Source organism: Malus domestica, chromosome 12, assembly GCF_042453785.1.
Source record: "Malus domestica chromosome 12, GDT2T_hap1".
NCBI lineage: Eukaryota > Viridiplantae > Streptophyta > Magnoliopsida > Rosales > Rosaceae > Malus > Malus domestica.
In genome coordinates this window covers 28882953-29025404 of record NC_091672.1, presented here as the reverse complement: position 1 = coordinate 29025404, position 142452 = coordinate 28882953, and the positions used below count along the sequence as shown (strand labels likewise).

Below are 142452 nucleotides of genomic sequence, written 5' to 3'. Positions count from 1 at the left end.
TCACAACACGCTACACCCTCCCTTTTTCCCTCCCATCTCATTTTCCCACCTTGTGAAATCCCGTTCCTGGATTTCACTATTGTAATTTACGTATTTCGTATTCGCAGGATTATATATATATTTTTTCACTAATTTAATTTAATTTAATTAATTTTAAAATTTTAATTACTTAGTTGCAAAGTTTGAAATTTCAAAAACAATCATTTAAAATCCATAAGTTCGAGGTTAAAATTAATGTTTTCGAATAGAGCTCAATCCCATGAGCGCGTAAGCACAAGCCGTTTGCGAATCGAAGCGAATGGAAAAGTTACAGACGTTATACTTCTACTTAAATGGTAAAATATATGGTTTTTGGAGAGAGGGAGAGTTTCCCTTAAGGTGGCAGGGGGGACCAATGAGGAAGGAGGAGAGGGGGCAGATGCTCAAATAGAAAAATGAGAGGGAGAGCAGGGACCAACAAGCCAAGAGAGAGAGAGTAGCAGCCAATCATGGAAAGGGAGACTGATAGGATTTTTCTCACCTACGAAAAGAAGGTTAAAATCACACAAAATACTTGCAAGTGTATAAGGATGTTGTAGTATAGATGCTCATGTAAGGTTGTTCTCCACAAGGATTATTTGGATAATTTATGTAAAAACAATTCCTAATTAACTACTTAAACTAAAAATTGAGAAAAGAGATTTTAAGTAAAAACAAATAGTAAATTCGTCCAAAATTAATCCGATAAAAGAAAATAGTTTTAAAATACCAATTTATAAAAGCACTAGGGTTCTGTCATCACCTAGCAATCCTATGTATTTTTACCAATTACTTATGATATACACATGTCACTTTCAAGGTTAGGTTTTCCTAATATATATTCTACTTGGAACCTCCAACATAGAACGTATACCTAATATGCAATTCGTCTGGACATTCGGATCAAATATAGGCATGAGAGACTCATTATGTTTTGTAAAAACCCTTTGAAAAACCATGCAACCCTTAAGACGTGGTGCTCATCTTAAGTGAAATTACAATTATTAACCACAAGAAGCCAACATCAATTTCAGGGAACCTTCCGACCAAAATTGCATCAATTACTTTTCTAAAGATCCTATAATGCTGATCAAGCATTAAGATAATTAGATAGTTGCATGCAATCAATCATAAGCAATTAAAAAAAAAATTACATATTCATGCTAAGGTTCAAGGCTTTGCCCTAGCAAAACGAATTAGTTACACATATTCATAATTAAAATCCTAGAAAATATTATTATGAAGAAAAAGAATGAAAACACATTAAAGTAAAAGTCTGAAATTCTTCAAGAACCCTAGCCAATTTCCTATCTCCAAAGTCGCATAAAAGAGAAGATAGAAAAGCTAAGGCCGGCCAAGCCTTAAATAACCTACAGTTATCGCATAAACCCTAATTGAAAGTCTTTCGTTCCAACTAGGAAACCAAATGATAATAAAATATCTTGGAAAATAAAATCCTAATTAAGTTAGGATAATCTGTAAGGAAACTGTACAGCCACATTTTAGCCTCAAATATCCTTCAAATCCGGCCCATAATAGCTTGTTTTAAAGATAAGAATGTTCTGAACACATATCCAGAAGGCCACGAACCCATCAGAGGTCATCTTGAGTTCCAAAAACGCTATTCAAGCCCAGAAACGTCACTTTCCAACACCACGCATTGCTCCTTCATTCTATTGCCAAAAAATAATCGCTTGGTGGAAAACTCCGATATTTTGACATGATCAAGCTAAGCGCAGAGGATTTCGAAAGTCCTATATTGAAAATACAATTCAAAGTATCAAATTTCTTCCAAAATAATAGCCAAAATATACTAATAATATGGTTAAATATATAATATAAAATCTACTCATCAGAACCCAGCTAACCCGGTTTACCTATCGACCCATTTCCTTGCTTGAAACCCGACTTCGACCCAGTTCATGGTGAAATTTCTGATGCCATTTTCGTCAGTTTTCTGGTGAGATGAAACCACCCATCACCACCACATGACTCACCAACCTTATACCTTATATTCCCACCCAAGTTTGACGAGTTTTGGTTCTCGTTTTGCGACGAATGAACTTGTCAGTTTCGAGAGTCCCTATCGGCAACCCGTCGATCCTACAAGAGTTCCCTTCGACCACCACCATCCAAAGACTTCTTTTGAGCTCAGGAACATGTCCCAAACCAGTTTGGGGTCAGCGAAGCACTAGAGAAAACGAATCGAAGTTTACCCATTTTTGGGCTTTCGACGGTCTAGAATGATTTCAGGCCACTTCTCGGTCAAATTGGGTTTTGTCATAGGTATAAAATTTACTCCTCATCTCATGATCTTAATTTTGGTATAATTTGAGAAAATTTGGAGTTAGGAGAATTTTCTGGTGAATCAAGGTCGTTGGCTGTTGCGTGCGGCGACGCGTGGCCTAATGACCCACTTTGTCTTTCTAAATTTGATACCTCGGTTCCATACTTGACACCCAATTAGTGAAATTTTTTCGTTTAAACCTAACTTCATTAAGGTCTGCCACTTGATCATTTTAGTGAATGACAATCCGATCGTTGGATCGTCACTAAACTATAGTATGTTATTGTACGTAATATTTGAAAACCTTAGGAACTTATGGATTAGAAATCTGGTGGGTGGATCTTCTAGATTTGACTACTAAGATTGTGGACCCTACCGTTTACCTATGATCGACAGTTGACTTTTTAGTCAACTAGCCCCGAGTTATTCTAGCTTTTCGTTTATTTTAGAATGTTGTTGAGGTTTCATGGAGCTTAATTGGCTCATCACGATGGCATGTCTTTTCTAGTTGACGTGTATCTCGATTTATGTGCAAATGTCACCTTATTGTGATATACATGTATAGAACTTCTAAATGATACAAATGAAATGTATGATTATAGTTTAAAAATGCAAACATGGAATCTTGTTAGAAGTATTACGTAGAACTTATATGCTTGTATGACAAAATAGTTAGTGGTCATAAGAAGTTGATATTGGACACTAGTACAAAAAAGACTTTGCGTGACGTAGGTCCTTCGTCGCACAAAGTAAAAAAACGTCGCGCAAAAATTAACCCAACGAACCTTCATCACGCACCCACCATCGCGCCAAGGCAGTGAAAGCAGGGTTTGCGCGACGAAGAAGTGACTAGCATCGCGCAAAAGTACTTTGCGTGACGTAGGTCACTAGGTCACTTCTTTGTCGCTCAAACCCTTTTTTTTTTGCAAAGAATTTTTTATTTAATTTTTAATAGATATTGTAATTAAATTATAAACAATAATTAATAAACCAAGAAAAAGTATTTAATTATAAAATATATGAAAATGTACATACAAGATGTCTGAACAAAAAAGAAAAAACTACAAGTCTTCTAGGTTTAATACATCATGCTACTGGGTATCGGCTGGACGAAGTGGCTGGGAAGTCGAAGGTGGAGCAAGATCAGGTGCTGGCATCGGGATTTGGAGGCCGAACATCGCTAAGGCTTGTACAATCATACTCATTCTCTCGTCCTGAGCCCTAATGTGCTCGTCCTGGGCCGCAAGTTGACCTTTTAGGGTTGTCACTTCCTCCTTCATGGCATTGACCTCTCTTGTGGACGATCTGGAAGAGGAGGCACCCGTCTCACGAACCCCCGCCTTCCACATTCACCGAACAACCTTGCCATGACGACGACCCAACTTCTGATCAAAGTAGTGTGATGCATGTTAAATTTTAACCAAAATTCGTAAATAAATGCACACATAGATGCTTAAAAAAAAGATGGTTGAATTAACTGGTAAAGGAATGTAATATTCTAATTCAGTCCATGTTGAAAACAAATGAAAATGTAATTCTTAGTTTGGCCAATCCGCTCTGTAACACTGTAAAAAAAAGGGCAAATAAGGTCTAGTTTACGGAGCTATTTATCGCAAATATTATTAGTCTATTGCAATCAATGAACTCCCATTTGAATATGCTAGTTTGCTGGTCTGTTACTCTCCCTTTCACATTGTACCTAAATGACCCCATACTGTGTGCTCTATCTTTCTCTCTCGCACCTTGTTTCATACAGTTAGCAGGGACAGCAAAATCTAGATTCTCTGCAAAAGATTACAGTGATCATATGGCTCTTTTTCGTGCATATGAAGGATGGAAAGATGCTGAAAGAGAACAAACGGAAACCAACACGGCAAAGAAAACTGACCTTAATTGCATTTGAAACTAGAAGAAAAAAGCAAAGAAAACTGAACAAACATTAACCGAAGATTAAAAAGTGTAATGAATCCAAGGCAGCACTACGATTGATTAAAAAGAGTCAAACCTAAACCAAGAGACCTATCCTAATCTGTCAAACCCCCAACCCAACTTTCTATAATTTGATCCCCCAGGCTTAGTGTGCTTGATCACAACAATTACTAATCGAAGGCAGCACGATGGACTGTTTTTTTTACTGCGTATAATTTGATCTCCCAGGCTTAGTGTGTTTAATCACAACAATTACTAATCAAAACGACTAAAGAAAACAAATTACCAAATCCATAATCCTTTGCAAACAGACATGAGGAAATTAAAGTTACTTTTGCATATCCATGAGCCATTACAAAGAAATAATAGCAGCATTATGAAGTAATAACTTTTGCTAAATTTGATCATGCTATTTGCAAGCTAAATCCTTCATCTCACGCTCACAGAATTGATGATAGAATAAGCTTACGTACTCTTGGAAGAGATAGTGAAATGACAGACCTTTGTGTTTTTCTTTTTGCTAACATGAATTGCCAACAGACACGACATAAACCATGAACAAATTATTCAACGTACAACCTAATATTCTACAGCCGGCCAATCACTCTTACCATCCTATCCTTCCATCTGCAAGCATTTACATCTCCAATCACTCTTACCATATTTGAAAAAATGCCAAGAGGGAAAATGGGTCCGGAATTATAATCACATTAGCTAGGGTTTTGAAACGATAAAAGTGAATATATTCTTGCGCCATGAAGTAAAGACACAGGAAAACCAAATGTACAGAAACACATGTTGGACTTCATTACTCTTATCATCCCTACCAATATCAGATCACCATCCAATGCTCAATTCACATCCAAATATCCAATTTCATCAAACAAAAAAAATATACGATTTAAGCAAATAACCGGCAGACAAGATTCACTTTAATCAAAATCCACATCCGATTACTGGTTTTCTCATCAAAATTCAAGCATCAGCATATGACTTGCAAAAAAACAAACAGAAACCAACACGGCAAAGAAAACTGATCCTTTCTTGCATTTGAAACTAGAAGAAAAAAGAAAAGAAAACTGAACAAATAAACCAGGCCCTGTTTGCTTTGGAATTTTGGGAAAAACAAAAAGTACACACTGCCTGCAGTAACATGCAGCAGTGGACCTTTGGGGATGAAAGCAAAGTATTTTCCTTCTGGTCTATGGTGAGATTAAATTGTTAGCATCTAATCAAACTGCCGTGAAAAAATACAACAATTGTGATTGACATATAAGTAGGAATGAATCTTCCCGTTCCGCATTATAATTGGAGAGTGTTAAGTAGGAAAGGTAAACCCTTTCAATACAATACTTGAAAAAGAAATAACATATATATAAAAATAATAATAAAATAAAACTGACATGAGGAAATTAAAGTTACTTTTGCGTATCCATGAGCCATTACAAAGAAATAATTGCAGCATTATGAAGTAATAGCTTTTGTTAAATTTCATCATTTACCCTTTCAGGAAAAACAAGTTAAAGTTGCTATTTGCAAGCTAAATCCTTCATCTCACGCTCATGGAATTGATGATAGAATAAACTTATGTACTCTTGGAAGAGATAGTGAAATGACAGACCTCTGTGTTTTTCTTTTTCCTAACATGAATTGCCAATAGACAACGACATAAACCATGAACAAATTATTCAACATACAACCTAATATTCTACAGCCAGCCAATCACTCTTACCATATTTGAAAAAATGCCAAGAGGGTAAATGGGTCCGGAATTATAATCATATTAGCTAGGGTTTTGAAACGATAAAAGTGAATATATTCTTGCGCCATGAAGTAAAGACACAGGAAAACCAAATGTACAGAAACACATGTTGGACTTCATTACTCTTATCGTCCCTACCAATATCAGATCACTATCCAATGCTCAATTCACATCCAAATATTCAATTTCCTCAAACAAAAAAAATATACGATTTAAGCAAATAACATGCAGACAAGATTCACTTTAATCAATATCCAATTTCCTCAATCACCTAAACCTTCCTTCCTCACTAGTCCAGCAAGAACACCTCCATGTTCATACACAAAACACACATACAGATCAACAAAATTGCAAAAACTTCAGACAATCAACTTGAATCACATCACGAAAAAAAGCAATTTGACCCTAAACCAGAACCAACATCCAATTTTATTTGGAGATTTCGACAAAGTACTCAGAAATCAACCTTGATTTTAGCCTAAACCCTAAATAATAAAAACCCAACGAAAATCAGAAACCCTTACCTTGATTTTAGGACTTGATTCACGTCGGCTTCGAGATTCGTGTGGCGGCCCGCCGCTTAGAACGAGAGGGAGAGAGACAACCGATAGAGTAGTGGTGGTGGTTGGATTCGAGATCGTGAAGAGGAAAGAGAGGTATGGGTTCAAGATTTGGGTTTCACGGATAAGAGAGAGGTCTACGGGAAAGAAAGAGTTGGGTCCAAACTTGGAAAATTGCAAAAAAAATGCCTATTTTTCACTATTGCATAGCCAAAATTATCACAACTGGCGCGATGTAGGTATACAATTTAACGTCGTGCAAAGTAGTTTTGTACGACGATCACATTAAGGCGTCGTGCAAGGTTTTTTTTTTTTTAATTATTATAAAAATTACTGAAAATGTAACTTTCCTCCTTTCAAATTCAATTTTTTTTTTTACATAAACCCCACAATAATATATTTTTCTAACAAAAACCCACAATAATTTTTGTTACACATATATCATTCAATTTCTTAAGTGTTATAAGTATAAAATAAATAAATTAAAATCTACTTAGTAAATATATATACCATTGAACTTGATGGAAAACGCATTGTACGAAACTAGTTTCAAAGATCCAACCGTCAAACTTATTTGTATATGCTTCGAGATAGCATACGTCAAAACTCACAGAAAAAAAACATGTAGGAATCAAGTAACCAAACAAAACTTTTTGACGGTTATAAATGAAAAAAGCACGATTTAACGGTAGTTTTAACTCTGATTTTGATGATTTTTAACAGCTACACTCCTGGATCCTATATGAATACAATGAACTAATTCGATCCTCAATTTAAAATATTTACACAAGTGGATATCACAAAATCTTATGTTTTACTTAATGAAAGTATAAATAAACTATAAGTGTTAGTGAATCTATCATTTTGATGGGAACGCATTGTACGAAACTAGTTTCAACAATCCAACCGTCAAACTTATTTTTATATGCTTCGAGATCGCATACGCCAAAAATCGCAAAAAATAAACATTCAGATATCAAGTAACGGGACAAACCTTTTCGACGACTATAAACAAAAAATCACAATTTAACAGTTATTTTAACTCCGATTTTGATGATTTTTTTTACAGCTACACTCCTTGATCCTATATGAATACAATAAACTAATTCGATCGTCAATTTAAAATATTTACACAAGTGGATACCACAAAATCTTATGTTTTACTTAATGAAAGTATAAATAAACTCTAAGTGTTAGTGAATCTATCGTTTTGATGGGAAACACATTGTACGAAACTAGTTTTAACGATCCAACCATCAAACTTATTTGTATATGCTTTGAGATCGCATACGACAAAAATTGCAAAAAACAAACATTCAGATATCAAGTAATAGGACAAACCTTTTCGACGGCTATAAACGAAAAATCACAATTTAACAGTTATTTTAACTCCAATTTTAATGATTTTTTACAACTACACTCTTTAACCCTATATGAATACAATAAACTAATTAATTTGATCGTCAATTTAAAATATTTACACAAGTGGATACCACAAAAGAAAAAGGCAATGCAAGAACCCAAAAAAAAAAAAAAGCAAAAGGAAAAAAAAAAAACTTCGTGCGACGTAGGTACACCCGCGTCGCGCAAAACAACTTTGTGCGACACATGTGTACCTACGTCGTGCAAAGTTTTCTTTTCCCTTTTGCTTATGAGTACAAATAAATAAATTAAAATCTACTTAGTAAATATATATATATATATACCATTATACTTGATAGGAAACGCATTGTACGAAATTAGTTTCAACGATCCAACCGTCAAACTTATTTGTATATATTTCAAGATCGCATACGCCAAAAATCCCAAAAAACAAACATTCAGTGATCAAGTAACGGGACAAAGCTTTTCGACGGTTATAAACGAATAATCACGGTTTAACAGTTATTTTAACTCCGATTTTGATGATTTTTTACAGCTACATTCCTTGATCCTATATGAATACAATGAACTGATTCGATTGACAATTTAAGATATTTACACAAGTGGATACCACAAAATCTTATGTTATACTTGATGAAAGTATAAATAAACTCTAAGTGTTAGGGAATCTATCATTTTGATGGGATATGCATTGTACAAAGTTTTTCACAACTAAAATTCCAACTAAAATTCTCCAAAGTTTTTCACATTTTTTGAATCATGAATAACCTTCTAACTCACATTAAGAAATTGAAACACTTGACAAGCCCCAATTTTCATAGAATAAAGAATGAACACATCTATCACTACATTAATCATGGATTTAATTTCTGCATATTTTGATCCCAACAGGTAATTAGTCATTCACAAACAAACAAAAAAGATCAAAATTTTCAATATATTGGGTAATATTAACCAAAATTTCAATACAATCATATATAAAAAATGGAAGAATACCAAAGTTTCAAAACAGTTTGCGCGACGTAGGTGCACCCTGCGTCACGCAAAGTTGGGAAAAAAGTGGTAAAGCATTCTTGGTTTGGCACCAAAATCTTGCGCGATGCACAAAACGTCACACAAACATACTTTGCGTGACGAAATTTGTTGCGTTACACAAACATGTTTTTGTACTAGTGGCATGTGCTTACATTGTAAATCATAGGGGTTGAGGTAGGGGTAAGTTACGTGTTGATCTAACTGCACCATGTAGCGGTTGAGGTAGGGGTTGAGGTACTAGTTGTCATGCTTGGTATATCCACGATGGGATACGTGTTTTAGGGGTGATCATGCTTAGTATATCTGTGATGGGTGATCACTGCCTACATGATTAGACTATGCTTATGGTTCTTCCTGGTATATCTGCAATAGGGGACCATACGCATTCTAGGAGTGATCATGCTTGGTATATCTACGATAGGTGATCACCACCTAGAGCTATAAGATACGGTTTTGTTTGGTAGATCTGTGATAGGGGACTGTACGTATGTTAGGCATGATCATGCTTGGTATATACGCGATGGGTGATCACTGCCTACATTATTAGACTATGCTTATGGTTCTGCTTGGTTTGTCTACAATAGGGGACCATATGCATTCTAAAAGTTATCATAGTTGGTATATCAGCGATGGATGATCACTACCTAGAGTTAGGATATGTTCCTTCTTAGTATATCTGCGATAAAGGTACATATTTCAAGGGTGATCATGCTTGGTATGTCCATAATGAGTGATCACTGCCTACACGATTAGACTATGCATATAGTTCTGCTTGGTATATCTGAAATAAGGGATCATACGTATTCTAGGGGTAATCATACTTGACATATCTGTGATGGGTGATCACTGCCTACCTTGGGCTAGTTGTACTTGGTACATTTCGATAGGCAACCATATTTTAGTTGGATTCCATTGAGTGGTCCGGAATCCCTACTCTTGTTCATTTCCAAAAAGTTAGTTTGAAACCTTAGATCGAGTGAATGAGAATTGCTCACAGTAGGCATTGTGTTTATAAATTGATTTACCATGTTATTACTTGGAATCCAAGTAGAGAATCAGGTAGAGTTCCTTTATTAAATTTCATGAAATGATATGTGATCTTGTTGATTGATTAATGTAGTTAAATGTTAATACCATGCATCTATGATTGTGGAATGGTGTTGGATTGCATGTGACATTTGTGAACGATGAAATAACAAATCGTGGTTGGTATATGGTTGTTATGCAGTGTGGTAGCCTATGTTTTCTACTAGGAAGTGTATTAAGAAAAGTTCAGAGTTGAATGAAAGGTGAGCTACGAATGGCTTGATCCCTACTTAAGCTACGTAGGCATTCTAAGGTGAAAGTTAGATGCAGCCATAAAATAAAAGAAAGTTAATGCGTGGCAAAATCATTGATTGTGTTTTACTTTTGTCTCAAAGGCGAGACATGATAGATGAACAAAAATGTGGTGACGTCATGTTTCGGTTTTGGATGTCTGTCAAGATTGGGACCTCTTCGTTCCCTCTTTGCAGTTTTTGTTGAACTTGATCTGAATTTCTCTGAGCTTGCCTCAGATTTCGGCTTCATGCCGCTTATCTGGAGTTCTTCTCCTATTTTTATTGCTTTATGTCTTTTACTTTTCCGTCCTCTCTTCTCCTTAGTTGTGATATTCCATCCTCACACCATCTTGTGCTTGGATCTACAGTCTCCAATAAGAAATTGGATATCAGATCCACTTCCTGCCCTCACGTTATTTCCTTCAACTAGCATACCGAATTCCCATAAAGGCCAAGTGTTTTGTGGCATTTGCCACAGTAGGGATATTTTACATACCTCTTAACCTTACTTTCTATCCATAAGATATTTTGTTTGTATATATTTGCAGGGGTTAGTGAAGGGCACTTGGATTCGTGTCTATTTTCTCGGTTCGAAGTTTGGCTTCCTCCGAGGATGTGATGACAGCAGCGGTTTGGTTTATCCTGGTTCAGATGACGGTTTTTTTGTTGTTTGTTTTTGTTGCCTTCGGTTCTAAGCTTGTGAGGCCTCCAGTTGTATCTTGGGTTGCTGTTCATCTTTTGCTTGAGCCTTTTACTTTATCTGTTGTTGTTTTGCCAGCTTTTTTTGGGCCTTGTTCTAGTTTTTAATGTAAGTAATCTTGTTTGACAAAAAAGAAAAGAACTGAAAGCACCCTACCTGCATATTTTAGGAAATTGCAAAAAATGACCTATTTTCTTAATCTTAGGACTAAAATACGATTTTCTGAATATGCATAGAGCATGCAAATGTTATGCACAACAATAGGACAAAAATAGGATTTTCCTAAAATTTACAATTACCAAATTACCCTCCCATATAAATGGGTTACCCATAAATTCGAACCCTCATTTCTGATTTTGTAGAGAAAGAAACATAAGGGAGGAAGAGAAACATGATTGACAAAATTTGATCCCGATGGGTGCAAAATCTTAAGGGAAATGGGTTGTTGGTTTCTTGGTCCGACACCATGGCGTTAGCAATGCCACCTACATATAGTAATTGAATAAACAAAAAATCAAAAGCTCTTCAATTGTTGCCCAGCCTTCTCTCCTCTGCCACCTTCAATGGTGTTCCTCCCTCTCTTCTTTAGGGATAGAGGTATGGTGGGGTGGGGTAAACACCAAAAAAGTTGAAATTGAGTGATGTTCTGGTGTCTAAAATATTTTGGCATCTCCAAACAGGCTTTGTCTTATTGATGCAATGGGTCATTTTCCGGAATTTAAGTGTCGTCGCAAAGATCAGAGCTTTCATTTTTTTTTAATTTGGGATTTTTTTTTACTGTGAGAAATTAGGATTCTTGATGCAATATTTGGAACGTGTGTCGGTTTTGTGGTGGACATGTATCATGCAATTAACGGCGTTGGGGATATGTGGGGGCCTAGATTATGGAAATCCCTTAAAGATATGCTATTTATAAATCTTTAACCTGAACCTAGATTTTGAAAGTCCCATTAGAAATCATCTTTTTCTAGTTACATGCACGTGATATGCACATATCTAAGCCAACCCAAAAACTCAAAGCTCACAGCTATCTCTTCAAAATCAGAAAAATGATGTCATCACCAATGAGTTTTTACATTTTATATGTGGGTATTTTAGTCAATTAGCTTTTGTGCATGGTGTGCATGCCTTGTGCATAACTGGTTTGTCCTATTTTAATCATAAGATTAAAAAAATAGTTCATTTTTTACAGTTTCCCCATAAAATCTTCCCAACAGGCCCTAATAAATACTTTTCACGACTAGAGCAGCAATCGCTACCCTATTGCATATTTTACACAGCTAACAATTTGCATCGTTTCCTATTCGATCGAAATACCTTCCCATGAACTTTTCGACAAACTCTACCTCCCTTTAAACAGCCAAACCTCATTACTTGATGAGTCAATATTTTACCCTAATTGTGGTATTAATTTATTGGTTATTTTGTGAGATTTTGATACTTTGGATTATATTTTCAATGTAGGACATTCGACTTCCTCTTGATCATAAAGTAATCAAACGGATGAATTTTGGAGTGATTCCAATTGGAGGAGGTTTGTGAATCTTTCAAGATGATTGCATCAAAGTTTCAGATTTTTCTACTTAGCCGTTTGACCGTGGCAATGAAATAAAGGCCTAGTGCGCATCTTTCTCATATTGATGTTTTTGGAGGTTTTGGGTCTTTTGGAGGTCAAGATGACATATTTTGAGGAAGATTCCATCTAAGGATTTGTAGGGAACGTCTTCAGATTTCAAAGGAGACCTTTTGGGACCAAATTAGACTTAATTTGTTTGGTCAAAAGCCTAATTTTATGAGAAATCCAAATTTTAGTTCAAATAGGAAACCTTTATTTTCTGTTTTATTATTTTATTATGTTTCCTAGTTTTATTTTAAGACCTTTTAGGGTTTTATTTTGTAGTAGTATAAATAAGACTTTTTAGTCATTAGGGAAAAAAAAGAGAGGAGGAAGAACGTATAAAATTTAGGGAGAGAACGCACGCCCTGACACACCCCGACCGAGGTCAAGGCATGCTGGCCGTCACGTGAGAGTGACGTAGCCATGTGCACAGTGCGGAAACGATAAAGATAAGAAATATATGAATAATAAAAAACCAAATTACTAGAGTGCACTACTAACAGAGAGTGATAGGAGTTAGTTATAACAGTAAACACTCATAATCAGAGCATAAAGTCTAGGTGCAGTCCAGTAGGACAAGTACTAGTTATACAGTACCAGGAATGTCCTACTATTATTTAGATAAGTCAGAACTGCCGACGTCCTCAAGCCTTCCAACAAAAAGCTTACTTAAAACCTGGAGGGGCGCAAAACAGAAAACGTGAGTGGGCAAAAACAAATGTTTTACAAAATCATTTCATTTATCAATATAACTAACCCCTCGCCGTAAAATATGTATAATTTTCCTAGAATCAAGATATAAGCATATACATATATATATCTGAAATCATATCAAATCAGTTCAATTCATGCTTCACATAATCATATTCAAATGTATGCCATGCCAATATATAACAAAGTAAGCAATTCAAGCAAGAATGATTTCATAGAAATATGATATGTTAGTCGGAACCCCTGTGGTAGTCTGTACGGCTGAATTCATAGCTCAACTCAATCTAGCCGGAGTCACTACTATGAACTATACAGCAACATACTGCACATAAGTCGGAACCACTAAAAAGGATCTGTACGACAAGATTGGGTGTAATATAATTATGCTCAATTTTACTCTCTCAATGCTAGCTGTGCGATAATACGTTAGTCACCTACGAGTCGGAACCACCTATAGTGGTCTGTACGACAAGATTGTGCACCTAATTGGATCCAATATGAGCATATGGTGCGGGATGCGACATAATATACAGGCCTGTGCCAACTCTCTCTCTGGCTAAATCGCAATCACCATGGTGCAGGTTATGAGCTCAATGTTCATTAATGCATTTATAATCATTCCATTCACAACTAAGGCCTTTGTCTCAATTAATGTATGACTGCATCTAACATTTTGTTAGACTGCCTACGTACCCTGAATAGGGATCAAGTCATTTGTAGTTCACATAATCAAACATAACTTACCTGAACTTACCTATAACTCCACAGCACCACATTTATATATATATATATATATATATATATATATATGAAACTATAAAATGCATAACCAAAATATAAAGGCATTTGGCATGGAAATTCAAGGCATACTTTCATTTAAATGCATTTCTAGGAAATGTATCAAGTATATAAATATATATTGAAAACTAAAAGCCCACTCATTGATATGTTGAAGGGTCGTGCCCTCGAGTCGCCCGTGGATACGCTCGTCCTCGGGATAGGCCTCACTGGAGAATTCCAAGAAAATCGGCCAAACTTCGTCCACACGATCCCGACATCCAAAACCTTTAAATGAAGCACTTCGAGCTTCCTTGGGACCTTACTAAGCTCACTATAAGCTTAGATTGTCCTGAAATGGGTAACTTTGAACTCGTATGGTCTTCACGAACACAATGGTACTAATTTTGGCCACGATCCGTGAAGTTTCAAGGGTCTTGGGTGCTTATCCGTACCCTTTCGAAGGAGAGAGGGTGAAACCGAGATAGAGAGAAAGAAGAGAGCACGGGAGAGTGAGAGAGAGACAAGATGTATGGTTCAGATTTTTGGGTCACTGATCAAAACAACCCATTTTCCTTACTTCCAATTGGGTCCAAAATAATAGGAACTTAACACATTGGTCCTCAACCACACATAGTCCTACAATGCCCCAAACGCTCAAGGGCATTTTAGTCTTTTCACATCAACAATAACAAAATAATGTACATTTCCGGGACGGGTTGTGACAATCTCCCCACCTTATAAAATTTCATCCTCGAAATTATACATAACAAATACATCCACTAATAATCATAAAACAATCGTGGATACATCTCTCTCATCCGATCTTCTGTCTCTGGAGTAGCTTCTTCCACTGAATGATTTCTCCATAATACTTTCACCAAGTGTACGGTTTTATTCCTCAGTTCCTTATCTTTCCAATCCAACAGAGTCATTGGTTCCTCATCATAAATCAAATCCAGATTAATTTCCAAAGGTTGAGGAGGAATCACATGCGAAGGATCTGAAACATAATGTCGAAGCATCGAAACATGAAACACATCGTGCACCTTGGACAACTCTGGAGGCAACTCAAGCCTATAAGCAACCTCACCGATTCACTCGGTGATCATATATGGCCCAATGTACCTAGGACTTAACTTTCCTTTCCTTCCAAATCGTTCAACACCTTTCCAAGGTGATAGCTTCAGGAATACCCAATCGCCTACATTATACTTTCGATCAGTGGCATGTTTGTCTGCTAAGCTCTTTTGTCAATCTTGGGCTGCTTTCAGGTTAGACTTAATTACCTTAACATTTTGAGTAGTCACATCGACAATCTCAGGGCCCACTAAAACTCTTTCGCACATAGAGGCGTACGACAAGATTTTCCATAAAGTGCCTCAAATGGTGCTATACCAATGCTCGAATGATAACTGTTGTTGTAGGTGAACTCCATCATATCCAAACAGTCATGCCAACTATCTCCAAACTGCAGCACTGAAGATCTCAACATATCCTCTAATGTCTGAATGGTCTTCTCAGATTGTCCATCTGTCTGAGGATGATATGTCGTACTATAAAGTAATTTCGTACCAAGAGCTTCTTGGAATGCTATCCAGAACTTGGAAGTAAATCGAGGATCCCGATCCGAGATAATATTAACCGGCACACCATGATACTTCACAATCTGTGCTATAAACAACTTAGCTAATCGGCTTAACGAATACTTTTCCCTTACTGGAATCAAATGTGCTAACTTAGTAAGCCGATCAACTACCACCCAAATGCCATCATAACCATTCTGTGTGCGAGGAAGCTTGTACACAAAATCCATAGTAATATTTTCCCATTTCCACTGTGGAACGGGAAGTGGCTGCATCAACCCAAACGACTTCTTTCTTTCAGCTTTAACCTATTGGCAAATGGCACACCTACTCACATATTCAGCAATTTCCCTTTTCATACCCAGCCAATAATAAAATGGTCTAATGGTATGATACATTTTAGTACCTCAGAGATGCATCGCATATGCCGAAATATGTGTTTCATCCAAAATTTCCTTCTTTAACTCTGCATTGTTCGGCACATACATTCTGCTTTCCTGCATAAGTATGCCATCAATTTCTCGAATCTTGAAATCTTTCTTTTTACCTTGATTTCTTGCTTGCATTATTTCCTGAGTCTCCTCGTCATTCATCTGAGCCTCAAGCACACGATCAATTAAAATTGGTCTAACCTAACAATTAGCAAGCAAGGCTTCTTCTTGATCTTCCACTCCTATCTCCACTCCAGTGGACCTCAAATCTGCTAGGAGAGGAACGTGACAATCATAAATGACATTAAGTCTGGTTGGAGTCTTTCTACTAAGTGCATCCACCACTGCATTTGCACGACTAGGATGATACTCAATCGTGCAATCATGGTCACTAAGTAATTCAATCCACCTCCGCTGATGAAGATTAAGATCTCTCTGAGTCAACAGATAATGGAGACTCTTATGATCTGTGAAGATCTTACATTTCTCATAATGATAATGTCTCCAAATCTTCAAAGCAAAGATGATAGCTGCTAATTCCAAATGATGTGTAGGGTAGTTCTTCTCATGAGGTTTCAATTGTTTCGAAGCATAAGCAATCACCCTACCATGTAGCATTAATACACAACCCAAACCATTCAAAGAAGCATCACTATAAACCTCATAATTACCGCTATCATCTGGAAGTGCTAGAACATGAGCATGAGTGAGGTAGTACTTCAGCTGTTGGAAACTTTGCTCACATTTATTATCCCACTCAAACTTAACATCCTTTCGAGTTAACCTCGTCAATGGCAGAGCAATCACTGAAAAATCCTTAACGAACCGTCTATAATAACCTGCTAAGCCAAGAAAACTCCGTACCTCGGTGACGGTTCGAGGTTGCTCCCAATTCTCCACAGCTGCCACTTTTTGAGAATCCACTTGAACACCTTGAGCAGAAATAACATGTCCCAAAAATGCCACCTGATTCAACCAAAATTCACATTTGCTAAACTTAGCATATAGCTGGTGTTCCCTCAAACTGCTCAACACCAACTTCAGATGTCTAACATGCTCAGTCTTAGACTTAGAGTATACCAGAATATCGTCAATGAAGACAATAACAAACATGTCCAAATATGGCTGGAATACTCGATTCATCAAATCCATAAAAGCTGCTGGTGCATTAGTTAACCCGAATGACATCACAAGAAACTCATAATGACCATATCGAGTCCTAAATGCGGTTTTAGGGACATCTTCATTTTTAATCTTTAAATGGTAGTAACCTGACCTCAAATCAATCTTAGAAAATACACATGCACCTCTGAGTTGATCAAATAAATCATCTATACGAGGCAATGGATAACGGTTCTTAATAATTACTCGATTCAATTGCCTGTAATCAATGCACAGCCTCGAAGTTCCATATTTCTTTCTCACAAATAAAACTGGAGCTTCCCAAGGTGAAGTACTCGGCTGAATAAAACTTTTATCCACTAACTCTTGTAACTGCACTTTCAATTCCCTTAATTCAGCAGGAGCCATTCTATAAGGAGTTAAGGATATGGGATTCGTACCTGAAAGCAGATCAATAACAAACTCCACCTCTCTATCTGGCGGCAATCCAGGTAAATCCTCAGGGAATACATCCGGAAAATATCTGACCACACGAACATCATCCACACTACTAGGAGCATCATCATTCAACACCACATGAGCCAAATATCCCTAACAACCTTTCGACATCAGTCTCTTTGCTTTCATGGTTGAAATAATACCATGTCTCACCCCACTAGGTTCTCCCATAAATGTAACTTCAGGTAATCCAGGATAATGAAATGTAACTGTCTTCCCATAACAATCTATCTTGGCACGATTATAGTGCAACCAATCAGTGCCCAAAATCACATCAAAATCCATAATATCCAACGGCATAAGATTAGCCGGCATAATAATATCCTCTACTATCATTGGACATCCTGGATTTACCCGATCCACAAAACAGCTATCCCCTCTAGGCATAGAAAATTCTAAATTATATCCTAGAGGTGTGGGATAGGGTTGTGTCACTTGAGCAAATGTATGAAAAATAACAGAATGTGTAGCACCACAATCAATCAATACTCTAGCAAAATGACCAAGAATATTTAACGTACCCATGATTAAATCTGGATTATTCTAGGCATCTTGCAGTGACATGTTGTGGATACGTGCCTAGTTCTGCTGTCGTCCACTGCGACCTCTGTTGGCATGAACATCACGTCTTTGTCTCTGCTGACCCGACTGCCTCGAAAACCTTGCACTACTAGTAGCAATATCTCCCTACTGGGGCTGTCCCCCTTGGTACCACTGAGATTCTCCGGCTAAATGTGGCTGATAAGACATAGATTCTCCCTGATACTGAGGATACCCACTCTGATACTGAGGATCCTGAGAGTACTGCTGCTGTCCTGAGGTGTAGGGAGTAGCGTCACCCTGATAGTGGTAGGCACCTCTTCGTCCAGCCTGAGTATAACCACCTGATCCTGAAGTGTGCTGGGTAGGTGCAAGTGGTGGGAATGAATGCTGCTGGGGTCTCTATTGACCCTGAAGGCATTGAGCAACCCTATGACCCATCTGTCCACAAGTAAAACATCCATTGTTGCCTCTCCTACACTCCCCAAAATGCCGATTATTACACATGCGGCATAAGGGAACACCAGATCCACCTGGACCACCAAAATCTCTTTGCCTTTGAAACCTAGGGCCTTCAGTAAATCTACCACCTTTCATCTGCATATTAGTACTCAATCCTTCGTTAGAAGAGCTGGAACTGACACCACTCATCTTAAAGTTCTGGGTCTTGTGGGTTCCCTGAAATGCTTGCCATTTTCCTTTGTCATCTCGTCTCTGGCCCCCATTCTTTCCTTCCTCATCCTCACTTTCACTAGGCATGTTTTCTGTGGCCTCAATCCTTAGTAGAATCTCATAAAACTCCTGGTATGAGGCACAGTGAGTCGATGTCTTTATGGAATGCCATTTCTTCTTAGTACCCAAACTGAAACGGCGAAGCATCTCTACCGGATTAGCAGCAACTTCCAGATCATATTTCAACAGATCAATAAACATCCTGTAATACTCATTAGCAGACATCTTTCCTTGCCTCAGATGAGTAAACTCCTGTTTCTTACTATCGATATACGCATGAGGAATGAACCTTTTCCGAAACAGCTCCTTAAACACTCCCCAGTCCACAATCTCTGCTGGGATCAACTGGTAAGACTCATATCTCCACCAGGATGTAGGCTATTCTCCCAAAAACCTGGTAATCGGCTCGACCCACCTATCAGAAGAAAGATTCCCCTGACTCTGCATCACCTAAAAGGTATTCTCCACATGATTCAACCATTTTTCTGCCTCCTCATGACCTTCATTTCCATTGAAGTGAGTCAACTTCAGATTATGAACGGTCTCAAGAGGTGTCATCTGGGGAGTACGGAATGCTGTCTAAATGGCGGAAACTATAGCTTCCCCTAATTGAGCAATATCAGGGAAACTAGATTCAGCTGATTGATGGGGCTCTCTACGAGGCAGCATAGTTCTGAAATAAGACATCACAAGGATTAGAATATTCAAGAATTATACAGGACTGCTAAACCGAGGCTCTGATGCTAAACTGACACACCCCGACCGAGGTCAAGGCATGCTGGCCGTCACGTGAGAGTGACGTAGCCATGTGCACAATGCGGAAGCGATAAAGATAAGAAATATACGAATAATCAAAAACCAAATTACTAGAGTGCACTACTAACAGAGAGTGATATGAGTTAGTTATAACAGTAAACACTCATAATCAGAGCATAAAGTCTAGGTGCAGTCTAGTAGGACAAGTACTAGTTATACAGTACCAGGAATGTCCTACTATTATTTAGATAAGTCAGAACTGCCGATGTCCTCAAGCCTTCCAACAGCAAGCTTACTTAAAACCTGGAGGGGCGCAAAATAGAAAACGTGAGTGGGCAAAAACAAATGTTTTACAAAATCATTTCATTTATCAATATAACTAACCTCTCGCTGTAAAACATGTATAATTTTCCCAGAATCAAGATATAAGCATATACATATATATATATATATATATATCTGAAATCATATCAAATCAGTTCAATTCATGCTTCACATAATCATATTCAAATGTATGCCATGCCAATTTATAACAGAATAAGCAATTCAGGCAAGAATGATTTCATAGAAATATGATATGTTAGCCAGAACCCCTGTGGTAGTCTGTACGGTTGAATTCATAGCTCAACTCAATCTAGCCGGAGTCACTGTTATGACCTATACGGCAATATACTGCACATAAGTTGGAACCACTAAAAAGGATATGTACGACAAGATTGGGTGTAATATAATTATGCTCAATTTTACTCTCTCAATGCTAGCTGTGCGATAATACGTTAGTCACCTACGAGTCGGAACCACCTATAGTGGTCTGTACGACAAGACTGTGCTCCTAATTAGATCCAATGTGAGCATATGGTGGTGGAGGTGACATAATATATAGGCATATGCCAGCTCTCTCTCTGGCTAAATCACAATCACCCTGGTGCAGGTTATGAGCTTAATGTTCATTAATGCATTTATAATCATTCCATTCACAACTAAGGCTTTTGTCTCATTTAATGTATGACTGCATCTAATGTTTCGTTAGACTGCCTACGTACCCTGAATAGGGATTAAGTCATTCGTAGTTCACTTAATCAAACATAACTTACCTGAACTTACCTGTGCCTCCACAACACCACATTTATATATATATATATATATATATATATATATATATATATATATGCAACTATGGAATGCATAACCAAAATATAAAAGCATTTGGCATGGAAATTCAAGGCATACTTTCATTTAAATGCATTTCTAGGAAATATATCAAGTATATAAATATATATTGAAAACTAAAAGCTCACTCACTGATATGTCGAAGGGTCGTAACCCCTGAGTCGCCCGTGGATACGCTCGTCCTTAGGATAGGCCTCACCGGAGAATTCCAAGAAAATCGGCCAAACTTTGTCCACACGATCCCGACGTCCAAAACCTTCAAATGAAGCACTCCAAGCTTCCTTGGGACCTCACTAAGCTCGCTATGAGCTTGGATTGTCCTAAACTGGGTACCTTTGAACTCGTATGGTCTTCACGAACACAATGGTACTAATTTTGGCCACGATCCGTGAAGTTTCAAGGGTCTTGGGTGCTTATCCGTACCCTTTCGAAGGAGAGAGGGTGAAACCGAGAGAGAGAGAGAAGAGAGAGCACAGGAGAGCGAGAGAGAGACAAGATGTATGGTCCAGATTTTTGGGTCACCAATCAAAACAACCCATTTTCCTTACTTCCAATTGGGTCCAAAATAATAGGAACTTAACACATTGGTCCTCAACTACACATAGTCCCACAATGCCCCAAACGCTCAAGGGCATTTTAGTCTTTTCACATCAATGATAACAAAACAATGTACATTTCCGGGACGGGTTGTGACATGCCCTACTTTGGAAGATTCAAGTTTATTTCCAAGGTGTTTTTTTTTAATAATATTTTGTTTTATGATTGTCAGTAACTAGTTTCGTTTGCTAGGGCAAGACCACGAGCCTTAGTAAGAATATATAGTTTCTTTTCAAATTTTCAATTTGCTTATGATATTATGGATGCAAGTTTTGAATTATTAATCACCGGTTTAAACTATCTAATTGTCTTGATGATTGGTCACCATTATGATATTTAGAAAAATAATTTGATACAATTTTGGCTGAGGGTTGTCCTTGGAATTGGCGCTGACTTCTTGTGGTTAATATGTGTAACTTCTTAGATGTGTAAGTCATAAGTAATTGGAAGAACTACGTAAGATTGTTAAGGTAACGGCGGAATCCTAGTGCTCAAATTAATTTTCAAAAACTATTTTCTTTTAGTTTATTTTATTTTGTCACTTTATTTAATTATTTTCTATTAAATTAGTTTTTATTATTTTAAATCACAAAGTCAACATTTTATCAAATTTAGTTTAAATAATTAATTAAGATTTGATTTACCATAAATTATTCATTCAATCTATGTGGAGAACGATCTTACTAGAGCCGACTATACGGCAATTAAGTGGATATCATGAGGCCGTATGACCAATATAGTTCAAAGGGCCTACAAATAATTGAGAGGGAGCAAACAACCAACTACTCCAACACAGGAACTCTCTGGAATAATGTCATGATACTATAAATCCTTCTAAACGCTCCCCCACGTTTATTACTGTACATAAATCCAAACTAATTAAGTACATATATACGAAGTGGACGTAGCTCAATTAAGAGTGAACCACTTGAACCGGTGTTTATACGTATGAATGGGCGACTACCAAAGCTAGATCGCTCCAAGTCTTAGTTGAGAGATATTATCTTCGTCTTCCAATAATTTAAGATTTATTTATGGATCCTAGAGAAACCATGGAAGAAGGACTGCTAACAGTTTCAGAGAACTTGGTACATGAAGAAGGAGCTGGCAATGATTACAGCGATGCAACGCCGGATGTTGGGTCCTTACCGGTCACCGCTGTTGTTGTTCTCAGCACTCTGGTGGCCCTCTGGGGTTCCCTTTCTTTTGGGTGTGCTGTAAGTGACTTACCACCTTATTCAACAAATTATTTATCCTGTTCTTTTCACTTTGCTGCATCAAATTGTTTATGGTCTTGAATAATCATTAAATATTCCTTAAATACAATTAGGAATTAGAATCGTGTGACAGATTTTTTGTTGCAGTTAGGATATTCATCCGCTGCTGAATCTGGAATTATAGAAGAGTTGGACATTACTCTCGCAGAAGTAAGTTCTCTAAGACTACTCTCAAGGTATTCCATATTAAATTCCTATCTAGCAAGGAATCAATCCTACAATCAAGGTACAAAATAAGAAGCCAAACATATACAAATCAGTTGCATATTTGTTTCTTAATCTAAGCCATGATATCCGGGATAGCATTGACTTCTCAACACTCTCCTCAAGTTGGAGAGTGGATGTCTAGAACTCCCTTGTAAACACATCTTCTAGTTGGTAAGAAGAAGAAACATGTTTTGTGACGACCAAAACCATCTTGAATTTCGTTGAAATGACAATATGTCCCCCTACATGCTTTGTTCGTTCATGGTATACTGGATTAATTTGCAGCAATATGAAGAGATCATAACGTATAGTGCCAGCTTTGAATGCCATAATTGCAAATCCCTCAATATATATCGAAGTCATAACAACTCTCCAGAAGCTTCGGTCATGGTTCTTTATTCGTCTTGCGCTGGAGATAAGAAATTGTCTTTTGTCTTTTTTATCTCCAAGAAATCAAAGACCCTAAGAAAAAATAACATCTTGTAGTCGATTGTTCTGGAACAATTCACAAAGTAAAATCATGAGTAATAATGTAATTTCACACAAACTAAATTTTTTTTTTTTTTCCCTTCAAATCTCACACGAATGTCGTCCATAGCATCTCTAATAAAAAATAAAATAATAAAATAAATAAAATAAAATAAAAAACTAATGAAAATGGCTTGAAAACTTTGAGTTTTAATAATAAAGACAAAATATAAATGATCAAGTGAATAGTACCATGATTGACTTTTTAGTGTAAAATTGTGGTTTTTCGTTAAAGTGAACAGTACCAAGAGCTTTTCGTTAAAATTCCCAATTATAGTTTATTTTTATTTTTTTTATTTTGAGACTTTTAGATCTAGGTCCAAAAATATAGATGGTTTTAGGAGTGAGTCCAGTTATTTAATTACATGTTTTTATTTCTTTTATGCTCTTTTTATATTTTCTAAAAATATTAAAAATCAATCAAAATCTTCTAATATCTTATAACAGAAAAACTAATATACTAACATAAATTTATCTGCAAACATTCTACCCTAACTCAAGTAACAAAAATATGAATGTATACTATACCTATAAATAATATATGAAACCTAACTAAAAGGTAGAAAAAACATAATATACCTACAAACAAGACATATTAATCTGTGACAGGTTGATTATAAAAAAAGAATTTGTCATATAAGTAGATAAATATAATTAACCTGTGATATAGGTTGATTATTAAAAATTAATAAATGAGGTTTAAAGCAGTAGGTAGAACAAGAAATAACAAAACAATAAATATAAAATAATAATCAAAGAGATAATTAGGAAGAAATTTGATTTTTATAATAAATTTAAAGGAAAACTAACTAAAAGGGCTTCAAAATTTTGAGTTTTAACCAAAAACCATATACAACTTTATTTAATGATAAGGACAAGAAAAAAAAAATCCAACCCAACCGCGTGTAAGCACGCGCCAACCAATTCAATTATTAAATCAAGCCTTTGTTGTGACTGTGAGCAAATATAACTGATAAGAAGACTAACGTGCAGTGCAAAATAAGTAGTGGGAGTAGTACCATGAATGATGATATGGAATGGATGGATGAAATAAATTATTTTTAAAATGATGAGATGGAATGGATGGATGAAATAAATTATTTTTAAAACATTTCATTGGGAAGGAAAACGTGAGAGTGAAGCTTCAATGGCTTTTATTCTTTTAGAGAGGGAGAGAGAGAAATCTGTTTACGTACAGAAAGAAAGAAAAGAAAAGTAGTAATTTTCAACAGAAAATCAACAGTGCAAAAGCAGCACCCAAATTACTTTTTAAATATTTCATTGGAAAGGAAAAGGTTCAGAGAGAGAGAGGGAGTGTAAGGAAGAGATTGTGAGGATAGAGCCAACCAAATCCTTTCAAACTGACATCAACAAACTCCAAAAAAATTTAAAAAGAGAGAGAATTTTGAGATAAAAAAAATATATTGCTGACATCAATGCATGACAGTAATTTGTAAGGAAATAGTTTAAAAAATAGTGGTAGTGCTAGTGTTCGATTTTAAGAAAATAGTCAGTGTTTAATTTACAAAATAGTTAGTTGTTTGTTTAAGAAATAGTCAGTGCTTAGTTTACGAAATAGTTAGTTTTTTGTTTAAGAAATAGGCAGTGCTTAGTTTACGAAATAGTGACAGTACTAGCTTACGAAATAGTGATAATACTAATGTTTGGCTTAAAAAATAGTCAGTGCTTAGTTTACGAAAATAGTGATAGTACTAGCTTACGAAATAGTGATAATACTAATGTTCGGTTTAAGAAATAGTCAGTGTTTAGTTTACGAAATAGTAATAGTACTAGCGTTTATTTTAAGAAATAGTCATTGTTCAGTTTACGAAATAGTCAATGTTTAGTTCAAGAAGTAATGATAGTATTAGTGTTTCGTTTAAGATATAGTTAGTGTTTAGTTTAAGAAATATTGTTCAGTTTAAGAAGTAGTCAATGTTTAGTTTAAAAATAGTGTTCAGTTTAAGAGGTAATAAATGTTCAATTTAAGAAATAGTGTTCAGTTTAAGAAGTAGTCAATGTTCTGTTTAAGAAATAGTCACAGTATTAATGTTCATAAAACTTAATAATGAAATTTTTCTTTATTTATTATTTTGTAATATTATTACTTAGTTTGTTCTAAAACAATTGAAAGAATAGTCAAATAAACAAATAATAAAATAAAAATAAAATGTTTATGCAATGAGGTGAAAAAAAAAGAGAAAAAGTTGATGTGGATGGGTGAGGTAAAATGAGAGAAAAAAATGGATGGGAATATATGAAAAAGGAAGAGAGAGAAAGAGGTTGAATGGCTAAATGAGGAAGAGTGTGTGTGTGATGTGACGTGAGCGACTGCGCGTCAGTATATGTTTTTTTTATGTTTTTGTTTTTTTTTATTGTTATGTAAAACTTTTGTCATTTTCATTAAAATTTGAATCATTTTTATTAAACTTTAAGCCCTTTTTATTAAATAAAGTTAGTAGATGATTTTTGGTTAATTAAAAGTTTTGAGAAGCCCTTTTCATTAAAGTTCCCTAAATTTAATCATTGAAGAGATTATTATTAATAATAAAATATCTAAATTTAAGGAATTTGACTTATTTTAATAAACTGGACTATTCCTACTATTGGCTAAAAAAATTAGACTTGTATTAAGTTTATTTACACATGCGTAGTGTGTGTGCTTCATCTAACATATATAATGTAACATCCCACATCGCCCAGAGGAATGGATCATATAAGCCTTATATGTATATTCTCATATCTACCTAGCACGAGGCCTTTTGGGAGCTCACTGGCTTCGGGTTCCATCGGAACTCCGAAGTTAAGCGAGTTCGGGCGAAATCATTCTCAGGATGGATGACCCACTAGGAAATGGTGTGAGTTCCCAGAAAAAAAACCGTGAGGGCGTGGTCGGGGCCCAAAGCGAACAATATCATGCTACGGTGGAGTCGAGCCTGGGATATGGTTGGGGCCTAGGCCGGGATGTGACAATTTGGTATCAGAGCCAATCCCTAGCCGGAAGTGTGCCGACGAGGACGTCAGGCCCCTTAGGGGGTGGATTGTAACATCCCACATTGTCTAGGGGAATGGATCATGTAAGCCTTATATGTATATTTTCATCTCTACCTAGCACGAGGCTTTTTGGGAGCTCACTGGCTTTGGATTTTATCGGAACTCTGAAGTTAAGCGCGTTCGAGCGAGAGCATTCCTAAGATGGGTGACCCACTAGGAAGTTCTCGTGTGAGTTCCCAGAAACAAAACTGTGAGAGTGTCGTCGGGGCCCAAAACGGACAATATCGTGCTACGATAGAGTCGAGCCCGGGATGTGGTAGGGGCTCGGGCCGGGATGTGACATATAAAGTTAGAGTTCGCGGACACATGATTTTGACACACATTTTACATTTTTGTGCAACCCACTCCAAAATGTATTCAATTATCTAACCGTCGATCTTTTATGTCTTACCTCAATGATCATGTCTACTAAAAATTACGCAAATCTAAAACATATGACTGTTGAATTAAATTTAGTGTTTCTTTTTAACGTTGTATTAATCCATTTTCTTCACTACAAATGATTGTCTTAATAGTTTTGGATTTGTCTAATTTTTTGCAACTACGATCTAGAAATGATGTATTTAAATATAGACACATTACAAAATAGGTGTCCAAAGAGAGAATTAATGAAAAATAATAAAGGAGATAGGGAGAGGGAATATTAAATCAAAATCAAAGGTTTTTAGAATTTTGTTTTTAACGCATATTTACATAAGAAATAAAATAAATTGAACTAATAAGGTTACTTCTCAAGCATTAAAAGTGTATCGATCTAATGGTGACACAGATCCGTCCCATATACAACCATATTCCGCTCTAAGAAAGAGGAGGATTTCTACTAAGGGAAGGGGGTTTGGTTAGACCACACAATGGATAGCTACAAACTAGATATTGAACTCAACACAAATACTTCATTGCCATTCATGTGAATTGAACCTGAAATTAAAAAAATATCACTAGTACTAATTGGCTAGTTGTTAGTTGAAATTGAACTAAAAGGGTAAAACTACTTAGCTTTGAAAATATAGAGACATATTATTGGACTTCAAAAAGAACGTAACCCAAGCACCAATGCCACAACTCAATATTGTAACATCCCACATCGCCTAGGGGAGCGGATCCTGTAAGGCTTATATGTATATTCTCATCTCTACCTAGCACGAGGCCTTTTGGGAGCTCACTGGTTTCAGATTCCGTAGGAACTTCGAAGTTAAGCGAGTTCGCGCGAGAGCAATCCCATGATGGATGACCCATTGGGAAGTTCTCGTGTGAGTTCCCAGAAACAAAATCATGAGGGCATGGTCGGGGCCCAAAGCGGACAATATCGTGCTATGGTAGAGTCGCGCCTGGGATGTGGTGGGGGCTCGGGCCGAGATGTGACAATTTGGTATTAGAGCTAATCCTTAGCCGGAAGTGTGCCGAAGAGGACGTCGGGCCCCTAGGGGGATGGATTGTAACATCCCACATCGCCCAGGGGAGCGGATCCTGTAAGCCTTATATGTATATTCCCATCTCTACCTAGGATGAGGACTTTTGGGACATCCCACATCGCCCAGGAGAGCGGATCATGTAAGCCTTATATGTATATTCTCATCTCTACCTAGCACGAGGCCTTTTTGGGAGCTCACTGGCTTCAGGTTCCATCAGAACTCTGAAGTGAAGCGAGTTTGTGCGAGAGCAATCCCATGATGGGTGACCCACTGGGAAGTTCTTGTATGAGTTCCCAGAAACAAAACCATGAGGGCATGGTCGATACCCAAAGTGGACAATATTATACTACGGTGGAGTCGAGCCCGGGATGTTACAAATATTGTGCACCGAATGGTGGATGAAATATGGCGACTCCCGGGATGTTGCAAATATTGTGCACCGAATGGTGGATGAAATATGGATTGGAAGCATCTGTTTTCGTTTCAACCATCCTTCATCTGAAGATCCTTGTTCGTTAACCGTGGGGAAGGTCTACGGAATGGAAAAGGAAACACACTGCCTAAATTTGCGGTGGCGGTAAAAGGAAGCTGCAGAGCTACCATGTAAAATAAGGCAGAAAAATTATTAAACAGCAAAAGTGAATTCTCTGATTAATCAACGAGAGCTTTTGTACAACAGGTTTTCCTATCTAGCAAGGAATCTATCCTACAACCAAGTACAAAATAGGGAGCTAAATATACACAAATCAATTACATATTTACTTCTTATCTTAAGCCAATGTGAATGCAATTGGATGTTTGCCTCCCTTTGTTTATATATCAAGTAAGTTATAGTCTCTTTTTCAGTTCTATGCATTTAAATTTTCTTCTTATTCTGCAGTACTCAGTTTTTGGTGCAATGCTGACAATCGGAGGAGTGGTTGGCGGATTGGTAAATGGGAGGATAACAGATCTCATTGGTCGTATACGTGTAAGTTTTCGTGTTACCCATTGTGTATCGACCTAGGGCGGATGTTTAAATTATATTATTTAACACCTTTTCGTTCTTTTTATGTTGATATCTCGAAACAGACAATGTGGTTATCTGAAATTATCAGTATTGCAGGGTGGCTCAGTATAGCATTTGCCAAGGTTTCTTCTCTGAAATTTCAGTATACATATATATATATATATGATCAATGCAATTAAGAAGTCTAAAGTATAGTGCATTGGAAATAAGTGCGGTAACATTTTATAGCAATTTTTTCTGGAAATTTCAACATTCAATTTTGAGCTCAGTTCAATGCTTGATTGTAGAATATTTGGTTGCTGGATTTTGGACGACTGTTATTGGGAATTGGCAGTGCGTTAATTATCTACGTGGTAATTGCAAATTGAAAATTGCAAACAAACTCTGCTTCTCTCTTCTTCAAAATTCATATTAGTTTGTAACTTATCCATAGAACACTTGTATAATGATTAAATTCTTTCTCATAAACAGGGACCTATATACATAGCAGAAATAACACCAAAGGATTTTAGGGGGAGGTTTACTTCAGCAAATCAGGTATGACATATTTAGTTCATCGTGCATATGAGATCCATTGCCAACTTATAATTTATTGTGCTTCCTAGTTATTACTTCCCCCTTCTCTAACTGTTAGTCTAAATCTATTAAGTGCACAGTTGATGAGTAGCTGTGGCTTTGCACTTATGTATTTCGTTGGAAATGCCCTAAACTGGCGTACCATTGCTCTAATCGGTAAATTATCTTTTATTCCTGCCCTATATTAATTTGATTCTTGCATCATCTTTAATTTGAATCAATCACTTAATACTAATTGATTTTATTACTCTAGGTGCTATTCCATCTCTACTGCATATTATAGGTTTATTTTTCATTCCAGAGTCTCCAAGGTGGCTGGTGAGTGCAATTCAATAATTTCTATACAATGTTAAATGAAGATGAAGACTCTTTAAATTGCTTGACCTTATTCTTCCAACAGTACACACGAGTATATAAATCTTTTACTCCTAAATAAAATTCAGCAGCGAAACAATTTCCTTTAGAATGCTCAAATCATTGATGGTACACTTGTTTGCAGGCAAAAATTGGTAAACAAAAAGAGTTTGAAGCTGTGCTGCAGCGTCTTAGAGGAAAAAATGCTAATATATCTCAAGAAGCAGCTGAAATCATGGTAACCTTCCAAGTTCCGGCTTCAAGCCATCGTGAAATATTATCTGTGTGGTGTCCTCAACTGGAGGATTTGGAGTTAAAGAATATTCTCTTAGCACATAAAAACAATAAGACATTCTCATATTTGCCAGGATTATACCGAAATCTTTCAGCGGCACTCAGAAAGAATGCTAGACTTGTTCCAGTGGAGATACGCTCACTTAATCATTGTAAGCTGTCTTGCAAGAAATACGACTGAAAAAATCATTTGCTGTTTAACCTTTGTTTTTCATGATGTGTCTGACCTTTCTACGTTTATTTGAATTTGTTTAGGTTGGAGTGGGGCTGATGTTTCTGCAGCAACTTGGGGGGCCTAATGCGGTCTCTTCTTACGGAAGTTCTATCTTTGTAGATGCCGGTAAATTGAAAGATTTTTATTATGGAAGTTCTATATTTGAACAAATGCCATATAATGGGACTGTATCACTTTCTGGCAGATTTCTCAAGTACCATTGGGACTATATCGTTGGCTATTATTGGGGTAAAATGAATTTGAAAACTACTACTCTACATGTGAATTAATAGAGTTCCATTTGATGTTTCTTTCTTGTTTCACAGATACCTGGAACAATATTGAGTGTTCTCTTAGCAGATAAATATGGAAGACGACCACTTCTGTTGGTAAGACATTCAGAATGGAAAAAGAATAATACTTTTTTATAATGAATACCAGTAACTCACCGTGAAGCCACCAAACGTGTGTAGGTTTCTTCTGCAGGGATGTGCTTGGGTGCCTTTCTTGTGGGCTTGACTTTTTTATTTCAGGTTCCTACCGAAACAAATTTCGATACCTCTCACTAGCTTGTGTTGTTGCTTCATACGCATGCAAATTGTCATAGACTTTGAAGTAAATCTTTTCGATATGGCAGAACCTTGGCCGGTGGAAGGAGCTCACTCCCATTTTTATGTTTATTGGCATGTTGGTAAGTACAAATAATCCATAGGCAAGTATTCGTTTTCTTTTCCGGGGCTGCTGGTCGCATTTTCCCGTTTTTCATTGTTCTTTAACGAACAAAAATATTTTAGATTGTGTGATTTTTGTACTGTGATTCAATGGATCTAAGAAAGATTTCTGGAAGAAGGATTGAATAATTTCAAAGAGCTTCACAGTGATGGAAGCCTCACACACATTTCATTGAATTGCTCACTCTTTCTCTTACATTGCAAAATGAATATTACCGTTGCATTGAGGAGGGAATATCGCCCTTCTCTCTCCTATAACAGAATGAAAACAATCTCAGCCATTCATGTCATCTATCCTATGAGATAGCTACATGTGTCACTCAACACCACTTACTCTAACTTAATCTAGAGCATCCATTTGGAATGTAATCCAAGGTCTCTGATTAAAACAAGTAAAACATAAATTTATTTAAGCTAAAATCACTTAAATACTAACACTCCCTTCTAAGTGTTTAGCTGAAATCACTCCCAAAGCTTTCCTCAAGTACTCAAATCAATCCCTTGCCAATGCTTTTGTAAATATATCAGCAACTTGTTCCTCAGTTCTGCAATAGATCAAGTCAACTTCACCATTCTACACTGCATCTCTGATGAAATGGAACCTTCTGTTCATATGCCTTGTCTTGTGGTGTGCTACTTGATGTAAAGAGTTGCCTCACTTGGACTTCTATGAAAACCAAAATTACATAAATAAGAGTCAATCTCTTTGTACCAGGCCCTTGATGTCTGTTTTAAACCATACAAGGCCTTCTTGAGCTTGTAAACCTTGTCCTCATTGCCTTCAATTACAAAACCAAGTAGCTAGTCTACATATACTTCTTCATTAAGAACCTCATTCAAGAATGCAGATTTCACATCAAGTAGGAACAGCTTCCATCCTTTCTGTGCAGCAAGCCCAATTAGAGTCCTACTAGTGTCAAGCCTTGCCACAGGGGCAAATGTCTCATTGAAATCGACCCCATGTTTTTTAGAGTATCCCTTAACAACTAACCTTGCCTTATTCTTCTGTATAGACCCATATAGGTTCAATTTTGTTTTGCAGATCCACTTGACATCAACTACTGGTTTATCAAATTGTCTATCAACAAGTTCCCAAGTGCAGTTCTTCTCTATCATGCCAATTTTTGCCTCTATTGCCTTCTGCCATGACTCATCTTGTGCTGCCTCTTCAAAGTTCTCAGGCTTAACAATGCACAAGTTGCATTTTGCATATACTTTTGTCAAGCTTTTGAACTTCAAATGAGTGTGATCATAGTCTTAAAGACCTATGTTATTCTGCATTGGAACCAATCTTGAGCCATTTTCAATTTACTCACAAGTTTTAGATGCTGACTCATCATTTACATTACATTTGTCACTTGAACTCCCTTCTTCCCTTTGTTCACACATTCCCATTTCAGGCATGGGTACACTGATGGTCTTCTCAAATTGAGATTTCCAATCCCAGCAAGCATTTTCATCAACTATCACATTCCTTGACACAATTATCTTATTTGAGACAAGGTCATAAAGTCTATAACTTTTCTCACATGTGCCATATCCCAAGAAAATGCATTTAGTACTGGTTCCATCTAGTTTCTGTCTAAGTTGACTTGGAATGTGAGCATATCATATAGAACCAAAGATCTTTAAGTGTTTGATTCCTGGCTTCCTCCCATTGTATGCTTCAAAGGGGGTCTTCTTATCAAAAGACTTAGTGGGACATCTATTTAAGATGTACACTGTGTGTTGACAGCTTCTGCCCAGAAATTAAATGGAACACCCTTCTCAACCATCATACACTTTGCCATTTCCACTATGGTTCTATTCTTAGCCACACCATTCTTTCGTGGTGTGTAGGCCACCGTTAACTGTCTTTCCATGCCCATTTCTTCACAAAACTCTTTGAATTCAAGATGTATACTCCCATCCTCTATCGCTTCTCAAATTCTTCAATTTGTAACCACTTTGTAATTCAAATGTGGCCTTGAATTTCTTGAATACGTTAAACACCTCAAACTTGTTTATCAAGAAATATATCCAACACATTCGAGTGCAGTCATCTATAAAGGTAAGAAAATACCTATTTCCAACCTTAGTAGTGATTTGCATAGGCCCATAGATATCTGAGTGAATGAGCTTTAAAGGAAGAGAAGCCCTCCATAATACTTCATTTGGAAATGCATCTCTGCAATGCTTCCTAAAGGCACACCTTACATATATCTCATCTACTAACTTAAGCTAAGACATTCCCAGTACCATATCTTGGTCTTTGAGTTGCCTCAGACTGCCCATATTCAAATGTCCTAACCTCCTATGCCAAATTGCAGAAGATTGACATACAGTAGCTTTTAGAGCAATCTGCATTTCAGGTTTAATTTTCAAGGGAAAACTCATGTTTCCTTTCATTGGTATTTTGGCTACCAAGTTCAACATAGAGCTATCATCATATATTGCAGCAGTTGTACCACCAAACACCAAAAAGTAACCATGTTCCATCATCTACCCTACACTGAGCAAGTTTTCTTTTAAACCTGGAACTAACATCACTTCCTTGATATATATTCTCCTGGTTTCAACTACCAAATTTCCCTTGCCAATGACTTCAATAAGCTGACCAGTGCCCATTTCAACCTTAGCAGTCATTGTTCTATCAATGTCAACCAACAAATCCTCTATTCTAGTCATATAGTTGCTACATCCACTCTCTACATACCATGTGTCTTCACATTTCTTGACTGTGGCATTATTGTAGACATAAAACATTGTAGGAGTGTCATTGACTTGATTAACAAAGTTTACATGTTGGTTAGCCTTCTCATTCTTCCCATGGCAATCTTTTGCAATATGCCCCAACTTATGGCAATTATGGCACCTAGGCTTATCCTTGAACCAACATTCACCAAAATGCAGCTTATCATAGTGTATACAAGGATTCTTGGCTCTTTCAGAGGTACCTATAACTTTTCCAGTTTGATTTGCAGGTCTATTATCCCATTTCTTCCACTTTGACTTCCAATTCTTCTGTGGTTTAAACCCTTGATTCTCATTGTACTTATTTTGTTTTGGAGCAATATTAAGACTAACAAATGCCTTCTCAGTGTGAATCTCATCATGCCTATCAATTCTTTGTTCATACCCCTTTAGAATAGCAACAACATCTTGAACATCAACAGTGTCTAGATCCTTAGTATTTTCAATCACAGAAGCAATACTATCATACGATCTAGGTAAGCTTATCTGCAACTTTTGGACAACTCTCTGATTGCTAATATCTTCTGACACGCCCCGACCATGATTTTCTCCGTACACCAGGGTAGGCATGTGCTAGCCGATACCTGAAGGTGACGCAAGCCATTTAGAATGCATGAGAATTAAAAATACGAATAAGATAATAGAAATTTAATTATAAATATTATGCACATGAGGACCATGTTCAGAGCATACAACTAAATAGAACACTAAAGGAAATAATATAAAATTGAATGAATAAAAGAATGGGTCATACATCGAGAAGACTCGAAGATGCCGATGTGGAAGTGCCTTGACGCCGGGATTGTACGCCTAGATTCTAAGTTCTGAAAGGGGCGCAAAACAAATATGAGTGGACCAGAGTTTATATACATATAAAAGAAACAGTTATCAACATACTAACCCCAGATTTTATGAAAATTCAATAGCATAATATATAGTAGGTTTCCGAAAACCCTAACATGTCATAAAACATCTCATAATACAAATCTCGTATATATGTGCTAACTAGTGGTATCAGTATCAATAACAGCATTAGAACTCTTCATTTTCCAAACATACATATATATCATTTGCCAAACAGGCATATCAGTATCAATTGCCAAACAGGCATATCCGTATCAATTGCCAAACATGCATATAGTGACCACTAGGTACGCACAAAACGTACATATATCTCAAAATCATCTTCATAGTATAAAGTCATCCATCATTTATACTATAAAGAAGTGTGTGAAAACATGTTCTAAATAGTATATCGTCATCCATCAGATATCCTACAAAGAACATAGTTTTGATAAAAAATATGGTATTCCAAAATAAGCTCAGGATAGCATGATAATCAATTTCTCATAAAACGTTCACAAAATGTATTCAGTAAATCATGTTTTTCATATATGCATTTCTACTATTAAAATATGCATTTTAGAAAGGGTCCATTCACAGATACTTAGCCGCCGACGAGCCACGCAACTAGCGAACACGAAATCGTCACAAATGATTGCCCATGAGCACATAAAGGGTCCAATTAATAAAACTCTATTAAAATAATTGAATTTGGAAAAACGGACGTCGAAAACGAATTCATGACGTCGAATTACCCTAAGAAGGGTCTCGGTTAAATTTTTCGAAAAGTTAACAGTGAAATATTCCAAGAATATTCCAGGAATATTCTGTCTGATTGGTTTGAGGGTTTAGGCCTAAGGGCCCTAGGATTTTTGAGCTTGGGCCCATGCTTCACACGGCCCAAGGGACTTAGTTCACTTAGGATTTTGGGTTGGGTTTTAGAATTAGGAAATTGGGTTGGGTTTAGGTAAATGGGCTAAGGGGTTTAAGCTTAAAGGGTTTTGGGTTTCTAGGTTAATGGGTTAGGGAATTGGGTTGATAAAAGGGTCTGGGGTAATTAATTGGGCTTGGGCTTAAAAGGGTAACGGGTTGGGCTGGAGGCCCGTGGGTTTTGGGCTGGTTTCAAAGGACTTGGGTCAGGTTGACCCAATTTCAGGCCAAATAATTGGCTAGTTTCTGGGCACCACTTCAAAAGTTGTAGTACTCGACAAGATGAAGAGATTGATACCCTGCATGCTGGCCAACTCGCCATGGTTTGACTGAAAAACGCCTCGAAATGGGCGGTGCTTGTCTCGGAAAACTGGGTTTTTTGGCTGAAGGTTTGGGGAATTTTCAAAACTTCGTAACTTCTTCGTGACTTAACCAAATTGAGTGATTCAAAAGCTAAAATGTAGTTAGGAATGTGGAGCAGAGATTCATACCAAGTGGTGGCTGGAGTTGGCCGAAAAAGGGCCCGAAAGATGGCCAAATGACCACGGCCTAGAATTTCTAGATTTCTGGAAAATGCCCCTCGAGTTGTTTTTATTACTAAAACCTTCAGCAAATCCATTTTAATCACTAACCAAGTAATGTAGACTACAAGGAAGGAAGATCAAAGGAGTCTCGAAGCTTACTTACATCGAAAAATCCTCGAAAGTCACCAAAGTTCGTCGGGGGATTAAGCACCGTGACTACCACGGTGAAGCACTTCCTTGGCTTAGGCTTTTCGAGATCATAGTCCAGGTGTGGTGGTGATGGTTGCTGTGTGTGTGTGTGTGTGTGTGTGTGTGTTTTCAGGGAAGAGGGAAGGAGAAAGTTGTAGGGAGTCGAGAGGGAGAGATAAGGGATAGTAAGGGAGAAGAGAGAGAGTGAGAGACCGGGGGACACAAAAACAAGTTGGGCCTCATAGGCACACCTATTAAGGCCCTAAAAACAATTTTTTTAAATAAAAACCCAAAATTACCTTTAAAATTGAGGGTGGGGTGTAACATCTTCACCATAACTCCTCATTTGACTAAGCAAATCAAATAGCCTAACTAGACATGCAAAGAAAGCTTCATTTTCACCCATTCTAGTATATTCAAAATCACAGCGTAAGCCTTGGAGTTTTACAGCTCTTATCTGTTTATCTCCCATAAATTCTTGCTTCAGGACATTCCAAGCTGCGTGTGCAGTCTCTTGGATGGTGATTCTCAGAAATATCTGAACGGAAACCGCCCCTTGGATGATTCCAAGTGCCTTTGCATCTTTGACTATGTTTTCCCTCACCAACTTGCTCTCAACTTCAGTGAGTTCTTCATCTTTCTTCGCCGGAGTAGCGAAACCCTTCTCGACAACATCCCATAGTTCATAAGATCAGAATATGGTCTTCATCCGAATCTGCCAGAAATTGAAGTTGTCTCCATTGAATATCGGTGCTCGAAGATCAGCACCACTTGACCCAGCCATATGAGATATTCGATTCAAGATCACTGAGATTTCTTCTCTGAATTTTCCTTCAGCAACAAAGCTCGACGATTAGTTCGAGTTCTTCACTGTGCTCTTCACATATTCACGCCCAGTTGCAGATGATGCAACCTGGCTTTGAGGCCATGTTAGATTGTGTGATTTTTGTACTGTGATTCAATGGATCTAAGAAAGATTTCTGGAAGAAGGATTGAATAATTTCAGAGAGCTTCACAATGATGGAAGCCTCACACACATTTCATTGAATGGCTCACTCTCTCTCTCTTACATTGCAAAACGAATATTACCGTTGCACTAAGGAGGGAATATCGCCCTTCTCTCTCCTCTAACAGAATGAAAACAATCTCATCCATTCATATCATCTATCCTATGCGATAGTTACATGTGTCACTCAACATCACGTACTCTAACTTAATCTAGAGCATCCACTTGGAATGTAATCCAATGTCTCTGATTAAAACAAGTAAAACATAAATTTATTTCAGCTAAAATCACTTAAATACTAACAAAATCATGCTTGGATCTAAAATGCTTTCAATAACAATAGTTTGTGAATTAATTCTGTATATCATTTGAGATATTTAATATTGGTACGTACTGCATTCAGGGTTATTATGCATCATACACAGCAGGCATGGCAGGACTTCCGTTAGTTATTATGGCAGAGGTAGCTAACGTCGTGTGCTTGACCTTCATGTGCTTTCACTAATTTATTACTGCAAGTTCAGCGGTGCAATAAACTTCTGTTACAAAGAACGGATGATTTCAATTTCAGATATTTCCAATAAACGTCAAGGGCACTGCCGGAAGCCTGGTGACTCTGGCGAATACGGGCACTGGTTCGATTGTTACATACACCTTCAACTTTGTGATGGAATGGACCTCATCAGGTATCTCAGCAACCAACTCCCCTACTTTTCTTTGTATCTCTTTTTTTCATTTCTTCCCCTGCGTTCTCGTAATCGGTCATATGATTTCAGGAACATTTTTCATCTTTGCGGCCATTTGCGGTTTAACTGTTGTGTTCGTTGAGAAGCTAGTGCCGGAGACCAAGGGGCGAACGCTCGAAGAACTACAAGCATCAATTGCACATTTTATCTAATAAGATGAACTATGAAGCCATGCTAGTACAGCAGAGGCTGTATTTAGAGCCCAAAGCCTGGCTTTCTCGTGTCATATATAAGTTTGTAATTTGTGATTCCCGCTCTTCTCCACAACTGCCCAGTTCGAATTCCCATCGAACTCTGCAGCGGATAGAGCAGAAGCAAAGTCCTACTCCATCCACAACTCTCCCAGCCGCGGAATGCCATAATTAACTGACTAGAAATAAATCTATACTGTAACAAATTATAAGTCGTGGGTATATATATTTTAAATGATTTTGTCTTGTGTATATATATTTTAAATGATTTTGAAATGATTTTGTCTTGGGCATATATATTTTAAATGATTTTGTAATTATAGAAATAAATCTTTACTGTAACAAATTATAAGTGGTGGAAGCCTTGTTAGTGTGTAAGTTGTTGAGCAGATTAGAAAACATTACAAGGTTGTTATGTGTGTTATGTTTCAGCTCATAGGCTGAGTTATTGTGTAAAAATGTAATGTGTTGATTAAGTCTCATAGGGCTTATCATTTGACAAGTGTCTTGATCTTAAGATAGGTTGTTATGGTTGGTTGAGATTGAATTGAGGTTATGTCTCTCTCTCTCTCCAACGTCGGTTAAGTGTCTTTTCATGCTCATATGCTCAGTAAGAAATACAATGATAGAACTTCAATAGTTGTGCTCTGTGTGTGTGTGTTCTTCTTTCGAATTCATCTTCTAAATCTTTCGGAGTATCCATCTCAAATACTGTTAGATCTATTGTGTAGTTGGGTTGCTATATTCTAATATGGCCTCAGAGCCTAGTTCGATCTAAACTTCTAGGCGTCATTTCTACGAGGGGGTGAGCTCGGATTCACAGCAAAAGATTATTGCAGTGATTCGAGTGTCTAACATGGCTGGATCTAGAGGAGGAGAACTCCGAGCGCCAATCTTCAATGGCGAGAATTTTGATTTCTGGCAAATCAAAATGAAGACCATCTTTCGCTCGTATGAACTGTGGAATATGGTGGAGAGTGGGTACAGAGCTCCGGTGAAGGAGGAGGAACTCACAGAGGCGGAGAGGAAGCTGCTGCGTGAAAATGTGGTCAAGGATGCTAGAGCACTGGGTATTATTCAAGGTGTCGTTTCAGATCAAATTTTCCTGAGGATCGCAACTCAGGAAAGTGCGAAGGCTACGTGGGACATCCTGAAACAAGAGTTCGTTGGTGATAAGCAAGTAAGATATGTGAAACTTCAAGGTCTTAAGCGAGATTTTGAATAGACTCGCATGAATGATAGTGAATCTCTTTATGTGTATATTGCAAAATTGTTTGATCTGATTAATCAAATGAAGAGCTATGGTGAAAATCTGAGTAATCAAAGAATTGTTCAGAAATTGTTAATCAGTTTACCTAAGTCCTATGATAGTATTGCAGCTGTGATAGAGAATACTAAGGATTTAGACACCATAGATGCACATGATGTTGTAGCTATCTTGAAGGGGTATGAACAAAGGTTGGATAGACATGGAGAGAGTAGTATGGAGAAAGCATTTGCTAGTTTGAAATTTACCCCTAAGTCCAATAAGTTTAATGGCCAGCCAAACAGTAGCAAATATCACAAGAATTTTAAGCCAAAAGAGAAACAATGGAGTACCAAGGGTGATTGGAGTAATAAGGTTGGATTCACTGTGAGAATGAGGCAAAAAACACTGGGGATAAGTGTAAATTCTGTGATAGACATTATGGAGAGTGTTGGGTTAAAAACAAGGTCAAGTGTCACAAGTGCAACAAAATTGGGCATATTGCAAGGTATTGTAATGCGAACAAGACTGTGCAAAAGGTGAACTTTGCTAATCAGGTTGATGAAACTGGAAATCTGTTTTATGCAAATCATTCTGGAGAAGTGAAGAAGATAAGTGATGAATGGTACATAGATAGTGGATGTAGTAACCATATGACATCCAGAGAAGACTTACTTGTTGATATTGACAGAGGAGTGAAAGCCAAGGTCCAAGTTGGCACTGGAGTCTTGGTTGAAGTTGAAGGGAAGGGAACACTGATCATTGAAACAATAAAGGGTCGAAGATATATAAAGGAAGTTATGCTTGTACCTGGTCTTGCAGAAAATTTGCTAAGTGTGGGACAGATGACTGAGCATGGTTACTTTCTTTTATTTGGAGATTATAAAGTGGATGTGTTCGATGATAGATCCTTACAAAACTTGGTGGTCAGTGTGAAGCAGAAAGGAAATAGATGTTTTCATTTAATTCTCAACACAAATAAGGAGCTTGCATTGAGGACAAATGTGCAGGAGTGTGTTAGGATATGGCACAAGAGGTTTGGTCACCTCAATTTCAGCAGTCTCAAATTATTACAAAGTCAAGGGATGGTTTTGGGACTGCCTGAAATCCAAGCCAGTGAAATTGTATGTCAAAGTTGTGCACTGGGGAAGAATCACAGGGAACCATTTCCCAAAGAATCATTGTGGAGAGCAAGGGAACCACTTGAATTAATACACTCAGATATGTGTGGTCCCATGAAAACATCAAGTCTAAGTGGAAATCGATACTTTATTACCTTTATAGATGATTATTCAAGAATGTGCTGGGTATATTTCTTGAGAAACAAATCAGAGGCCTTCTATGTGTTTAAGAAATTTAAAGCCATGGTTGAGCTTCAAAGTGGATACCATGTAAAGAAACTGAGAGCGGATAGAGGAGGAGAGTTCAACTCAAATGATTTTGGAAAGTTTTGTGAAGATTTGGGGATAGAAAGACAGCTCACAACTGCATACTCTCCACAGCAAAATAGAGTAGCAGAAAGGAAAAACAGGACAATTGTGGAGATGGAAAAATGCATGATTCATGAGAAAGAACTTCCATATAATCTCTGGTGTGAAGCAGTAAACACATCTGTGTATCTGCTAAACAGAAGTCCTACAAAGGCAGTGAAGAACACTACACCTTTTGAGAAATTCAGTGGAAGAAAACCTGGGGTTAAACACTTAAAAGTGTTTGGTTTAGTATGTTATTCTCTTATTCCAGGGAATCTAAGGCACAAATTAGAAGAAACAAGTGTCATGGGTGTTTTCATTGGATATGGTACTTGTGAAAAGGGGTATAGGGTACTGAATCCTTTAACTCAAAAGGTCTTGTTATCCAGAGATGTAATTTTTGATGAAAATGGTAGATGGGACTGGGAGAAACACAAAGTCAAGGAAGTTTGTATTCCTTTATCTGCAGTTGAATTTTCAGATTTTGATAAAATTTATGAGATGTCTGGATCTTATGAACAAGAAGGATTTGATGGGTCTCAAATTCAAGCTGGAAATTCTCCAGTCACTGCTATTGGTGAATCAAGTAGCTCACTGGTCTCACCTCAGTATGATAATACTCCACTGAGGTATAGGAACCTGAGTGAGATCTATGAGAGATGCCATCTATGTATTGTTGAACCTGAGTCCTTTGATGAAGTTGCACAGGATGAAGCATGGAAAAAGGCAATGATGGATGAAATGAATATGATTGAGAAAAATTAGACATGGGAGTTGGTGAGAAGACCTTCAAATAAGCCTGTGATTGGAGTAAAATGGGTGTATAAAACAAAGTTGAATTTGGATGGGACAGTTGAAAAGAACAAAGCTAGACTTGTTGCAAAAGGCTATGCACAAAAGCCCGGAATTGATTTTAACGAGACCTTTGCACCTGTTGCAAGGTTAGACATAGTTAGAACTCTAATTGCACTGGCAGCAAAGAATAAATGGAAGTTATTTCAACTAGATGTGAAATCAGCTTTTCTGGATGGTGTATTAGAAGATGGGGTATATGTTGAACAGTCAGATGGGTTTGTTGTGCAAGGAGAGGAAGAAAAGGTTCACAAACTACATAAAGCTTTGTATGGTCTAAAACATGCGGGCCTGGTATGGTGAAATAGACTCATACCTTATGCTTTGTGGGTTTAAGAAAAGCATCAGTGAGGCAACTCTGTATACCAAGTGCAAGGGAGACACAGAATTGATCATAGTATCCATTTATGTTGATGATATTATATATACTGGAAATTGTCAAGAGTTAATGGATGTTTTCAAAACTGAGATGATGCATAAGTATGAGATGACATATCTTGGTCTTTTACACCATTTTCTTCGTATGGGAGTGATACAAACTGAGGAGTGTATTTTCATTCATCAAAGAAACTATGCTTTATCTCTATTGAAGAAATTTGGACTTCAGAATTGCAAATTTGTGAGTACTCCTTTGGTTCTAAGTGATAAACTGAGAAAAGAAGATGGAAGTGGAGCTGCAGATGAAGCTCAGTATAGACAGATTGTAGGTAGTTTGTTGTATCTCACAGCAACTAGACCTGATATAATGTATGCTGCTTGTCTATTATCTCGGTTTATGCATTGTCCCACTAACAAGCACTATGGAACAGCAAAGAGAGTATTGAGATATGTTCAAGGAACTCTTGATTTTGGTTTGGAATACAAGAAAGGTGAAGGAACACTCTTAATGGGATACTGTGACAGTGATTGGAGTGGCTCGGAGGATGATATGAAAAGCACATCCGGGTATGCTTTTACCTTTGGCAACGGGATTTTCTCTTGGTCTTCAGTCAAGCAACAATGTGTTGCATTATCCACAGCCGAAGCAAAGTATATCAATGCTTCTGAAGCAACAGCACAAGCTACTTGGTTGAGATTCGTTCTAGAGGATTTTGGTGAAATGCAAACAGTTGCAACACCAATGAATTGTGACAATAAATCAGCCATAGCCATCACTAAGAATCCTATCTTTCATCAGAAGACCAAGCATATAAACAGAAGATACCACTTCATAAAGGAAGCATTGCAGCAAGGAGTAATTGATTTGATTTACTGTCCTACTAAGGAGCAAATAGCAGATATTTTTACAAAAGCATTGACAAGGGAGCAGTTCACTTACTTGAGAGATCTTCTTGGAGTGAAATCAGTTCACAACTTAAAGGGGAGTGTTAGTGTGTAAGTTGTTGAGCTGATTAGAAAACATTACAAGGTTGTTATGTGTGTTATGTTTCAGCTCATAGGCTGAGTTATTGTGTAAAAATGTAATGTGTTGATTAAGTCTCATAGGGCTTATCATTTGACAAGTGTCTTGATCTTAAGATAGGTTGTTATGGTTGGTTGAGATTAAATTGAGGTTATGTCTCTCTCTCTCTCTCTCCAACGTCGGTTAAGTGTCTTTTCATGCTCATATGCTCAGTAAGAAATACAATGATAGAAGTTCAATAGCTATGCTCTGTGTATGTGTTATTCTTTCGAATTCATCTTCTAAATCTTTCTGAGTATCCATCTCAAATACTGTTAGATCTATTGTGTAGTTGGGTTGCTATATTCTAACAAGCCTCACTCATTATTCTCGAAGTGGTGGGACACAATTTATTTATTTATTTATTTTAAATTTTATATTTTAAAATGTCATAATTGACTGATACATAATCATCGACGTCACGCTTTAACAGAGTTATTAATAGTCAACCTAACGAAACTTAAGAAAGTATGAATCTAAAACAAACAAAAAATAGGTAACTTTAAATATGCGACTAAAATATATAAAAAAAAATCATAAAATTTTAAAAACTACTATATTTCAAAATAATAAAATGAGAATTACTTTGTCAAACTTTTTAAAATTTGGTTAATTAAACTTTTGGTTGGTGGGGTCGTGGCACACCGCGCACATGCCTCGTTTTCTGACTGTCTTACTTGTTCATATCTTCTGCTTCTTCAGCTCCTCCATTCACGGCTGAGTGCCGTCTTCTTCTTCCTCGTGCGACGGCCAGAAGCTTCACCGACTCAAAGGTCGAACCTTTCCGACCCCGCTAACAGAAAGAAATCTTGGATTGCAGTTCTTCGGTGATTGATTTTCCGTTGGTGCCCCTCCTCACTCCTCAGTCTGAGGACATTCTTGATCCTCACGTACAACACTACAAAAATACATCAAAGAAGATGCATTTTTTCTTTCATAATTTCTGCGTTTTTTCACTTTAATTCTCCACTAACAGTTTTAGATAAAGCTTTTGTAATATGAGAGATTAATAATAAACGGGTAATCGAACCAACGCTACACCAATATTGTATTCAATGTGAGAGCCAAGATTTCTTGTGAAGAGAACATCTCACAAAGTAAAAGAAAAAAGGGTAGTATTCATAAAATTACTAACCAAAATATCATAATATGCATCTAAAATAATCATATTTATCCTCGACGAGTTTTCATATTTTGAAACAACATTCCCTTTAAAGGAAGGGATCCCCACATTTTGAAAAAAAAAAAAAAGGATTAGTTGTGGGATCCACTTTACATCGAACTTCAACGATCCGAACCATCTATTTTGTAAGTCTTGATACAAAGATTGCAAAAATTCAATTCAATCCAAAACTATTTGCCTATTTAATTATCACGATGAAATTTCAATGTTTCTTAGGGAACAAAATATTCGTAAATTTCTTTGAGCTCAATTAAATGACTCAAATATTTTCGATTTGATTAATATTTAAAGATGATTTATGAGGTGCAACTTGAAAAATAAACGGTTTGGATTGTTAAACTACGATGCGGAGTGGGCCCAACAACTAATCAGATCCCTTCCCTAAAAGGCTTCCTTTAAAACAATACCATGATAACCTAGTCATCTATACTATTGAAAGAATTATTAGACTCAATAGGGAGAACTAATAAAAAATTTATAAACCCTAGCACTCAAATAAGAGGTAGAATAGAACATAAATGAATAAAAATGACACACAATAATAGAAATTTACAAATTTTATTGTTACTTACTCAATGGATTTGTAATTTTTTGTTCGATAAGTTGAATGGGTTTGAAATTTGGAATGACAAAAAAATATGAAGGTTCGAGAATGAGTAGGAAATAGCTCTCAAATCTCTGGATTGTACAGTGAAAGAGATCAAATTAGAGTGTGTTGCAAGATTTTTTAGTTTTAAAAATAAAAGTGAATAATGGGTTTAATTTGAAAGGTTTGAATTGTGATAGTTAATGACACGCCCCAACCCTGATATTCCTCGAATACCAGGATAGACACGTGCTGGCCGACACCCGAGGGTGACAAAAGCCATTAATTGATTACAAGAGTAATGATTAAAAGAAAATATTCATGATTAACATCAGAATTTAAAAGTAATTAACAAGGTTTAAGGAAGTGTCTAGAGTGTACAGAACGCAATCTAAAACAAGATTTACAAAAAGGAAAGATCATTACAAGATATCACACAAGTGAGTGATAGATTGCTACTGGTAGGGGAATGCCTCGTATGCCGTCTCGTAGTCCTCGTTTCTATGACCTAAATGGGGGCGCAAAACAAAGGTGAGTGGACCAAGTTCATATATACAATAATAATAAAACAGTTATCAAAGTACTAACCCCCACAGTTTATATATAATGAAAACTACTAGCATAATAAGTGATGGATTTAATAAAAATCCTAGCATGCCAAAAATATCTCCAAATTCATATCGTGGAAAAACATCGCGGAAATCAAAACAATAAACGCATCGTAGATCGTCTCGTAAACGCGGTGTGCTGCTAGAAAGATCACTGATTAAATATAACTCTCGGCCCAATACCTGCTCCGTAGTTTCTGCGCCCGTAGCTAGAGATTACCAACTCCCAGCCCAATGCCTGCTCCATGTCCCTCAGCCCGTAGCTAGGGATTATTTCTCCCGTCCTAAATGCCAACACCAGATCCTCGCCCCAGGCGGCATAGTGTCTACTAGGTACGCACAAATAGTTACGCCTCTCATAAATAACCACTTCATAGTATAAAGTCATCCATCATCTATACTATAAAGAGGGGTTTCTAAAACATGTTCTAGCATCCTATTGTCATCCATCAGATAGTCTACCAAATCATGGTTTTTATAGAAAATACGATATATTAAAATATAGCTCAAAATAGGCTAACATTTATTTCCTCACCAAAAACCCGATACGAATTCAATAAATTCAGTAAATAGGCTTAAAATAAATCGAATCATAAATTCGTAGGCATGCTAATCATTTATGCAATTAAATTATAAAATCATGAAATTTTAGAAGGGGTCCACTCACAAATATTCCTTGGCAGAAGAGTTGCGTGGATAAGGATTAAGAATTTTTCCACTAGCAACTTTACCTAAGCACAAAAATGTAATAAATAAATAAAAGGATTTTCTAAAAGATTTGAGTTTGAACTAAATAAAATAAGGGAATTAGGTTGGATGGGTTAGGCCCTAATAGATTTTAGAATTCTATGGTTTTGGGTTATAAGGGTATTAGGGTGAAAATTGGTGGTTTGGGCTTAAGCCCAAACACACACACACCCCACTGGCGCACACACATGCACGGCATGCATATACACACGCGCACACACACACACACTAAACACACACACACACACACACACACACGGGCTGCACAAGCAGGGCACAACCCTCACAACACACACACATACAAAAAGGCAGGCCCTAAGGCCTCATAAAATAAAAGGCTAGGCTTGAGCCTTTTAACAAAAACCGGCCCAAGGCCCTTTGGGTTTTTAAAACAAATAACTAAAAATAAAAATCATACGGGCTGGGGTTTTGGGCTAAGGTACAATGGGCTTAAGGCCCGTGGGGCTTTCTAAACGGCCTGAGAGGCCTGGTTTGTCGAGGAAGAAGAAGGCTGGAGCTGCTACAGCTCCGGTCACCTAAAAACAGAGGTTCTAGACTCCGATCTAAGTACGAACATGAAGAACAAGAGGAGAGGAAGAGATTGCTACCTTCAAATAACCCTAACACGGTCGGAGGTGACCGGAAATCACTTCGAAGCTCACGAGTTCACCGGAAAAATGGGTGTGCTTAACCCAACTCGATTCCAAGGCAAAACCTACTTAAAAAGGTAAGGGTTTAACTCAAAAAACACCACCACACATCACACTAATGGAGAAAGGGAGAGATCCGTGACTTACCTAACGGAAAAAGGGAAAGGTTCGTCGGAGCGTTTTGCTCTCATGCCGTCGAACTCACAGGGAGGAGTCCTGGGTTCGCTATGGGCCTCCCTTGGTGGTGATAGGGTCCTAGTGTCCCGAGGAAGAGAGTGAGGCGAGAGGTTGAGAGAGAGATACGGGAGAGAGAGAGAGAGAGAGTACAGAGATGAAGAAGAGAGGTCTCAGGGTTATGGGGGACAGAAAGAGAGAAGAGAGGGGAGTTAGATGGCTGCCACGTGGCAGTTTAGGGTAAAATAATATATATACACATATAATTGGGGGTGGTTGTAACAGTTAAAAGACCATAACAAGGGATGTTGAATTTATTTGAAGTGTTGAACAATATGAGGGATTTAGAGCAAGATATACACACATATATAGCTATACTTTTTTTAAGGTTAGGATAGGCCCAGGGCCACCATAGTCCCTTGTGGAGTAGGATTCTCGCATCTCTTTTTTTTTTCTCTCTCATCCTATTTGAACAGTCACTATTAACTCACTCAACATCTTATATTAATTTTGTTTTTAAAGAGAAAATGACAAAATAGAAAGTGTGAGAGAAAGAAAGGGAAGAGAATGAGAGAAAATAAGAAGGGAGAGAATCCTATTCTGTTACTTGGTGCCTCCGCCGGTGATTGTGTAAGCTTAACCACCTTCACACTATCTCACATGTGTCATTTAAATTTAGTGCCAGCACGTGAATACGATGTACATTGTGCCAACTTAACCAATCGTACAGCTACCTTGAACGAAAAGCAGTCCTCACCAAATTTGTGACCATGTCAATTGTGCCAACAATTCGACTGTACAACTGCACACTATTTCACCTCTTTGCTAACTCACCTGTGCTTTTTAGGGATCTAGTAGCGTAATTTGCTTTTCCAAATTTTGTCAACGACCTTTCTCTACCAATTTATCACATAATTGCTAACTTTGTTTGTTTAGTTGAAAGCCCAGCTGCTAGCTTTCCAACTGATATTCTATTCTCTGCGTATGAATACAAGTACAACCTTCTCACTTCATTTATTGTTTAGGTAGTGCTATTCACATGTCCATTTTTACTTCTAACATACCCTTCTCAATTTTTTGGCTATCAGATCAAATGAATTGAAAAAGATTAATATTAACTGTAGTCAGGATTTTTATGTATCATACACAACGGGCATGGCAGGATTACCGTCAAGTTTATGATGGAATGGATCGGAGCTCAGCAGGTATCTCCGCAACCAACTCCCCGACTTTTCTTTGCATCTCTTTTCTTCATTTCTTCTCATGCATGCTCACGATCGATCACACAATTTTCAGGAACGTTTTTCATCTTCTCGGCCATTTGCAGTTGAACTGCTGTGTCCATTGCAAAACTTGTGAGGGAGACTAAGGGGAGAACGCTTGAAGAACTACAAGCATCTATTGTACATTGTGAAATCAGATGAACTAAGAAGCCATGCTAGCACAGAGTAGAGGCTGTCTTTTGAACCCTATTGCACATTTCATTAATCTTTTGATTAGTTCAGTAAATGAGATTTGTTTATGATCATTTGAAGCCAATTGTCCTTTTTCAATCAGAAGAGAATATTCTTATAAAACGATCTTAAGGAGAAGGTCTAGTGTAAATTTTACACCGTTACGTAGTATTACCAATTTATTCATGTTATAGTATGTGAATCTATTTAATAATATTATATCTTACATCTATGAGGTATTAAATCTATCGTTTACCTATATTTTAAGAAGTGCTTTAATAACATCATGTGATACTATTACTATTATATTTTCTTTTTTTAATTCTTTAGAAAAGAAAAAAGAGAATGACCTTTTCACTTGTTTTCCTAGACATATGTACAAAGGAATAGTGGTCACCATCATCGATAATTTAACGGTAAGTGGTCTTTAAAAAAAAATTGGATAACTGATAGTAAGTGGACCTATAATTTTTCTTGTATTTTTTTCCTTATCATTGAATTGTATCAAACAGTAAATGACCAAAATTTCCTCGGACCTTGAGATCTAGGAGAACCGGACTCAAAATACATGTCATAAGCCATGACACCCAAACAATTCCCACGAATTATTACACAGAGAGGATGGATGGTCTCCAACTTGGTCAGTGTCTCGCTAACGATGTTTGATCAATAAGTGTTGATAAACTAGAAAACGACAACTTTGACACCGTTACATGGAAAGCAGCTTTAACAATACGACAAACACATCCACATGTCTCTCACTCTTTCCCTTGTTTGTTTTAGATATACTTCAACGCAATTGTTCTGAGTTTCATATGATTCCTTTGTCTTCGAAGGAGTACTAAAAAATGAGCAGAGAAAACATAGAAGAACTCTCAAATCCTTTGCTCGTCAAAAATACTACATCCAAGCTCCATAGTGGTGGCAGCGGCAGCGGTGGCAGCAATAACAACGGTGGTGCTAGTTATGAAGAAGGAGGTGAAAGTAGCTCATCAGCCACGATTATGGTTGTGGTCAGCACTCTGGTTGCTGTCTCTGGCTCCTATGTTTTTGGGTCTGCGGTAAGTATAGTATGAGTATTTTGACACATGATAGCACATGATTATTTTGGAATACTATCAATTAGGCATAGATGTTATAGCGACAATATCTCAAGTCAATTAGACACGTGAAAAAGTTAGAATGCATAATAGTTATTATTTTGGAATACTGTTACGTGGATAAATTTCATGTTCTTAAATGTTTAAACTTGATTAGAAACTTTTGGGTTTGAGGAAACTAAATATTTTCTGTTGTGTACGCATTTTGTTTTTCTAAATATTTTGGTAATCAATTGTTGTGTTGGAAGATAAATATTTTGGTGTCTCTATGGAATAGTACTAGCCGTTTGATTGGTTTTCGAATCGATTTCGAATGGCGTGTGATTGATTTGCAGGTGGGATATTCCTCACCAGCTCGGTCTGGGGTCATGAATGATCTGGGCCTCACTGTAGCTCAGGTTTGCATAATTTTTCCATTAATATGGATGGAGCATGTGTGTGTGTCTGTGAATGTATGTGTCTTATGGTCGCTGTCCATTTTGCAGTACTCGTTTTTTGGTTCAATATTGACAATCGGAGCAATGATAGGAGCAGTAGTGAGTGGAAGAATAGCAGATTATATAGGCAGAAGAGGTGTAAGTTTCTTCCTTCCATTCAACTTTTCTCATTTCAAGTAATCTTGTAACATTTTAACTCCGGACCAAGTTCGAATCTCTTCAATTTTGCTTGATTCGGGTTTATTTTGATGAAGCAGGCAATGACATTTTCCGAGATATTCTGCATTTTGGGATGGCTAGCAATAGCTTTCTCTAAGGTTTTGCATCCTTTCGGCCATCTCTCTTTACTTGTTCTTTATATTCAAAAGAGTGGAACTTTTTGTTTAGCTCATGTTTTTAAGTTATGTTCTTCTCGAAAGGTTGCTTGGTGGGCGGAACTTGGAAGACTGTTGGTTGGATGTGGAATGGGGCTTCTTTCTCATGTGGTAATTTTTGTGAGGATTGCAATTGCATACAGAACTCATGTAAGATTTTTGTCGAAGTTCTGCGTAAAATTGTTTATGATTTGATAACAAACAGGTGCCTATATACATAGCAGAAATAACACCGAAGAATCTGCGGGGAGGATTTACAACTGTTCATCAGGTAAAGTTAAAAAATTTGGAAACCAGCTGATTGTTTGTTCACCTGCTCACCAGTCACCACTGATTTTACAGTTGATGATATGCTGTGGCGTGTCGCTGACATATCTTATCGGGGCTTTTTTGAACTGGCGAGCTTTGGCTCTCCTCGGTAGCTTTCTCTTCCTCTATGTTGTAATATAGGATTCCCACAAACTGTACCTTGCAGTAGAATTGAAAATTGTTTGGGTTAAAACTGGAACTTTGGGCTCAAAAGGAAGTTAGCCCATAAGAAGGTATAAAAGGAAGGAAGCCCAAGGTTCAGCTGAAGCCCAGAAGGAGGAAGAAGCCCTTTTCCCGACTAAGTGCAGATCACTTGAGCCACTTGCTCACCTACCTAGAAGTCAAGTGGTGTAGACTAGCCAGCTAATCAGCCCAAAAGTACTTTACAATCGCAGTACAAGTAAAAAACTGATGAGTCACTACCCTTCAGCCGCATTCGGGCAAGATCGATGATGCAGGCAGCCAAGCCAAATCATCTATAAAAAGGGAAAGAGAAATCAAAGATAATGACACTCAATCAAACAAACAAATACACAAACTCTGCTCAAGCCAGATTTGCATACGAAGCTATAGTCAGCACCAAGCCTTCATCCTTTTCAGGATCAACCTTCACCAAAAACCTTTGTAAAAGCTCTGTTACCTTGTCTGAATTTTGTTGTAGTATCAATTCCCTCCTGTAAACTCATCTCCCAATCTCCCTTTCTAGCATTCAAACCCTTTGTAAATCACAAAGAGAGGAAGTTGCAAGACGATCAGCCTTGCCCGACAAGGTGAAACCTTGCCCGACCCTTTTTATTCTGTCTTTTCATTCATAAATCTAGTAATATAATGTATACTCCCATCTGTATCCAAGTTATTTCTAGTAAGTTTATGATTAAAAGGTTTCTTGGTTCTTGGATCTGGTCGGTTTAATGGTGCCCAACCATGCAAATGATAAAGTTGGAATCCGCGCTCATAGCTTGACCAGATCTAAGTTCTAACCTTTCGGGCATACAAGATTTATCAATCAAAAGTCATTGGTCTCAAGGCATAAAAAAGAACTTTATGTGGACGTAACCCATCCACGACAATCCTTGATAACAAGTAGTCTGAAGTTACTTGGGGCGCAAGTAATCAGCCTATTTCTTAGTTTTACTTCTGTTATATTATGATTGCTACAAAACGCTTGAGTATAGAATTAATTCTGATGGGAAGCCTCAAGGCCTATACTTAAGGCCCTACAAAGGCATCTATCTGGGTTCGTTCTGCTCTTCGGGCTCGGGTGATTAAAGTATAACAGTTGTAAAACTTCTGCAACAATGAAACAACCATTATATGTTCGAGTACTTGGTTAAGTTTTGATTGCAAGCCTCAAGGCCTACACCTAAGGCCTTACAAAGGCACATTTCATAGATAACTTGGTCTCTCAGGCATATACAATTAAACTAAACATCTGTTTTACATCTGTCATGCTAAAGATGGCAGTGGCACGCCTGAACATCTAAAATTAATTTTGATTGTGAACCTCAAGGCCTACACCTAAGGCCTCACAAAGACACCTTTCAGAATTAACTCTGTCTTTTTCTTACAGCCCGCCAATAAGCAGAAGCCCGACAGACAATATCAACCGACGCCTACCTCTTGGGGAGCTGTGTGCTTGTCGGCCAGGAAACGTCCACATCAGAAATTCCTCCAGACAAACAAAAATGACATCTGGGAGAAACATAACTGAAGTACTTGACAGAGGTTTCTTTCGTCTAAATTTCAGGCACTATTGCATGTGTTATACAGATTTTAGGTCTCTTCTTCATTCCAGAGTCTCCTAGATGGCTGGTGAGTCAATTAGTTAATTGTGTCATCAGAAATGTTATACACATTCATCATTTTCTTTGGAGACGATATGGAAAAGTTGAGGATCCTTTGACATGTTCTGCTTGTGAGACCATTTTCAGGCAAAGATCGGTAAATGGAAAGAGTGTGAAGTCGCTCTTCAGCGCCTTAGGAGGGAGAATTCCAGTACTTCTCAAGAAGTAGCTGAGATTAGAGTAAGTTTTGAATTACATCTCTTTTGTTTCGATTTAACTAGAAACAAAATATGTTTCGAGTATTGCTGTATATATTTACTGTCAAGATGGTAGCATGGAAAAAGGACTGATATATGTTTGTTTCTCTGATAGGATTATACAGAAACTCTGAAACGGCTTTCAGAAGCGAGAATTCTTGACTTATTTCAAAGGAGATACGCTTATTCCCTCGTTGTGAGCTTCTAAGCTAATCCCTGCTATGACACGCTTCCTTTCTTTTTGTTATCTTTCATAATTTGTAAATTCCCTAGGTAGGAGTTGGGCTTATGATACTACAACAATTCGGAGGGGTCAATGGCATTGCCTTCTATGCAAGTACTATATTCATTTCAGCTGGTATGTCAAAAAGCCTTCTTTGCGAGCTTCATTTGTGTATCTAATAATTTCCAAAAGAAAACAGATGATAAACGAAGTAAATCTATGGCTTATGACAGGATTTTCAGATAGCGTTGGGACTATAGCTATGGTTGCAGTTCAGGTGCTTCACTATCTTAGATCAATTCCAATTTTGGTTTCCTGGTTGTTTCTTCAGACTCATAAATCTAATTTGTCTTCCGCAGGTTCCAATGACAGCATTGGGTGTAATTTTGATGGACAAAGCTGGACGGCGTCCTCTTCTTCTGGTATGAACCGAAAAGATCGAGAATTCTGGTGTAATTTTGGGATCAAATGAAAATCCAATGCTGAAGTCTCATAATTCGTATTTCTTATAGGTATCTTCAGCAGGAACATGCTTAGGTTGCCTCCTTGTCGGGTTGTCATTCTCGTTGCAGGTTTACTCTTGAACAAAATCTAATCCTCTTTCAGTTTCGTATTGTCCTTTGTAAATTGCCTTGAAAGAATGAAGTGTACCCTGTGTAGAACCTTCAACAGTGGAAGCAGATTACTCCCATTTTGGCACTTGTCGGCGTTTTGGTAAATCCGACTTAACTTGAATCTCAGAACTTGTTTTTCTTTCTGATATATGCCAATAGGCAACAGACTCACAGTATGGGTCAACCTATTTGAAATCTACAATCAGGTATTTACTGGATCGTTCTCGTTGGGCATGGGAGGCATTCCTTGGGTTATAATGTCAGAGGTAGGCTATACTCAACAAGCATGACCTCAACAATATTGATAGAAATGTTCGAAATTCAGTTCAGTCTCATACATTTTGATATACCGCATTTCTAACTAATTTAGCCTAATTTCGATTTCAGATATTTCCCATAAACATTGATAAATTCTGGTGAGTTAGTCTGGTTCCTGGAGGCAGACAAGAAAATGAAGCAGAGAACACAGAATCGGGAGGAATGTGAAAAGTTTCTTATCTGTGAAGTAATCACAGATATTTCAATAAATATCAACTTATAGGATATTTCCTTACAAGCTAATCTAGAGCAATCTCAGCCCTTGATTCAAAACAAAGATCTAAAGCATACACTTGTCTTATGAGACTAGACATACAATTTTCTATTGATTTCTTTCTTCTTAAACACTTGAACAAAAACTGAATTCTATTTAATTCCAACACTCCCCTTTAAATGAATTCTGGTTTTGATCCCAAGCATTCCTCTGAGATAGACAAACCTTTCCCTCGGTAGAGCTTTGGTGAAGATGTCGGCCATTTGATCCTGTGATTTGCAGTAGATCAGTTCAATGGTATTCTCCTGCAAGGCTTCCCTTATAAAGTGAAACTTCCTTTTGATATGCTTGGTTTTCTGATGAAAAATAGGATTCTTGGTCATAGCTATTGCTGATGTGTTGTCACACATAAGTGGTGAAGCATCCACTTGCATTTCACCAAAATCTTTTAACACAAACCTCAACCATATAGCTTGGGAGGTAGCCATTGCAGCACTCACATACTCTGCTTCAGCCGTAGACAATGCAACACTTTGTTGCTTGACAGAAGCCCAAGAAAATATCCCAGAACCGAATGTAAATGCATATCCTAAGGTACTTCTCATGTCATCTTCACTGCCACCCCAATCGCTGTCACAGAAGCCTACCAGAATTGCTTTTTCTCCCTTTTCATATTTGATTCCATAGTCCAAGGTCCCTGAGATATACCTTAGTACTCTCTTAGCAGTTCCCATGTGAATTCTCGTGGGATTATGCATAAACCTTGATAAGAGACTGGCTGCATACATAATGTCAGGTCTTGTAGCAGTCAAATAAAGCAGACTTCCAACCATCCTTCGGTATAAGCATTCATCAGCAGATTCAGAACCATCCATTTTACAAAGTTTCTCATTCGTGATCAATGGTGTTGCCACAGATTTGCATCCTTTCAGATTGAATCTTTCAAGCAGTGATTGTGCATACTTCTGTTGATGTATGAAAATCCCAGTAGCTTCTTGTATTACTCCAATTCCTAAGAAGTGATGCAACAAGCCAAGATCCGACATCTCATATTGTCTCATCATTTCCCTTCTGAATTCTTCAATCATTTCTTCACAATTACCAGTAAAGACCACATCATCAACATATATAGACACAATAAGCATCTCAGAGTTCTCACCAGTTTTTGTATATAATGTAGCTTCACTAGGACTTTTGTTAAATCCACTCTTGCTGAAATAGGAGTCTATCTCACTGTACCAAGCCCTGGGGGCTTGTTTGAGTCCATACAGTGCTTTGTTTAACTTGTAGACCTTCTCCTCTTTATTCGGCACTTCAAATCCTTGTGGTTGATCCACATACACTTCTTCCTCCAAAATGCCATTTAGAAAAGCTGATTTGACATCTAACTGGTGAAGTTTCCATCCCTTTTGGGCAGCAAGAGCAATCAAGGTTCTAATGGTGTCTAACCTTGCCACTGGGGCAAAGGTTTCATTGAAATCTACCCCAGGTTGTTGTGAGTAGCCCTTGGCAACTAATCTTGCTTTGTTCTTCTGTATTGATCCATCCAAATTCAGTTTGATCTTGTAAATCCATTTCACACCTATCACAGGTTTATCACTCGGTCTATTTACCAATTTCCAAGTAGAGTTTTTCTCAATCATGGCAATTTCTTCACTCATTGCTTTCTGCCATGATTGATCCTTCTCAGCTTCTTCAAAACTCTCTGGTTCAACAACACAATAGTTACACACTGCATAGATCTCATTTAAACTCCTCATTCTCACTGGAGTTGTTTCAGGGGAGGAATCCTGTCATTCTTGTCCTTCTGCATTTGAAGTAGAGGACTGAGATCCTTGTGTTGGAGTTGAAAAGTCAGTTTGACTCTCATCTTGTATAACAGGTTCATTCACATTTTGCACTTCAGCTTGTGCTTCTTCCATTGCTAGTGGAAATGAGATAGTGTCTATGTTATTGGTTTCCCAATTCCATGCTTCATTCTCCTTGAACACCACATCCTTTGAGAGAATCACTTTACGTGACTCAATATTGTAGAGCCTATAGCCCTTTTCACAGCTTCCATAACCTACAAGGACACACTTGACACTATTGATCTCAAGCTTGTGTCGTAGTTGAGATGGTATATGTGCATAGCAGATTGATCCGAACACCTTCAAGTGCTTCACACTTGGTTTTCTGCCACTAAATGCCTCAAACGGTGTTTTCTTCTCAAGTGCTTTAGTTGGACACCTGTTTAGGAGATACACAGATGTATTGACAGCTTCACCCCAAAAAGAAAGTGGCATTTTCTTATCATGGAGCATTGACTTGGTCATTTCAACCACGGTCCTGTTCTTCCTCTCAGCCACACCATTCTGCTGTGGTGTGTAGGCCACTGTCAATTGCTTCTGTAATCCTGCTCCTTCACAGAATTCTTGGAACTCAAGTGAAGTGAATTCACCACCTCTGTCGCTTCTTAGCCTTTTGATCTTGAGACCACTCTGAAGTTCAACCATCATTTTGAATTTCTTGAAGATTGAAAAGACTTCATTCTTGTTTCTCATAAGATATACCCAAACCATCCTGGTGCAGTCATTAATGAATAGCAAAAAATATCTGTTCCCACTGAGTGTAGGTGTCTTCATTGGACCACACACATCTGTGTGTATGAGTTCTAGAGGTTGACTTGCTCTCCATGCACTTCCAGTTTCAAAAGAGTCCCTGTGATGCTTCCCCAATATGCAACCTTCACACGGTTCTTTAGTCTCTTGTAACTCAGGAAGACCAGTCACCATTTGTAGTTTCTCCAATCTCTTTAAACTGTGAAAGTTGAGATGTCCGAACCTCTTATGCCATAACCAAGAGTTTTCTGCAACACTTGCTTTTAGAGCAATTGAATCATTGTAATCTAGCATAAGTGGAAAGCTTTTGTTTTCTGTCATGCCAACTTGTGTTACCAAGTTTTGGAGGCTTCTGTCATCAAAGATCTCCACCATATTGTCTCCAAAAAGTAAGAAGTAACCATGAGCAATCATCTGTCCCACACTAAGGAGATTCTCATCAAGACCTGGTACAAGTATTACATCCTTGATGAATCTTCTTCCACCCTTTGTCTCTAGAACAAGAGTTCCTTTTCCAGTAGCTTCCACTAGTTGTCCATTCCCCATTTTAACTCTGCAATTGAAGCTTCTGTCAATATTGATCAGCAGGGATTCATATGCAGTCATGTGATTACTGCATCCACTGTCAATATACCAGATTCCTCTCTTGTTTTCAGTTTTTGCAACACTACAAGCATAAAAGACATTTACTTCCTCTTCTTCTGCTCTATGTGCATAGTTGACAACTTGGTTCCTTCTTGGATTACAATCTTTTGCTAGATGGCCAAATCTGTCACACTTGGTGCATTTGGGTTTTCCCTTGAACCAGCAAACACCATAGTGTAATTTGTCACAGATTTTACACTTGGTTTTGGTAGACTCACTGCTAGATTCTGATTTTGATTGTGAAGTATGGTTGTTGTCCCATTTCTTCCCTTTTCCTTTCCATAATTTCTTTTGATTTGAGTTGCTCCCCTGACCCCTGTAACTGCTATCTCTCTCAGTCACACTTAGGCTAGTAAAAGCCTTTTCAGCTAAGTTTTCAGAATGCATATTTAACCTCTGCTCATAGCCTTTCAATGTACCAATCACTTCTTGAACCTCAATGAAGTCAAGGTCTTTAGTTTCTTCTATAATAGATGCGATGGAATCATAAGATTTAGGCAAGCTAATAAGTATCTTTTGCACTAATCTTTGATTTGTCAGTTCTTCACCAAGAGTTTTCATTTGATTCACAATATCAGTCAATCTTGTTAAATAAACAGATAGAGCTTCACCATCATTCATCCTAGTATACTCAAAATCTCTTCTTAAACATTGTAGTTTGACAGACCTAACCTTTTTATCACCACGAAATTCTTGTTGAAGAACATCCCATGCAGTCTTGGAGGTTTCAAAGTTTGAGATTCGAGGAAAGATCTCATCAGACACTGCCCCTTGAATGATACCAAGAGCTTTTGCATCTCTGGTTTCATTAACTTTCATTGCTATCTTCCTCACAGACTGTTGATCTTCATCGCTAGAATCATCTTCAGTTTCTGCAGTTTCATAACCCTTGTCCACCAAATTCCAGAGATCATGTGATTTGAATATGGTCTTCATCTTGATGGACCAAAAATCGTAGTTGATCCCATTGAAAATAGGAGCCCTCAGATCTCCTCCACTGCTCGAAGTAACCATGTGAGGCTTTGTAAGAACAGATGAGATTTTCACGATCTGGGTATGTTTTTCCCCCTTTTTCTTTTCAGAGATTCGAAGCACACACACACAAAACTCCCAGTCCTGAATTTGATCAGAACCTAAGCTCTGAGGCCATGATAAATTCTGGTGAGTTAGTCTGGTTCCTGGAGGCAGACAAGAAAATGAAGCAGAGAACACAGAATCGGGAGGAATGTGAAAAGTTTCTTATCTGTGAAGTAATCACAGATATTTCAATAAATATCAACTTATAGGATATTTCCTTACAAGCTAATCTAGAGCAATCTCAGCCCTTGATTCAAAACAAAGATCTAAAGCATACACTTGTCTTATGAGACTAGACATACACTTTTCTATTGATTTCTTTCTTCTTAAACACTTGAACAAAAACTGAATTCTATTTAATTCCAACAAACATGAAGGGGTCAGCCGGTAGCCTAATAACATTGGTTAGCTGGTTAGGTTCTTGGATAGTCTCATACGCTTTAATTTCCTAATGGATTGGAGCTCCGCAGGTAATGCCACAAAATTTTTGCTTCCTATTTCTGTCTGGATTTGAGCAAGACTCCCTCTTACACATTTGATATTATTTTTCCGTTTCAGGAACTTTTTTCTTGTTTTCAAGCGTATCTGCTGTAACCGTTTTGTTTGTTGCAAAGCTGGTACCGGAGACAAAGGGGCGAACGCTGGAAGAAATACAAACATCATTGAATCGATTTTCAGAAAAATAGATAAACGGTGCGCCTGCATTATGACATTGTCAATCGATTTCCAGATGTGGTTTTACCCATGATTGATTGCGCAGTGCAGCATTGCAGAAGGAAGTATGCTCTGAATGTCAGCAAAGCTTTGCAATTCAAGGATCTACAGTGGCTCAGATCCATGAGACTAATTTCATTTTCTTTGTATTAAACCAGTTGGTGATTAGCACCTTCGAAAAATAGTGTATTTTTTCATTGGTCCAGGGTTATAGACTAAATGCTGCCTGTAACACACGAAGGAGAAGCATCTCCCAAATATTCAATGTTATACGTAGTTCTAATTCCTAAAGATTAGCAATATATAATACGTTAATAGCATATTTACTAATCCGTAATCAAAATTGGAGTAATTGACTTGAGAAAGAGTAGGATTGAGGGGGAGGCCAAATATGATTTCTGTTTGAAATTGTTTATTAATCTGTAGGGAACCGGAATGGAAAATTTTTTTGGTTACTTCAAGTTAGACAGAAATGACCTATAAAATCATCACTAATGAAGGTTGAAGGTGCACAACTCTTGAGATGAGTAACTAGCTAGTTTCAAGATTCTAGAGTCGGACTAGTGGCCACTACTAATCGCACTGATAACAACTCATCAAGTATTCAGTTATTAAAAATGAAACGATTCAATATAAGGTGTAATTTATTCTACCAAACTTCCGATGTAGAAAATGCCTTCTTTCAAACATCTAGCATATGAGTTAATTTTCTGGCACCAGTATCCTCGCCGGATCGATTCCCTAGGGATCCTAGAGATCCCGCAATCCTATTCGTTCATCGTATATCGTGCAGTCGGTTTTCGTTAGGTTCTATTTACATTTGAATTTTAAAATTTAAATTTTAAATCATTTATGACCGCACGATATACGATGAACGGACAAAATTGTGGGATCCCTAGGGAATGGATCCAGCGAGGATCCTGGTCCAATTTTCTGGTCATATTAGGTACCTAGCTAGCAAGGGGCCTACATATAATCGTGAGGGAGCAAACAACCAACTACTCCAAATTGTAACCACCAGCACCTAAAATTACGATTTTATAACTTGTAATATTATCTTATGATTTTATTACCGTCTATTTTGTAAGTCTCAATATAAAGATCATCTTTGCAGAATTTCAATTTTATCCAAAACTGTTTGTTTATTTAATTATCACGATGAAATTTCAATGTTTCTTTGATAACAAAATGTTCGTAAATTTCTTTGAGCTCAATTAAACGCCTCAAATATTTTCGATTTGACTAATATTTAAAGATAATATATGAGGTGCAACTTAAAAAATAAACGGTTTGAATTGTTAAAGTTCGATACGGTATGGGCTCAACAACTAATCGGATCCCTTCCCAAAAAGGCTTCTTTTGAAACAATACCATGATAACCTAGTCATCTATACTATTGAAAGAATTATTAGACTCAATAGGGAGAATTAAAAAAAAAAAATTATGCACTCAAATAAGAGGTAGAATAGAACATAAATGAATAAAAATGATACACAATAATAGAAATTTACAAATTTTATTGTTACTTACTAAATGGATTTGTCAAAATTAGGTTCACATCCTTCTTTTTGCTACTACATTGATTAAAATCCTATTCATTTTCAATTTTTTATTAAGGTTCTTGGATATTCATAACATCATTAATTATTTGAATAATAAAATATTCCTTTAGTGTTAAAAATGTTACAATTAGTATATTTATATTTATGGCTAATTTTTTAATCATATATTTTTATTTTTAGTTTGTACCTATTTTTAATTTGTACCAATTTTTTTTATTATTTTTAATTTGTACCCATATATTAGTTTCTTTTTGTGCCCATATTTTTAAAAGTTTTATATGTGTTTGTACCCATATGTATACCGTTATGTGATATTGAATATTTAATCAATGATAGAAAAATTACATATGGTATATTTATGTTTTATGCCTAAACTTTGTATCATATATTTATATTTTTAGTTTGTACCCACTTTAATTTTGCAACATTTTTTTTTAATTTGTAGTATTTTCTTTTTAGTTTTATTTTGTACCCAAGTATTAATTTCTTTTAGCGCCTATATTTTAAAAAAATTCATTTGTACTCATAATTTTTTAATCTTTTATCTGTACCCTAATTTATTTATAATGTACCCATTCTTCTTTATTAATGTACCACTTTGTTATATGTGAAATGTACCAATTTTTTTAACACTATGGATACATTCTTTTGCCATTTATTATTTCTTATTTTTACATAGTTTTTATCCATTTATTCAATCAAAATGTTTGAATTTTTTTATTGTAACCATTTCTAGTAGTATTATAATGAGGGATTTTAAATTTATAGGATTATAAATCTCATAAAATATCAAACAAGTAATGTCAAAACTATAAATATTAATTGTAATATAATGAGGTGTACAAAGTCAAATTACTTTGATCACTGTAACCATTCTGTTTGTTGCAAAGCTGGTACCGGAGACAAAGGGGCGAACGCTGGAAGAAATACAAACATCATTGAATCGATTTTCAGAAAAATAGATAAACGGTGCGCCTGCATTATGACATTGTCTATCCATTTCCAGATGTGGTTTTAACCATGATTGATTGCGCATTGCAGCATTGCAGAAGGAAGCATGTTCTGAATGTCAGCAAAGCTTTGCAATTCAAGGTTCTACTGTTAACTATGATCAATCTTACACAATAAGGAAGAATAAGAATGTAACAGACTTAGAGAGAGAGAGAGAGAGAGAGAAAGAGGAACTTAGAGAGAAGATGAATATTTCTGAACTGTTTTCTTAACCTCTAAGTAATACAGTGTTGAGGTATTTATAGTTTTACACTTACACAGCTAACTTCCTTAACTAACTTCTTCTCTAATCTAATTACAAGTGTCAACATCTTAAACACCAATATCTTTATCCTATCATCCCCCCGCAAACACATGATTCGATGCTCGAATCATGAGATTGGTACAATGAGTACGAAACAGAGGAGAACTCAACCCTTTAGTCAAAATATCAGCAAACTGCTCTTTAGATGACACAAACTGAACAGAAAGTTGTTTCTTGGCAACACGTTCTCGCACAAAATGAACATCAACCTCGATATGCTTAGTGCGTTGATGTTGAACCGGATTAAAAGCCAAAGCAATGGCGGACAAATTATCACAAAACAAAACCGGAGGTGAGGACAGAGGAACCTGCAGAAAGACCAACAGTTGCTGAATCCAGTCTAATTCAGCGGAAGTAAAGGACAAGGCTCGATATTCCGCCTCTGTGGATGAGCGAGAAACTGTTAATTGTTTCTTTGAGGACCAAGAGATAGGATTGTTGCCTAAAAACACAGCCATGCCAGTGGTAGAACGCCTATCATTCGGGTCACCTGCCCAATCAGCATCACTGAATGCTTTCAATTGCAGTGGGCCGTGGGAATAACAGAGACCATGATGAATGGTACCCTTGAGATACCGCAAAATGCGTTTGACAGCAGTGAAATGAGCAATCATAGGCTGTTGCATGAATTGACATACTTGATGGACAGAAAATGCTATATCCGGCCTTGTAAATGTAAGGTACTGCAGTGCACCTACTACACTCCTGTACAACGTTGGATTGTTATAAGGAGCACCATCATCTTTGAGAAGCCGGTTATAGGGCAAACAAGGAGTTTCACATGACTTGGACTCAAGCATCACTCACCTAATCCTGCATCAGGGCAGTCTCAATTCTTTTCTGGAGGATATAAGCAGTTTAATGGGAATAAGAATGTAACAGACTTAGAGAGAGAGAGAGAGAGAGAGAGAAAGAGGAACTTAGAGAGAAGATGAATATTTCTGAACTGTTTTCTTAACCTCTAAGTAATACAGTGTTGAGGTATTTATAGTTTTACACTTACACAGCTAACTTCCTTAACTAACTTCTTCTCTAATCTAATTACAAGTGTCAACATCTTAAACACCAATATCTCTATCCTATCATCTACTGTAGCTCCGATCCATGAGACTCATTTCATTTCTTTGTATTAAACCGGTTGGTGATTAGCACCTTCGAAAAATAGTGTATTTTTTCATTGGTCCAGGGTTATAGACTAAATTCTGCCTGTAACACACGAAGGAGAAGCATCTCCCAAATATTCAATGTTGCACGTAGTTCTAATTCCTAAAGATTAGCAATATATAATACGTTAATAGCATACTTACTATTCTGTAATCAAGATTGGAGTAATTGACTTGAGAAAGAGTAGGATTGAGGAGGAGCCCAAATATGATTTCTGTTTGAAGTTGTTCATTAATCTGTATGGAACCGGAATGGAAATTTTTTTTGGTTACTTCAAGTTAGACAGAAATGACCTATAAATCATCACTAATGAAGATTGAAGGTGCGCAACTCTTAAAAGATGAGTAACTAGCTAGTTTCAAGATTTTAGAGTCGAACTAGCAGCCACTGATAACAACTCGTCAAGTATTCAGTTATTAGAAGTGAAACAATTCAATATAAGATGTGATTTATTCTACCAAACTTCCGATGTAGAAAATGCCTTCTTTCAAACATCTAGCATATGAGTTAATTTTCTGGGATTTGGATCCTCTCCTGAGCTAATGGAGAGGATCCTCCTGACCAATTATCGTGGGACGTTGAATTTTTATCTAACGGTTATAATTATTATAATTTTAAAGAGACCTCCTGTTTGTAGCCGTTGGATAAAAATTCAACAGTCCACGATGATTGGTTAGGAAGATTCTCCCCATTAGCTCAAGAGAGGATCCAAATCCAATTTTCTGGTCATATTAGGTACCTAGCTAGCAAGGGGCCTACAAATAATCGTGAGGGAGCAAACAACCAACTACTCCCAATTGTAACCACCAGCTCCTAATTACGGTTTTATAACTTGTAATATTATCTTATGATTTTATTACTTAATATTTTTATTTAATATTATTTTATGTCAGACTTTTTTGGTCCATGGGGCCCACATCCCACTTCCTTCTTTTTCCCGTTTGTTTTCACTTAAACTCTCCCGCTCTCTCTTCTCTCATTTCTCTTCTCTCTCGAACCTTCCCTCTCCGGGACGTCAACACACAAACAACAACGACAACACTCCCACCACCGCCAAACCAAGAGCATCATGAGCTTCGTATCGTCCTCACGAGCTCAGAACACCCAACCTCACCTTGAATTTCCTTCCGGATCGTAGGGATCAAAATCCAAGTCGGGCTGCGACCTTTCAGCCATTTTCCGGCCACACCACGGCGATTTAGTTGTCGATAAAGGTACCATTTTCTTCGTCTCATCTAGAAATATGATTTTCGTTTTTTAATCACCATATTTCGTTGAGTATTGAAGAAGTTATATTCATTTGAATCTAACCCGGTTTTCCGGCGAACCCGCGACCTTTCAGGCCATTTTCCGGCCAAACAACTACGAATTAGGAGTTTTGAAAGGTGTCAATATGTTCGTCTCGTTCGAGGTATGATTTTCGTTTTTTATTCACTCAATTTCATTGAGTTTTGACGAAGTTATGGAGGTTTGAAAACTTCCCGGATTCCAGCCTTCTTATTAGCAAAAACCGGCGACCTCAGTGAATTTCAGGCCAGATTCAGGACATCTCCGGTAGTTATTGGACTTAAAAATAGGTATAATCTTATTTTACACTTTCCTAGCTTCGTTTTGATACATTATAGGTTGAATTTGGTTAAGAAACGAAGAGGTTACAAAGCTTTAAGAGTGAACCACTTTTATACGTATGACTGCGCGACTACCAAAGCTAGATCGCTCCAAGTCTTAGTTGAGAGATATAATCTTCGTCTTCCAAGAAGTTAAGATTTATTTATGGATCATAGAAAAACCATGGAAGAAGGACTGCTAACAGTTTCAGAGAACTTGGTACATGAAGAAGGAGCTGGCAATGATTACAGCGATGCAACGCCGAATGTTGGGTCCTTACCGGTCACCGCTGTTGTTGTTCTCAGCACTCTGGTGGCCCTCTGTGGTTCCCTTTCTTTTGGGTGTGCTGTAAGTGACTTACCACCTTATTCAACAAATTATTTATCCTGTTCTTTTCACTTTGCTGCATCAAATTGTTTATGGTCTTGAAGAATCATTAAATGTTCCTTAAATACAATTAGGAATTAGAATCGTTTTGTTGCAGTTAGAATATTCATCCGCTGCTGAATCTGGAATTATAGAAGAGTTGGACATTACTCTCGCAGAAGTAAGTTCTCTAAGACTTCTCTCAAGGTTCCATATTAAATTCCTATCTAGCAAGGAATCAATCCTACAATCAAGGTACAAAATAAGAAGCCAAACATATACAAATCAGTTGCATATTTGTTTCTTAATCTAAGCCATGATATCCGGGATATCATTGACTTCTCAACACTCTCCTCAAGTTGGAGAGTGGATGTCTAGAACTCCCTTGCGTATAAAGGTTGATCGAGAAAGTTTCCTTCCTCAAAGCCTTTGTGAACACATCTTCTAGTTGGTAATAAGAAGAAACATGTTTTGTGACGACCAAACCATCTTGAATTTCGTCTCGATTGAAATGACAATATGCCTCCCTTCATGCTTTGTTCGTTCCTGGTATACTGGATTAATTTGCAGCAATATGAAGAGATCATAACGTATAGTGCCTGCTTTGAATGCCATAATTGCAAATCCCTCAACATATATCGAAGTCGTGACAACTCACCAGAAGCTTCGGTCATGGTTCTTTATTCGTCTTGCGCTGGAGATAAAGAAATTGTCTTTGGTCTTTTTTATCTCCAAGAAATCAAAGACCCTACGAAAAAAAAACATCTTGTAGTAGATTGTTCTAGAACAATTCACAAAGTAAAATCATGAGTAATAATGTAATTTCATACAAACTAAATTTTTTTTTCCCTTCAAATCTCACACAAATGTCGTCCATAGCATCTTTAATTAAAAAAAAAACTAATGAAAAAGGCTTGAAACTTTGAGTTTTAATAATAAGAACAAAATAAATGATAAAGTGAATAGTATCATGATTGACTTTTTAGTGTAAAAATATGGTTTTTCGTTAAAATGAACAGTATCAGAAGTTTTTCGTTAAAGTTTCCAATCAAAAACCCACATTCTCTCTCTCTCTCTCTCTCTCTCTCTCTCTCTCTCCTTTCTCTCCATCTTCTCTCTTTTTCATATTATAGTTTTTTTCTTTATAAAATTTGAGGCTTTTAGATCTAGGTCCAAAAATATAAATGGTTTTAGGAGTGAGTCAAGTTATCTAATTACATGTTTTTTATTATTTTTTATGCTCTTTTTATATTTTCTAAAAATATTAAAAATCAATTAAAATCTTCTAATATCTTATAACAAAAAAACTAATATACTAACATAAATCTATCTGCAAACATTCTACCCTAACTCAAGTAACAAAAATATGAATGTATATTATACCTATAAATAATATATGCAACCTAACTAAAAGGTAGAAAAAAAACATAATATACCTACAAGTAACACATATTAATCTCTGACTGGTTGATTATAAAAAAAAAAAATTGTCATATAAGTAGATAAATATAAGGAAAAATTAGTATCTGGTCCCTAGTTTTTACTGTTCATTGACTAAGACCTTATTAGTTCTCAAATTTTGATTCAAGTCCCTAGCATTAATGTGATAATGAATTTACTTGTTTATTATATAATTTTTTAATATAAAAATTAGTAATTAATTTAGGGTTTAATACTCACACCTCTATTAAACTTCTAATTAATTTTCAATTCAAACATTTCCAAAATAATAAAAAATTAAATTAAATTAAGTTTGTACCTATTAGTTTTTTTTATATATATAAAAAGATTCTCAATTTTTTAATCTTAAATGTACCCATTCATATAATTTTTCAATTTTTTTAATCTTAAATGTACCCATTCTCAAATATATCAATTTGTTATATGTAAAATGTACCCTTTTTTTAATATAAAATCCATTCAAATTTTTTAATCCATGTTTAAACTTATATGGGTACATTCTTTTTCGTTGATTTGAGAATGTATCCATGTTTTGGTACAATAACTTTTTTTGTTAATTTTGGTTAATGTACCCATACATGTATGTATATATATATACACACACACACACACAATATAATAGAGAGTATAATTTATATTTTATTATTTTTAATCCCATAAATTATGGGTTTTATTTAAAATCTCATTAATATAAACAATTACAAATTTCAATTTTTAATTTTTAATTAAAAAAATATAGTAACTTACATTATTACATTAATGTCAGGGACCTCAATCAAAAACTAAAAACTAACAAGGTTTCAATCAAAGAATATTGATAGCTAGGGACCACATCCAAAGTGTCCCTAAATATAATTAACCTGTGATATATGTTGATTATTAAAAATTAATAAATGAGGCTTAAAGCAATAGGAAGAGCAAGAAATAATAAAACAATAAATAAAAAGAAATAATCAAAGAGATAAGTAGGAAGAAATCTGATTTTTATAATAAATCTAATCATTGAAGAGGTTATTATTAATAATAAAATATCTAAATTTAAGGAATTTGACTTATTTTAATAAACTGGACTATTCCTACTATTGGCTAAAAAAATTGGATTTGTATTAAGTTTATTTACACATGCGTAGTGTGTGTGCTTCATCTAACATATATAAAGTTAGAGTTTGCGGACACATGATTTTAACACACATTTTACGTTTTTGTGGGGCCCACTCTAAAATGTATTCAATTATCCAACCATCTATCTTTTATGTCTTACCTCAATAATCATGTCTACTAAAAACTACACCAATCTAAAACATATGACTGTTGGATTAAATTTAGTGTTTCTTTGTAGAGTTGTATTAATCCATTTTCTTCACTACAAATGATTGTCGTAATAGCATTATTCTAAAAATCTCCGCCTAGGCGCTAGGCGGTTGGCCACCGTCCCGATTAATGCTTAGTCCGCCCAGACTCTCCTAGACACCCGCCTAGGTTGTGACTCACTTAAACAGAAAATAGATAACTTTAATTTTGCATTTAATTTTTTCAATAAATTGTAAGAGATTTGTTGAATACTTAAAGGAACACACATTATATACTTGTTCTCCATGTTTTCATTATGTTCCAATAGCTTATAATATATATGTCATTCTATTTTGTAGTTTATAATGATATCATATATATTTTAAGTATAAACAGACACTTATCTACACAAAATATAATAGATTTAATAAATCCGCCTTGTCCGTCTAGGCGCCCGCCTAGACCCCACCTAACCGCCTAGGCGTTAGGCCTCAACCCGCCGCCCGACTAGCGCCTAACGTCTTTTAGAACCTTGCCTAATAGTTTTGGATTTGTCTAATTTTTTGCAAATTACGATCTAGGAATGATGTATTTAAATATAGACACATTACAAAATAGGTGTCCAAAGAGAGAATTAATGAAAAATAATAAAGGAGATATGGAGATGGAATATTAAATCTAAATCAAAGGTTTTTAGAATTTTGTTTTTAACGCACAATTATATCAAAAATAAAATACATTGAACTAATAAGGTTACATCTCAAGCATTAAAAGTGTATCGATCTAATGGTGATACCGATCCGTCCCATATACGACCATATTTTGCTCTAAGAAAAATGAGGATTTATACTAAAGGAAGGGGGTTTGGTTAGACCACACAATGGATAATGTTATATCCCACATCACCCAGGGGAGTGAATCCTGTAAGCCTTATATGTATATTCTCATCTCTACCTAACACGAGGCCTATTAGGAGCTCACTGGCTTCGGGTTCCATCGGAACTCCGAGGTTAAGCGAGTTTGCTCGAGAGCAATCCCATGATGGGTGACCCACTGGGAAGTTTTCATGTGAATTCCCAAAAACAAAACCGTGATGGTGTGGTTGGAGCCCAAAACGGACAATATCGTGCTATGGTAGAGTCGAGCCCGAGATGTGGTGGGGGCCCGGGCCGGGGTGTGACAATTTGGTATCAGAGCCAATCCTTGGCCGGATGTGTGCTGACGAGGACGTCAAGCCCCTATGGGGGATGGATTGTTACATCCCACATCGCACAAGGGAGTGAATCTTGTAAACCTTATATGTATATTTCCATCTCTACCTAACACGAGGCCTTTTAGGAGCTCACTGGTTTCGAGTTCCATCGGAACTCCGAAGTTAAGCGAGTTTGCGCGAGAGCAATCCCATGATGGGTGATCCACTGGGAAGTTTGAGTTCCCAGAAACAAAACCGTGAGGGCGTGATCGGAGCCCAAATTCCCAGAAACAAAACCGTGAGGTCGTGATCGGAGCCCAAAGCGGACAATATCATGCTACGGTGGAGTCAAGCTCGAGATGTGGTGGGGATCAGGCCGGGATGTGACAGATAGCTACAAAATAGATATTGAACTCAACACAAATACTTTATTGCCATTCATGTGAGTTTGAATCTGAAATTAAAAAAATATCACTAGTACTAATTGGCTAGTTGTTAGTTGAAATTGAACTAAAAGGGTAAAACTACTTTGCCTTGAAAATGGAGAGACATATTATTGGACTTCAAAAATAACGTAACCCAAGCGCCGATGCCACAACTCAATAGATCGTAGGACAGCGTACGTTGTGCGAGGGTTTGCAGAAATTGCTGATAATACTGTGCACCGAATGGTGGATGAAATATAGATGGATTGGAAGCATCTGTTTTCGTTTCCGTCTGAAGATCCTTGTTCGTTAACCATGGGGAAGGTCTACGGAAAGGAAAGGGAAACACACTGCCTAAATTTGCAGTGGCGGTAAAAGGAAGCTGCAGAGCTACCATGTAAAATAAGGCAGAAAAAAATATTAAACAGCAAAAGTGAATTCTCTGATTAATCAACCAGAGCTTTTGTACAACAGGTTTTCCTATCTAGCAAGGAATCTATCCTACAACCAAGTACAAAATAGGGAGCTAAGTATACACAAATCCATTACATATTTGTTTCTTATCTTAAGCCAATGTGAATGCAATTGGATATTTGCCTCCCTTTGTGTATATATCAAGTAGGTTATAGTCTCTTTTTCAGTTCTATGTATTTAAATTTTCTTCTTATTCTGCAGTACTCGGTTTTTGGTGCAATGCTGGGAATCGGAGGAGTGGTTGGCGGATTGGTAAATGGGAGGATAACGGATATCATTGGTCGTATACGTGTAAGTTTTCGCATTACCAATTGTGTATCGGCCTAGGGCGGATGTTTAAATTATATTATTTAACACTTTTTCGTTTTTTTTATGTTGATATCTCGAAACAGACAATGTGGTTATCTGAAATTATCAGTATTGCAGGGTGGCTCAGTATAGCATTTGCCAAGGTTTCTTCTCTGAAATTTCAGTATGCATATATATATATGATCAATGCAATTAAGAAGTCTAAAGTATAGTGCATTGGAAATAAGTGTGGTAACATTTTATAGCAAATTTTTCTGGAAATTTCAACATGCAATTTTGAGCTCAGTTCAATGCTTGATTGTAGAATGCTTGGTTGCTGGATTTTGGACGACTGTTATTGGGAATTAGCAGTGTGTTAATTCTCTACGTGGTAATTGCAAACAAACTCTGCTTCTTTCTTCTTCAAAATTCATATTAGTTTGTAACTTATCCATAGAACACTTGTATAATGATTAAATTCTTTCTCATAAACAGGGACCTATATACATAGCAGAAATAACACCAAAGGATTTTAGGGGGAGGTTTACTTCAACTAATCAGGTATGACATATTTAGTTCATCGTGCATATGAGATCCATTGCCAACCTATAATTTATTGTGCTTCCTAGTTATTACTTCCCCCTTCTCTAACCGGTAGTCTAAATCTATTAAGTGCACAGTTGATGAGTAGCTGTGGCTTTGCACTTATGTATTTCGTTGGAAATGCCCTAAACTGGCGTACCATTGCTCTAATCGGTAAATTATCTTTTATTCTTGCCCTATATTAATTTGATTCTTGCATCATCTTTAATTTGAATCAATCACTTAATACAAATTGATTTTATTACTCTAGGTGCTATTCCATCTCTACTGCATATTATAGGTTTATTTTTCATTCCAGAGTCTCCAAGGTGGCTGGTGAGTGCAATTCAATAATTTCTATACAATGTTAAATGAAGATGAAGACTCTTTAAATTGCTTGACCTTATTCTTCCAACAGTACACACAAGTATATAAATCTTTTACTCCTAAATAAAATTCAGCAGTGAGAAAATTTCCTTTAGAATGCTCAAATCATTGATGGTACACTTGTTTGCAGGCAAAAATTGGTAAACAAAAAGAGTTTGAAACTGTGCTGCAGCGTCTTAGAGGAAAAAATGCTAATATATCTCAAGAAGCAGCTGAAATCATGGTAACCTTCCAAGTTCCGGCTTCAAGCCATCGTGAAATATTATCTGTGTGGTATCCTCAACTGGAGGATTTGGGGTTAAAGAATCTTCTCTTAGCACATAAAAACAATGACATTCTCATGTCTTGCCAGGATTATACTGAAATCTTTCAGCGGCACTCAGAAAGAATGCTAGACTTGTTCCAGTGGAGATACGCTGACTTAATCATTGTAAGCTGTCTTGCAAGAAGTACGACTGAAAAAATCATTTGCTGTTTAACCTTTGTTTTTCATGATGTGTCAGACCTTTCTGCGTTTATTTGAATTTGTTTAGGTTGGAGTGGGGCTGATGTTTCTGCAGCAACTTGGGGGGGCCAGTGCGGTCTCTTCTTATGGAAGTTCTATCTTTGTAGATGCTGGTAAATCGAAAGATTTTTATTATGGAAGTTCTATATTTGAATAAATGCCATATAATGGGACTGTATCATTTTTTCTGGCAGATTTCTCAAGTACCATTGGGACTGTATCGTTGGCTATTATTGGGGTAAAATGAATTTGAAAACTACTACTCTACATGTGAATTAATAGAGTTCCATTTGATGTTTCTTACTTGTTTCACAGATACCTGGAACAATATTGAGTGTTCTCTTAGCAGATAAATGTGGAAGACGACCACTTCTGTTGGTAAGACATTGAGAAAGGAAAAAGAATAGTATTTTTTTATAATGAATACTGAAAATATAACTTTAACCCCTAAAATTTAATTTTCTCTACATAAAACCCGAGATAAGTTTTTGTCTTGAATAAAACCATTGACTAGATTCCACATCAGCAAATTCATTAATTATGTTTGACTTCACATATTAAAAAAAAATTCGGATGCCTAAAATACCCCTATTTGAATATTTTTATTTTTTTATAAACCCTATTTGAATGTTTGATGTACATAATTAATGCCATGCGGATGGATGGTAAGGGAGAATTAATGATTTTATACAAAAAATATAAATTCATTGCCTAATATATAATAGCATAAAACATGTGTAATATATTTATTATACATGCTTAATTAAGTCAATAAAATTATATTTTACATATTAATGTAGGTAAATTATTTCTCTCTCTCTCTCTCTCTCTCTCTCTCTCTCTCTCTCTCGCACACACACACTCACATATATATATATATATATAAATGTCTGATATATGTAAAATTCATGCAAAATAATTTACCTACAAAAAAAAAACATTTGATTCAAACAGTGCACCTACTATTAAAATTTTTAAATGTTAGATTGCTTAAAAAAAGAAAAATAATATACCCAGTATATGTAAAATACATGAAAAATAATTTACCTACGTATTACAAACCCATATATGCAAAATAAAGTACCTATTATTTATTTTTTACGAAAATTGTGAAACTATTATGTAATTTATAAAAAAAAAATTACATATTGTTTATTTTTTTTATGCAAATAATGTAACTATTGTTTAGTTTTTACAAGAAACAATGTATCTACTAGTTTATTTGTACCTTTTTTTTTTATTTTCACAAGTTAATGTATCTACTTTTTCAATAGAATGTATATTGAACTAATTAGATTTGGATTAGGCGATTTCACAGCAAAGAAGAAAAGAACTTCCATTTTTTTTTAAATTAAAAGCAAAAAAAAATTAAACTAATTGAATGTTGTTGACAAACAAAAGACAATAAATTAAAAGTCTACAAAAAAAATCATAATAGCCATATTAATGTTGGTGGCATGGTGTTGTAAATAAAATTAAATGTATGGACATCTTTTATCTCACATGGCATCAAAATTCAAAATTTGGGTTTATTTAGATGTTTTAATATAGGTGGGTTTATATCTAGAGTTCATCAGTTGTAAGGGACTAAATCTAAAGCACCCTAATGAATACCAGTAACTCACCGTGAAGCCACCACACGTGTGTAGGTTTCTTCTGCAGGGATGTGCTTGGGTGCCTTTCTTGTGGGCTTGACTTTTTTATTTCAGGTTCCTACCAAAACAAATTTCGATACTTCTCACTAGATTGTGTAGTTGCTTCATACGCATGCAAATTGTCATATACTTTGAAGTAAATCTTTTCGATATGGCAGAATCTTGGCCGGTGGAAGGAGGTCACTCCCATTTTTATGTTTATTGGCATGTTGGTAAGTACAAATAATCCATAGGCAAGTATTCCTTTTCTTTTCCTGGGCTGCTGGTCACATTTTCGTGTCCTTTCATTGTTCTTTAATGAACAAAAATCATGCTTGGATCTAAAATGCTTTCAATAACAATAGTTTGTGAATTAATTCTGTATATCATTTGAGATATTTAATATTGGTACGTAATGCATTCAGGGTTATTATGCATCATACACAGTAGGCATGGCAGGACTTCCGACAGTTATTATGGCAGAGGTAGCTAGCATTGTGCTTGACCTTCATGTGCTTTCACTAATTTATTACTGCAAATTCGGCGGAGCAATAAACTTCTGTTACAAAGAACGGATGATTTCAATTTCAGATATTCCCAATAAACGTCAAGGGCACTGCCGGAAGCCTGTTGACTCTGGTGACTGCGGGCGCTGGTTCGATTGTTATATACACCTTCAACTTTATGATGGAATGGAGCTCAGCAGGTATCTTAGCGACCAACTCCCCTACTTTTCTTTGTATCTCTTTTTTTTCATTTCTTCCCCTGCGTACTCGTAATCGGTCATATGATTTCAGGAACGTTTTTCATCTTCGCGGCCATTTGCGGTTCAACTGTTGTGTTCGTTGCGAAGCTAGTGACGGAGACCAAGGGGCGAACGCTCGAAGAACTACAAGCATCAATTGCGCATTTTGTCTAATAAGATGAACTATGAAGCCATGCTAGTGTTGGAAATTATATATTATAGTATAAAATATTGTAATATATAATTTTAATAATTGAATGAAAAATAGTGTTAATCATATTTCTTTGAAAGTTTATGTTATTTAGGTGCATTCCCTTGTCAAATGATGTATACTTATAGATGAAAAGTTACATCTCTTTAACAAGAAGTACTTGGATTCTATATAAACTCATGAAACCATGGCATTAAAAAAATAGAAAATTAGAATTAATTTTTATTCTTGAGAAATAGGGTTTTCCCACTCTATTTCTCTCACTCTTCGTTTTGTCAAATTCCAAGTCGTGTCTTGGGAGTACGGAATATACAAGCACAATAGTAGGGGCAAAATTCTGTCTTTAGGACACTACATTTATGCAAGCCTCAATCTCTCACTAGTTGTTTTTATTAATCTCATACATAATTGGTGTTGTGATTTTCTTTATGATTACTTTCATTGAAATTCTTTTATTATTTTCATATTTTATAATATTGCTCCAACATTCTAAAGACAGAATTACTTATGCGATAATTGGTAAGTATGAATGTGAAGAAGATGTTAAAAACATTGAAAGTAACCCTAAACCAAGAAACTATGGTTTTTTACAGAAAAAGGTATGTCCTGGTGAGCTTGATTTTTATTTGCTTATTGATATATAACATAGTAGTATCTTTGACGTTGGCATTCAAATTGTATTGTTAAATGTATGATACAATTCAAATATATTCATCTATATATATATATATATACACACATGAGCAGTGTTTGCTTGTTGATTCAATATGTGACTATAAACGTGTTGAGCAACATAGAGTGTTGTATTCGATGTGTAGCCTAGCCCCTTTATGCTAATAAGATTTGCATAAATTGATGCAATTAAGACTTCAATCTCTATGATTTTAGTCGTGATGACTGGAGTTAGATGGTGGTTTGGAATTATCCATGGGGAGCAGTATCCATGCAACCGCTTGTTACTTTGAAAAGATAACAATTCAAAATTAAAACTTTCTGGGCAAATGCAACACTTTGACGAAAAGGCGTTGGCAGTTTATGGGTGGTTTTGTATGGGTGATTTGGATCACTGGTATGTATATGCATGCTTACGTCTATATGTGTCTGCAAGTTATCTTGAAAGCATGAATTGCATGGCTCATATGATATGTCTTATGGATAAATTTCTTAATTTCAAAGATCAACAATAAATATTTATATCGTACATGCACTACTGGAGGTTACTTATCACAAGTCATAGGTGTAGAAATGAAATATAATGGTTGCCTGGAAATTCATTCCCATTCGTTATATATATATTGAGAGCTCCAGTTTGGTGAGGAATTCGATAAAACCAAAATACCCTTATTTCAAAAAATAAAAAACTACAAGACTATCCCAATATAATACGGTTAAATGGTAATACACAAATATAATAAGGTTAAAATTGTCATATAAAAAATAAAATATTGAGAGATGTTTAGATGCGGACAATATATCTGCACATATAATAAATGAGAATTTACAACCATCAAACGCAAGGCACCAACACTTTCAAATTAATTGAGACCCTTGGATTACCTATCACATAAATAATGAACTACATCCTTCTCCCAAAGCGCATTTCTCCATTGGAATTTCAAAAGGAAAAGCACAATATAATTTCCTCCACGTTTTCGGCATTAACAGCACATACTTTGTAGTTACATGGAGAAGCGATAATACCGTTCAGTTTTAAACTGCTATTTTCGATTTCCAATCTCTCACGTACTCACATGGATTTCATTCCAATTAGTATCAGAGTTCCAGTTTCAAGCCCTTTGGAAGCGAGACCGTGCTATGCTGTTTGGATTAATTTGGGGATTTTCTTAACACAAACGGCTTTTGCCAACCAGTCATATCCATCTTGGGTAAAATCTCATATCTCAAATTCTATTTTATAGTGAAAGCTTGCTTTTTTATTTTTAGTTTTTTGCATTTTCTCTTCTTCTTTTTGTTATAGGCTCCAGAGGATTCTATGCGTGTTAATTGCAACCATTGGACAAGAAGCAGAGTTCAAAGCTTTGACTGATCGTGGGTAAATCTCAACCTTACCTATTCAGTTTTTAGGATTTTTTTTTATTATTTGCTTTTTTTTTTTTTTTACTATTTGTATGTAGTATCTCTAAGTAAATTTTAGTTTGTATTTACTGACACGAATCAAAGAACAAAGACTATCATAATCAAGGGTTCATATTATTGTGTTAATTTACACTGCATATTATTTTGATAAAAATATCTGCATATTATATAGGGTTTTAACATCCAGATGGCAAAAAGTTTAATTTCTATCTAACCAAAAATCTGTTTACTCCCAGCCCTTCTCGATGGGATACGACGACTTCTTCTTTGACGCGGTTGTAGAATGAGGTCAAAGGTGACTAGGCTATGTAAATTATTGAGATTCCAAGACGGAGAGGGTTGGGATGAAGATCAAAGATGTATGTCGAGAACCTAGGCATTGTAAGTTTCTATATATACCAAGATGTAATTAGAATTTAAATAAATTGCCCTACGCAATTGGCAATTGTACTGAATAATGAAGGAATAAATATGTGTGTTCGATCCTATTTATCCATATATATAAGCAGTAGAAGTGTTTTAAAATTAAAATCTCAAATTTGGACCTACGATGACCTGTGGCATGTTTTTTCTAACAAGTGTGGGGGAAATGTACTTTTCCAGTCAAAACGTCACTAATGTAGTCTTCCAGAAAAGGTACTCAAGAAAGTTTTTCGAAAAGCAAATACTGAATTTTTAATTCTTTTTTCTTAAATTTAATTTGATGGCAATTTAAAGCGTTGTTTTGTTTGCTATCATTTAGACATAAAGTTCTACTTTATAGTGGCCTTTGTTATGTAAGAGATTGATAGGAACATCATGTTTAGCTTCATTCTGTTTATGTTCTTTTCTCTTTTCAAGTTAGGAGGCTTAAAATATCTCAGTTCAAACTTCAAAGACAAGTCATTTTGGCTTCTCCATTTATCCCATGAAAATACAAATTTGGAAGGATCAAGAAAAAGTTAAATTTTATTTGCCATAAAAAAGTGCACGCATTCAACATCCAAGCCAAGAAGGGGATTGAGTTCATATGATTAACAAACATGTTCATCCATAACATAGATTATTGACCTGTTGAATTGTACTTTTTGATGGTTTGGCATACAAATTTGGGAGACCAACGAAAGAATAGAGACAGGATAGTAGGTCATTTCATCTTATTTTTTTGTTAATTTTATACTCAAAACAACCTATGAACGGGTCCAAGTCTTTTCCATGATCATGGTGGAACTATGTACGTCCTGATAATAATAGTTTATTGTACTGAAATTTGGCTGTTTAGCTTGGTAGCTAATTGTGATCTCCATGCTAATTGTTTGTGTGGGTTGTTAGAAAACACTAGAGAGAGCGAGACAATTTTATTTGATATTGGATTGGTTAAAAGAGAAGACAATATGTTTTTCTCAATAAAAATGCAAGTTTCATTAAACTTGGAGTGACCAACCAAGTTTAGTGAGTTTGTATGTAACCTAAAACTACAGTGTCACTATTAATGTCTATACCAAATGGATAACAATGGTAAATAACTATTTGCAACACATCTTTAGAGGTGCGTAGCATCCGTGATTAAAAAAAGCCTCTCGCATGAAAGTGAGTGCGTGCGGAGAGGCTTGTGTGTGTGTGTGTGTGTGTGTGTGTATGGATTGATTTATTCATGAGTATGATACATCTCATTAACTGGGCATATTTTTCTGCGATTAAAGTTTTCGTATCTTCTTGAGTATTGGTAATGATTGCAACCCTTAATTAAGTCGTATACGTAAGAACAAGTTAACTACTTTGGCAATGCGCCTAATGTAGTTGGGCAGAATCAATAACTGCTTATGGGTTTATGAGTTTGGTTCTACAGAGTTGCACAAAAAATGAGTTGCATTTTAAATTGAGGAAGTAAATCCCTGTTAGCGGTTGTGAAGCCTTTTTCTTTCCGAAAGAGAAGGTTTTTCTTATGTCAGTATACATATGGCACAGAACTTGTGGTTGTATACTGAAGATGTGTGAGGGCTTTGAAGCCATAGTGATATGGAAACATGAATGTTTGAGTTTTTTGTTTCCCAATTAGCTACAAGATCATAATGTTTAGTTGTGGCTGGACATCTACGAATATAGGCTGTATGATCTGCAAACTCATTGATTGAATTAGCACATATATAGAATGATGAGCACTTCCTGATAAAGGAGTAACATGTGAAGGCAACTACAAAAATGAGTTTTGCTCATAAGCCATGTTAGTCATGGATAAAACCAATGCCAATTCCTTTGCAAAGAATTATACACTGAAAGTGTGGGGGTCTTCGTAAAAGGAATGATGAGGCACTGAAATTGATGCTTATTGAGTAAGCATACACAATTAGACATGATTATTCTTATTAAGCAAGGAATATGAATGGACATGTTATGAATTCAATGATGCTGGCTAATTGAATTTTGATAATTTAAAGTCAAAAGTACATATAGGTGGATATGCAAAGGCATAATCTATAATGGAATTGGATACAGTCTTAAGGCTAGAGAAATGTACTTTGTGATAATTTAGCCGAGTGCGGGCTAAACACGATGTCCAAATTGTAAACAGTAATTTGTTTATTAAAAGGGAAAGAATAAAAAGCAGTTATCTCTTATAATGAGTAACTTTAAGGTATGAAGAGTTAGAGGCCTTCTTACAATTACCTTAAATGTGGGGGAGTATGCCCAACTGTTAGCAAATTACTTACTAAAGTCCCAACATGTACAGTTAAGGACTTGACATTCTAAACAACTACTCTTGTATGAAATATAATTTCATATAATGGATTATGCACACCATTAAAGATAGTCAACCTAAATGGTACCAAATATTAAAGGTTTGACTAGAGAGTAAGTTGATCATCTAGGGGAATGAGGTTAAAGCCAACATAACTAATGAATCAGCCGAGCGGAAACCTAACTTAGTTGATTGGAGATCCTATGGTCTAAGTTCAATAGGCAAATTGGTTGGGCATGATTCAAAGAAGTTAAACACACTATATACCTCATTCATATGATGGAAGAAGTGTGTTGTTTGTAGAAGTTTTAGGATGTATATTTAATGAATATGGGATTTGTTCAGAACCAAAATGAACACAACTGTATGAACGGTAACATATTAGGATTAGTGATGTGTGTTGCTTATTGTCTCGGTTTATTGCTACGGTAAACAGTTCAAGATCTTCTACATCCACTGCATCACCAAGTAAACCCGATAAGTATTCACTATAGTAGGTTCAAGTCCAAAAGACACATCTTCCGATGCATCTCTTGTCTGCCTATACTCTCAAATTCTTCCTGATTTTCATTCATGTGGGGGATTGTTGGAAATTATATATTATAGTATAAAATATTGTAATACATAATTTTAATAATTGAATGAAAAATAGTGTTAACCATATTTCTTAGAAAGGTTATGTTATTTAGGTGCATTCCCTTGTCAAATGATGTATACTTATTGTTGAGTAAAAATTGTACACAATATGTAAACAAATAAATCACTCGACACGATTTCACCCTTGTTCATTTTCTCTGAAGAAGGTTTTATTAATTTGAGTTCAACCCATTCTTGGCTACGCGCCTATTAATTACAACCCTTCTTTTAGGAAAGGAATACCCTTTTGATTCTAATATGAATAAATCGTAACTTGGGGATTTGGATGTTTATTTGATTTTGTGACTGCATCTAGGTAGAGCCCTAGATTGCCTACGTACCCTCGTTGAGGGATCAAGTCACTCGTAGTTCCTTGTATGCTTGATACTTGTTTGGATTTAATGCCTTGTGCAGTTTTAGCTCATGCAGGTGAGGACTTTGCGTCATTGGAGCGTTTAATGCCTTGTGCAGCTTAGGCTCTTGCAGGCGAGGACTTTAAGCCATTAAAGCTTTTGATGCCTTGTGCAGTTTTAGCTCATGCTGACGACGAGCAAAATGTAGCTTCGTGCCATTTAAGTCTTGTTATGGCTTCATGCCTTTTGATACTTGATACAACTTCATGCCATTTGAGATTTGATACGGCTTCGTGCCTTTTTGAAACTTGTTGTGGCTTTATGCCAGTTGAAATTGGAGTGCGGCTTTGCACCATTTGAGTGCCTAAGTGAAATTAATTCACTAATAATATTTTGACTTTGGCTCCGTGTAATGTTTGGCTTGGTATCATTTTTTGCTCCATGTTTAATTTTAACTTGATGGAGGCCATTGGATTTTGTAGGATTTTAATCCTAGTTGAAATAGGATTCTAAAAGCATGAAAGTTGGAGCCTTTTCCATTATGAAAGACTCGATTGACTTGGACTTTTCCTTTGAATTTTTAAAACTACCCAGTGGATGTAGTAGAATAATCCATTTTTCCCTCTTTCTTCTTCTCGGTTTTGGTACATTTGTCACTTCGTTTCCATGCTTGCTCTCTTTCTTTTTGTTATTGACTTTTGTCTCTTACACAACAGATTGCAGACTTAACGAGTCTCTGTTTTCATTTTGTTTAATGAAAACATAAAAGCAAGTGTCAAAGTAGCACCTCAACTTTGTACGAAAAATCTTTGAGATGGCTTTTCCTTTTTTAGACTTTTTACGTGAGTCTTTCACCAAGCTTTATTTTACAACCTTTTTTTTTTTAATGTAAGCTTTTCAAGTTCAAAATAGGATTTTGCTTCTTCTTCTTCTTTTTCGTCAGTAACCTCTATTGTGTGACTTCCTTCTCCAATTTTGTGTCAAATTCTTTAAGTCATATTCCTCTTCACTCGAAGTTTCCAATGAGCTCCTAAAACGGAGTAGCAGTAACGGCCAAATTCTTCGAAATGACCTCTTAAAACGGAGCAGCAGCAACCATTTCAACTTCGGACTGAGCTCCTAAAACAGAGCAGCAACAACCGCCAAATTCTTTGAACTGAGCTCTTAAAACGGAGTAGCAGCAACCATTTCAACTTCAGAATGGGCTCCTAAAAGGGAGCAGCAGCAAGCTGGCAGTGGAAGAGTTGACGGCGGCAAGGATGGTTATTTCTTCTTGATGTACATAGAGGTGTCGAAAGACACGGTCGCTGGGAAACTGGAGGTTGTCTTTGAGAGATCGTGGGGACGAACTTGGATCATCTTAGTTGCTGCTATATTCAATCCTTTCCTTCACTCCGGCGGCGACCCTCAAACACCGTTGTTGGGCATGGACCGGTGGTGTTCCTTCGCATGAATCAGACTTCCATTGACGGGCAGGGCTGGGCTTTTCTCCTTTGGGAATCTTGCCTCTGTGTGTTTGGCAATCTCTAAAGGAGAGTGGGAGATTGGGAAAGGATTTGAGCTAGCTTTCTTTAGAGCCCCTACCTCTATTTGTGCTTCAGGGAATGGGAGAGATTTGAAGAAGCACAATGTTTCCCTTTTTCTGCCCCAAAAAAAAATGATTTTATACCTTCGAGTGCTTTGAATGCTTGTTGCTTTCTTTGTTTTTTTCTTCATTGTCTTCTCCTCTCAATGTCTCCTTGAACTTCCGCAGCACTTCACTCCTTCTTTGATTTCTCTCTTAATTTCTGCAAAGTCTCTTCCTTTTTTTTGTTTCGTTCCCCTTTTCTAATAGCAGCTGATGCCTATTTATAGGCATCCTAGGAGGGCTTTAGAGCTTTTACGTGAGGGAGATAGTGGCAGTGTCTTTCGCCACTTTCTCTTAACCTCTCCCACTGACTGTGCGATCTCCCACGTTTTGCAGAAAAAATATGAAGTCCTTGTTCCACGTTACTTCTCTTTGACCGAAAGTGAAGTCGTCTCGTCTTGGCGTGGTAAGTTGTTTTGAAAAAAAGAATTTAATTTGATGGGGGACATTATATGCATGCATTGTACAACTTGGATTTCCAAGTCTAAACTCCTCACGTGGGCAGCATTCCTATTTTCTTTTGAGATTGTTACGAACTTCTCTTTATTTTATTTTATTATTTTTTATTTAGGGGTTTATCTCATGGCAGGTGGCTTAACAGAGAAAAGAATTCAAATTCCCCCATTTTAGTGGTTTTAGATAAGTTCCAAATCCTTTTTGAACTTCTTTTATCAGTTCTTCTGCACGAGCTTCTCTCATATCATTCTTTACTGTTCATTTTTTTTTGGAGAGAAAAACAGAACGGTCAGTAAGGCTTCATACTTTTTCGTTTTGCTTGGATTTGAATGATCATTCCGCAACTTCATTCGATGTATATTTTTTATTCTTGATTTGTTGCAGGTGTCTTTTGGTGGAAACTCTTTGCTTTGGAAGATTGCCTGATATCTTCGTACAAAATAGTGGGATTTTTTATCCCTTTAGTTTTGATGTGCAACTTTATGCATCTTTATTTTATTTATTTAATTAATTTTTTTTTTGTTCCACACATGCATCCAAATTCATGCAAAAGACTAGTGATTAGTCATCTCTTGGGCTCGTACCGTGGATTCATGACAAATCAAATCCTTCCAAGATGGGACACAGGGGGTATACTTTTCAGTAGATAGCTATACCATTATTCAAGCATGGCTGTTGCTTTTAACTTTTGGTCAAGCACAGCTGATGTGTAGCACCTAAGAATAAATATAGTTTTTGATAGACATGGCTTTTTCGTAATCAAGCATGCATGACAATATTATTTTTTTTCAATGATATTTGGACTTGGCCTCTTCGTAACCCAGCATGCATGATGATTATTGTTTTTCAATGCATTAGACTCCCCCCATTTTTTTATGCTCAACACTTATTTATGAAAAGTTACATCTCTTTAACAAAAAGTACTTGGATTCTATACAAACTCATGAAACCATGGCATTAAAAAATAGAAAATTAAAGTTAATTTTTACTTTTGAGAAATAGGGTTTCCCCTCTTTATTTCTCTCACTCTTCGTTTTGTCAAATTCCAAGTCGTGTCTTGAAAGTACAGAATATATAAAGTTCACCAGAGTTCAAAGATTGAAGTGCTTCGACTTTAAATTATAGATTGTTGAATCTTGGGAAACAAGACGCATACCGAACTACAAGCACAAGAAAATGGGTGAAATTCTGTATTTAGAACATTGCATTTATGCAAGCCTCAATCTCTAAGTTTGTCAGTATTTCTAACTTTCTCACTAGTTGTTTTTATTAATCTCATACATAATTAGTGTTGTGATTTTCTTTATGATTACTTTCATTGAAATTCTTTTATTATTTTCATATTTTCTAATATTGCTCCAACAGAGGCTGTATTTAGGGAAATTTTGATAACTAGCCGCTTTTTGTACTACAAAATGAATTTTAGCCTACCTTTTACATTTCTTACAAGTTTAACCATATGTCCCTGTGAAATTTCAAAAATATCCTTAAATTAAAACACTAATTCCCTCTCTCACTCATCCCTTTCCTTTTCTTATGCTACAGAGAGCCCGTGGCTTACCTATCATACCCCTTTATCGTCACCCACCCATTTTGTACATGTTCATTCAAAAACAAAATTAGCATTACCAAATCAATATCAATGGTGTCGTGAATTCTAGTATCGAAAGCAAGCTTAAGATTTATCCTGACACTATCTGTGCAAACATTATGTGGTTATTGTTAGATCCCACATCGTCAAGAGGAGTGGATCTTCTACGCCTTATATGTACATGCTCACCTCCATATAGCACGAGGCATTTTGGGAGTTCACTGGCTTCAGAGTTCATCGGAACTCCAAAGTTAAGCGAGTTCGCGCGAGAGCAATCCCAGGATGGGTGACGCACTGGGAAGTTCTTGTGTGAGTTCCCAGAAACAAAACTGTGAGGGCGTGATCAGAGCCCAAAGCGGACAAAATCGTGCCCGGGATGTGGTGGAGCCCAGGTCGGGATGTGACAATTTGGTATCAAAGTTAATCCCTGGCCGGAAGTGTGCTGACGAGGACGGAATGCATGCAGTCAATCCTACAAAAATAATTTTATAATTTCCGCCTTTCATAATGATTGAAGTATGGAAGCATGGCTAAGAATGCATTCCATCGGACAAAGATACGAAGTAAAAGAAAGAAAGTCGTTGTGAATAAATCGACTAAAATGGATTGATATTGGCCGGAAATGTGCCGACGAGGACGTCCGGCCCCTAAGGAGGGTGGATTGTTAGATCTCACATCGCCCAGGGGAGTAGATCATCTATGCCTTATATGTACATGTCCACCTCCATATAGCACAAGGCTTTTTGGGAGCTCACTGGTTTCGAAGTTCATCGGAACTCCAAAGTTAAGTGAGTTTATACGAAAGCAATCATAGGATGGGTGATCCACTACGAGGTTCTCATGTGAGTTCCCAGAAACAAAATTGTGATCCACTAGGAGGTTCTCATGTGAGTTCCCAGAAATAAAATTGTGAGGGTGTGGTTGGGGCACAAAACGGATAATATCGTGCTACGACGGAATCGTGCTTGGGATGTGGTGGAGCCCGAGTCAGGATGTGACGGTTATGGTCGTTGGCGGCCACTTTGGGAACAAATGAACTCCATTGATTTTATCCAACACACCACCACCGTCGGCTGTGTACCTACCTCCTGCCATGGATCCATCAATCAAGTACAAAAATTATGTATAAATATGTGTGTACATATGTGAGATAAATATGTAATTCAGGGACTTGGGTTATCTGGAATTCAAATCAAAATTGTTCAAAGAATTCGTAATCGAAGCGATAGCTCTTCCTTTTTTCTAGAAAATCAAAATTAAAATCATAATCAAAATTCAAGCTTCCAAACATTCCGATTTAGAAGAAGATATAGCAAGCTGTGGTATTAAAACATTTGGAAAAATAACCCAGTTTAGCAAATGTGCAAGTTTTTAGTCATTAAAGGTATTTTAGTACTTTTATATCAAACTTTGGTTACAATTATCATAAACTTAAAAGGGTGGTTATAATTTTATATGGGTTCTGAATTTTGGTTATTTTTCCAAATTTCCTTGTATTTAGAGCCAAATGCCTGGCTTTCTCGTGTCATAGATAAGTTGTAATTTGTAATATATTTTGAATTAAGTCTTGGGTATATATATTTTGAATTATTTTGTAATTATAGAGATAACTCTATACTGTAACAACCTCATAAGTCGTGGAAGCCTCACTCATGTTTCTTGAAGTGGTGGGACACAAATTTTTTATTTATTTTAAAATTTATATTTAAAATGCCATAATTGACTGACACATAGTTATCGACGTCACGCTTTAACATAGTTTATTAACGGTCAACTTAACATAGGTACGAATTTGGGAAAAAAATCTAACTTTAAGTATGAGACTGAAATTAGCCATTAGCCACTTAGTACTACGGTCTAATGATATTTCTCTGTACTTGTAAGTAAGAGGTCTTAAATTCGATTCTCGTCAAAAAAAAATTTGAACCACATTATTGTTATCTCATTGTGAAGCTTAGCCTAACCCCTTTTCTTAGTGTAGATAATATCTTCTTAGTGTAAATAATAAAATGAGAATTACTTTGTCAAATTTTTTAAAATTTGGTTAGTGTAAATAATACCTTCTTCAGCTCCTCCATTGACGGCTGAGTGCGGTCGTCTTCTTCCTCGTGCTACGGCCAGAAGCTTCACCGACTCAAAGGCCTAACCTTTCCGACCCCGCTAACAGAAAGAAACCTTGGATTGCAGTTCTTCGGTGATTGATTTTCCGTTAGTGCCCCTCCTCACTCCTCAGTCTGAGGACATTCTTGATCCTCACGTGCAACACTACAAAAATACATCAAAGAAGATGCATTTTTTCTTTCATAATTTCTGGGTTTTTTCTCTTTAATTCTCCACTAACAGTTTTAGATTATGCTTTTGATGTAATATGAGAGACTAATAATAAACGTGTCATCGAACCAACGCTACACCAATATTTTATCAAGTGTAGCAAGATTTCTTGTGAGGAGAACCTCACAAAGTAAAAGAAAAAAAGGTAGTATTGATAAAATTACTAATCAAAATATCATCATATGCATCCAAAATAATCATATTTGTCATCGACGAGTTTTCATATTTTGAAACAACATTCCTTTTAAGGGAAGGGATCCCCATGTTTTGAAAAAAAAATAAGGATTAGTTGTAGGATCCATTCTACATTGAATTTCAACAATCCGAACTGTCTATTTTGTAAGTCTCGATATAAAGATCATCTTTGCAGAATTTCAATTCTATCCAAAACTGTTTGCCAACTTAATTAATTACGATGATATTTCAATGTTTCTTTGATAACAAAATGTTTGTAAATTTCTTTGAGCTCAATTAAACGCCTCAAATATTTTCGATTTGACTAATATTTAAAGATGATTTATGAGGTGCAATTTAAAAAATAGACGGTTTGGATTGTTAAAGTTCGATACGGTATGGGCCCAACAACTAATCGGATCCCTTCCCAAAAAGGCTTCTTTTGAAACAATACCATGATAACCTAGTCATCTATACTATTGAAATAATTATTAGACTCAATAGGGAGAATTAATTAAAAAAAATTATAACCCTAGCACTCAAATAAGAGGTATAATAGAACAGAAATGAATAAAAATGATACACAATAATAGAAATTTACAAATTTTATTGTTACTTACTAAATGGATTTGTCATTTTTTTTTTGTTCGATAAATTGAATGAGTTTGAAATTTGGAATGACAAAAAAAATATGAAGTTTCGAGAATGAGATAGGGAATAGCTCCCGAATCTCTGGATTGTACAGTGAAAGAGATCAGATTAAGGTGTGTTGCAAGATTTTTTAGTTTTAAAAATAAAAGTGAATAATGGGTTTAATTTTAAAGGTTTGATTTGTGATAGTTAAATGACCATAACAAGGGATATTGAATTTATTTGAAGTGTTGAACAATAGGGACTTAGAGCAAGTTATACACACATATATAGCTATACTTTTTTAAGGTTAGGATAGGCCCATGACCACCATAGTCCCAGGATTCTTGCCTCTCTCTTTTCCCTTTCTTTCCCTCCCATTCTATTTGAATGGTCACTATTAACTCAAGTCAATATCTTATATTAATTTTTTTTTATAAAGAGAAAATGACAAAATAAAAAGTGTGAGAGAATGGAAGGGAAGAGAATGGAAGAGGAATAAGAGGGGAGAGAATCTTACTCTGTCTCTTGGTGCCTCCGCCAGTGATTGTGTAAGCTTAACCACCTTCACACTATCTCACATGTGTCATTTAAATTTAGTGCCAGCACGTGAATACGATGTACATTGTGCCAACTCAACCAACTGTACAGCTACCATGAACGAAAAGCAGTCCTCACCAAATTTGTGACCATGTCCATTGTGCCAACAATTCGACTGTACAACTGCACACTATTTCACCTCTTTGATTACTCACCAGTGCTTTTTAGGGGTCTAGTAGCGTAATTTGCTTCTTCAAATTTTGTCAATGACCTATTTATCACATAATTGCCAACTTTGTTTGTTTAGTTGAAGCCCCAGCTGCTAGCTTTCCAATTGACATTCTATTCTCTGCGTATGAATACAAGTACAACCTTCGCACTTCATTTATTGTTTAGGGTAGTGCTATTCACACGTCCATTTTTACTTCTAACATACCTCTTTCAATTTTATGGTTGTCAGATCAAATGAATTGAAAAATATTAATATTAACTGCAGTCAGGGTTTTTATGTATCATACACAACGGCATGGCAGGATTACCGTCAACTTTATGATGGAATCGATCGGAGATCAGCAGGTATCTCAGCAACAACCAACTCCCCGACTTTTCTTTGCATCTCTTTTCTTCATTTCTTCTCATGCATACTCACGATTGATCACACAATTTTCAGGAACGTTTTTCGTCTTGTCGGCCATTTGCAGTTTAACTGTTGTGTCCATTGCAAAACTTGTGAGGGAGACTAAGGGGAGAACGCTTGAAGAACTACAAGCATCTATTGTACATTGTGAAATCAGATGAACTAAGAAGCCATGCTAGCACAGAATAGCGGCTGTCTTTTGAACCTTATTGCACATTTCATTAATCTTTTGATTAGTTCAGTAAATGAGATTTGTTTATGATCATTTGAAGCCAATTGTCCTTTTTCAGTCAAAAGAGAATATTCTTATAAAACCATCTTAGAGCAGTTCCACCGGGGAACTGATAGGCCAGCACCCAGGCTATCTACTCCAGCCCAGCATTTTGACCGACATCCAGCCCAAGCCAAGCAAGAGATCGGCCTAAAATAGACAGACCCACATGTCGGGCCATCTGACGGTGGCCGGACCATCAACCTCCCTCACGATCAACGCGTCACAGAGAGATCTTGGTGCAGAGCTCCTCGAGGCTGAGGTTGATTCCGGGTTCTTGGTGCAGAGCACCTCGGGGCTGAGGTTGATTCCGGCCGTGCACGTTAGCTTCTCATACCCTTTTCCCTTCTCGCCTAGCTAACGAACGCCTCGCATCCCATTCTCACCGCCCCTTCGCCACCATGAACCAAGACATCGACGACCCAATCGAAGCTATATTCCGGAAAAAGCGGTTGCTCCGATCCAGAATCCGCAAAGAACTCAAGAACATGGACCCGGTTCGGAGGTCCGAAGAAGGTAATCCATTCAAGTTCGAGCTTCCTCAAATTACCGTCTAAGTGTTTGTGTTTTTGTCTGACTGAAACTGTTGAATTCTCAAATGCTACCATCTGATTGAAACTTTTTTTTTAATAAAATTTTTATTTTTATTATTTTATAATAAAAAATAATAATATTTTAATAAAATTGACTAGGCTATTTGGATTTAGGGGTGGAGATGTTTTGGCCTATTACTGTTCACTGGGGTCTATTACTGTTCACTTGAGTGGATAAATGGGCTGGGTACTGGCGCAAAATCCTTAGGGGTGGACTTGCTCTTAAGGAGAAGGTCTAGTGTAAATTTTACACTGTCGCGTAGTATTACCAATTTATTCATGTTATAGTATGTGAATCTATTTTATAATATTATATCTTACATCTATGAGGTATCAACTCTATCATTTACCTATATTTTAAGAAGTATTTTAATAACATTATGTGATAATATTACTATTATATTTTCTGTTTTTAATTCTTTAGAAAAGAAAAAAGAGAATGACCTTTTCACTTGTTTTCCTAGACATATGTACAAAGGAATAGTGGTCACCATCATCGATTAATTTAACGGTAAGGGGTCTTTTTTTCTTTTTCTTTTTTTTAAAGGGGATAACTGATTGGAAGTGATCATTTAATTTTTCTTGTATTTTTTTTCTCTATCATTGAATTGTATCAAAAACTCTGTCTATGTAAGTTTATCTTACATTGCCGGTCCCAAGCCCGGGTAAAGGAGGAGGGGGAGGGCGTCAGGTAGTCGACAGCCGGCACTCCACAGTTACGTCGAATCCTTATGAAAATGAATTCAAAACGAAATCGCGCTAAAGCTAGGGCGTCACCCGTAAGTGGCGCGCTGTGTGGCCCGAGCACAGTGATAAGTGAGCAAAGGTCGCTATATCTCCATAGGCACCCGGATGCAGTGTTAAATGAGCAAGGGGGCCATAAAAACTTCTTTTCGAACGACTCCACTCAAAGTTGTTTGGGAGCATATGCACCTATCAACTTTACACGGGACACACAAAAGAAGTACTTTGATTCCATTGGACGGGGGAGGGTGAAGAAGCTAGGACAGAAGGGTAGAGTTCAGGAGAGTAGAATGCGTTTAGGAACGTGGAATATAGGAACCTTAACGGGAAAATCTATGGAAGTAGTGGAAGTTATGGTGAGGAGAAGGATAAATATTATGTGCCTACAAGAAACTAAGTGGGTTGGTCTTAAGGCAAAGGATCTAGAAAACTCAGGGTTTAAACTTTGGTACTCAGGCACAAATAGAACGAGAAACGGTGTTGGCATCATCGTGGACAAGACCTTGACACAAGATGTTGTAGATGTCAAGAGGGTAGGAGATAGAATCATGGCAATCAAGATTGTAATAGGACAAGAACTTATCAATGTGATTAGTGCGTACGCACCTCAAGTAGGGTTGGATATGAGTTCGAAGGAGAAATTTTGGGAAGACCTTGGAGACTTGGTGCAAGGAATTGCTCAGACGGAGAAGTTATTTATAGGATGAGATTTAAATGGACACGTGGGCAGGGAGACAGGCAACTATGGAGGTTTTCATGGTGGCCATGGTTTTGGGGAGAGAAACGAGGATGGGGAAGCTATCTTGGATTTTGCAATGGCATATGATCTCTTCTTAGCCAACACCTTCTTTAAGAAGAGAGAAAAACATGTGATCACCTACAAGAGTGGGTCGTCAAAAACACAAATAGATTTTCTTCTAATGAGGAAAGGGGATCGTATAACTTGTAAGGATTGCAAAGTTATACCAGGAGAGAGCGTGGCTAATCAACATCGCTTGTTGGTGATGGATGTACATATCAAAAGAGTGAGAAAAAAGAACAAGACTTGGAAGTGCCCAAGGACTAGATGGTGGAATCTAAAAGAAGAAAAACAAGTCATTTTCAAAGAGAAAGTAATCACCCAGTGTGTGTGGGATAGAGAGGGGGAAGCTAGCCAAATGTGGGATTCCATGGCTAGTTGTATCCGAAAAGTAGCAAAAGAGGTATTAGGAGAGTCCAAGGGCTTTGCCCCACACCAAAAGGAATCTTGGTGGTGGAATGAGGAGGTACAAACAAAGGTGAAGGCTAAGAAGGAATGTTGTAAAGCCTTATACAAGGATAGGACCGATGAAAATGGTGAAAGGTATAGAAAAGCGAAGCAAGAGGCGAAGAAAGCTGTGAGAGAAGCTAAGTTAGCGGCTTATGACGATATGTATAAGCGACTAGATACCAAAGAAGGAGAGTTGGATATCTATAAACTAGCTAGAGCAAGGGAAAAGAAGACAAGGGACCTAAACCAAGTGAGGTGCATCAAGGATGAGGATGGAAAGGTTCTTGCTACAGAGAACGCAGTTAAAGATAGATGGAGAGGTTATTTTCATAATCTTTTCAATGAAGGGCATGAAAGGAGTGCTTCTTTAGGGGAGTTGAGTAACTCAGAAGAGTGTAGAAACTACTATTTTTATCGTCGAATCCGGAAGGAAGAAGTGGTTGTAGCTTTGAAGAAGATGAAGCATAGAAAAGCAGTAGGCCCAGACGATATACCAATCGAAGTGTGGAAAGTTTTGGGAGAGACATGTATAACATGGCTCACTGACCTTTTCAATAGGATTTTGAAAACGAAGAAGATGCCAAATGAGTGGCGAACGAGCACTTTGGTGCCTATCTACAAGAATAAGGGCGGCGTACAAAATTGCATGAACTATAGGGGTATTAAGCTAATGAGTCATACAATGAAGCTCTGGGAGAGAGTCATTGAGCATAGATTGAGGCAAGAGACACGGGTTTCGGACAACCAATTCGGGTTCATGCCAGGGCGCTCAACCATGGAGGCAATCTATCTCTTACGAAGATTGATGGAAAGATATAGAGATGGGAAAAAGGATTTACACATGGTCTTTATAGATTTGGAAAAAGCGTATGATAGGGTCCCAAGAGACATTCTTTGGAGGATTTTAGAGAAGAAAGGAGTACGAGTAGCATATATCCAAGCTATAAAGGATATGTATGAAGGAGAAAAGACTGCCGTAAGAACTCATGAAGGACAAACCGAAAGCTTTCCCATAACTGTAGGATTACATCAAGGCTCATCCTTAAGTCCTTATCTTTTTGCGTTGGTAATGGATGAGTTAACAGGACATATTCAAGATGATATTCCTTGGTGTATGCTTTTCGCAGACGATATAGTGTTGATAGATGAAACTCAGGAAGGGGTAAATGCAAAGCTTAACCTTTGGAGAGAAGTGTTGGAATCTAAAGGTCTTCGCTTAAGCCGATCAAAGACAGAATATATGGAGTGCAAGTTCAGTGCAAATGGAGGCCAAAACGAGTTAGGGGTGAGGATCGGAGATCAAGAAATACCAAAGAGCGATCGTTTTCGTTACCTAGGATCTATCTTGCAAAAGAACGGAGAATTAGATGGAGATCTCAACCATAGAATACAAGCTGGATGGATGAAGTGGAAGAGTGCATCCGGCGTGTTGTGTGACCGCCGTATGCCACTGAAGCTCAAGGGAAAATTTTATAGGACGGCAATAAGGCCGGCGATGCTGTATGGCACAGAATGTTGGGCGGTGAAGCATCAACACGTACACAAAATGGGTGTAGCGGAGATGAGGATGCTTCGTTGGATGTGTGGGCACACAAGAAAGGATAAGATTAGGAATGAGGATATCCGGGGTAAAGTAGGAGTAGCCAAAATTGAAGGAAAGATGAGAGAAAATCGGTTACGGTGGTTTGGACATGTGCAAAGAAGGCCTACTGACGCTCCGATTAGAAGATGCGACTATGGGACAGTGGTTCAAGGCCGAAGGGGTAGAGGAAGACTTAGGAAAACTTTGGAAGAGACTCTAAGAAAAGACTTAGAGTACTTGGATCTAACGGAGGACATGACACAGGATCGAGCACAATGGCGTTCAAAGATTCATATAGCCGATCCCACTCAGTGACTTGGATTTTCCAAGTCTCCAACCGAGAAGTTTTCCTCACTCGGGAAATTAAGGGAATACTACCTCAACCTACATGCTCCATTCACAAAGCTTCAACATACAAGCTCCAACAAAAGAAAATTTCAGAGAACTTAGCGAAGAAGGCTTTGGTGTATTTAACACAATACGTTGAAATGAAGGAAAGCTATTTATTGATATCCCCGATAAGTCACAAATATGTACATATACATGAGTCAAAATAAACAAACAAGAGGGAGCCTTCACAAAGGTTGCTTAGGAGAAGTCTCAGCAGTCGGTAGAGCCCCAGAAAGAGCAGGCACTGGATGGGGATCATTTGGAGCCTCAGTACTGGACAGAACCCTAGAAGGAGGAGGCAGCAGAGGTTGATCATTTGGAGCTTCATTACGCGGTACAGCCCTAGAAGACGAAGGCAATAAATGCCTTTGGAACAAACCCACAAATCTCTGATGATCAAGTAAAACCTGACCATCAGATTCCTTCATCTGGTCAAGCTTCCTCTTCATGTTTGTAGCATAGTCATGTGCGAGCCGGTGCAACTGTTTATTCTCATGCTTGAGCCCTCTAATCTCCTGTTTGAGACTCATCACTTCAGCCGCCAATGATTCAACTTGGTGGGTTCGAGCAAATAGGCGTTGGGCCATGTTAGACACAGAACCTGCACACTGAACACTGAGAGCCAGAGAATCCTTAACAGCCAACTCATCAGACCGTTTGGAAAGTAGTCTGTTATCTTTGGGAGTGAGAAGGTTCCTGGCCACTACCGCAGCGGTCATATCATTCTTCATCACGGAATCCCCAACGGTAAGAGGACCAGTAGGGGAGACGAAGGATGGGCGCCATATGTTGTCTGGAGAAGGCGTGGCTGCCTCTTCAACAAGGTTCAAGTCAAAACGACGGTCGGAGGGGCCAGACATTTTCAAAGGTGTTAAAGAGAGAAGAGGTCGGACAAATCAAGATCTTAGAAGTGCAAGAATGGAGCTTCTACTGGTGGAGATTCAAGTGTGCTTTGGAACTTAATGTCAGCCTCTATAAAAATCTGCACTCGACGGAGCTTCAGAAATCGAAGAGGCGTTTGCTTTCTCAAAAGCTGGGCTGCTCAGAGACCACGAGACGTTTGCTTTCTCAAAAGTTGGGCTGCTCAAAGACCACGAAGGCCGATCTCAGAAATCGAAGAGGCGCTTGCTTTCTCAAAAGCTGGGCTGCTCAGAGACCACGAGGGCCGATCTCAGAAATCGAAGAGGCACCTACTTTTCCAGCCTTATCAGCACCTGTCAGTTTTGCGGAAATTATGGGCATTATGTCGAAGATTTCTGGTGAAGTAGAAAGCACATGAATCTTACTGTTCAATCACCCACTTCCCACACACAACATTAGCTCATGGGTACCACAAATAACTTTGCCAAAGTTCTCTGACAAAGTTGAGACACGTGAAGCTTGCAGCTCCCACTACACCGCTCTGACCAAGAAGGGTAAAAGAATAGCAAAGAAACAGCACTAACAAAGTTTAGACACATAAATTTTGAAGGTCCAGCTACCATATTATTACCCACAAGGGTAAAGGAACAGTACCACTGCTGGATAATTGGAAAGTCTCTGTGTGTCAACCTCTGTGCTTCGTGGCAAGATAGACTAGCAAACATGCCCAACCTTTTCTCACATTCGAGAAAACACTCCCAACAAGATTGCTTGCTCCAAAATCGAAGAGGCACCGCCCTCCGAATCTCGAGAGCCAGACTCCCAACATGATTACTTTCTCAAAAATCGAAGAGACACCGCTCTCCGAATCTCGAGAGCCAGACCCCTAGCAGGATTGCTTTCTCAAAAATCGAAAAGGCATCGTTTTCCGAATCTCGAGAGCCAGATCTCCGACAGGATTGCTTGTTCGAAAACCGAAGAGGCACCACTTTCCCAACTTCAAGAGCCGGATCTCCTTGGATAAAGCTTGTCTGTAATCTTTACACGCAACATCAGCTTTCCAGATACCACAGACCACTTTTTCAAAGTGCTCTGACAGAGTTAAAACATGTGAAGCCGGCAGCTCCCACTACCGTGTTATGACCAAGCAGGGTAAAGGAATAGCATTACTACTTGTTATTAGGGAGACTCCTATATATGTTGACCTCCATCCCCAACAGACAGGCAGACCTGCAAAAATGCTCAACCCTTCCTCATATCTGAGAGGGCACTCCCAAAGAAGCCTTTCGAAATATTCAGCTTTCTTTCCCCCCGATAATACCTCTGCAAACAAGCTATACTAGAGCAAGAATGTCTCATATCATCAGGGTTAAAAGCAAGAGTATCCCATATCATGTTTTTTCCCTGTCTTTTCCTTTGGCCTTGTTCTTACCTGCAAGACAAGGAGAAAGAGAGCAATCAGTCAGCACTTGGAATCAAGCTTCCAGTCAGGAACTGACTACCTGGAACCCCTTACTTGATTACTTACCTGGCATTGCTCTCGAGTACTCATCTTCAACATCTTATGCTTCCAGGGAAGATACTGCATCTGCCTGAGGAACATATAGGGCAAGTGAGAAGGATACAAGGAAGCATGTGGAGACAAACGTAACAGCACATGTGCCGATACATCCACTACTCTGTCAAAAGCAAAAGTATCCTATATCAGCAGGGTCGAACGTACTATAGATTTGATGGACTTGTTTTGACCCTCAAATTCTTTAGTCGGCCTTATACTCTGGAGGAAACCAGAAAACCCTCCAGCCCAGTTCAAGAATAAGCCTGTGGAAAGTTACTTCTTCAAAAGCAAAAGTATCCCATATCATCTCTTCTCATTTTTCTTCTCTTTATCCTTCATGCTGCCTGCAAGATAGGGAGAATGTGAACAATCAGCCGGAACTCGAAATCAAAGTTCTGATCTGGGACTGATTGCTTAGAGCTCTGATTGCTTACCTTGTCTATCACCTCTTTCAGCAGATCCCCTAGCTCGGCGACTTGGAGGACTCCTACTATATGGTTTGTATCGCGCTTGACCAAGCCTGAAACTACAAGTAAGCTTCAAGTGAAATTGATACATTACCTTGTGCATCTCCACCAGTTAAAGATACCACCCCTGGATGGAGGAAGAGTACTTCAAGAGAAGATGCCACATCTACCTACGAGACAGATAAGGCAAGTCAAGACGATACCACATTCCGGAACTTAGAAGTTTCGTGATTACGAGATCATTCTCCCAAAATATTTCCTAATGTCATTTGTACTAAATCATTCACTTGTACTCACTAAAAGAGAGCTTGAACCTATGTACTTGTGTAAACCCTTCACAATTAATGAGAACTCCTCTATTTCGTGGACGTAGCCAATATGGGTGAACCACGTACATCTGGTGTTTGCTTTCCTATCTCTATCCATTTATATACTTATCCACACTAATGACCGGAGCAATCTAGCGACGATCACAAAAAGCGACCGTTTTCGCTACCTAGGATCTATCTTGCAAGAGAACGGAGAATTAGATGGAGATCTCAACCATAGAATACAAGCTGGATGGATGAAGTGTAAGAGTGCATCCGGCGTGTTGTGTGACCGTCGTAGGTCACTGAAGCTCAAGGGAAAATTTTATAGGACGGCAATAAGGCCAGCGATGTTGTATGGCACAGAATGTTGGGCGGTGAAGCATCAACACGTACACAAAATGGGTGTAGCGGAGATAAGGATGCTTCGTGGGATGTGTGGGCACACGAGAAAGGAGAAGATTGTGAATGAGGATATCCGAGGTAAAGTAGGAGTAGCCGAAGTTGAAGGAAAGATGAGAGAAAATCGGTTACGATGGTTTGGACATGTGCAAAGAAGGCCTACTGACGCTCCGGTTCGAAGATGTGACTACGGAACAGAGGTTCGGGGCCGAAGGGGTAGAGGAAGACCTAGGAAAACTTTGGAAGAGACCCTAAGAAAAGACTTAGAGTACTTGGATCTAACGGAGGACATGACACAAAACCGAGCGCAATGGCGTTCTAGGATTCATATAGCCGACCCCACTTAGTGGGAAAAGGCTTTATTGTTGTTGTTGTTGTTGTTGTATTGAATTGTATCAAACAGTAAATGATCAAAATTTCCTCGGACCCTGAGATCTAGAGAACCGGACTCAAAATACATAAGCCATGACACCCAAACAATTCCCACGAATTATTACACAGAGAGGATGGATGGTCTCCAACTTGGTCAGTGTCTCGCTGACGATGTTTGATCAATAAGTGTTGATAAATTAGAAAACGACAACTTTGACACCGTTGCATGGAAAGCAGCTTTAACAATACGACAAACACTTCCACATGTCTCTCACTCTTTCCCTTGTTTGTTATAGATATACTTCAACGCAATTATTCTGAGTTTCATATGATTCCTTTGTCTTCGAAGGAGTACTAAAAAATGAGCAGAGAAAACATAGAAGAAGGAGAACTCTCAAATCCTTTGCTCGTCAAAAATACTACATCTAAGCTCCATAGTGGCGGCGGCGGCAGCGGTGGCTGCAGTGGCAACGGTGGTGCTAGTTATGAAGAAGGAGGTGAAAGTAGCTCATCAGCCACGATTATGGTTGTGGTCAGCACTCTGGTTGCTGTCTCTGGCTCCTATGTTTTTGGGTCTGCGGTAAGTATAGCATGAGTATTTTGACACATGATAGCGGAAGATTATTTTGGAATACCATCAATTAGATAGAGATGTTACGGTGACAATATCTCAAGCCAATTAGACATGTGAAAAAGTTAGATGCATAATAATAATTATTTTAGAATACTGTCACAGTGACATCTCTAACGTAGATAAGTTTCATGTTCTTAAATCTTTAAATTTGATTAGAAACTTTTGGGTTTGAGGAAACTAAATATTTTCTGTTGTGTACGCGTTTTGTTTTTCTAAATATTTTGGTAATCAATTGTTGTGTTGCAAGATAAATATCTTGGTGTCTCTATGGAATAGTACTAGCCGTTTGATTGGATTCCTAATCGATTTCGAATGGCGTACGATTGATTTGCAGGTGGGATATTCCTCACCGGCTCGGTCTGGGGTCATGAATGATCTGGGCCTCACTGTAGCTCAGGTTTGCATAATTTTTCTATTAATATGGATGGAGCATGTGTGTGTGTCTGTGAATGTATGTGTCTTATGGTCGCTGTCCATTTCGCAGTACTCGGTTTTTGGTTCAATATTGACAATCGGAGCAATGATAGGAGCAGTAGTGAGTGGAAGAATAGCAGATTATATAGGCCGAAGAGGTGTAAGTTTCTTCCTTCCATTCAACTTTTCTCATTTCAAGTAATATTGTAACATTTTAACTCCGGACCAAGTTCTAATCTCTTCAATTTTGCTTGATTCGGGTTTGTTTTGACGAAGCAGGCAATGGCATTTTCCGAGATATTCTGCATTTTGGGATGGCTAGCAATAGCTTTCTCTAAGGTTTCGCATCCTTTCGGCCATCTCTCGTTACTTGTTCTTTATATTCGAAAGAGTGGAACTTTTTGTTTAGCTCATGTTTTTTAAGTTATGTTCTTCTCGAAAGGTTGCTTGGTGGGCGGAACTTGGAAGACTGTTGGTTGGATGTGGAATGGGGCTTCTTTCTTATGTGGTAATTTTTGTGAGGATTGCAATTGCATACAGAACTCATGTAAGATTTTTGTTGAAGTTCTGCGTAAAATTGTTTATGATTTGATAACAAACAGGTGCCTATATACATAGCAGAAATAACGCCGAAGGATCTGCGGGGAGGATTTACAACTGTTCATCAGGTAAATTTAAAAAATTTGGAAACCAGCTGATTGTTTGTTCACCTGCTCACCAGTCACCACTGATTTTACAGTTGATGATATGCTGTGGTGTGTCGCTGACATATCTTATCGGGGCTTTTTTGAACTGGCGAGCTTTGGCTCTCCTCGGTAGCTTTCTCTTCCTCTATGTTGTAATATAGGATTACCGCAAACTGTACCTTGCAGTAGAATTGAAAATGACATCTGGGAGAAACATAATCTGAAGTATTTGACAGAGGTTTCTTTCGTCTAAATTTCAGGGACTATTCCGTGTGTTATACAGATTTTAGGTCTCTTCTTCATTCCAGAGTCTCCTAGATGGCTGGTGAGTCAATTATTTAATTGTGTCACCAGAAATGTTATACACATGCATCATTTTCTTTGGAGACGATATGGAAAAGTTGAGGATCCTTTGACATGTTCTGCTTGTGAGACCATTTTCAGGCAAAGATCGGTAAATGGAAAGAGTGTGAAGCCGCTCTTCAGCGCCTTAGGGGGGAGAATTCCAATACTTCTCAAGAAGTAGCTGAGATTAGAGTAAGTTTTGAATTACATCTCTTTTGTTTCGATTTAACTAGAAACAACATATATTTCGAGTATTGCTGAATATATTTACTGTCAAGAAGGTAGCATGGAAAAAGGACTGATATATGTTTGTTTCTTTTATAGGATTATACAGAAACTCTGAAACGGCTTTCAGAAGCGAGAATTCTTGACTTATTTCAAAGGAGATACGCTTATTCCCTCATTGTGAGCTTCTAAGCTAATCCCTGCTATGACACGCTTCCTTTCTTTTTGTTATCTTTCATAATTTGTAAATTCCCTAGGTAGGAGTTGGGCTTATGGTACTACAACAATTCGGAGGGGTCAATGGCATTGCCTTCTATGCAAGTACTATATTCATTTCAGCTGGTATGTCAAAAAGCCTTCTTTGCGAGCTTCTTTTGTGTATCTAATAATTTCCAAAAGAAAACAGATGATAAACGAAGTAAATCTATGGCTTATGACAGGATTTTCCGATAGTGTTGGGACTATAGCTATGGTTGCAGTTCAGGTGCTTCATTATCTTAGCTCAGTTCTTGGTTTCCTGATTGTTTCTTCAGAATTCAGATTCATAATTCTAATTTGTCTTCCGCAGGTTCCAATGACAGCATTGGGTGTAATTTTGATGGACAAAGCTGGACGGCGTCCTCTTCTTCTGGTATGAACTGAAAAGATTGAGAATTCTGGTGTAATTTTGGCATCAAATTAAAATCCAATGCTGAAGTCTCATAATTCGTATTTCTTATAGGTATCTTCAGCAGGAACATGCTTAGGTTGCCTCCTTGTCGGGTTGTCATTCTCGTTGCAGGTTTACTCTTGAACAAAATCTAATCCTCTTTCAGTTTCATATTGTCATTTGTAAATTGCCTTGAAAGAAGGAAGTTTACCCTGTGTAGAACCTTCAACAGTGGAAGCAGATTACTCCCATTTTGGCACTTGTTGGCGTTTTGGTAAATCCGACTTAACTTGAATCTCAGAACTTGTTTTTCTTTTTGATATAAGCCAATAGGCAACAGACTCACAGTATGGGTCAACCTATTTGAAATCTACAATCAGGTATTTACTGGATCGTTCTCGTTGGGCATGGGAGGCATTCCTTGGGTTATAATGTCAGAGGTAGGCTATACTCAACAAGCATGACCTCAACAATATTGATGGAAATGTTCGAAATTCAGTTCAGTCTCATACATTTTGATATACCGCATTTCTAACTAATTTAGCCTAATTTCGATTTCAGATATTTCCCATAAACATGAAGGGGTCAGCCGGTAGCCTAATAACATTGGTTAGCTGGTTAGGTTCTTGGATAGTCTCATACACTTTTAATTTCCTAATGGATTGGAGCTCCGCAGGTAATGCCACAAAATTTGTGCTTCCTATTTCTGTCTGGATTTGAGCAAGACTCCCTCTTACACATTTGATATTATTTTTCTGTTTCAGGAACTTTTTTCTTGTTTTCTAGCGTATCTGCTGTAACCGTTCTGTTTGTTGCAAAGCTGGTACCGGAGACAAAGGGGCGAACGCTGGAAGAAATTCAAACATCATTGAACCGATTTTCAGAAAATTAGATAAACGGTGCGCCTGCATTGTGACATTGTCAATCCATTTCCAGATGTGGTTTTATCCATGATTGATTGCGCATTGCAGCATTGCAGAAGGCAGCATGTTCTGAATGTCAGCAGAGCTTTGCAATTCAAGGTTCTACAGTAGCTCCGATCCATGAGACTAATTTCATTTTCTTTGTATTAAACCAGTTGTTGATTAGCACCTTCGAAAAATAGTGTATTTTTTCATTGGTCCACGGTTATAGACTAAATGCTGCCTGTAACACACGAAGGAGTAGCATCTCCCAATGTTCAATGTTGTATGTAGTTCTAATTCCTAAAGATTAGCAATATATAATACATTAATAGCATGTTTACTAATCCGTAATCGAGATTGGAGTAATTGACTTGAGAAAGAGTTGGATTGAGGAGGAGGCCAAATCAGATTTATGTTTAAAGTTGTTTATTAATCTGTATGGAACCGGAATGGAAAAGTTTTTTAGTTACTTCAAGTTAGACAGAATGACCTATAAATCATCACTGATGAAGGTTGACGGTGCACAACTCTCAAAAGGTAAGTAACTAGCTAGTTTCAAGATTTCAGAGTTGGGCCAACGGCCACTACTAATCACACTGATAACAACCCGACAAGTATTGAGTTGAAGTGAAACAAATCAATATACGTTGTAATTTATTCTACCAAGCTTCCGATGTAGGAATGCATTCTTTCAAACATCTTGCATATGAGTTAATTTTCTGGTCATATTAGGTACCTAGCTAGCAAATGGCTGCATAAATCACATGTCATTATGTTTCTTATGGCATAGAAATTAGGCCATTTTTGGAGTCCCTGACGCTATCCCTCTCTCAAAACAGAGTCCACATGATTTACACCCTAAACTCTAATGTCCTCATTTCCTATAAAGCATTGCCCTTTACCATCTCCAACGGAAAGCGAATTAATATAACCTGAACTCCCTTCTTCTTTCTCTCCATGGCTGAGGTACCATCTTCCGAGCAACCACGCTCACCGCCTTCCCCTCCCAAGATTCTTAAGCACAGCTCAAACCACCCTATCCACCAAACCCTAGCCAGTGCGGCCAATCTCGATAACCTTTTACCAACCGGCACAATCCTTGCATTTCACACCCTTATTCCTACTTTCTCCAACAATGGTTCTTACCAATTACCAATGTGTACCTCACATCATGTATCACTAAATTTTGTGCTCTCCTTTGTTTCTTATCTTCGTTTACCGATAGCTTCATGGACAACTACCGAAAAATCTACTATGGAATCGCTACATTCAAAGGCATGTACATTTTCAACTGCAGTAACACCGAGGACATGGATAGGGACTTGAAGAAGCATAGAATAAAGTTCATAGATTTTGTTCACGCCTTTATGTCACTGCTTGTGTTCTTGGTCTTTGAACTCAGCAACTCCAGTGTGCAAAGCTCCTTTTCTGAACTGGGAATCAGTGAACTAACCATGAATTTGCCACTCGGAGCTGGGAATTTGTCGAGTTTCTTGTTCACAATCTTTCCGACTACTTGTAGAGGGATCGGATGCGGAGATATGGTTCCCAGGCATTGTAGTGTTAGTAACAGTAATTACATGCACATTTTGTTGAGAGTCGGTGATGTGAGGACAATTTGTCCCACACATCGGTGAGGGACAAGTTAATACAAAGACTTGTAAGATATTAGGCTATTCTCTTTATTGTTAATTGGTTTTACTATGAAACCTCAACTTTTTAATGGTATTAGAGCATGTTGCCAATGCAATGCTTAAACCGAGTAGTCATAACTTACAAGGATTTGAAACCTATCTTCTTTTTTTTGTTAGAATTTTTTATTATATTCCTGTATCACATGTTTAATTGTTATCTACCTATATAATAGGTTTTTGTTCATAATCTACCTATAACACAAATTATTTGTATTATATGTTTTTTTTAAAAGGATAAAATTGGTATAAAAACATGTAATTAGATAATTAGATCCACTGCCAGTGCCACCACCAAATCTAGTAAAATCAAGAAATCAACATCATCTTTCAATCATTGAAACCAGCAATGGTGGCATGAGGCTCACAAGCCCTAGCAGCTGGAGTAGGCTCCACATCAGGAGTAGGCTCCACAGGCTTCCCAAGTAGCTCTTCAGGCAAGTTCTTGCAAATACCCTTGAGATAAAATGTGTAGAAAAGTTTAAAAGGGTACACAAGCTGCTGCAACTTCACTTGACCATAGACACCTTCGAAAATTCCAGACCCTCCTTTCACAGACAAATAGGTGTCCTCATAAGTCAGATAAGGCCCCTGCACAGAAATGTGACCATAGTCTCCAAAGTAGAAGCTGTAGATAGCCTCGTATCGATCTCCACTATTGAGCTTCTCCGGATAGTGTTGGATCAAAATGGTTATCCCCGCCGTGATTCCAATGCGTTTTTGCAAGTCCCCGGTGTACAGCTTGTTCGTCAAAGGGACAAGATCGCCAAGGGAGTGGACTTCTTTCCCGCTCAATCTTAGGTAGACCGGGCTGCCACGGTCACGCTCATTGATCTCATACACATGAAGTACTTGTGGAACTTCAGAGCCAGGTCTTTCATCAGTTTCGGTTGAGGGGTTGGCCTGGCTTTCGCAAGTGAACGAGGATGTTTTCAGCATGGACATCTTGTTAGAATTTGAGTAGGAAGTATGGAGTTTGAGATCAACTGGGTTTTGAAGATTCAATGACTTGGAATAATTGGCAGGTGAATAATGAGCAAAGGAGGGCAGCAGCCTAGGGTTTGCAAGTTTCACAGAGGGGACGCAAGTGAGAGAAGAGGTTAAAGAAGCCATTGATTCTAGCTAAGTTGTTTTCTTCTTCTTTTTTATTTTTTATTTTTTTTATGAAGTAGTGATTGAGAACTGAGAATGTGGTGGAAAATGCATAAAAAAGATTGTGTTTATGTAGAATTAAGAGGACGACGGATAGTTTTCCTACAAATTTATTGGATGAAGGTGGAAGGGTAGGAAATTGTGAATGACTGACTAATCGTATTTTCAAAATAAGTGAAAGAACTGATTTCAGTGCGTTATTGATTTCATTGCATGAAAATTAATCGATTTCATTGATTTTTCAACTTTAATAAAAAGGTAATGCTAGAGTTTAGGAAATTGTGTTTATGTAGAATTAAGAGGACGATGGATAATTTTCCTATAAATTCCTTGGATCAAGATGGAAGGGTAGGAGATCGTGAATGACTGACTCATCAGATTTTCAAAATAAGTTAATGAACTGATTTCCGTGCGTTATTGATTTCAGTTCATTCACACATATAAATTCACTATATACCATTTTGCTTTAAAACACTGTTCATAAGCACAGTGTTGGTCCGGTTTTACCCTCTCTTAGTTTCTGTTATTTCAAGTCTGCCACTGTTTATATATGCCAAATATTTGTTTCTCCATTTCTTCCTCCTGCCTTCTCTCTTCCGTTGTGCGCGCAACTCACCAAGCCTCCCAACCACAACTACTGTAAAACGACCACTACACTCCTCTGAACCACTACCAACCTATCCCTCTCACTCTTCTTAGTCAAGCTCTCGCCAATTTTGTCGTTGTTTTCGTGTAACCAATAGTTAAGGTTTCAGACATATTTTCCAGCGGCCCAATTCCTGCCGATCGCCGGCGAATCGGGCCTCTCCGTTACCTGGAAACAACTTCTCTCACTCCCAGGAGATACATTAAGGTATTGCATGTTCAATATTAGTTCATTTTAAGATGGATTGAGGGAAACTGTATAATCTGCATATGAATAAGTTGCTTTGTCCGTCCTCTCTTCCCCCTTTCTTTTCTGGGTTGGTTTTTGTTTTCAATTTTTTAGCTTGGGATTGTTCGTTTTGATCGGATTTTCGATTTTTGTTGTGGGTTTTCTTTTCTGGGTTTGATTCAGATTGTTTCTTTGCTGCTGGAGAATGGAGCTGATGCCAATTCTTGGAATTACTGCGGGCAGGTACGAAAGTTGGTGCTTTTTCTCATCTAGATTATGATTGTTTGACAGACAGTAATTTTTAATTTGTGTTTCTGAATCCCCATTAGAGTAAATTTTGGCATTTGGGTATTGATCTGGGTAGAAAGTTTAGTGATTGGTTCGCTTTGTCGCATAAATCAAACCCTCTTATCGAAAATATTGAAGCTCATGAGGGGATTGAACTAATTTCATGATTAAGTTTGTTGAGGCCACAGATTTCATTTTAGCGAAAATAGATGGGGAAATGCTGCTGCGATATTTTCCTTTAGGTATGTTCAACGGATTTGTTGTTTCGTGTTTGATGCGAATGTTGATTAAGTTGTTTGATTTATGTGTTTAAAGACAGCATTGATGCAAGCATGCCGATATGGACATTGGGAAGTTGTGCAGACCCTCTTGCTCTTCAGATGCAATGTTATTTTTTATTCTCATTGGTTTTGTGTTTGATAAGTCAGTGAGCACAATGAAAGATTCAAGCATGTTACCAGTGGTTTTTAAGTGCATTAATGTTGTATGTAAAAAGTAGGGCATATATTGACTGGGGTTAAGTTCATAGATCAGATTTCTCTCTGATCTATGAATTTTTCATTCGAATAGGCAGGCCTTTGCAGAGGAAATGCTCATGTCTGTCTTTTAAGGATTTCTTCCAAATATTTAGATATGTGGTCTGCACTTTGAGTCCTACTATACATCAATGCATTTTAAGTTGCTTAGATATTCCACTTGCTACATATTTATGGATTCTTGACCGCATATTCAGCCGTTAAATTCAGTAATATATGTTGTACATGAATTTCTACATAGGTTAGATAAAAGGAAGACCCGAAAACTAGAAAATGAGGGATCTCTTTCATTTTCATGTATCGCCCATTGGCATATGTATAATTGATTTGTAGCTTTCAGGTCCTGCATATGGTAGTAAGCATTAAGCAGTCGAAAGAAAGAGCTGTAAATATTCTATGCATATTGTATATTTTCCATGCAACTGCTTATGCCTATTCAGGTTGGTTCTCTTCCTCTCTAAGGCTGAATCATATGGCCTTGCTGCAATGAACTATTGACCATATGCTTTAACTTTTTCATCACAATTTGTGGCAGTTGTTAGGGTTTCTACGGAGGTAAAAAAAGATGTGGAATTAATGTTGGTTGTAGATATTTCGTTTGAAGTGACCCCCACCAAATTTCGTTTGAAATTAATTTGGGAGAAAAACTAATGAAAAGTGCTTGAAAACTTTGACTTTTAATGATAAGGACAAAATAAAGGGTAAAATGAACAGTATCATGTTTGACTTTTTAGTGTAAAAATGTGGTTTTTTGTTAGAGTAAAGAATACCGCGTGCTTTTCGTTAAAATTCCCTATTTTTTAAAGGAACAAATGTTTGTTAGTGGCTGTCTATAGATCATGGATTTTTCCTTATTTATTTATTTATAATATTTAAACTTCCTAAGATTTGGATTTATGTTTGGTAGTTTTCTAATTCATGTTTGTATTTCGATTTTTGAATTGCAATTTGCAGGTGTGTGAATCGTAAGTTTAGCATTTCAAGGCATATAGGATACGAACTTATGTTGATAACTAGTTAGGTGGGATTAGAGGAGACAATTGGTGAAGGAAATTGGGATTGAATTTGGTTTGCAGCGAATCAAGTGGTTCTTAGTGAAACCCTTTTCCTGGTTTGCTTATATTTTTCATTGAAAAGGTTTTTACTATTTTTTTTGTATGAGTTCAATTGTTTAGATTTACCCAAATCATATATTGCAAGGCAGCTTCCGTATGGTTTATATTAAGCTGACTATTTGAACTATCTACTAAATCTTTTGCATGTAAATAGTATTTAAATACAAATCAATTATTATTTTTTGTATGAAAATAGTACTTTGTACAAAAAAAACATTATACAGTTTTTAATCCTGCGGCATCGCGTGAGTATCATTTGCTAGTAATTAAACTTAAATGATTTCCAAAACAATTAAGTTTTTCTAAATACTTTAAAGGATGATAAACAGCGTGAATGATTCCGATCATCTTTAACTTTATACTGAACTTGATTCCAGTGTTAAAGGTAGAATCTGTATAAAACGAAAAAAAAAAACTATAATAGAAATTGAAGGAAAGAACAGAGAAACACAGGTACTGCGAAGAAAACTAAATTCGTATGCAAAATTTTATAAACTAATGACATAGAAGTTAATAATTAAATTCGTACTTATTTATTATTAATGATACATCATTTAATTTGTGAATTCTAAAAAACAAGTAATTGTGAAGAGAAGATGGTGATCGTTACACGAGATGGTACATCACGTGTCGTTATATAAATAGTATGATATATGTGTTAAAAAGTTAATAACTTAAAAAAATAAAAAATTTTACAATTTTTATAAAAACACGTGATATATCATATGTGTTTGTCACATCTAAAAATCTATCGGTGATGAGGATTGCTTATGAACGCTAGTGGAATATAAAGGCAGATGTCCGAGGCCATCTTACGTGGGACCCAGCATCCTTTGCTCCCTACTCTCCATCACTACAGCTCATATAATTTCTCTTTTCTTTCTATCACCACCTTTTATACTTTCTTTTTTATAATTGGCATCGTCTTCGGATTTCTATGTTCGGAATCGGCGAACATAGAATCCGAATCATTTATTTAAAAATTTTACGATCTTTATTAATCGATTCAACTCATTCACTTTACATAATTAAAAGTTCATATTTCTTTCTTTCCTTTAAACGAATCAGATTTTAGATCCGTGAACTAAGAAATCCAGAAAGGATCTCCATTTTTTTTTCTTTTGCCACGCTGGCACTTTCTTCACCATTCTTCCCACTAGTACCACCCACTATACTCTCTTTCTCTTTCTACCATCATGCATTTGGTTGCCCTATCTTTGTCGAGAGGTCTATATTTTAATATCATTCCCACTCCTCTCTTTCCTCCCCATTTTTCCTTTGCGAATTACAAAATCGAACGCTATTTTTTCTTCTTGTTTCCTTTCTATGTGCTACTACTACTGCTGTCCTCTCCTCCTCCTCCTCCTCCTCATGCTTCTATTCATTTCTCTATTGAATCTATATAAAAATAATAAGTTTAGTAATATTATAATTGTTTTAAATCCAATTATGATGATTAGCTTTTGTAAAAAGATCACTCCTCACTCTATCCTTGGCCTCACCACAAAAACTACTACCACCGCCACAACAACAACCTCCATTGATGGTCATGAAAAGCTCCCATTAAAATGTCACCATTACATTTCTCCTTTAAGTTCTACAAGATCAGGAGGAGGAGGTTTACTAGGTTTGGTTGCTGCAACCGAAAACGATCACAAAAAAAGCCAACCCCTTGTTTTGGAATCTTCATCCATCAAATCCTCCTCGTCCGCAGCCTCCTCCTCGTCATCACCATCAGATTCATCAACACCAGCTTTGTCGCCGGTGGTGTTTGAATTTGGAAAAAAGAAAGATCCAGGTGGGTTTGGGTTCATAGACGACATAGGAGGCGGCGTGGACGGCTTGACGTCGTGCACGGAGAGTCTAGGGTTTGAAAGTTCAAACGAGAGGCTGGTGGACGATCATCAGATCATTGAAAGAATTAGCCATGTTCATGAGAAGGCTAATGAGAATGATCAAGATGGTGTCGAGGAGGATGCATGTTTGAGGATGATGAGGCACTCGATGAAGAGAGAGCCGAAATGGACGAAGATGGGGAAGAGGAGAGTGGAGCCCAAGAAGTTTCCTCCACCGCTTTCATCGTTGAATCAAAATGGACACCCTAGGTATTATCTGAGGCCTGAGAGGAAAGATGGGAGGTTGGAGCTTACGGAGGTAAGGATTTATAGGCCTGAGATTTTTAGAGCTTATCGTGAAGATGGACGGTTGAGATTGCTTCTTGTTAGCCACGAACCTCACATTCAAGAAGATGAAGAACCAATATTAGAAGGCATAGAAGAAGTACAAGGAGAAGAAAAAGCATTTCTTGATGATGAGGAGGAAATTATTGAGGAGGAGGAGAAGGAGGAGGAGAAAGAGGAAGACAGTGGTGGAGAGTGGCTGAAGGGAGGAGCAGAAGGGTTTCGGCGGTGTCAAAATCTGGTGAACCACCACCATGTCCATCACCACCACCACCACGACGGCAACTTGCCTGTGTGGAGCCAGCAGCAGCATTGCGTGACAACCAGGTGATGATAGCATGATCTCATCACTTGGCTAGCAGATCAGGAGAACATGGCATGATGTTCAAGTGGCAGCGTTGAGACGGAGACAAGTGTACGTGTAGTTAATTAGGGCATTTTCTCGAAATTAGGGTTAAAAGGGCCAACTTAATTAATTAATGGTAGAGAGGGTACATTTTGGCTTAGCCAAAACTGATTAAAGCAGATTGCTCTTTCTCTGTATTAAGTTCGAATTTACTCATTGTAAAGTTTAGATGAATTTATCATAGATTTCTTATTGTTTGTCAAAAAAAAAAAAAAAAACTAATTGTAGTGAGGGAATTAGCAATTAGGAAGCTAGGTGTCATGTATGCCTCCCGGTCGAGTGTAAATCATCTTATGTACGTGCTGATTAAGTTGGTTAATTAGCATTAGTACTGTTGTGAGTGTCAGCGAAATATAAATTGCATGGTTGACGTGTCTCAACAGTTTTCTGCCAATTTAATTTGAAGACGGTGTCAAATCTCTGCCGTTGACAGCAGGCAGGCTCTGCAGATGAAGGGCTCTGGAAACGCAGACCCAGAAGGCAGGAAATAACAAACAAAAAATAACTACAGGCTACATTATTATGCATGTTATTATGCAGTGCATGCAGGCGCTAGCAAAGAAACACACATGCACAGATATCACTTTGCGTTTCCCAAATTCAGGAAGTTTCTGTTTTACACACATGTTATTATGCAGTGTAATTTGCTACTTGTTTCTGGTTTTTTAAGTACCATTAATGAGGTCAGTTGATGTTAGTTCTACTGTTTTTGGAGAAATTTTTCATTACACGTGGAACATAGTACGGTACATTAAGTGTCACAAGCAATTAGTTGAACTCTTTTTGTGAAGTATTTAATTAATTATTGTAACACTTGATATATCAAACCATGTTCTGATACATTTAAAAAAAAAATCCTATTTTCTTTCACATACATGATATATACATCATCCTATATTATATTATCCGTCCTATTTTGTACATAGCAATAATTTCAAATATCCACACTTGACTATCTTTTCATGCAGATATTTCTTTCAAAAAATATATATTATATGGAATTTGATAAGATGGCTTAAAATTTTGATGTTCACTGATTAATTGAGGCACTTAAATTGATCATCAGTACTGACATGCACCAGTCTAATACCATGTTGGTCGTTTAGAATTTGAGATCAGATCTTCAGCACTCACTTTGTGTTGGCTTCTCTGTGGTCATTTTATTGATTGACACATTTTAATAAACTTAACTTTTCTTAATTTTGTAACTATAATTTTAACACGTATTAATCAGCCATTCAAGTCACAGAGAAGTAAAGTACAAAATGAATGGAAAATATTGGATCTCTTGAAATTTGGTAATTATATGTTGCACACGTGTTGAAGTTTGGCTGGCTAGCTAGTTAATTCACTAAAAAAGCTACCTAACCACTCATGGGCTTCATGGGATTCGTGTTGAAGTTAAGATATGTGCATGCATAAGTCAATTATATATATGATTAGAATGTTGGCCATATGATTTGGGTGACAAGTAGTTCATAGTTACTACTTGTTTGGGCCCAAAAATATTGTTTTGGGCCGAGTTTAGATCTTTCTCGGCCATTGTTAGATAGGCCGAGTTTAGAATCCTTCTCGGCCTAGAAGTTATGTGCAAGTGTCATTGGGAGATATTCAGCCCATGGGCCGCGCAGTCGAAGTTGGCCATATCCTATCGGAAATTGAGAATGTGGACGAATCCTGTTAAGAGAAGAAGTTTCAACGAGATCAGGATGCTGGGATTGAATATGGTCTGATAACGAGTTATGTTCAAAGTCCTGGTAAGAATAGGATTGGCCGAGATAAAGTTGGATCATGAGAAGGAGTTTTAATTCGGGAGTGATTGGGATTCAATACAGGTTGGCTGCTATAAATAAGGAGGGAAGACATCGAAACAGACCCCTTTAATTCTATACACAAACTGCCTTGCGCAAACCCTCGCTCTATGAGAAACCTTTCAAACATCTTGAGATTTTTTATTTTCCTTTTTCGCCAACACATCTTCAGTTTGGATAAACAGCACTGTTGCCGTAGAATCAACCGACCGAGGAGCAACATCAGTTTGGATAAACAGCACTGCGACAAGGTCGACTAGTTATCTATCCAAGTCTCGGTCGAGGAGGATTTTTGAATCCTTATCGGCAGAGGTCATCTCGTTAGCCTTTTCAGCGAAACGAGGTGTTGCAAGTTACTATACTCGGCACATTGAATGCCAAGTCGTTTATGATTGGTTATTCGCAAGTAGATTTTAGAGTTCGGCATTCTGACGGCCGAACCACTTTCACAATCAAGACATACATTTGTTTTGAGTATTTATGTCCCTATACTTTGGTGTCGATTCGGCGTGCTTATACTCTCACGAATATAATCACCGTGACCGAATCCGGCACCGACGATTTGTGAACTTCGCAGAACTAGTAGCTTTGTCTTCAAGCTCTAGAACCTGAAGGCCGAGATGTGTTCCTTCATCGGCCACAGTTGCGAGATCAAGAAGTCAGCCGCGCGCTAGTTCAACGCAACATCAACACATTTTACTCCTCGCCCGAGCTCGGCAGACGAGTTGGCACGCCCCGCATACAACCGAAGAACGTAGTTAGCTTACTAATTACTCGGCTTGCGTACCACGTAGGCTTGATAGTTTTTAGGGTCAACACTACTATATAGATAAGCTTGAGCTAATAATATTGTTATCACCACCAGTCAACTGGAGAGAAAGGGATTGAGAGGGACTTGTTGCGAGGTAACGTACAGATTAAAGACAAATAAATATAAAGGAACGAAATTAAAAGGGTTAGGGTTTTCTGGGTATGTTGTTGACTGCTAGTCTGCTACCATTAAAAGGTGGGAAGACTTCGACCAACAAAAAAGTCATTGCCAGCTACAATATGATAACAGCATCGTAAGAGACATATACATCAATGATATATTATTGACTAAAATCTATACATACTTATAGTAGTGATCGTTTGATAATTATTCTATTTTTTTCGGTCTATTTTTATTTTTATTTGTTTGAAATAGATGTATATATATTGGAGAAAAAAGGATTAAGAAAGGTGATGAGAGGATAAAAATATAATTTGATAGTAAAAACAACTTACAACGTCTTTTGATTTTTAGTTTTCATTTTGCGTGTCTTTGTTTGTGCATTGCTTCTGCATCTCTTCAACTATATCCTTACTTCACGCTTCTGTATCTTTTATTTCTTCCAATGTATTTCCCGTCCTTTCTAACACAAAACTTAAAACAAAACAAAAATGATGATTATGAACGAGCCTTAATAACAATTTAATTTATAAGTTCTTTAATTATTGCCGTTCTTAATTTGTTACAGCATATTCAACTGGTTAGCAAGTAGATTTCAGTTATGTTATTTGCCAAAGGAATTGATAAAGGGGTGTGTTGATCTTCTTCAATTCATCCGATCCGAAAGCCGAAAATTAAAAAGGTGTGTGAGAAGTAAAATGGGGTGTGTGCCCCTTGATAAATAATTAAACAAACAAAAAATCAGTGGAACTAAAAGTTAATTAAAGGAGAAAAAAATGAAATAAAATAAACGTCGACAGCAGGGTTCGAACCTGCGCGGGCGAAGCCCAACAGATTTCAAGTCTGTCTCCTTAACCACTCGGACATATCGACATTCATGTCTTTCCTCACTTCTACTAATATTTTACGAGCTTCGAAATCTATTCAGATCGACTTTTATTTTTGAAAAAAACTATCATGAATCCACTGACTAAAGAAGAAAGTTAATATCAGGTAGTGCTCGCCCAAGGGATAAATTTTGAGCACTGAAGACATCAATGAGTAAGATTAAATTTATTGGGTTTGTGGATGAGAATTATTGGAGTATTAGCCGTTGGATTTACGATTGTTCAAATATTTGTCCCTTGTTAGTTTCTTAAGAAAACACTAAGAGTTGTACATTATCTCTATACTATATATGTAGGAACATAACATCCCCTAAGAGCCTGTCAATTCAATATTGTTGTGTTGTGTGGATGTGATTGGGTAAAAAAATGATAATAACAAATTAATGGGCAATTTGTTAATCATTTTGCTTTCATTTTTCATTTTTTGTTTTAACTTTCTTGAAAACTAAAATCTTGTTTGATAACTATTTTCAGTTTTCAAAAAAATAAAAACTGAAAACTATTTCCTTGAGTTTTCAAAATTTAGCGTTGAGTCTTCACATTTTCGTTTTCATTTTTTATTTTTTTCAAAATTTGAAAATTGAAGACAAAATGATTAGCCAACGGCCTCTAATTGATATAAATTATAGTTAACCATTGCGCTTTTATAGAATGAATAGAAAGGTACAAGCTAACATCATCTCTTTTCCTGCTTAAATAAATGTACTTGGTTCAATTAAACAACATCGGGGACGTAGCTCATATGGTAGAGCGCTCGCTTCGCATGCGAGAGGCACGGGGTTCGATTCCCCGCGTCTCCATTGTGTTTTTCCATTTTCTCTTTTATTCGTCGCCGTCGGATGCGACACTGGGTATGGTGGACCGGTGGTGGTCTGAACCGACACGTTTAATACTTAAGTGTTGCGTTGGTAGTCGACCCAAAGTAGTGGGTCACCATTTTCACAAAATACACATTCTCTTTTTGTTTGTTATAATACTTTTAAAAAATATATATTAAAAAAAGTTATATGAGAGTGATTTTAAAAGAACTAAACTATTATAGCCGGTTCAGTGATTAACAACGAATTTCAAATATGTATTTCATACTACATGTTATGAGTGTTATTTCTTAACGCTGATAAATCACACAATAATAATTAATAGAACTAAAATACTTATGTAAGTCTTTCTTATCCTAAAAAAAAAATTTATCGTGACGAAACTATGGACTATTACCTTTTTCAAAGAATACGAAAAAAGTAGTGTTAAAAGAACAGGGAGAGTCCATAAATTATGGAAGTGAAAAACCAGAGGCCAACATTGTCGCACTCCATCATTTGAAATTCTGATTTTCCAGTTCCAATTTCCGTACTGAAAATCTTAGAACGAGAGAGAGGGGAGAGAGGAGAGGTCTTAAAATGCAGCAACAAAATTGCAAGAGGAGATTACAGCCAGTTCTACCGAAGCGGATAATCCTAATGCGGCATGGCGAGTCCGAAGGGAATCTCGATCACGCCGCCTACACCACCACCCCCGACAACAAAATCCCACTCACCCAAGAGGGCCTGGCACAGGCCCGGCTCGCCGGGGCCGAGCTCCACCGCGTCGTCTCCGACACCACCGGCGCCGACAGCCCCAACTGGCGCATCTACTTCTACGTCTCCCCTTACGAGCGGACGCGGTCCACGCTCTGCCAGATCGGACGGTCATTCTCCAGGACGCGGATCATCGGGGTCCGCGAGGAGTGCCGGATACGGGAGCAGGATTTCGGGAACTTCCAAGAGCAGGATCGGATGAAGGCCACTAAGGAGACCAGGGAGCAGTTCGGCCGGTTCTTCTACCGGTTTCCGGAGGGGGAGTCCGCCGCCGACGTCTACGATCGCGTTTCGAGTACGTCTTTTTTTCCTCAATTTTTGGATTTGGGTTTTGTTTATTTAGCATTTTGGAAGTTCCCAATTGGGAATTTTTGGTTGTTTGTAGTAAAGCTCAAAACTTTTACGTTGTTTTTATTTTTTGGTGGTTTGGCATTTGGGGAAACATTTAGGTAAAGTACGTGTATAAATGCGTCGAACTTTGACAAGGCGATATTCTAAACTACGGGTTGGAGGATTCGAACTTAGATGCTAAGGGGCGAGCGCACTACCGTGGTCAACTTTGCCTAACCAATGTCTGCATTTAGAAAGAGTGTTAGTCTGTTGGGTGCCGAACCCCTTGCACCTTAGTTTGAATCCCCTCCTTGTAGGTTTGAGTAGTGTAGGATATCGCTTTGTTTAAAGCAATGAAGATTAAAGTATTGTCTTGCACACAATTAAGAGGTTATTGACGAGATACTGCTTCATGGTCCAAAAATGGAAGATGGCAAGAGCCGTAAATGGAAGTTCATTTTAATAGAACTGCCATACGAACAATGCTTACTCCGTGCAGCTATATGAACTAGAACACTAATCTTCGGGAATTCTGTGTATGTTAAATTTATAGCACTGGCTTCCAGTAGTATTCATCGTTAGAGTTGTACGATCAGTTTGACATCACTCTTCCTGATGAGATGAATATATGAAGGTTTCGAAATTCTTTTACGCTGAAAAGTGTAAAAGTTTTGGTTTCACAGATTTCTCTACTGAAATGAATATGTTGCCTAATGAGACAGATGATTGCAGGTTTTCTTGAATCCTTATGGAGGGACATAGACATGAACAGGCTTCGCCACGACCCTTGCCACGACCTCAATCTTATAATAATATCGCACGGGTTAGCATCACGCGTCTTCCTCATGAAGTGGTTCAAGTGGACGGTCGAGCAATTTGAGCTCCTAATCAACCTTGGAAATTGCGAATTTCGAGTGATGCAATTAGGAAAGGGTGGAGAGTACAGCTTAGCAATTCATCACACTGAGGAAGAACTACAAGAATGGGGTCTCTCACCCGAAATGATAGCGGACCAAAAGTGGCGAGCCCGCGCCAACAGGGTTGATTGGACTGAACGTTGCCCCTGGTACCTTGATTCATTTTTCGACCAACTAGCTGAGTCGGAAGAAGACAACGGAGACAGTGACGACATTTGGCATGAAACTGATGAAAAAATTCCGCAAACGAATTGATTATGCAATTTTAGCATATGAACATAGGCTGCCCCAGCAATTGGGTTGGGAATCCCTTTGATTTGACCTTGTACTTAGGGCTGGTTTGGTATTACTGTGTTTTGAAAATAAACTGCTTCTGCTGTACTGTGAGAATAAGCAGCTGTGAAATAAAGCAGCATAATGTTTGGTAAACTTTTTTGTAAAAGTGCTTTTGAAAAAAAAAATAGTATTATAATGTTTGGTAAACTTTTAAGTAAAACGGATGTGAAAAAAAAGCTGGTTTTTCAAAGCTAGGTTTTGCAACTTTGTGTTTTTGGTTTTTTTTCACCCAAAATTGTGAAAAAAAACTGAAACTGAATGTTTACCAAACACAAAAAAACTCCTAGTTTTTTTTTATACCCATTTTTTTTTCAGAATCACTTCAATACCAAATCAGGCCTTAATTGTTGTATGTTCATACTCTCGAGAAAATTTGAAATAAAAATTAGCAACAACAAATTTGTGTTCAAATGATTTCAGCATAGGAAATACTCTGATTCCATTATAAAACAGATGTTTGATTTGGTGGATGTTTTCTTGATTGAATGCTCTCTCTCATTTGTTCATGAAGTGCTAAACTACAAAGTGCAGCTTGATGTTCTTGCTCCAATGCATTTAGAATATTCTAGTTGAAGGGAAAAAAAGAAATGAGATGAAGCATTTGACAGGGGATTGGGTGCGAGAGGAGAAACTTAAAAATGAAACTAGGGATATATCTCGAAATTAGTACCGCTCTCATTATGTGAGATGTTTCACATGATGACACAGATACTAATGTATCACATAACAAGAGATATATTAATGTAAGTTGTCATTACAAAATAAGAGAAATACTAATGTGTAAATATATCATTGCTTACACAAAAATCCCCACCTGAGAGAGTGACACATGATGTAACTAACAAACATTGGCCAAACCAAATTCGATATTTCAGAAAACAAGGGCTTCCATCAATAATTAATTAGTGGAAGGGTCTCTCTCTTTGTTTCTCTCTCTAGAAGTCCAAATCCAGTAGCTCCATCCCCAATTTCAAGCTTCAGCTACCGCCCCTTGCTCTTACTTGGGGTAGGCGGCAGCCTGCTACTCCTTCTTCCCTCATCTCTCCTTTGCCTTTTCCTTCTTTTTCCTCCCCTCTCATCTCCTTTGCCCCATCCCCTTCCTTGCATCCAACTCTTCTTCCTCCCCCTTTCCAGTTTCCTTCCTACGTTTTTATTCCCGGTTCTCCTCTAAGTTTATCTCAGTTTTCCCTAAGCCGAATCTCAACTATCCCTTGAGCTTGTCTCAAATTTGGGCTTCATGCCCCTTATCTGGCGTTTTCGCCTACTTTTATTGCTTTCTGTCTTTTAATTTTCCTTCCTTCTTCTTAGCTATGATACTTCATCCTCATCCCACCATATACTCGGATTGGCAGGCTCCAATCAGAAATTGGATACTAGATCCATTACCCCCCCCCCCCCTCACTTCCTTTGCCCCAACCAACATGTCGGATCCCCATCGAGGTCAAGTGTTGGGTATTTTACATATCCCCTTAGCCTCACTCTCTACCCATATGATACTTTATTTGTATATATTTGCAAATGTTCGTGAAGGGGATTTGGATCTGATATCTATTCTCTCGGTTTGAAATTTAACTTCATTTGAGGATGTGGCGGCGGCGGTCTGATTTATGCTGCCTAAGATTAGAATTTTTTTGTTATTTATTGTTGCAATCTTCGAGCCAAAAATTGTGAGGGTCTCCCGTTATCTTGGGTTGCAGCTCTACTGACAAAAAAAGAAAAACAAGGGCTTCCTGATTTCAACGAAACAGCATCATTAAAGGCTAAAGCAGCATGCTTGGTTTAACCCCAACTCGTAAACCGAATATTTCCTTTTCTCTCACATCACACTACCAAATACCAATCTCTCTCTCTCTCTCTCTCTCTCTCTCTCTCTCTCTCTCTCTCTCTACGCGCAAAATCCAACAGATCGCAAGTACTCCTTTACACTTTACCGGGATCTTGGTCTCCTTGATCTCAGTGAAGTCCTAACTGAAAATAATAATACACTGGTGCACAATAGAATTTTAACTTAAAATCTTTTGATTTTAATGCTTAAAATCTAATCTTCTTGTAAAGATGCATACTTGATGATTTAGTGCATGTTTTGTCTTGACCATTTGGCTAAGTTTATCAAAATTAGGATGTAGACTGGCTAATTACTATTTTGATTCGAACCTGTTCTAAAAAAGTGGAGGCATTTTGAATTGTTTGTTGACACAACAAAGTCAAGGAAAACCTATGAAATTATTTCAAAATTGGACCTTGGACATAATAGTTTTGAACAGAATCTCTTTAGAAAGAAGATTGTTTGTCTCATGGTAGCCTACTCCAATTCCCTTAAGAAACTTTCATTATTCGGTTAAGCATACACTTTACATGTTTCTAGCGATTCACGTGGCATTATTCAAGAGTCTTGGGTCCGAGAAGGGCATGATAAATACCACCATTAGCTGCGTTCATCTCAAAGCATGATTTTCTCGATTATATTGGAATATTAACCTTGTTTTAATTTCTCACTTTACCAGATATTATCAATAGCTCAATTTCAGATCAGTTTAACAACCTGTCTTGCATCCGTTTGTGTGATTAATAAAGTTTAGTTATCGATGATGTCACTGCTACTGTATATCCCTGTCGTAGGGTAACTTCCTCTCATGTTTCAGATGAAGAACATTGTCAATGACGTGCAGACTGTGGACAACATGAACCAGAAATGAAAGAGGAGATAGAGAAGGAATCATCGCCTTGATGTCGGAAGGGGTAAGTTTGCTGAAAGCCATAGCCAACAAAACCCTGCAACGGGCCAATGCAGCGTTAACGGGAGCTAGGAGAGTCTCATCACTCTTCCAAAAAGAGGCAGAAAAATGTAACGTGGATACAAATTTTCTTTCGTAGTTGTGGATACAAATTTTCTACTAATGTTTCATAGTTTTTGAGATCAAAATTCATAATATCCATGTATCCAAAATTTTGAATGCCATTGAGAAAGTGTGGCAAGAAATTGAAGAGAGAATGCGAAAAAAAAATACACGAAAGGGTTCTTTGGCTTGTTAGATCTCAGTAACATATCGGATCTTGTTGCGCATATGTTTTGTTTGAGTAAATAAATCGATGACAAACTGTTTAGCTCTATAAACTAACCCGTTTCGAGTATAATTTGGAGCCGACTTCTTCAGGTTAGATATAAACTATCTAAGACTGCAAATCCAGCTGCAACTCCACCTTCATCTGATGAGGAAACCTTTGTCCGCATCAGGTAGCCGCATTGGTCGTTCAAGATCACTTTATCCTTGTTCCTGCATCAATGAAAACGCGGCACTATGATTCCACGCCTTTTGGTACAGCTTTGTTCGCACGACATAAACAATGCCAACAGAAGTGGATTGTACCCGTGCATATAAAGGGAAGGAAGAAAGAAAACAGAAACCCGAAGATTTAAATTTTAGTCATAAAAGTCATATACCTTAAGTAAGCACCGTATACCCCGAGCTCAGATATGGTATCATCTTTATAACATATGCCCTCACGCATCAAGAATGTGTGAGAAACAGTTGGGAATATCCTCTGCATTAGGATATAAGCAGCATCTGCTTCTGACCCTTCCTTCTGCAATCGTACAAGGGCTTCCCTTACGTCATCACCATAGATATTGTTCCCTGAAGTGTAATAATGACTCGTTAATAATACTTGTCATTACAACAATTGGCAGAACAAAGTCTAAATTCATTCACCTCCGCCTTCTCTTTGGGGCTTCATAACAAATAACCCGGGGATCTCTATTGCCTTTCTGACAATATCCGAGTCATCCAAACTCCACAATCCTGCAAAGCATTTTCGCAGTTTTGCAATGTCCTCTTTATCATTAAGGAACCTGCTCACATGAAGATGACAAAAAGTTATGACGTTACTGGTTGTAACAATGGTAACCGTTCTTCCCTAAAATTATGATACATAACACGAGGAAAATATTGAATGGAGTTGTAAGCCAGCAATACCTCTCAAGAACGTTAGGCTTTGCAAGTTCTTGTTGAATCTTTTTGGTCCCAACTAGATGATAAGAAATTGAGGGGCACTTGATGGCAGATGACTGCTCCATAAGGAACCTTGCTCTCCACTCCTATAAATTGAGAAACACGGTATTAAAAGCCATATAGCAGACATCGTCACACCCCGAGGTCATATTATGCAACTGAAGTATCATTTTTCTTTTATGAGTAACACGTAAAGTACCATCTTAAGCATATTTCAAAACGCAACAAAGAACCGCAATGAGCAATTACAAGTTTTACACGGCCAAGTTACATCACTACATGCATGCAAATTATTTCAAGTCAGGTTATATAAATAAAAGACGCATGCAAGCAGACAGAGGTCGCTGTACCCATACTTATAAAAACAAAATATGCAGGATTAGCCAACCAAATTTACCCCCGAACAGACATAGATAAATACATGAATTTAGGGACATGAAATTACTTTTTACCCTTTTTGTGGATAAGTAACTACATTTTCTGCTAGTGAACAACAGATGTTCACTACTAAAAGGAAGAATCTCCCATTATTCTTGAAACAGAATCAGTATTTCAGAGTAAGACTTGCTTACTGATTCAGATGGATAATCAATTGGTGTATACCCAGCTCTGAAATAAACAATTGCAACTTCTTGGCCACCCCTGCAAGTTCGAATCTTTCTCAGATATTAAAGTCAAAGATATAACATGCTAGATCCACAAATCTAGAAGGGTACATACACAACAAGTGTTCCATCTGGTCGAAGCTTCCCCTCTGAATCAATTTCAGCCAATGTTTTCCGAAGAGTTGATACATTATGTGTGTTATACAGTTAAGGAACATTACTAACTAGTTCATTACCAAAGATATAAGCATAGAATTGATAATTATATATTTTTCCGAGAAATACCACTTTCACCAACATGAAAGTTTGTTTAGAGCTAAAAAGGATATCTTTCTTTCAACAGAGCAGAAAGCCAGTGTTGGTCATACATGTTCCGCTCTTCAGGCTGAACCACGAACAGGATTACGGACCTGTACATATATGCCAATTTAACTACTCGTTTAATTGCTTCACTGAATATAGCAGGAGCAGAAGAAAACAGATGAAATATTGTTTCAGTTCTAACCTGGGGTTATTGTATTCAGTCCAAGCTTTAGCCAAAGCCTCTACAAACTGAGTGGCTGCAGGATTATTAGGAACTCTTCTGGAATCTAATCCAAGATATTCTCCATAGTGATTAAGTAAGCTCCTGTAAAATGAGAGGCTAAGGGTAAAATAATTGGTATTATTTGCGCTGAAATTTTTGGCATTGGAAATATGAGATTTTAACAGATGTACACATATCACTGATACACAGGAATAATTTCATTAGTTGAATCTAGCATTAAATTGAGAATTCAGAAATTCAAAAACAAACTACGGAATACATGTTAATCACAACATCTCTTATTACTTAACCTGTGAAGGTCGCTGACAAGACAACCGAGTCCCGGAAATGAAGATGAAATTGTGTTCATCTCTATTTGAAGGAGTTGTTTAGTTTCTTCATCAAGCATATAATCTGAGCGATGTAAACCCAAGCGTATATCCTAATTCAGTAATTAGAAAAGTTTAGCATCTTCACCACCAACAAACAAGAAGATTCTTACACACAAACAAAAGCTAAGTTAAATCAAATCAAATGAACACATGAGTGGCATCCAGAACTACATACTGTAATGGTCCTTTTTTCCGTTGTATCACATCATGGGTATGTATATCTATCACATAACTTAAAATATATGTATCTAAAAGAACTCCATCCAACAAGTTTATAAGAAATGAATCAGTTGCTAAACAAACAACATACACTAGATTCATTCAACTAATGAATCACATTCTATGAAGTTCTCCTCTTACAATAATCAGTGTGAAAATGCTGTATTGAAAGTTTACCTCTTTCTTGTTAATCTCTAGCATCTTGGAGTGAATATCTAGAAGTCTAGATGTAAAAGCATCCACTTTCTTCGTTCTGCGATTTGAAGATTACAATTAAATTACTTCAAGAATTGCTCTAACCTCTAGAGCCAATAGATAAAAACTGCAGATGTCACGTATGTTAATTCTCTCTTATCCCCATGCACAATTGTTAAAGTTCAAAGTAAGTTTGTTAGGGGCAAAGTTTCTACCGAGATGGTGAGACACACAAAAGGGTATGGCTGTCCTAACCCACAATTGATCTTACATGATACACCAATCTCACTCAATGTGAAAAAGTACCTGGACAGTGAATCCTGCAGAAACTTTGCATCCAAACTCACTCGATCGACAAGTTCATTAAATATGGGGGATAACTCATATGCTTGCTTCCAATGACTTTCTGGAAACGGCATCGGAAACAAAGCAAATGGTGCATGTACCATGCCTACACCAGGTACTTTTCCTGATCTCTGTAATTTACAGCATTCAACATCAACGTCAACGTCAAATTCAAGAATTTAAGTTATACCTTTACATATTTATTGTAGATTAAAAATTTCCTATGTTGTGGCAACTAAAATCCTTTAAATTTGACCTCAAAGTAGTGTTCTTCTTCACATACAACTACAAAGCACAAGTTATGTGCTTCTTGTAGGAAAAAGTTCAAGTGCTTTTGGAACCAAAAAACATTTTTACCAAAAGTGTTTTCAGTCATTTTAATAGTGCTTCCAAATGAGGCTTAAACTAAAACTAGATTGAATTCTCAGATATCTCAATCCAATCTTCTACAATACATGCTGAATCAAATGTTCCTTTTTTTCAACAAACTAAAGACTTCTGTACCAATCAGTTCAAAACCAGACAAAAATTCAGCAGAGCAATAAAAACACAGACCTGAACGGACTTGTCACCAACAACAAGCCCATGAAGAGAGCTCCAAACAAGAGCATCATACACCATCTTCTCCACCAGCCCCTCATCAATCCCATGAAAATCAATCATGGGTCTTTTGGAAATTCCCTCCTGGGTCTCCCCAACTTCAACTTTCCCACCCAAAACCTGAGAGGGTTTCTGGGACATGATCCTCAGATGGGTCTGCGGAATTTGGTGGGTGGAATGGAATTTGGAATCGGGATTTGGGAATCCTGATTGCTTAAAGGCAGATGATTTGGGGTGCGTGAGGAGGAGGGAGTGAGTGGAGAGTGTGGTGGTGGAATGAGAGCACGAAGAATATGAAGTGCCCATGTTTGACCATTTGGGTGGTGGCCTTAAAAGTGGCTTTAAACTCATAAACTGGGCCTGCGTTGCATGTCCTCCATGCCTTTTGCTTTGAAATTGGCAACTCTTTTTCTCACGATTACGTCCAAATTCAGTGTTAAATTTTTCAGAGTTTTATCGAAACATTTTTTATACTGTTCACTTTTAATGAAAATGATATTTTCATTCTAAAAAGTCATTCATGATACTATTTACTCACAACACTTTTTTGTTATTTTGATTAAAATTCAAAGTTTTCAAGCCCTCTTCATTAATTTTTCTTATTTTTTTTAAGGAAAACTAATAAAAATGACTTGAAAACTTTGAGTTTTAATAATAAGGACAAAATAAAGGGTAAAGTGAATAGTACCATGATTGATTTTTTAGTGTAAAAATATGGTTTTTCGTTAAAGTGAACAGTACCATGTGCTTTTCGTTAAAGCTCCCATATTTATGGTTTAAGTTATGATTTTGTGGGCTGCGTGGACTTGTATTTTCGTTACCCTGTGATCACAAAAACAATAAATGAATGTTCGATAGAATAATAATTTTTGTTAAATATGCGTAAATAGTATCGATTATAAATTTTTAATAAAAAATAAAATTAATAAATGCTAAACAAACAGTAAGCCGTATGTAAATGCAGTTTCAATGTCCTTTACTGTCTAAGTAGTATTCATCCAGTTCTTCGTTTGATTAAGTTTTGTAACCGAATTTGTTTCTGTATATATTACGAGAATATTAGAAGACAAAGTAACTTTTTTGGTAATTACCAAACTTCAAGGGAAACAAAAGACTATAAACATTCATAATTAACCATCTCCATATCATGTTTAATCAACTGGTGATGACAAATTAGTCGGATTCCGTGACCTAGGACTCACAACAGATGATAACAACCACACCAACAGGAAAACCTTATCCCACTACGTATGGTTGGCTATATAAGTAATAGAACGCGACTACGCTCAGTTTTGCGCCAAGCGTAGTGGCGTTCTAGAATTATTACAGCCTACACCACTTAATGGAATGAGGTTTTGTTGTTGTTGTTGTTATCAAGACATGATAATCTAATTCCAGCTGCAAACCATGATAAACTGATAAACTCATGAATATGTGGTAGTGGTTGAATTCTCAAATGTGCCCATCTTCCCGCTCAAGATCAGAACCCACCTTCAGAATGGATCTTAACGGTCTTGGCTCATCTCTTCCTACCTCTAAACATTTCAACTTTTTCAACGATTTTCGTCTTAGCTTCATCACTTCGTCTATGTCCTCCACCCTGTGATGTATGCTAACCATTTTCTTTGAAGCTTCTGCTTGGTGTGCAACCGCCGTTACTTGATCTTGCGTTTGGTACTCTCGAGCCATCGGGCGCACGTTTCGGCCTCTTCTGGTCCCGGCTTCATTAGGGTTAGCATCAGATATGGCCGTTTCGGGGTAGCGTTGGTTCATCGGAGGGCCTAGTTTCACGGTCTTGAAGGGTTGCGAGGCGAGGCTTCTCGTGATGAAGTTGTAGAGCCTTTGGCAAATGCCCAGAAACTGGAAATGCTCCTCTCTTCTATCCATCCGTTGATCTTTTTCCCCTAAAAAATAATTGTGAAACGTCGAATACGACTGCAGAACTGAGGAGAAGATAATGTGGAGTTTTGGATGAAAGGTTTGCTGGTGTGGATACCATTCTTTGGAGTTGTAATTTGAAACTTTGAAGCAAGGTATTCTCTCTTTCTTAAACAAAAAATAGAAAACAAAATAAATTTTCCTGTGAAACTTGATGGAATGAAAGAGTACCAAAAATGGCATTGCCCTTTCCTATGGAGCAAGACAGAATATCTAGGAAGACATTGTTTGGAAGAATGGCACGCCTGAGACGTACTGGAATACATTTCCGGTACATTCTCGGTGAAGATACACCTTGCAAAAAGGAGAGTTTCTTTAGAATTGCAAAAGAATAAGGTACAAATAATGTTAGAATGCTCCAAGGATCGATCCCCAAGCGCGTAACTCGGGTTAAAAGTTGAATTCAACAATAAAAGCTGTAGCTACATGCATACAACTAGTATGGTAAATCGTGATATGCTCAGTTTACAAAATTGGGTAACAGCATATAGTTCGTCATCAACACGGTAGATTTATGGGAAGGATAGCTTGCTTAGACAGAAATCCTCCCGCATAGACGCCAGAAAGCTTTAGGCTGGAAGAGAGATTTTTCAAATACCCAGATATCGCGAACAAGGACCTACAGAGCACGGAAAGCATGTCATCATCACTTGGAAGAGGAGAAAAAGGGAACCCTTAATATGTTTGGTGTTATTGGTAAATATATTCTTGTCCACCGGTTTTCTTCTCTCTTTTTTTTTAACCGGACATTCACTGGTTTTTTTAATTTTTTTTTTCTATCGCACTTTACCTCCTTCGATTTATCTCCAGCTACAACAGCACCCTTCGAGTCATATGCTTCGAATTTCTGCCAGAAAAACAAAGAGGAAAAAATAAAAGAAGTAGCACTCTCAGTATGTTGAAGTTTTGAATTAAAAGCAAACAATGAAAGAAAGCAACATAAAAATGATACATAAGCCATGAGTCTAGCTGTTCATGTACCTGCTTTGTCAGAAACTCAAGCGTAAGCTGTATGAACACCTTCTCAAGATCATTTCGATCAACGCCAATCTGTGATTAAAAAGAGAAAAAGACATGGCATAAAGTAATTGTAAAAAACAATAAGACACCGGTGCACTAAAATCAAGGAAACATTCAATTGTTCCCAAGCTTATGAGCTACGGAAAAAATGTAACATGGCTTATCAATTGTTAAATTTGCTTATCTTGTAAAGCATAAGAAATACAAAGCTTATCAGCTGTAACCCTGTACTAAAGCTTCAATTTCTTCAAGTTCTATAACGAAAAGAAGCAAAAATAGCTAAGATTTTGATTTCAAAGCAATTTATGTGATGGATTCTAACAGGAGTATTAACTTCGGGGCTCATGGCAACTAAGAGATGTTAACTAACAAAGCCAAGAGATATCTAGAGAACCTATTATACAGAAGAAGGACAGGAATACAGCTGGGAGAGAAGAGATGGCAAACAAAAGTAAAAAAAAGGGAAATTTTCCTTTAACCTAGCAGTTAAAACTTTACAAGTTGATATCAATAATTCACTCAATTTGATGGTTTGAAAGTTTCCTCAAACCTAAGCAGCTAAATATTCTCACGATTAGTAAATCCTCTTTTCTGTTTTATAGAAGTGCTTCCATAGTGTGAATAAAAAATTATACTAATTAGACAAACACTTACCAGTCGTGCTCGCAAAGTTCGTATTTTCACAACTGGTTCCACCAATTCCCAGTACACCTTACTCCAGATGGAATCTCTTTGTTTTATTTCATTCTTTAGTTCCTGCATACGAAAAGATCATAAATGATGTGTCAGAACTTCAACAGAAATTCCTTTACATCAGAATAATCAGTATAAATACAGCAGAAACTTAACAGAAACAAAAAAGTACAGAAGCATACGGAAAACATTTTCTCTGTAACTGCTTTCCTTAAAGTATTTTTGTCCCCGTTTGCCATTAAAGTATTTATCTGGAGAAGAAGGTGAACGGATTAGCTACAGGAGAAACTCATACAACGCAGCTAAAAGAAGCAACTCAAAATTGAAAGGACCAGAAAAGCTGGAATATAAGAAATATAAAATGCATAAACCTAAGAAAGAAACCGAGAAGTAGATATAAATACCTCCTTGTATAAGTTTATTGCTTCTTTGTAGAATAGATTCTTTGAATACCCCTTTTTTCTTAATTTGGCAATGGCATATGCACTTTTGAGCTGAAAAGTTAAAAACCAGAAATATCAACCTTAGATGTCAAAATCAGACCTCAATTGACTGAAATATCGATAATTAAGTTCAATCAGCAATCTATATATATTACGAGTTACCATCCCAATCCAAAACATAAAAAAGAGTGGGTCGGAATTTAGAAAAACTTGTGGGAATGAAGGACAGTCATGAAAGAATAGAAGAAAGAAGCTTCAACAGAATTAACCAGAAGATTGAATCACTAAAACAAGACAGCCTTAGAACTTCACCTCTATAATTATATCTTCTTTTGTTCTTTTCCACCCGCTTCTTGTGAACCATCTGATACATAAAACATCAGAATTTTCATATATAAGAACAGGAGATTGAATAAAAAAAATATAAGTAACCAAGTCTAAAATTATCTAGTGAAACTAAAGCTAAGAGAGTTTAACGAGAAACCTAGCATAACTAATTTCTATAATTGTTAAAGAAAACAAAGATTATACTATCAATCCGGTGAAAAGTGAGAACTACCTAAAATTTGTAGTGATACTCAGTAGAGTTCCACCAGTTTGCAAGCCTACTCTAATTACCATTTTCTACAAGATCAATAAAATTCAGTTTTGAAATAACTAACCTTTTGAAAAATGAGACTTTTTCACGAGGTGTATAAGGCTCATAGATAAAACCTGGACTCAACATGGCTACTCTAAGAGCACCCTGCATATATCATAAGGAAACCACACACGGTATTATGATCTGTCATGCCAACGAGCAGACTAAGGAAACTAGAAGTTCATTGGTTCTCTTGATCAAGAGCACAAGATGACAGATACAACTGTAACCTTTAAAAATGGATACTTGTTTCAGTAAAGAACTAACATAATATATTAAGAAGAAGCAAAAGCACTGATCATCGTCCACATAAACTGAACCGAAAGGGATTAAATAAGAACAGTTGAGCGAAAAGATAACATACCATTTGTCTTGCTTGTGCAGGGGCTTTTACTTGTGTTGATAGTGACCTCGTGTCACTCAAGAAAATCGGAAACTCAACAGCCTAAATGAAAGACAATGAAGCAATAAAAAAAGGAGTTTTAGTAACTCAACACAGCCTAAATGCACAATGAAGTACAATCAAAAGGGATGCTCATAATCCAGATCTAGCATTGGCACCAAACCAATTCAAGTTATAAAGAAACAATTAAAAGGGATGCTCAAAATCCAAAATTAGCATTGGCATCCAAACTATTCAAGTTTTAAGTTTTAGTAATCAACAGCCTAAATGCACAATAAAGAAACAATTAAAAAGGGATGCTCATAATCCAAAGTTTAGCAGTGGCATCGAACCGATCAAGTTACAAGTTTTTGAAACTCACCAGTGCAGAACGCAATGTTATAGAACTTCCATGAGTCCAAGGAAGGCCCCCATGGCTGCCCTTGTACAAGCAAGACGATACGTTCCGGCAATAGAATCCAGGGACTGATCACAGGCAAAAAAGTATGTCAATTTCCAAAAACAAAGTGCATCCCAACCCAATCAATTTCCAAAAACAAAGTGCATCCCAACCCAATAAATCCATAAGAAATTACTCCCCCACTTGCGGAAAAATCAAAATTACCATTTGAAATACCAGTGGCATAGCCTCTGGAGCTTCCAAGCCTGAAAATTCAAAAAAGATCCAATCTTTGAAATACCCATTTCAATTAATCATCAGAAGCATTTTCCTTTGCAGTCCAAAGCTTGGAAAAATTCAAAATTTCAAATTCTCAGTGACCAAGCAGGACATTAACCAATAATTTTTACTCACAGATGGGAGGATTCTGCAATCTGGGCCGTACGATAGAGAGCTCGAATCCGGTGTAAACTTCTGAAAGCCATCGTTAATCACAAATCTTCGAGAACCCCAATTTGAGTTTCTGTAAGTAACATGGAGAGATCGATAACAGAGGGAGAGAGAGAGGAGGGGTTCTTAGTTGGCAGACTTCCAGAGTAATAGGGTTTAAGGAGGATTTATACGGTGCTTCGCAGTTATACCACTTGGTCCCCCATCCACACATCCAATAATTTTTTTTCACAGAAATTAAAATTTTATTTTTATTTTTTTGGAGAACAATTAAAATTTTATTTTATTTAAAGTAAAGATGATTTCGTTTCTTATCGACTAGGATAATTCTATCGGAATTACACGATATTGCAATTGAAAGGCTCAACGAGTTGAGAGCATTTTTACAAATTTGGATCATGTCCGAACTTTAGTGTTCGGAGCTTAAGTATCAGGTGAACGTAAATCAAAGATTTTAGTTTGCGTATAGGAAGATTAAAACTCTTTGTTTGTGTAAGGTGTGCCAGCAAAATAAATCATTAAAAACTGTCGAATTTAATTTGAGTGGTCCTAATTATTTAGGCTCCGGACAGTGAGATCATGATACAATTAAAAACTATCAACATTACTTTTTTCCAAAATTAAGAAACAAAAGGGTGGTAATTATATTTTGCTCAAACGTTCTAATTTTTTGCACATATCACATTCTACTTCATAAGAACGAAAAAAGCAGACTATCTAATCAAATTGCATCTTCCCATAACCTATCAAAAGTAGTATAATAACAAAAGCAGCAACAACATAGTATGCTACTTGTATGTCTCTCGATCTTTTGCTCCCGAAGTTGATTGGATAAACGGAACTCTTGTTCGGATAAAACAGACCCCGGTGTTGCTCCACTGCATCGCCGGGCTTCATGTTCTCATTAAACATGGAAAAAATGTACGTCTCGATGGAGCTTCCCGGCAGCCTTGGAGTTCCCCTGGACGACAACACATGCTTTATTAAATTCGAGTTGTATGTTTGCGCATTGCCGGGTGCTGTCACGTTTCCATTCCCGTCGGAGGGCCAACCGGCCTCAGACACCACCACCTGGACACGAGGTGCCGCTGCTTTCTCCAGTGATGCGTATAGTCCATCCACCATGGCATCAAACAGGTTGTAGTAACTTAGACCACCATCGGTCACGACAGCACTGTTAGAAGTGAACAATGCATAAGGTAGGGGGATGTCTTTTGAGTTTCCACTGTAGGAAAAATAAGTATACACATTGGCTAGTAATGGCACAGTGATGTCGTTTAGGTATCGCGCGATAGGTGCCTTGTAAGCCATGGCGGCTTCAGAAAAGTTCGCGGTCAAAGGAAGGTAAGATTCACCCAAAACTGATGTTGCAATTGAAGTTGAGGCCTTGATGTGATCAAGACCCCCAGACCTCAATGCCCTTTGCAAGGTTTGCATTGCTGGGAGGACATATTGGGCAAGCTCTCCTGGGATGACCTGCCGACGGCAATGTATCAAAATTGAACATGGGGCGGATAAGGCTTGGTGTTTATTGTAACTCAGTTCTCAGCGGTGGAGTTGGAGCTTGCAAGTTGTTGAAGATCCTCATTCTTCACATTGACCAGGAGATTGATGCCAGAATTGCGAAGGGCCTCAAGTGCTTCTTGGTTTGGATTGTAGAGTCTCATTCGTTCATTATTATTCAATTTGTGTACATGTACATGTCAATTACTTCTCTTGGTGGTGGCAAGTTGTTGGCACCATTCCATAGCATACTCCGATTGGAGAACCACCTGCAGAATTCGGTCCAAGTGCTAGCGAAAGTGTGATGGAGAAGACGACAGAAAGCAATTGAAAGGTACAGGCCATTGCAAAGATTAGATACTTGAAACACAACACTAAACTTGTTTTATACTCTTACAAACCACGATTCAATCGGGAGAGAAAACATGGGTCCTCCTTATTCACAAAGGAAACCAAACTCAAACGGTTTTAATTGGTGCAAAACAAAAGCTAACTAACAAGAACAGGAAGATTCCTACAAGCATTAGGGCAAAGCCTATGACAGGTCGGTCCTATACATGTAGATCCTAATCGAAAAACAAACGACAATTTCATTGATGGGAGCAATGTACGAAACTAGCTAAATGTATTCAACAATTAGATCCCTAATATTGAGTACTATGCGATTGAGGAACCGAGAAAGAAAACTGCTCCAGGGCATGTTTACAAGCAAAGAACCAAGTACGCTGCAAAACCCGAAAAAGAAACCTAGTCCCAAGCTCAGGTAGAACCACTTGTCTTTAAGTAGACGATATTCTCCTACATCTTGCTTGACTGTTGGTCGTACCATCCTACTTTCACTGCAATTTTTGTCGAGTGGAGGTCCGCAAATTGCGTTGCCTTTAAAGCTACATTCATCAAGGCTCTGAAGCTGATGCTTTTCAGAATTTCTCCTGTCCAGTTGTTGTAGGACAAGTTTAAGATACTCAGAAATGTCAAACTCCTTGTGCTTCAAGGAATTTCACCGTGAAGTTGGTTCCTTGATAAATCCACAGCCTGTAACCATTTTATGTTACCAATCTTTGAAGGGATTCTCCCGGTCAAAAGAGCTTTCGGTAATTCAACGATTGCAAGCCGGTGAGGCTGGTTAGTTCCTCCGGGATCTCTCCAGATATCATGTTGTCTGAAAGGTCATCCTATAACGGTATCCCGCTTGTGTCCCTTTAGTCACCAATGAAAGAGTTTAAACTAGGTTTCTAGAGACTGATTTCATATATTCAACTTAATTGAATTTTGTTGAGTTACTCTACAACAGCAGCTTGATCTTTATACAAGATTTACATACACACATGCAATAATAAAAGCTACGCATGCAATAAACAACTAACAGAAAGTGTTTGTCTAGCTGTGTTATTCTTCTGTCCATCTTCATAAGCACATGGCTTAGCCTGTGTTATTCTTCTGTCCATCTTCATAAGCACATGGCTTAGTAGCAGCATAATCATTTCAAGTCAGCAGCACATGACTTGGTTTATCACGCCCCCGCAAGCTAAGCGGTCGACCAAGAACGGGAAGCTTGGAAATAAGAAAGTGAAACCGAGTGGAAGACAAGCCTTTGGTCAGAAAATCTGCTACCTGATCCGAAGATGCAACATATCCCACAATAATTTCCTTCCGAGTAACCTTCTCACGAACATAATGATAATCAACTTCAACATGTCGCATTCGTGCTTGATATACAGGGTTCGAAGCAACGGCAAGAGCACTTATATTGTCACACCATAACCGAGGGGGTGTAAGAGAAAGATGAAGATCATGAAATAAATTGCGAAACCAAGACAAAGTAGCAGCAGTATAAGCGAGTTGACGATACTCAGCTTCAGTGCTTGAGCGAGAAACACCACGTTGTTTCTTGGAGCTCCATGAAATTAAATTAGATCCAAGAAAAATACAATAACCGCCTGTGGAACGACGATCATTAGGATCACCGGCATAGTCCGCATCCGCATAAGCGGTGATGGAGAGGGAACTTGGACGATAGAGCAAGCCATGATCATGAGTGCCTTTAAGATAACGCAAAATGCGTTTGACAGCAGCCCAGTGTACCGTTGTGGGAGAGTGCATGAACTGACATACTTGATTGACAGAGAAGGCAATGTCGGGACGAGTAAAGAGCAAATACTGAAGGGCACCCACGATACTACGGTATTCAGTAGCATCAGAAAGAGGATCTCCTTCGTGAAGAAGCAAACGACGGCCAGGAGATGATGGCGTGTGGATGGGCTTGCAGTCGGCCATGTGTGTGCGTTGAAGAAGGTCCCTGATATATTTGGCCTGGGACAAATGAAATCCAGATGTGGTACGAGTAACCTCCATGCCTAGAAAATAATGGAGAGGCCCAAGATCTTTCATAGAAAAAAGTGATCCAAGCTGAGCAATGAGGCGAGCAATCTGCGAACTATGATTTCCAGTGACCAAAATGTCATCAACGTAAATCAAGAGATAAATAATGGTGGTGCCATCAAAGTAAGTAAATAAGGATGAGTCAGCTTGGGAAGCAACGAACTCGAGTCCCTCTAGATGATTGGAGAAGCACTGAAACCACGCCCTGGGGGCTTGTTTGAGTCCGTAAAGCGAACGTTGCAATTTGCAGATATGAGTTGGGAACTGAGGATCAACAAAGCCCTGGGGTTGTCGCATATAGACATCTTCAGAGAGGGAACCATGTAAGAAGGCGTTCTGAACGTCCAACTGTCGGATAGTCCAATTGTAATGCAGTGCAACAGAAAGAATTAATCGGATGGTGGCGTGAGTAACCACAGGACTAAACGTTTCAGCGTAGTCGAGGCCTGCCTGCTGATGAAAGCCATTAGCAACAAGTCGTGCTTTAAAGCGTTCGATGGAGCCATCGGATTTGCGTTTGATTCTGTAAACCCATTTGTTGGGAAGTACATTAAGATGTGGTTGATGCGGCACAAGAATCCAGGTGCCTGTGCGTTGGAGAGCGGTGAACTCCTCAGCCATGGCTTGACGCCACCGTGGACATTTGTTAGCCTGTGTAAAACTGGAGGGTTCAACCAAAGGATTAGCAACAGCAATTAAAGCATAGCGGGGATTAGGTTTACGAATGCCATCTTTGGCTCGGGTAAGCATGGAGTGAGATGGTAGAAGAGGTGTCAGGGGCACAGTGCTCGTGATCCCAATATTCGCAGGGGAAGGGTTAGAGGTAAGGGAAGGAATAGTGGGTGGTATGAGAGGGATAGTTGGGTTGGCAAACGGTGGAGTGGTAGTGGATAAAGGTAGAGATGGGTTAGGATTAGGTGGCAAGGTTATAGGGTGGACACGGTGGGAAGTGTGGGTGAGTGGGTTTGGAGGTGGCAGGATGGGATCAATGGTGATCATGTCAGGGGATGGAGTATGCAAAACCGGAGGAACAACCATATCCTTATAGGGAAAGCATTTTTCATCAAAAATAACATGGCGAGACATAAAAAATTTACCCGTGGATGGATCAAAACAACGATAGCCCAGCTGATTTAAAGAATATCCAAGAAAAATACACTTTTTAGACCGGAATTGAAGTTTGTTTTGAGTATATGGGCGAAGATATGGGAAGCATGCACATCCAAAAACCTTTAAAAATTCATAGGTAGGAGGAGTGGAGAATAATGTTTGAAAGGGAGATGCATTATGTAAAACTTTGGTGGGCAAGCGATTAATCAAATAATTGGCAGTGTGAAAAGCCTCTACCCAAAACGTGACAGGTATGGATGCATGAGAAAGAAGGGTAAGGCCAGTTTCAACTATATGTCGATGTTTACGTTCGGCAAGGCCATTTTGTTGAGGGTGATGAGGACATGTAAAACGATGATGAATGCCATGAGAGGATAAATAGGTTTTAAAAACATGATTCATATATTCACCACCACCATCGGTTTGCAAAGATTTGATGTGTCGACTAAACATATTTTCAACGAGTTTCTTGAAAGTGACAAAAGTATTAAATACTTCGGATTTTAGTTTTAAAGGATATATCCAAGAGTAGCGCGAATAATCATCAATAAAAATCACATAATATTTAAATCCATCAATCGAGTAAGACGGGGAAGTCCATACATCCGAATGAATTAAATCTAAAGGAAATTTGGAAATTGAACGTGAAAGCGGGAAGGGAAGCTTGTGACTTTTGCCTAGAGGACAAGAGTGACATAGAGCAGAAGTCACATGACCATGAATTGGCAATTTATTTCTAGCAACTAAAAACTTTAAAATAGAAGAAGAAGGATGCCCTAATCTAGAGTGCCACACTGCATCAGAGACGCGACCACCATAAAATGCAAAAACGCCATGTTTATTGTTTGATGAAAGACTGGAAAAAGGATAGAAGCCGTTCTTACTCCGGCCTTGCAAAAGGATCTTCCCTGTTGTTAGGTCCTGAACACGATAAGAATGGGGATATAAGGTCAGGGAGCAGTGGTTATCCATAGTAAAACGATTGATAGAAATAATATTGGTGGAAGCATTGGGACAATATAAGGTGTTGGAAAGATTAAAGGTATGGGAGGGAGTGCGAATATGTGAGTGACCAACTTGAGAGATATGCAAACCTGTGCCGCCAACTACACCATTCACATGGTGATTTCCATTGTACTCTCGGGGATCAGCCACTTGTGTCAGATCATTCGTAATATGAGCATTAGCTCCAGAATCAAAGAGCCAATTTTAAACTTGAGGAGGAGCCACGGGGAGATGGTCAGGAGCATGAGCAGCGGCAGCAAAGGCCTGAAGCTTGGGCGCAGGAACACGACCTTCGTATGCCATGTTCATACGATTGTAGCAATTGATAGCAGAGTGACCAGGTTTGTGGCAGATTTGACAATGAACACGACCATTGGGATTAAAGCCATGACTTTGCTGAGGGCCAACACCAAGGACACCATCATTAGGAGCACGAGCTCCTGGCTGTTGAATCACGCCACGACCACCAGAAAAATGACCACGGCCGCCACGACCCGCAGCAGCATGAAAGCCACGACCACGACCAGCACCGGCCTGAAAACCGCGCCCTCCACGGCCAGCAATGAGAGCAGTAGGGGCAGCATCAAGGTGGACCACCTGACTCATCTTGTGGCGACGTTCGGCACCGAGAAGCAAGGCCTCCAAAGCACCATAGGAGATGGCATCCTCGCGAGCTTGAGCAGACGAGACGGTGCTTTCAAACGCAGGACCAACATTGTTGAGAACAATGGCTACCAAGTCCGAGTCTGAAACAGGAGACCCCGAGAGAGATAGAGTGTCAGCGAGAGAGTTCACACGATCCAGAAAATCAGCAATGGATGAATCACCACGATGCGTGTTCATCAGATCACTCCTGAGTTGTAAAAGACGACCAGTTGATGTGGAAGCATAACGTTCTCGGAGAGAAGTCCAAGCGGAGTGAGAACTATTTTTGCCAATAAGAGTGGCCAAAACAGTGGGGTGAACGGAACTGTTGATCCATGATATAACCATGGCATCCTGCTGCATCCATAGTTCGAAAGCAGGGTTGACAGCAGTGGTGAGATTGCCGTCAGTGTCTTTTAGAAAAGCCGAAGGACACAGATTAGTGCCATCAACGAAGGAGACGAGGTTCCTGCTACGAAGCAGGGGAAGCATTTGCGCATGCCAAAGAGGGTAGTTGGTACGATCAAGCTTGATCGTCAAAAAATTGGAGACATTAGGGATAGCAGAAGGGGTTAGGGCAGAAGAGGAATCGGAGGAGGAAAACGCAGAAGAGGCCATAGCGAGAAAAAAAAAAAAAAATTCTAGGGTTGTCGTGAGACTTTCTTAGCTCTGTGATACCATGAAAGAGTTTAAACTAGGTTTCTAGAGACTGATTTCATATATTCAACTTAATTGAATTTTGTTGAGTTACTCTACAACAGCAGCTTGATCTTTATACAAGATTTACATACACACATGCAATAATAAAAGCTACGCATGCAATAAACAACTAACAGAAAGTGTTTGTCTAGCTGTGTTATTCTTCTGTCCATCTTCATAAGCACATGGCTTAGTAGCAGCATAATCATTTCAAGTCAGCAGCACATGACTTGGTTTATCAACCAACACCACAAATTCCAAATAAATGTCAAAGTACTTCAGCAATTTGTGAGCATCTGGTGAGGCCATGGCACTGGAATTGTGGAAGCATCTTGGTATTGTTCCAGAAAGGTGGTACTACTACCACACCGGACTACTAGCGGCAATGTATTCTCATGTATAATACTCAGCTCGTAACATTCATTTCTAGTGCAATAATCTTATCTCCTTATAAGTTGCAATTTCGTATGCTTAAATTTTTGCGCAAATATAGATAGAATCGATAGTGGCATAGCCAGAAATTCATATTAAGAGTCCCTCTTAGATCGTGGAAAAAAAGAGAGGATGCTCTAACTACAGCAAAAGCTTCACACTCTCACTTTACAAAACTAGAACAACATGCTTCCTAATTTGACCATCCATAAAAAATAATTAATTTTAATTTTACATTTATATTTAGGGGTGTGCTATCCACACACCCCTTTTTACTTCTCACACACCCCTTGTTAATTTCTGTCTGTTGATCTTTTTCAATTCATCCGATCTGACGGCTGAAAACCAAAAAGGTGTGGGAGAAGTAAAAAGGGGTGTGTGGATATCACACCCTTATATTTAACCCTTGATCTCAAGGAGTATGTTCAATATGTTCAGTATGTTCTGCAGCTTGATCTTCTGCTGCACCACTAGGTGAACCAGGAACAAATGGAACAAAACCCCGTCCCCCGAAAACCGGTCTCATGAACTTGTCATCAAACTTCCTCCAAAAGTAGTGAACAGTTGAAGTTGGATATGTGATTAACAACCTAAAGCTGCTTGGTTTTCTGGCTGGCTCACTGTTGCCTCCCTCACTTGCCTCGCCGGTTTCCAGGAAACGTAGCCTCAAGTCTTCTAGGCTAGGCATATCAGTTGCATCTGAATTGTTTGCTTTTGCATGTGGGTGCATCAGAGCTGAGATTAATGGCTTTGTGATGGAGCCAAATACCTGTTTGGATAAGAGGAAAAAGGATTCTAAAGACGGATTTTCATATATGTGACAAGTTCAATGACCAAGTACAAAAATGGCGATTTTCTTTTCGTGCTTCATAGCACCAAGTGAAAACAGTAGTAATGTACAAGTCCAGGGACTCAAGCTACCAACCCGAGATGATATGAAAAGTGAGTTCGCACTTAGTGCTCAGAAGTGCTCAGGAAAAATCGACACAATGGACCTTACTGCAATGAGTCCTACAACTATACATCAATGGATAATATGCATTGCCCTCTCAGTGGCCCAGATTCACTCGTGAAATTCAGCAATGCACGATATCCATTGAAGTATTCTAGAATTTTCATATTGTGCAATATAAGTTCTAGAGACGCAAGCATACCACTGTGCTGAAGAGAACAACAATTATGGTACTGGTGATCATCAAAGAACGATCTTGCGTTGATGTCGTTTTGGTATTGTCTGCAAACTGCATTATCAGATTGTGCTACTTAGTACTTTTGCAGAACCAAAAAATATTGATCTGTTAGGTTTCGAAACAGCACAACTTACTTCGTTGTATGACAACGCAATAGTGACTGCACCCCTCATTAGGCCTGCCCACCACATTGTAAACTGGTCTTTGAACTTGATTTTCGTACCTTCTCTATTCTTAAAACAGTTTTTGATGTTCGCAATCGGGAAGACAAATGCTGCCCTTCCGACTAATACTAGTCCTAACAAGATTGAACTGACACCAACTGAAGTCCCTGGACTGAACGAAAGAGTATGTTACAAGTCAGGCATAACATGTTTCAACGTTACAACATCAGAGTCGGGAAATATACAATTTCTTCAAACTTGTTTTTCGTGTTATTATGAAGTATTAATAAAGATAATATTAAGATCACTTAGATTAGTGAGATAATTACCTTGCCTTGCTGGCTTTCCATTTGTCAATGTCCAAGGCATCCATGCCAACATAAAGGAATATAAAGGTTTCTGCAATGAATGACAATGTTGCAAATGCATGCCTGAAAGAAACCAGCAAACAATACGGATTAAAGATTCATATCTCGCATTTCCTTTCAGGCTCGTACGAATAGTAACTCAACCAGCAGATAATCTGTTCTTACTTGGTTGTTACCCTCGAGCTTTCTGTAACATTGTGCCATGTATAATGTGACATAACTATGCCGCAGAAAAACACTGTCAAAATTCCACTTAGATTCAGAAGCTGCAAAAGAAAGTAAATTTAGATATAGTTTGCTCTTATATCGTTAAATTCCACTCTGAAATCAGTTCATTTGATCCATTGTGATTAATGTTTTTGTGGCAGATACTAAGCAAAGTTCATAAAATTAGTCAAAACCAGATTCTGATTAGCAAGTTTTGCATTTGCTAGATGTTTTTGGTGGGATTGCCGCTAAATATATAGATGATCGATTACCATAAATGCATGAACAAGGTAGACTGATTACAAGATATCGAGAAGAGCTAGAGAAGTACTTTGGTATTAAAAGTCAAAATCAGTTCTTAGTTCTCTGAGGTTGACACCTAGGTAGTGTAAAAACCAGTACTAATTATGGGATTTTTGTTTAAGGTACCTCAGCCAACATGTATGACAAATAAGCCATAAGAATCATCAGCGCAACTTCACGATCTGTAGAATGCCTGTTCGAAAGAAAGTCATAATGTCAGGGAACGCAACTTATAAGTATGGAACATCTAGAACAAGCATAGAGTTACACAGATGAGGAAATGCAGCATCAAAGGCTAAAATTTGAAGTGTCTGCTCATACCTTCCAAAGTAAAGCGTTTTTATGATAAAAGCGCTAATCAGACCAGCCTGAAACATTTTGATAAATCAATGTTAGAACACAGATCAAGCTCTCTGATACAGTCCAAACAAAGTGATTCCTCACTATTTAAGCAAGAATCTACAACTTACTGCTATACCAAGAAGAGTACTGGTGAAGAAGAGGTAAAGAAAATTCCCCAACAAGGTCAACGCTGTAAGCGCGCTGAGGTTGCTGACATCTAGCGATTGTACTGCATTGAAAAGCACAATGGAGGTGGCATCATTCACTACTCCCTCCCCAAACACGATACTGTAAAGAAACGGTGTCTCATCTTGATTTAGAACCTTTGCACATGAGAATAAGATTACAAGGTTAGACATGAGTTGAAGAACGTTGTATACGGATTGAGATTATAGATTACCTGCAATGTACAAACTGAATCAGTTGCTGAGAATATGGCACCAATCGCTGCACATAGAGGAACCCGTAAGCACAAATGATAACTATATAATATAACCATGAAAACGTATCATTTGTATTGAAACCATGATTCGTAAATGGATTTGTACTTACCTAGGATGTCCTTAATGGTCAGAGTTGAGAAACCAAATCTATTGAAAAGTAAATAGGCACCTACAAAATGTTTCCAAAAAGAGCAGCAGTTAGAAGATAAATTAGTCATAATTCCATCACATAAGCAATTTCCGCACTCCTGTTTATGTCTGGCCTCTGAGAAGGAGAAAAGTTGTGTGCGGAAATCATTACCCTTCCATTAAATTTCAAAAGATTTCAGGTCTTACCTAGTGATATGAGGCAGAAAGAAATTACTGTACCGACGATTCCAAACAACAAAATTGTGGTGAAATTCTTGAAAAACTGCTTTTTCTTGACCTGGAAACTGAACAAGATCAAAACTTCAGAGATCAGAAACAATTCTTAATCATAACTTGAAGATCCCATGTTACAAAATTTAAGATGTGCATCCTAAATTCAACCACACAGGTGATATTTCGAGATCCAAATTCGAACATCATGAAAGAAATTTCAAACCAAGCATTGAAATCGAAGCTGAAATTTCATAGAATTGAAAGATGATTCATACCCGGCATTGAAAATGATTGGAGGAAGTAGATACAGAAAGAACAAGTTCTCGCTAAAGATCAAAATCCTCGAGCTTTCGAACCCTGTCACCAGCAACACCACCACTCCAGCAACCAAACCCTGACACCCAACAACACAAAAACAAAGTTAAACAACACAAAACACTGAAATTTTGCATAATTTTTGTGTTCTTGGCCAGAAAATGTCGACACAAAAACTATATGACACAAACAAAAGTGTACAACATTTTACACACCAAGAGAAGGGCAGTGATCGATTCATTGGCCCAGCGGTTCTCTTCGAGCAAATGACCGATAATTATACAAACGCAGAGGAGCGTGAAGAACACAGTGAGTGAAACGACAGTGCTGGTGTTGAGAAATGAGGATTCTTGAAGTGGCAACTGAGACCGTATGGTTTCAAGAACTGCCATTTTTTTTTTGGGTTTTTGTGTATATGAATTTGGCATTCACCTGGTCGGATTAGAATTCGATCCGAATGGAGACGAGAGGACAGAGCAGAGACACACTGGAGTTTCTGGACCATGAAAAAGAATTGAAGTTTCTTCAAGTGATGAGGCTTCTGTGTTGGTTTTGTGTATAGTTGTCTTTGAATAGGACGGGTTTGGTTTGGACCATAAAAATGGAGGGAAGAATGGTAGTTGATGGTCATCTATCTCAACTGTTCGTCCTTGCCAAAAGTGCCACTTTTACGACGTAGTTTTTGAAGGAGGATATCCACTTTGTGGGATACAGGGATTCTTATATCCTAGTTGTTCGTACGGTTAGTTTTTATCAGATATTATTTATGTTTAATTTTGAAAATTATTATTAGCATTCTAAAAATTTCATTTTACCATATATTTTTCTTGCCAAATGTAGAAAGTTTGGAGTGTAGAATAAGATTTTTGAAATGCCAATAACAATTCCCTTAATTTTAAATAAAAAATGTCAAATGATTTCTAACTATACGATACATAAAATGTGGGGATCCCTAAAATCCTCACAAAGTGAATTCAAATGGGATCCAATTCCGTAGTTTTCGCACATTTAATTTTAGTAAATTAAGAAATAATTTACACACGTTTAATTTTATTCTAGTTAGTTTTGTTTCATATTTTAAACGGATGTTGTTTTTCTTTTTCTAACTTTTAGATTCGATTGAATCAAAAATCGTGTGCAGAATAAAAAAATACGTGCGAAAATTACTACTGATTGCACATATACAAGTAACGCTAACACAAGATGTAGTGAATCTTACAGTAGGGCTTCGAACATAACAATGGTAGTGATAGCATTGTCCGGCCACACACTTTTCACAACCGTATGATATGTGTATGAGACTTTGTTCTTACATTTCCACGCATACGAGACGGACGTGCCGTATCATATGTGTGATGATCCAGTGTCATTCCAGCTTCCACACAGGCAAACGTGGCAAAAGTTTCCAATCAAAACATATATGTTGATTTGCAGGTGACGACCTGAGGGATCCCACTTTGATCAGATCTTAATCTTACTTCCCTCCTCGAATACGAGGTATTTTTCAAAGTGACTGTCACATAATGTGGTAAATCATGTGTTCTTATATAAATAATGAGATATGTGTGTTAAAAGATTAATAACTTAAAAATTAAAATTTTCACTACTTATATAAAAACACGTAGTGTATCATCCGTATTTCTGTTACAACTAAAAATTTCTCTTCGAATACCCCTCTGGAGAGAGAGTGATCAACGATGATGATGCATCGTGCATGATCAGGTGACGGATCTCAAACTCCAACTCCACTCAAACTCCGACTCCAAGTAATTAATCAATAAATTAACACCTTTAAAAATCAAGTTTTAATTATCCAAGATAGTCAAAGTTTTAATTATCCAAGATAGTCACCAGAACAATCAAGGTCTTCTTTGGCTCTATTTGGGAGAATTTTGTTTGCGTATACGGCCGAGTGTATACGTGTAATAAATAATTAGTTAAAAATTAAAAAATAAATTAACTAATTATATTATTATATTTAACGTTTCTGACTGTATTTTCAGCGAACTAAA

General features: G+C 37.5%; 9 protein-coding genes, 4 long non-coding RNA genes, 2 other non-coding genes and 2 pseudogenes across 27 annotated transcripts; 9 read left to right on the top strand and 8 right to left on the bottom strand.

Moving 5' to 3' along the window:
- Positions 1-3291: 3291 nt before the first annotated feature.
- Positions 3292-6845, bottom strand: LOC114820063 (uncharacterized). Its single transcript, XR_003767379.2, has 2 exons — positions 6521-6845; positions 3292-3690 (listed from the first exon to the last, which is right to left on the bottom strand). It is a non-coding gene; the product is annotated as an uncharacterized lncRNA (long non-coding RNA).
- A 6214-nt stretch (positions 6846-13059) lies between these two features.
- LOC139190073 (uncharacterized) lies at positions 13060-19192 on the bottom strand. The gene is made up of 2 exons (XR_011574062.1): positions 18258-19192; positions 13060-13287 (listed from the first exon to the last, which is right to left on the bottom strand). It is a non-coding gene; the product is annotated as an uncharacterized lncRNA (long non-coding RNA).
- A 3105-nt stretch (positions 19193-22297) lies between these two features.
- LOC103451345 (sugar transporter ERD6-like 17) lies at positions 22298-38625 on the top strand. Of its 2 annotated transcripts, XM_029090052.2 has the most exons (18): positions 22298-22748; positions 22896-22958; positions 28890-28979; positions 29081-29140; positions 29306-29371; positions 29490-29555; positions 29675-29750; positions 29848-29912; positions 30094-30186; positions 30317-30394; positions 30498-30582; positions 30662-30705; positions 30783-30845; positions 30930-30989; positions 31094-31147; positions 37816-37875; positions 37984-38098; positions 38189-38625. In XM_029090052.2, the coding sequence occupies exons 1-18, from the start codon at positions 22566-22568 to the stop codon at positions 38308-38310; spliced, it is 1443 nt and encodes a 480-aa protein (XP_028945885.1). In that variant the 5' UTR covers positions 22298-22565; the 3' UTR covers positions 38311-38625. The 2 variants fall into 2 exon arrangements, with proteins under 2 accessions (XP_028945885.1, XP_028945886.1); XM_029090053.2 differs by lacking the exon at positions 29081-29140.
- A 10929-nt stretch (positions 38626-49554) lies between these two features.
- Positions 49555-59748, top strand: LOC103430485 (sugar transporter ERD6-like 5; annotated as a pseudogene).
- Positions 59749-64544: 4796 nt separating this feature from the next.
- LOC103410167 (sugar transporter ERD6-like 17) lies at positions 64545-74726 on the top strand. Of its 7 annotated transcripts, none has more exons than XM_029090059.2 (21): positions 64545-64683; positions 64843-64880; positions 64993-65046; positions 65254-65425; positions 65562-65624; positions 70487-70576; positions 70678-70737; positions 70899-70964; positions 71069-71134; positions 71254-71329; positions 71427-71491; positions 71673-71765; positions 71895-71972; positions 72076-72160; positions 72242-72285; positions 72363-72425; positions 73697-73756; positions 73861-73914; positions 74107-74166; positions 74273-74387; positions 74479-74726. In XM_029090059.2, the coding sequence occupies exons 4-21, from the start codon at positions 65261-65263 to the stop codon at positions 74598-74600; spliced, it is 1425 nt and encodes a 474-aa protein (XP_028945892.1). In that variant the 5' UTR covers positions 64545-64683; positions 64843-64880; positions 64993-65046; positions 65254-65260; the 3' UTR covers positions 74601-74726. The 7 variants fall into 7 exon arrangements, with proteins under 7 accessions (XP_028945892.1, XP_028945890.1, XP_028945891.1 ...); XM_029090057.2 differs by having other exon boundaries at positions 64962-65046; XM_029090058.2 differs by having other exon boundaries at positions 64812-64880.
- A 1667-nt stretch (positions 74727-76393) lies between these two features.
- Positions 76394-77111, top strand: LOC139190013 (uncharacterized). The gene is made up of 3 exons (XR_011573956.1): positions 76394-76523; positions 76616-76690; positions 76971-77111. It is a non-coding gene; the product is annotated as an uncharacterized lncRNA (long non-coding RNA).
- An 11633-nt stretch (positions 77112-88744) lies between these two features.
- LOC103423566 (sugar transporter ERD6-like 5) lies at positions 88745-101417 on the top strand. 4 transcript variants are annotated; one of them, XM_070809595.1, is made up of 19 exons: positions 88745-89215; positions 97575-97805; positions 98194-98256; positions 98344-98433; positions 98553-98612; positions 98716-98781; positions 98876-98941; positions 99013-99088; positions 99220-99284; positions 99404-99496; positions 99629-99709; positions 99787-99871; positions 99970-100013; positions 100098-100160; positions 100251-100310; positions 100411-100452; positions 100559-100618; positions 100740-100854; positions 100943-101417. In XM_070809595.1, exons 2-19 carry the CDS (start codon positions 97587-97589, stop codon positions 101068-101070), a joined length of 1476 nt encoding a protein of 491 aa, XP_070665696.1. In that variant the 5' UTR covers positions 88745-89215; positions 97575-97586; the 3' UTR covers positions 101071-101417. The 4 variants fall into 4 exon arrangements, with proteins under 4 accessions (XP_070665696.1, XP_028945897.2, XP_070665695.1 ...); XM_029090064.2 differs by having other exon boundaries at positions 100399-100452; XM_070809594.1 differs by lacking the exon at positions 88745-89215 and having other exon boundaries at positions 97534-97805; positions 100399-100452.
- A 1687-nt stretch (positions 101418-103104) lies between these two features.
- On the bottom strand, positions 103105-103887 carry LOC103423658 (allene oxide cyclase, chloroplastic-like). The gene has a single exon (XM_008361745.4). It carries the CDS (start codon positions 103885-103887, stop codon positions 103105-103107), a length of 783 nt encoding a protein of 260 aa, XP_008359967.3.
- Positions 103888-104478: 591 nt separating this feature from the next.
- LOC139190117 (uncharacterized) lies at positions 104479-106890 on the top strand. Of its 2 annotated transcripts, XR_011574103.1 has the most exons (4): positions 104501-104779; positions 104984-105043; positions 105404-105475; positions 106579-106890. It is a non-coding gene; the product is annotated as an uncharacterized lncRNA (long non-coding RNA). The 2 variants fall into 2 exon arrangements; XR_011574102.1 differs by lacking the exon at positions 106579-106890 and having other exon boundaries at positions 104479-104779; positions 105404-105778.
- Positions 106891-107831: 941 nt separating this feature from the next.
- Positions 107832-109719, top strand: LOC139187456 (protein FAF-like, chloroplastic). Its single transcript, XM_070809893.1, has one exon. It carries the CDS (start codon positions 108066-108068, stop codon positions 109248-109250), a length of 1185 nt encoding a protein of 394 aa, XP_070665994.1. The 5' UTR covers positions 107832-108065; the 3' UTR covers positions 109251-109719.
- A 3139-nt stretch (positions 109720-112858) lies between these two features.
- Positions 112859-112940, bottom strand: TRNAS-UGA (transfer RNA serine (anticodon UGA)). Its single transcript has one exon. It is a non-coding gene; the product is annotated as a tRNA-Ser (tRNA).
- A 741-nt stretch (positions 112941-113681) lies between these two features.
- On the top strand, positions 113682-113754 carry TRNAA-CGC (transfer RNA alanine (anticodon CGC)). Its single transcript has one exon. It is a non-coding gene; the product is annotated as a tRNA-Ala (tRNA).
- Positions 113755-114208: 454 nt separating this feature from the next.
- LOC103450968 (phosphoglycerate mutase-like protein AT74) lies at positions 114209-116204 on the top strand. Its single transcript, XM_008390380.4, has 2 exons — positions 114209-114823; positions 115591-116204. The coding sequence occupies exons 1-2, from the start codon at positions 114352-114354 to the stop codon at positions 116028-116030; spliced, it is 912 nt and encodes a 303-aa protein (XP_008388602.2). The 5' UTR covers positions 114209-114351; the 3' UTR covers positions 116031-116204.
- A 2341-nt stretch (positions 116205-118545) lies between these two features.
- On the bottom strand, positions 118546-123371 carry LOC103450967 (glutathione synthetase, chloroplastic). Of its 2 annotated transcripts, XM_070809383.1 has the most exons (13): positions 122959-123371; positions 122365-122534; positions 122041-122116; positions 121564-121694; positions 121232-121354; positions 121056-121136; positions 120842-120922; positions 120694-120763; positions 120086-120207; positions 119822-119961; positions 119554-119746; positions 119232-119386; positions 118546-118883 (listed from the first exon to the last, which is right to left on the bottom strand). In XM_070809383.1, exons 1-12 carry the CDS (start codon positions 123352-123354, stop codon positions 119263-119265), a joined length of 1707 nt encoding a protein of 568 aa, XP_070665484.1. In that variant the 5' UTR covers positions 123355-123371; the 3' UTR covers positions 118546-118883; positions 119232-119262. The 2 variants fall into 2 exon arrangements, with proteins under 2 accessions (XP_070665484.1, XP_008388601.4); XM_008390379.4 differs by lacking the exon at positions 118546-118883 and having other exon boundaries at positions 119050-119386; positions 122959-123369.
- Positions 123372-125236: 1865 nt separating this feature from the next.
- Positions 125237-129129, bottom strand: LOC103450966 (uncharacterized). Its single transcript, XM_008390377.4, has 12 exons — positions 128934-129129; positions 128745-128785; positions 128502-128605; positions 128102-128182; positions 127760-127842; positions 127410-127461; positions 127059-127148; positions 126837-126905; positions 126616-126717; positions 125923-125991; positions 125732-125788; positions 125237-125560 (listed from the first exon to the last, which is right to left on the bottom strand). The coding sequence occupies exons 1-12, from the start codon at positions 129002-129004 to the stop codon at positions 125474-125476; spliced, it is 906 nt and encodes a 301-aa protein (XP_008388599.1). The 5' UTR covers positions 129005-129129; the 3' UTR covers positions 125237-125473.
- A 557-nt stretch (positions 129130-129686) lies between these two features.
- Positions 129687-130817, bottom strand: LOC103430572 (glucan endo-1,3-beta-glucosidase-like; annotated as a pseudogene).
- Positions 130818-136805: 5988 nt separating this feature from the next.
- On the bottom strand, positions 136806-141024 carry LOC103413962 (sodium/hydrogen exchanger 1-like). Its single transcript, XM_008352393.4, has 13 exons — positions 140656-141024; positions 140401-140519; positions 140099-140196; positions 139872-139931; positions 139720-139766; positions 139448-139642; positions 139299-139345; positions 139104-139170; positions 138633-138733; positions 138429-138530; positions 138070-138271; positions 137900-137986; positions 136806-137514 (listed from the first exon to the last, which is right to left on the bottom strand). The coding sequence occupies exons 1-13, from the start codon at positions 140866-140868 to the stop codon at positions 137158-137160; spliced, it is 1695 nt and encodes a 564-aa protein (XP_008350615.1). The 5' UTR covers positions 140869-141024; the 3' UTR covers positions 136806-137157.
- Between the last annotated feature and the right edge of the window lie 1428 nt (positions 141025-142452).

Coding starts and splice junctions, on each gene's coding strand:
- LOC103451345 (XM_029090052.2), top strand. CDS start 22,566: ATGGATCCTAGAGAAACCATGGAAGAAGGACTGCTAACAGTTTCAGAG. Junction 30,583..30,661: donor TTCTATCTTTGTAGATGCCG/GTAAATTGAAAG, acceptor ACTTTCTGGCAG/ATTTCTCAAGTACCATTGGG. Junction 37,876..37,983: donor CGTTAGTTATTATGGCAGAG/GTAGCTAACGTC, acceptor TTTCAATTTCAG/ATATTTCCAATAAACGTCAA.
- LOC103410167 (XM_029090054.2), top strand. CDS start 65,243: ATGGATCATAGAAAAACCATGGAAGAAGGACTGCTAACAGTTTCAGAG. Junction 70,738..70,898: donor TCAGTATAGCATTTGCCAAG/GTTTCTTCTCTG, acceptor GCTTGATTGTAG/AATGCTTGGTTGCTGGATTT. Junction 74,388..74,478: donor GATGGAATGGAGCTCAGCAG/GTATCTTAGCGA, acceptor ATATGATTTCAG/GAACGTTTTTCATCTTCGCG.
- LOC103423566 (XM_029090064.2), top strand. CDS start 97,587: ATGAGCAGAGAAAACATAGAAGAAGGAGAACTCTCAAATCCTTTGCTC. Junction 98,942..99,012: donor GATTTACAACTGTTCATCAG/GTAAATTTAAAA, acceptor CTGATTTTACAG/TTGATGATATGCTGTGGTGT. Junction 99,497..99,628: donor AAGAAGTAGCTGAGATTAGA/GTAAGTTTTGAA, acceptor TTTCTTTTATAG/GATTATACAGAAACTCTGAA.
- LOC103423658 (XM_008361745.4), bottom strand. CDS start 103,887: ATGGCTTCTTTAACCTCTTCTCTCACTTGCGTCCCCTCTGTGAAACTT.
- LOC139187456 (XM_070809893.1), top strand. CDS start 108,066: ATGTGCTACTACTACTGCTGTCCTCTCCTCCTCCTCCTCCTCCTCATG.
- LOC103450968 (XM_008390380.4), top strand. CDS start 114,352: ATGCAGCAACAAAATTGCAAGAGGAGATTACAGCCAGTTCTACCGAAG. Junction 114,824..115,590: donor CGTCTACGATCGCGTTTCGA/GTACGTCTTTTT, acceptor AGATGATTGCAG/GTTTTCTTGAATCCTTATGG.
- LOC103450967 (XM_070809383.1), bottom strand. CDS start 123,354: ATGAGTTTAAAGCCACTTTTAAGGCCACCACCCAAATGGTCAAACATG. Junction 121,137..121,231: donor ACTGAATACAATAACCCCAG/GTTAGAACTGAA, acceptor ATATATGTACAG/GTCCGTAATCCTGTTCGTGG. Junction 120,208..120,693: donor TTGATTATCCATCTGAATCA/GTAAGCAAGTCT, acceptor CTCAATTTATAG/GAGTGGAGAGCAAGGTTCCT.
- LOC103450966 (XM_008390377.4), bottom strand. CDS start 129,004: ATGGCTTTCAGAAGTTTACACCGGATTCGAGCTCTCTATCGTACGGCC. Junction 128,786..128,933: donor ATTGCAGAATCCTCCCATCT/GTGAGTAAAAAT, acceptor TTGAATTTTCAG/GCTTGGAAGCTCCAGAGGCT. Junction 128,606..128,744: donor TGCCACTGGTATTTCAAATG/GTAATTTTGATT, acceptor GCCTGTGATCAG/TCCCTGGATTCTATTGCCGG.
- LOC103413962 (XM_008352393.4), bottom strand. CDS start 140,868: ATGCCAAATTCATATACACAAAAACCCAAAAAAAAAATGGCAGTTCTT. Junction 140,197..140,400: donor CCAATCATTTTCAATGCCGG/GTATGAATCATC, acceptor GATCTTGTTCAG/TTTCCAGGTCAAGAAAAAGC. Junction 138,272..138,428: donor TGGAAAGCCAGCAAGGCAAG/GTAATTATCTCA, acceptor TCTTTCGTTCAG/TCCAGGGACTTCAGTTGGTG.